Source organism: Rutidosis leptorrhynchoides, chromosome 6, assembly GCF_046630445.1.
Source record: "Rutidosis leptorrhynchoides isolate AG116_Rl617_1_P2 chromosome 6, CSIRO_AGI_Rlap_v1, whole genome shotgun sequence".
NCBI lineage: Eukaryota > Viridiplantae > Streptophyta > Magnoliopsida > Asterales > Asteraceae > Rutidosis > Rutidosis leptorrhynchoides.
The window spans coordinates 57,022,355-57,166,533 of record NC_092338.1 but is presented as its reverse complement, the minus strand read 5'-3'; the positions used below and the strand labels follow the sequence as shown (position 1 = coordinate 57,166,533).

Below are 144,179 nucleotides of genomic sequence, written 5' to 3'. Positions count from 1 at the left end.
GATCGGTCCAACAGAATTCGAAACTTTGGAAAACGGCCCAAAAAATATACAGTTCATGTTTGCGTTTAGATTTCGTAACAAAAAGAAGAACCCAATATATAAACTTTTTAATGAATCATGACATGTGGGGATTTAAAACAATATAGATAGATTATCATTTCATTCGGTGGTGGGTTCCGAAAAATGGGACATAGCAACAACAATGAATCATCACCTTTAATCTTTAATAATTTATAACTCAACAAGTGGGTTATTTGCTTTATTATTTGTCGGTCAATAAATCACAAAGGAAAAGAAATATCACGCCTCGATGAATTTAAATCTCCCACTATCGAATTATATTGGGAAGTGGGGTATCTTCTCTATAAAATTTTTCGGGAAAGAAGATATATAGGCAGCTTGCTTCTTGGTTAAGATTGGCAGCAAAAATAGGAAATTAAAAAGGTGATTTACGTTTGGTTTGGCCTAAAAAAACAGCCGTAACACAGAAGTTACAGTAGTAATAAGGCATCGTGCAGCTGCAGTTTTCAGTCACGGTGGTGGTTTAAAGTGATCTTGTTTTGATAGGCGTTCGAATAGAAAATAAAAGAAAATATAGTAGAGATGGGTTTTAACAACTTACTCGGTTTTTATGTGAGTAGTTCCAGTTAACAGAAAAATAGAAGCAGAAATAACAAAGCATGGGATGTTTGGTTTGCAGGTTATATCAATGCTTATTGGTTAGGCTGATCGTAATAGTAAAGAAGGCAGAAAATAGCGAGTAGTTGTGACACAATTTGATGTATTTGCTTTAGTTCATTCGTGGGTTCAAAACTGAAACAAGTAGCAGTGGTAGCAATGGTGATGAAGATGTGGTTGTTTCGGTTGTGAAGATGGTGATGACTATACGGGTGAACCGATTGTGTTATTTGTTGGAACTTAATGATGATGATAGACTCGTGAAATTGAAGACATAGATGGTGAAAGAAAGAAGGTAAAATTAAAGGTGATGGCAGGTTGGTTTGATATGGCGATTGGGGTGGTTCTTGGTGGTGTTAGAAGATCATTGGAGAGAAAAGTAGGAACACAGATAGAAGCAATAAGTAGTCGTATAGGGTGGGAGCTTGTGAGGGATCTTGGATGTTTGACAGAAACAACAACTGCTACATTTCTTACTTCGTTAGTGTTTGTTTAATTCATGAATTGTGAGGCAGAGTTGATGGGTTTGGTTCATATTATGAGTTGTGGATATATCTCAGATGATGAAGTACTTGTTGTAGTAGTTAAGATTGATTCTAATTGTTTCATGAACTGACAGGTAACAATATTGAGACAAAAGACAAAACTTAAAGTTTGATGGTGATTTCAATTAAAATCTTGATTTGTACTGAAAAGAGATTCGTTGAATTATTTTGACAGACATACTGAATAAATCAGATAGCGAGTTGTAACAGATTTTGTAGATATTTGATTTTAAATTTTTGTACATAATAAATATTTAAAATAAATAAATATATTAATATAATTAATAATAATAGTTTTATTAGTATTAGTATTAGTATTAATACTAATAAATGATAATAATAATAATAATAATAATATTAATAATATTATTTTTTTTATTATTAATAGTACATAAAATGATAATATCATTAATAAAATATTTATATCTTAATTTGTAATTGATTATTTTAATATTACAATTTATCGATTATGTACTATTTAATAACTATATATAAATATTTAATATGTATCACAATATACATATAATAAAAGTTATGTAGATAAATCATATATATATATATATATATATATATATATATATATATATATATTTATATATTATTTTATATATATTTAATTTTTAATATTTAATTTATATTTTATTATTTCCAATTATTATTATTATATATACATACTTACATTTATATATACATATACATATTTATTTACAAACACTTGTTCATGAATCGTCGGGAACAGCCGAAGGTCAAATGAGAATATGAATGAATATATGAAACAGTTCAAAATTTTGAGACTCGGTATAATAGACTTTGCTTAACGTGTCGAAAGTTTAAATTTGGTCAGAAATTCCCGGGTCGTCACAGTACCTACCCGTTAAAGAAATTTCGTCCCGAAATTTGAGTGAGGCGGTCATGGTTAATAATAAAAATGTTTTCATGACGAATATGGGCTGATAAATAGAGTTTTATTACCGTTGAGTAATAAGGGATAAACAATTCGCTTATTCGAAGCGTACGAGTGAAGCTATCACGGAAGAGTGAAATGCATAAGTAAAGTTTCGTCTTAACTTTTGACAGAGCTAGGGTTGAATTCCGGAATTCAAGGGATTTGAAGAAAATCTTCGAAATCTATAAGATTTGATTCTTCGGTGAATAAGAAAATGAGGATCTCTTTAATTAAATGCGATCATCTGCCTCGATTGCTATGCCTGATATTTCACTATAAATCCATCCTCTTCATTTCCTTTATATCTTGGAGTTCTATACTTTTGTTTTCTCTTCTCCCATTTAAGTCAAACGAATAATGGTCCAGAATTTGTAGATATAGAATTTCGAATGATTATAATGTTCTAAGCAGGAAGGAACGTGATAGCACGATTTGATTTTCAAATTTATCAATCATCACGGAAGATAGAACCATCAAGAATACATTTTCTTGATATGTTCAGAAGTTAAGTAGAATGAAAGAGTTATGTAACATGACACATGATAATGGTATGATCTACTGTGAACCATCATCACGTTTCATTAGAAACTCAGCATGACTTACTGTAATATAATCACGTTGGCCGGGCGTCATTATATTATACTAACTCATGCTTCAATTCCCAACACTTCTCCACAATTCATTCATAATTTATACTTAGGCTTTACAGAAGTTTCCAATATAATGGAATACGGACAACATGAAGAGATAGTTAATTTCGGACAAGAATATTTATGAAAATATCCTCAAAAATATCGAAGATATTTATGATGATATTTTAGAATTTCTAAGTTCGAAGGTTGATGAAAAAAAAAATTCCTCAAGATTTTAACATGGCTTCGGAGCAAGATATTCTCTAAAGATTTCATCGGACCCAGAATTACCTGGATTCTTTGAATATAGTGTTTAGTCCTTGTATTTGTCCTTGGTCTCTTTCATGGTTAGCTCAATCCATTTTTTTTTCAGTACCAAATTTTTAATCGAGCGTTCCCAACACTCCATTCTTTATCATCAAACTCTTGGCCATTCAGGCCATCTATAATTTTACTGTTTCCTCTGCATATAATGCAACAATATCTGAATCATTGGTTATCAATCCGAGGTGGTTTCAAGAGAATTGTGTTTTTAAGATGATTAAACGCTGATGGTAATTTGGTGGAATATAAAAGGTTCTCATGTAACAATAAATGAGCACGTATATATTCCGAGGTTATAATAAGGTTGTTTCAAAAGAAAAGTCGAAATTGATTTGATGGAGCTATGACAAAATAGGCTAATCCGAATGAAAATCGAAGTTGATTTACTAAAGCTGTGACAAAATTTGCTACTATGAAGAGGGATTGTAAAGTTATTTTGGGTAATAATAACACTAAAGGAATTAGCACAGATACGTTTTAAACGTTTACTCAGTTTTCCAGGGTTTTTCAGATGCATAACCATATGCATAAATCTTTCCTTCTATAGATAAGGTACGGTTGGTTCATCCTCTCGATTGAGGTCATTTTAAGAATCATGAAAGGTTTGAACGTAGTTTGAAATCGTCAAGATTCAAATGAGGTTTAAGATGAAATCAAGTGGCAAACTTGAAGAATTATTTAGTTTCATATGTTATAATCAATATTTTAATTCATTTTAATTGACCAATGTTGGTAGTCCTCAGTTGATAGTCCTCAGTTAGCAATTCAATAATTCATATATAGTCTATTATATAACATTTGAATTAATTAATATGTATCGTGACCCGTGTACATGTCTCAGACTTGATCACAACCCAAAATATATATATTATTGTAGAATCAATCGTAGCCCTGTATCGCGAGCTCGAGCATTATAGTATATAGAGAGTCTATGGTTATTCCAAATAATATATATATATATATATATATATATATATATATATATATATATATATATATATATATATGCGTCGACATGATATTCCAATCAATATATATATATATATATATATATATATATATATATATATATATATATATATATATATATATATATATATATATATATATATATATATATATATATATATATATGCGTCGACATGATATTCCAATCAATATATATTATTATTAGTGATATAACCTTTATATTATTAATTTATGTATTTCATTACTATTATGTAAAAATAAAACTGTTTTTTAGATTGTATGTGTCAAATATTTTAGATGTATATATTTCATTTGCTTGTTAAAATTGTAATTATACTAATAATAGAATTTTTTTTTTATTAAGATAATGATAGCAATAATACTAGTGTTAATAATAAGGATAATAATATTAATGATTTTATTAACATTAATATTAATGATAGTTTTAATGATAATTCTTATAATAATGATAATAATAGTAGTTTTTAATAAATTAACTAATTTAACAATACTGATAATAGAAATAGTACTTTTTGATATTAATACTTAATACTTAATAATACCAATCTTATTACTAATGATAAACTTAATAATAATACTTTTATTAATAATAATTATAATAATTCAAAATTGATATTAGTACTAATATTAATATGACTAAATTAAGTTTGAGTCAAAAATTAAATGACGATAAATAAAATTGCGAGAATATAAATTGCGATAATTAAATTGCGGTAAATAAAAGGTAACCAGTTAGCTAGGAACAGTTAGCGTGGATTCTTAACAAAATTTCAATTAGTTAATTCGTTTGTTTCTAACAAATTTTATTTTGTCCAATGTTTTTCTTCATTATGCCACTTGTTGGATTCTGATAAGTCAAAATCCAAATATAAAATTGAATGAAAATGGTTATTCTGTGGTGAACGGATTCGTATATCTGTGGATGTGAGTAGGATAGTAAATGACTGTTGAATCAGATTCGAAGAATGTACAGTTTAACTTATTAATGTGAAATCTAATTATTTCTCGGGTATTACCTACCCGTTAAAATATTTTCACCATTAACAGTTTGTACGAAAGAATTTTTAATTACAATCTTTATGAAAACTTATATATACATATATATTTTCTTCAGATGTAATCATTGATTTAATGAGTTAATATGATATTAATCTCATTTGCTTTTCAGTTTGAGCTAGAATAAGTAATCTTTAAAACTTCTAGAAACCACATATTCTTCACAGAATATTTCTTCTTCACAGAATATTTCTTCAATGAAGTTATGGATCAATACTTCATCGTTAACTGTTAGGAATCACATATTCTTCGCAGAATATTAATCAAGTTATGGATCAATACTTCATCGTTTATTGTTGTTGGTACTCCTTGGCATCTATGTTGCGTATGATGTTGATGTTCGAGGTATAGATTTTGATGTCGAGGTGTGGGATGCGGATGTTTATGTTGGTGGTGGTGATGGTACCGTTGGTACCAGTGATGTTACTGAAGCTGGTATGTTTTGCACCATATTTTTCAAGACTACAACTCGGGTGCGAAGTTCGTTGACTTATTACTCCAGAATGATTGTCGATAGGAACGAGTGAGTGAATAAGAATTTTGAATTTGAGATAGTATTCAATCATGACGGATACTCTGAAAATGAGAGAGAAAATAGTATTACGAATAGGTTCGCCGGTAAGTGCTTCAGGTTCTTCGCCAAGAGGTGAATTCGGTTGGTGGAAAGGATCATCTTCTTAGCGTCTCCATTGATTCAGTCGACTACGAACTCATCAGATGAATTAAGGATGGCTGATTGGTTGAATCTTTCTGCTGACGCTACTTCCGGAGCTTAGATGAACATCCATGTCGGAATAGCTGTCGGAATTCGAAGGACTTGAACTAGTTGTGAGTTCCATCAGGTACGGTTAGATAAAGGGTTTTCGATATATAATGATTTTCGAATATCAGATGATATTCTATATACATAGAATATCTGTACATAGTACAGAAGATCCCGTAGGTTACGGAGGAAATTAGGGAAACATGTCAGATAAGGTCTACAGTAACAGATACGCTAAGATATGGATTGGCAGATACGCTAAGATATGAATTTGTCTATACACTATTCATGCAATCAATGCAGTAAGATGTGTCTAGACTAAGAATGATAAGCAGATAATTTCCTAAGGATGATAAGTAAATGATTTTCGACACAAAATGATAAGCAAAACTTTTGACAAGAATAATAAGCAAAACTTTCTACATGCTGACCAGGTTCAAGTCCAGACTCATTAATATAACCTAACAACTACTAGATCGAAGTCCAGACTCATTAAAGCATCCTATCAACTCCTAGTAAGACACACTAATGCAAACCCTGGTTCGCTACGACCACCGCTCTGATACCAACTGTAAAGACCCGTCCTAATCCATCCGGACAAAGTCATCAACCTTTGATCCCAGAGCGATGATCGACTCCAAGTATTGTCCTTAAAATGAGCAAATACACAGCGGAAGGTTTCTTTTATACCTGAGAATAAACATGCTTAAAAGTGTCAACCAAAAGGTTGGTGAGTTCATAGGTTTATCATAAAATAATAAAATACATCATTTTGATAGACCACAAGATTTAAATACTGCATGGTACAAATGGGCCCGAATCCTATACCCACCTGTAATGTACATGCGATATCTTTCAAATACAATATATCTTTCTCGTGTACAAAACTATATTTCATAAAGCTTAGCAGAGTAGGTTCGTATCCTTTTCTCCCCCGTAGGTTGCCTCGCGATTTTTAAATAATCGTGCATGTATCTCGTGCACAAAAACTAATACACATAAACTGTGTATGAAAATCATTCTCTCGATACATAACATTTATTTCAATTGGTGGTAATTATCTTATCCACATAATTCAATGGTGGCAATTATCTTATCCACATAATTTAATGGTGGCAATTATCTTATCCACATAATTCAATGGTGGCAATTATCATGTCCACATAATTCAATAATAATTCGCAGAACTTCTGTCTGCATAATAATTCATTCGAGGAAGTTTTGCTTGTGTCTATCTCGTCAAACATTTATAAAAGCAATTCATGTATTCGTAGTTCAACATATATTTCAAAAGCATTTAATAAAGCAGTTGTAAAAAACAGCGCATGTATTCTCAGTCCCAAAAATGTAAAGAGTAAAAGGGAATCAAATGAACTCACCTAATGTATTTTGTAGTAAAAATACATATGACGACATTGAACAAGTATAGGGTTGGCCTCGGATTCACGAACCTATAACATTTGTATATATATATATTAATACTTCTAATTAACATGTAATAGTAATCAAAATGTGTTAATTATATAATATAACTTATTTAAAATGGTAGTGTGTTTATTATTTCAATTGTTATATATATCTATATATGTTATTTTATATAATATATGAAAATAGTAACTTTAGATATATTTAAGATGTATGTAATATTTATTTTTATATAAATTCTCTTTTGTTAAAATAATATTCATAATAATACTAAAATAATGTTAATAATGATAAGTAGTATTATAATACTTATAATAATAATGAAAATGATAATTTTAAATAAATTACTATTTTTAATGACAATAATTTTAATGGCAATACTAATAATAATAATAATAATAGTAATAATAATAATAATAATAATAATAATAATAATAATAATAATAATAATAATAATAATAATAATAATAATAATAATAATAATAATAATAATAATGATGATAAGTAACTACCTCAAAATAGCCTTAAGAAAAATAAACTGCCCGCGACGAGACTCGAACCCGCGACCTCTCGTTTTACACACAACACACCAAACCATTCGGACTAATCCATCTTTTCTAATATAACTCGGATTTAATTTCTTATAGCTCGTATTTTAGTTTTTCTTCTTTATCTTCTAATCATCATTGTGTATCATCACGATTATCATCTTTTCACTATCATCATCTTAATCAATATCTAACCAACATCACCATAATCACAACATCATGGTCATCATCATGTATATAACATACCATTCTCATTCTTGTCATCGATACCTCACTGTATCGTGACTATCAATCAATTAAATGATAAATGTTTGTGTTATGTGTAGGAACTAGAAAAAGAGCACGATGGTCATAGCAATCATGGCTCATGTATATTTCAGCCCAAAGAGTATGGCAGCCCGACGGAAAGGATCGGTCCAACAGAATTCGAAAATTTGGAAAACGGCCCAAAAAATATACAGTTCATGTTTACGTTTAGATTTCGTAACAAAAAGAAGAACCCAATATATAAACTTTTTAATGAATCATGACATGTGGGGATTTAAAACAATATAGATAGATTATCATTTCATTCGGTGGTGGGTTCCGGAAAATGGGACATAGCAACAACAATGAATCATCATCTTTAATCTTTAATAATTTATAACTCAACAAGTGGGTTATTTGCTTTATCATTTGTCGGTCAATAAATCACAAAGGAAAAGAAATATCACGCCTCGATGAATTTAAATCTCCCACTATCGAATTATATTGGGAAGTGGGGTATCTTCTCTATAAAATTTGTCGGGAAAGAAGATATATAGGCAGCTTGCTTCTTGGTTAAGATTGGCAGCAAAAATAGGAAATTAAAAAGGTGATTTACATTTGGTTTGGCCTAAAAAAACAGCCGTAACACAGAAGTTACAGTAGTAATAAGGCATCGTGCAGCTGCAGTTTTCAGTCACGGTGGTGGTTTAAAGTGATCTTGTTTTGATAGGCGTTCGAATAGAAAATAAAAGAAAATATAGTAGAGATGGGTTTTAACAACTTACTCAGTTTTTATGTGAGTGGTTCCAGTTACCAGAAAAATAGAAGCAGAAATAACAAAGCATGGGATGTTTAGTTTGCAGGTTATATCAATGCTTATTAGTTAGGCTGATCGTAATAGTAAAGAAGGCAGAAAATAGCGAGTAGTTGTGACACAATTTGATGTATTTGCTTTAGTTCATTCGTGGGTTCAAAACTGAAACAAGTAGCAGTGGTAGCAATGGTGATGAAGATGTGGTTGTTTCGGTTGTGAAGATGGTGATGACTATACGGGTAAACCGATTGTGTTATTTGTTGGAACTTAATGATGATGATAGACTCGTGAAATTGAAGACATAGATGGCGAAAGAAAGAAGGTAAAATTAAAGGTGATGGCAGGTTGGTTTGATATGGCGATTGGGGTGGTTCTTGGTGGTGTTAGAAGATCATCGGAGAGAAAAGCAGGAACACAGATAGAAGCAATAAGTAGTCGTATAGGGTGGGAGCTTGTGAGGGATCTTGGATGTTTGACAGAAACAACAACTGCTACATTTCTTACTTCGTTAGTGTTTGTTTAATTCATGAATTGTGAGATAGAATTGATGGGTTTGGTTCATATTATGAGTTGTGGATATATCTCAGATGATGAAGTACTTGTTGTAGTAGTTAAGATTGATTCTAATTGTTTCATGAACTGACAGGTAACAATATTGAGACAAAAGACAAAACTTAAAGTTTGATGGTGATTTCAATTAAAATCTTGATTTGTACTGAAAAGAGATTCGTTGAATTATTTTAACAGACATACTGAATAAATCAGATAGCGAGTTGTAACAGATTTTGTAGATATTTGATTTTAAATTTTTGTACATAATAAATATTTAAAATAAATAAATATATTAATATAATTAATAATAATAGTTTTATTAGTATTAGTATTAGTATTAATACTAATAAATGATAATAATAATAATAATAATAATAATAATAATATTTTTTTTATTAATAGTACATAAAATGATAATATCATTAATAAAATATTTATATCTTAATTTGTAATTGATTATTTTAATATTACAATTTACCGATTATGTACTATTTAATAACTATATATAAATATTTAATATGTATCACAATATACATATAATAAAGGTTATGTAGATAAATCATATATATATATATATATATATATATATATATATATATATATATATATATATATATATATATATATATATATATATATATATATATATATATATATATATTTATAGATAACAATATTATTATCTTATATATTATTATATATATATTTAATTTTTAATATTTAATTTATATTTTATTATTTCCAATTATTATTATTATATATACATACTTACATTTATATATACATATACATATTTATTTACAAACACTTGTTCATGAATCGTCGGGAACAGCCGAAGGTCAAATGAGAATATGAATGAATATATCAAACAGTTCAAAATTTTGAGACTCAGTATAATACACTTTGCTTAACGTGTCGAAAGTTTAAATTTGGTCAGAAATTCCCGGGTCGTCACAAATCATGCAAATCAAACACCCTACACTTATCTTTCACTAAATTATGCATATAGACATACAAATCAAGTAATTGAGAAAGAAAAGTATGAAAAGAGATTAGCAATACCCTGGAAAACATGATTTAAGCTTGGAATTGAAGGAAGAAATCGCGAATTTGAAGGAAGAAATTAGGGTTTTTGAGAGTTGGTTCGTTTGTGGGATAAGGAATAAGAGAGAAGTGTGTTTTGTGATTGAAAATTGGGTTAGAATGATATAAAACGTGTTTTTTTTTCTGGGTCAGACATCTGGACGGCGTCCAACATTCTGGACGGCGTCCAGTATTAAAGAGCTGGACGGCGTCCAGAAATCTGGACGGCGTCCAGTAAAGAAAAGCTGGACGGCGTCCAAAAATCTGGACGGAGTCCAGTTACACTAAAACGTACTGACTTCTTTTTGAGAAAATCCTTTGAAATTGGACGGTGTCCAAGGGATTTTGGATGGCGTCCCAATGGTCTGGTGGCTCAAAATCTTCATAAAACTCATAAAAATTCCCATTTTCAACACACAAAAGCTCATATCATCATCATAGATCATTTTGTACATTAAAAACAATAAAACCAATCATAAAACACTCAATTCACACTATTTACACGCGTGAACTTTCTTTAACGATTCGTTCACCCAACTCGTCCCCATTTTGATTTAGGCTTTGTTCTCGAAGTTGAGGCTAACCTCGTCTTCAATTTTCAGGGGACCGTCGACATAGTGTTTGACCCGGTGGCCATTCACTTTAAAAATATCGCCCTTCCAGTTCACCACTTCAATTGTACTATAAGGGTACACCCTTCTAACAACAAATGGTCCTGACCATCGGGACTTAAGCTTTCCTGGTGATAACTTGAAACGGGCATTGTAAACAAGGACACGATCTCCTTCCATGAATTCCTTTGGATTTTTCAATCTCTTGTCGTGCCATTGTTTGGTCTTTTCCTTATAAATTAGAGAGTTGTCATAGGCTTCAAGCCTCAACTCGTCTAATTCATTCAACTGGGTCAAACGTAACCGACCCGCCTCTTGGTAATCCAAATTACATGCCCTTAGCGCCCAATGCACTTTGTGTTCAATCTCCAAAGGGAGATGGCATGCTTTTCTGTATACCATTCAGAAAGGAGTGGTTCCAATAGGTGTTTTGTAGGCCGTGCCAAAGGCCCACAATGCATTGTTTAACTTAACAGACCACTCTTTTGGATTTGCACCAATGGTCTTTTCAAGTATGCGTTTTAGAGATCGATTGGTATTCTCTACCCGCCCACTTGTTTGAGGGTGATAAGATGTTGAAATTTTATGGATCACTCCATATCTTTTCAACACCTTTTCTAATTGTTTATTGCAAAAGTGGGTGCCCCGGTCACTGATAAGGGCTTTAGCATGCCAAACCTTGAGAAAAGTTCCATTAAAAAGGTTACTACAACTCGGCCATCATTTGTGGGGAGAGGTTTTGCCTCCGCCCATTTGAAAACATAATCAATGGCTACGAGTATGTAGAGATAAGAATGAGATTTTGGAAAGGGCCCCATAAAGTCAATTCCCCAAACATCGAACACCTCGCATACTTGGATGATTTGTTGAGGCATTTCATCCCGTTTAGTGATTTGACCGGCCCGTTGGCATGCGTCACAAGCCTTACAAACGGCGTAGGCATCTTTGAATATTGTAGGCCAATAAAAACCGGCCTTGTAAACTTTCCTCCCCGTAATTTGGGGACCAAAGTGCCCACCCGTTGGACCACGGTGACAATCAAGAAGAATTTGAGTGCATTCCTTTCCCGAAACGCACCTCCGAATCATACCATCCGCGCAATACCTAAAAAGATAAGGGTCTTCCCAGAAGTAGTATTTTAGGTCACTAAAGAATTTCTTTCTTTTCTGATGTGACCAACCGGTTTCTAAGTACCCTTCAACAAGATAGTTGGCTATGTCAACAAACCAAGGATCAATAATTTTCTCAATTTTCATGGGATTTCCGTCCGGAAAGTTATCTTGGATAACAGTCTCATGGAGAACCTCAAGATTCGGGTTCTCAAGGCGAGAAAGGTGATCGACAAGTAGGTTTTCGGCCCCCTTTTTGTCTTTAATATCAATGTCGAATTCTTGCAAAAGCAAGACCCAACGTATTAACCGGGGTTTAGCATCTTGCTTAGCAAGCAAGTACTTTAATGTTGAATGGTCTGTATAGACAACCGTCTTTGCTAGTACCAAATAGGATCGGAATTTATCAAACGAAAAGACAATTGCCAGGAGTTCCTTCTCGGTGGTAGTGTAATTAAGTTGGACTTCTTGCATTGTCTTACTAGCATAATAAATGGGCTGGAAATGTTTTTCAATTCTTTGCCCCAAGACGGCACCAATAGCAAAGTCACTAGCATCACACATAAGTTCGAATGGAATTGACCAATTCGGCGATATGAGAATGGGTGATTGCGTGAGTATTGCTTTAAGGAGGTTAAAGGCGTTAAGACACTCGTCCGTGAAGACAAATGGAGCATCTTTCTCAAGAAGTTTGTTCATCGGGGTCGCAATTTTAGAAAAATCTTTAATGAACCGACGATAAAAACCGGCGTGCCCCAGAAAACTTCTTACACCTTTCACATTTGACGGTGGTGGTAATTTGGCTATGACTTCCACTTTAGCTCTATCCACCTCCAATCCCGCATAAGAAATTTTATGACCTAATACAATGCCCTCTCTTACCATAAAATGGCATTTTTCCCAGTTAAGTACAAGATTAGATTCTTCACACCTAATCAACATACGCTCAAGATTATGAAGACATGAGTCAAAAGAATTACCGAAGACTGAAAAGTCATCCATGAATACTTCCATAAAGTCTTCAATCATATCATGAAAAATAGCTACCATACACCTTTGAAAGGTAGCAGGAGTATTGCATAAGCCAAAGGGCATACGTCGATAGGAGAAAGTACCATAAGCGCATGTAAAGGTGGTTTTCTCTTGGACCTCAGGTGCTATAGGGATTTGGAAATATCCCGAGAAACCGTCAAGAAAACAATAAAAGTTCTTTCCTGCTAACCTTTTCAACATTTGATCAATATAAGGAAGGGGAAAGTGGTCTTTTCGGGTAGCATCATTTAATTTTCTATAATCAATACATACCCTCCAACCTGTGATAGTCCTAGTGGAAATTAATTGATCGTTTTCATTGGTGATAACGGTCATGCCACCCTTTTTGGGTACACATTAGACCGGACTCACCCAATGACTATCAGAAATTGGGTAAATAAGACCCACATCTAGGAGTTTGACAATCTCCTTTTTAACGACCTCTTGCATATTAGGGTTCAGTTGCCTTTGTCTTTGTACACATGGCTTATAGTTATCTTCCATTAATATCTTATGTGTACAATAAGAGGGACTTATACCCTTGATGTCATGAATTTTCCATGCTAGAGCCGGTTTATGGGCTTTTAACATGGAAATAAGTTTAGACTTCTCACTTACAGAGAGTTCGGATGAAATGATAACCGGGAGAGTAGAATCCTCTTGAAGGTAAGCATATTCCAAGTGACTTGAAAGTGGCTTGAGTTCCAAAACGGGAGGTTCTTCAATTGATGTTTTACATCGGTACTCATTTTTTAAATCCAACTTTCTGTATTCTTCATCATTTGGCTCATAACCGTTAGCCATCAAGGTGGTCAACATCTCCACTTCTTCCACCATGTTTTCTTCATCACCTTCCGCCAAAATGCATTCTCTCGAACCTTGAAATTCTGGAAATCCCTGCAACAACTCCGAATATGTATCTATGGTTTGCACATAATAACATTTATCATCAGTAGACTCGGGGTATTGCATGGCATGGTTAACGGAAAAAGTTACCTTGACATCCTCAATACTAAGGGTCAATTTCTGCCCATAAACATCTATCATAGCCCTAGCGGTATTGAGGAAAGGTCGACCCAATATAAGAGGCACACGTGTGTCCTCTTCCATGTCCAAAATTACAAAATTGGCCGGAAATACTAGGGTACCCACTTTTACTAACATATTCTCTAAAATTCCACGAGGGAATTTAACAGAGCAGTCTGCTAGTTGAATTGCCATTCGGGTTGGTTTTAGTATCCCGGGGTCTAGCTTAACATATAATGAATAAGGCATTAAATTTATGCTAGCCCCTGAATCCGCTAATGCTTTAATGCATTCCAAATCTCCTAGGAGACATGGTATGGTAAAACTCCCAGGATCTGCTAACTTCTTTGGTATTTTATTCATCAAGATTGCGGAACAATTAGCATTCATGGTGACTGATGAAAGTTCCTCCATTTTCTTCCGTTTAGTAAGTAAGTCTTTTAAGAACTTAGCATACTTGGGCATACCTGAGATTACATCAATGAAAGGCATATTTATGTTAATTTGTTTAAACATATCTAGAAATTTTGACCTTTCGGATTCTAGCCTTTCTTGTTGTTGCTTCCGTGGGTATGGGAGCGGTGGTTGATATGGCTTCACTACGGGTTTATCCTGTTCTTCCTTTTCAACCACTTGTTCCGGCTCCTTAACCGGTTCATCATTTTTATTCAACGGAACACTAAAATCAAAATTTTCGGGCATTCTTGGAGCTTCGTATGCTAGACCACTCCGTGTGGTGATAACATTGGCGTGCTCATTTCGGGGGGTTCTTATTGGTATCGCCCGGTAAACTCCCTAGTTTTCTTTCACTCAGTAAACTAGCTAAACCACTCATTGCTTTTCCAAATTCTGAATTGAGGCTTGTTGGTTTCTAAACTGGTGTTCGTTTTTCTCGTTTGTTTGGTTTATGTTTGTGACAAGCTGAGTTTGTGATGCAATCAACTTTTCCAACATACTCTCCAAATTTGACTTTTTATCTTCCTGTTAGGGTTTTTGATAAAAACCCGGAGTTTGTTGTTGGAACCCACTACTTGACCCTTGTTGGTAATTGGAATTTTGACCTTGAGGGTTGTAGGGGTTGTTGAAGTTTCGGTTGAATTGGGCTCTTCCTTAAAATTGATTATTATTTCTTTGGCTTATGAAAGCCACTTCTTCTTTTTGAGCCATTGTTAAACCGGCATCACAAACTTTTCCTAAATGGAGGCCACCACAGTATTCACAACCTACCTTCATACTATGAATTTTCTTGGTGATTTTGTCCATGTTTCGAGCAACACCGTCTATTTTCACACTTAGGGAACTAAGGTCATCATAAGCACCGACGCTTTGGACTTGAGCATTACGAGTAATTGGTCGTTCTTGATGCCACTCATGAGAATAATCGGCTAACTTCTTGATTATCTCATAAGCCTCTTGCTCGGTTTTGTCCATGAGTGAACCTCCGGCCGCTTGATCAATGGAAATTCGGGTTGCAACATCACAACCCTTGTAAAAGATTTGGACTTTTTGGAAGGTATCCAAACCATGTTTTGGAGAACCTCTTAGCATTTTGGAAAATCGATTACATGCTTCGTACAAGGTTTCCATCGGCTTTTGACAAAATTGGATAATTTCTTGTTGGAGTCTCGCGGACTTAGAAGCTGGAAAATATTTCTTAAGAAATTTTTCCAACATACCATCCAAAGTTTCTATCGTAGCCTCGGCCAATGAATCTAACCAACTTCGTACTTCCCCGTGGAGTGTCCATGGGAAAAGTCTTAAAAATATGGCCTGGTCAGTGTCTGGTTTAAGTTTGAAAAGAAGACATATATCTTGAAAAATACGAATATGTTCGTTTGCATCTTCATTCGGACCACTACCAAATTGACACCTGTTGTTAATCATTTGGAGAATAGGTCCTTTTATTTCAAAATTTTCCTCACCTGTTGGCGGAGTAATGGCACTACCTTGTCCGGTTCGCGTTGCTTTCATCTTGGCCGCCATTGATTGTCTTGGTACCACCTGCCTTGCCTCTCCTTCCATTTCAAAATTTGGAGGTTGAACGGTTTCACCAAATTCAGAGTATCTTGGCTTGGTTGTACTTGATTCTGAATCAAAAGTTTCTTGCTTTGATGAAGATTCAAAGAGTTCAAGTACTTCTTTTGGGATCCTACCAAGCATTCTATCAGGTTCTATAAGTGGTGTAAGTAATGGAGAATCTGAACTTCGGGTATGTGGCATATGCAACCTAAAATCTGTCAATCACACAACTAACAAAACTATTAAATGCACCGATTCTATAAGTCTAAAAATCAAAGACTATTAATAATTTAAAATAATTAAGAAACTACTTAATCACAAATTAGTTAACAATTCTAACAAAACTATCCCCGGCAGCGGCGCCAAAAACTTAATGTGAAAAATGTGGTATATGAATTGTTATATGAAATAGTATGGAAAAATACCGATTAAAGATTGTTACACACTAACGAGCAGTGTACCCGATCGTGTAGTAGTATGAATAATGGTTTAGTTCCGTGTATCGTTCCAAGGACAGTTGGATTAGTCAAACTAGAATTAGAAACTATATTGTGCTTAACTAAGTAAATGAAACTTAAATGTACAAGATATTATGTTTTTGTGGCAATTTAACGATTTAGCCAAATCAGAGAAGATTAAAAGTAAAAACAATATTTTTGATCTTTTAAGTTTATATAATGAAAACAAGTGCAAAGGAAACAAATAAGATAGTTTGATTAAGATCAAAGATACAAAATGTTCATCTAGATATTTTACCCTCGGTATTGGATGTAAGTTATATTGTTAAGACCCGATTGAGTGACTATGTGTGTAAGTTACCTAATAGATTTACCAAGAGTTCTCTTTAGTAAACACGCAAACTCGATTACAAGATCAAGGGTTCCCTTTTCTCTATAGTTCTCGTGTTTGTACCAAATAACTATGATATATATGCTAATCACTCAAATCGACTTGCCAAGAGTTCTCTTTAGCAAGTACTCAAACTAGAATTACTAAGTGGAGGGTTCCCTATCACCTAGACCTTTTTCGTTTGTGACTAGTTGATTAGCTAGATCAAGGACTTGAATACCAATTGTCTTTTGCGTTCGCTCTACACAATTCATTCCTATATCGTCTAATCGTTTTGATCTAATTTACCCCCTTGATCCGGTTTAGTAAACAATTGATTGTAAATCAATATGATACATCAACAAGAGTTCTCTTTATCAACAACATATCAATTAACTAGATACAAATGATTTAACATCAATAAGCATGGTTCTTTAATTCAAGCTCTAATCTATCACACATAATACATTCAATCCATAAGATTACATCCAATACCTTAGTTATTAATCTAGACAAACATTATAGAGTTTAGCCAACAATCATATTAACAAACAAAATAGCAATCAATTGATAAGTAGAATTCATTGTGAAAAACAAGAAATCAACCTAATATAGAATGAATCTTGAATGGAGAAGGTGTTTGAATCTTTATTCTTGGATGTTAAGCCTCTTCCAAGAGCTTGGGATTCTCCAAATTTGCTCCTAAAATCGTCTTGGAACTCCTCTGTTTCGTAACTGTTCGTTTGTCCCTTTTTTAAAGTAGTAAAAGTTGGTCAAAAGGCAAAAGTAGGCTGAAACCTACTTCTGTACGGCGTCCAGATTTCTGGATGGCGTCCAGTTGTAAAGGCCTGGACGGCGTCCAGATTTCTGGACGGCGTCCAGTTATGAAGGGCTGGACGGCGTCCAGAAATCTAGACGGCGTCCAGTTGTACTGAATTTCACTGTCTCGTTTTTTCCAAATCTCCCTTCATTTGGACGGCGTCCCAATCATTTTGGATGGCGTCCAACATATCTGCAGCCTCGTTTTATCATTTTAGAGCGCTAATTTGACCATAACTTGTATCGGAATCAACTATGATGAAATCACAACTTATAGAACGGTCATAATTCACCAAAACTCTTTATAAACCACTTTTCGATACACTTTACATAACTTTATGTATTATTTGTAGAAATCGCCTTAACTATCCTTGATTCGAGAGTATTTCACACGATATTGCGAGATATATATATGATGTATTTGAGCAATATCAATACACATATTTATATATATTCACATATTTACAAGCAATGGTTCGTGAATCATCGAGAGCAGTCGAAGGTCAATTAAATATATGAACATCGTTTCAAAATTTTCTAGACTCAACATTACATACTTTGCTTATCGTATCGAAATCATATAAAGATTAAGTTTAAATTTAGTCAGAAATTCCCGGGTCGTCACAATACCTACCCGTTAAAGAAATTTCGTCCCAAAATTTGAGTGAGATCATCATGGCTGACAATAAGTATGTTTTCATGACGCATACGAGTTGAAAATAGAGTTTTATCATCATTGAGTAATATGGATAAAGCAATTTGATTTTGTGAAGAGTACGACTGAAGCTATCACAAAAGAGTGAAATGAGAAGAGTAAAGTTTCGTCATATTGTTTGACGTAGATAAGGTTTATTTCCGAAGTTACAGGGATTTAGAGAAAATCTTCGTAATAAGATTTGATTCTTCGATAATTAAGGAAATTATAATCCTCTTTGGTTAACTGCAATGATCTGTTTTGATTGCTCTGTCGGATATTTCATTTTAAATCCACCCTCTTCGTTTCCTTATTTTAATAGCTCATACCTTCTATTCTTTCTTTCTTAACTCATACTTTTGTTTTCTCTTCCCGACTTTAAGTCAAGCGAATAATGGTCCAAAATTCGTAGGTATGAAATTTTGAATGAACATGACTAATGTTCTAAGGGATAAATTGTAATAGCACGATCTTGATTGGTTAAATTACCAGAATTCAAGAGAATAGATAGGACTATCAGGAAGATATGTTCTTGATATGTTTAGAGATTAAGTAGAATGTAAGAGTCGTGTAACATGGCACATGATGACGTTATGATCTGTGAATCATCACGTTTCATTAGAAACTCAGCATGACTTACTGTAATATAATCACGTTGATCAAGTGCCATTATATTATACTAACTCATGCATCAGTTCCCAACATTACTTCAATAACATTCATATTTTAAGCTCAAAAGTTTACAGAATATAGAAACTAACAGTTTCTATATGATGTAACACTGATAACACGAAGAGATTAATGATTTCGGATAAGAATAGTTATAAAAATATCTTCAGAAATATGGAGGATATTTATAATGAAAGATACGATGATATCTTGGAATTTCTAATATCGAAGGATGGTGAAGAAAATTTGTCCGTAAGAGTTTGGAGTCAGGAGCAAGGTATTCGCTAAAGATTTCATCAGAAACAGAATCATCAGGATTCTTAATGTACAAATTTAGTCCTTGTGATTTGTTCAGAGTTTCAGAATGAGATATCATAATTCTAAGAGATAAATGTTATATGTATATATAACTTTTGATGTAGAAATGCTGCAAGATTCAAAATACTGATTGCTGATTTCTCGATACTTGGTATGGAAATTCTTGTTACAACATGCCGATGAGTTCATGATAAGACTTCAATAGATAAATATAGTGTTTTGTCGAAGAGATTTAAGCCAAGGAGCAACGAGGTTACTGGTACGTCTGCTGGTAATATGATGGAATATAAAAAGTTCCCCAGTAACAATAAAAGAGCACACATATATATCAAGGTTATAATAAGGTTGTTTCGAACAAAAAATCGAAGTTGACTTGTTGGAGCTGTGACAAAATTGGCTAATTTGGAAAGAGATTGCAAAGTTATTTTCGGTAATAATAACGCGAAAGGAATTAGCACAGCTATGCGTTAAACGTTTACTCGGTTTTCGAGAGTTTTCAGGCGCATAACTATATGCATCGATCTTTTCTTCCATAGATGAAGTGCGGTTGGTTCATCCTCTCGATTTAGGTATTTTCAAGAATCATGAAAGGTTTGAACGCAGATTGTAAATGTCAAGATACAAATGAGGTTTAATATGAAATCAAGTGGCAAACTTGAAGAAATGTTTAGTTTCATATGTTATAATCAATATTTTAATTCATTTTAATTGTCCAATGTTATTAGTCCACAGTCGATAGTCTACAGTTAACAGTTCAATAATTCATATATAGTTTAATTTATAATATTCGAATTAATTAATACATATCGTGACCCGTGTACATGTCTCAGACTCGATCACAACTCAAAGTATATATATTATTGTAGAATCAACCTCAACCCTGTATAGCTAACTCCAGCATTACTGCATATAGAGTGTCTATGGTTATTCCAAATAATATATATAGATGCGTCGATATAATATGTCAAAACCTTGTATACGTGTCATGATATTTAAAGTGCGTAAAATAAATAACAGAAATTAAATGACAATAAATAAAATTACGAGAATTAAAATTGCGATAAATAAATTGCAATAAATAAAATGTAATACGGAATTAACAGTTAGCTAGGAACAGTTAGCTAGGATTTTGTTAGCGTGGTTTCTTAACAAAATTTCTCATAATTAATTTGTTTGTTTCTAACAAATTTTATTTTGTCCAATGTTTTCTTCATTATGCCACTTGTTGGATTCTGATAGGTCAAAATCCAAATATGAAATTGAATGAAAATGGTTATTATGTGGTGAACGGATACGTATATCTTGTGGATGTAAGTAGGATAGTAAATGACTGTTGAACTAGATTCGAAGAATGTACAGTGTAACTTATTAATGTGAAATCTGAATATTCCTCTGGTATTACCTACCCGTTAAAATATTTTCACCATTAACAGTTTGTACGAAAGAATATTTTTTTATTACAATCTTTATGAAAATATACTTATATATATATTTTCTTCAGATGTAATCATGGGTTTAATGAGTTAATATGATATTAAACTCATTTGATTTACTGTTAGAACTAGAATATATAATCTCTAAAACATTAGAAATTACATAATCGTCTTGCAGAACGAAGATAAATGATGTAGAACGATTCATAGAACGATAATAATCGACGTAGAACAAGATGTAGAACGAAGATTATGCTCGAGGTATAGTTGTGATGTTGAGGCGTGTATTGCGAATATTGTTGTTGGTGGTACAGGTACTGTTGTTGCTGATGTTGGTGGTGCTGCTGGTGCTTGTAAGTTGTGCACCATATTCTCCAAATTGATTACTCGAGAGCGAAGCTCGTTGACTTATTCAATTAATCCAGGATGATTGTCGGTTGGGACGAGTGGATGAATAAGGTTTAGAATAGTGGATATTATGTAATCGTTTCGAGCTATTCTGGAAAATACGGTGAAAATGGTGTTTAGGACTGGTTCACCGGTAAGTGCTTCAGATTCTTTGCCAAGAGGGAAAAGTGGTGGATGGAAGGGATCGCCTTCTTCGCGTCTCCGTTGATTAAGTCGACTACGAACCCATCAGATGAATTGGGGATGGCTGATTGGTTGATTCATTCTGGTGACCCTACTTTCGGAGCTTAGGTGAACATCCATATCGGAATAGCTGTCGGAATCCGAGGGATTTGAACTAGTTGCGAGTTCCATCTCGTACGATCAGATGGAGGATTTTTTTTTAATAAGAAATAGATTATATGATGTAAATTAGTACCCTGCAATACATAATTTACATATGCAAATATAATACTAAAATCCCATAAGTTACGGAGGAATCTATGGAAGCTGTCAGGCAAAGGTAACAATAACAGATACGCTAAGATATGAATTTATCTATACACTGTCTATGCAATAGAGGCAGTAAGACGTGTCTAGACTTTATGGATGATAAGCAAATAATTTTCGACACAAAATGATAATCAAAACTTTTGACCTGCAGACGCAGTCGAAGTCCAGACCCACTAATGCATCTAAACAACTATCAGTTAGACACACTAATGCAAGACCTGGTTCGCTAAGACTACCACTCTGATACCACCTATAACGACCCGTCTTAATCCATCTGGACGAATACATTACATTTGGTTACATCGCGAGGTACTTGACCTCTATATGATACATTTTACAAACATTGCATTCGTTTTTGAAAGACAAACTTTCATTTCATCGAAAGTTGACAGCATGCATACCATTTCATAATATATCCAATTATAATTGACTTAATGATAATCTTGGTGAACTCAACGACTCGAATGCAACGTCTTTTGAAATATGTCATGAATGACTCAAAGTAGTATCTCTAAAATGAGCAAATGCATAGCGGAAGATTTCTTTCATACCTGAGAATTAACATGCTTTCAAATGTCAACCAAAAGGTTGGTAAGTTCATAGGTTTATAAAACAATAAAATTCATCATTTTGATAGACCACAAGATTTAAATCATGCATGGTACAAATGAGCCCGAATTCTATATCCACCTGTAATGTACATGCGATATATTTTAAATACAGTACACTTTTCTCGTGTACGAAATCATCTTTCATAAATCTTAGTAACCGTACACATATCTCGTGCACAAAAATAACATACACATAACATGTGTATAAAATCATTCTCTCGATACATAACATTCACTTTTCATTGCTTTCATAGCTTGGCTTGGTAACCGACCTTAACATATAATGAACATAAATAATATCCCCAAAACAGAACATCTCGTCTGTATAATAATCATATAAACTTCGAAGTACTAAACACCACACCCACTAGCCCTTCCGTCTAGTGAACATTCTGGGTGGGGGTGTTAAACCCGGTAGCTACCTTTAGGATTCACGTCAATTAGGGGTAAACTAATTCTTAAAATTAGTGATGTTCCCTAATTCTTAGGCTACCAAGCAAAAGGGGTATATTCGGCTTCGATCATTCAACCATATAATGTAGTTTCGATTACTTGTGTATTTTGTAAAACATTTATAAAAATTCGGATGTATTCTCAGCCCAAAAATATAAAGGGTAAAAAAGGCAAATGAAACTCACCATACTGTATTTCGTAGTAAAAATACATATGACGATATTGAACAATGCAGGGTTGGCCTCCGATTCACGAACCTATATCAGTTATATATATTAAAACATAAAATTAACATGTAATAATAATCAAACCAGTTTATATATATTATTTATTTAATTTAGTAATATATTTGTTATTTTAAAGGTTATATATATATATTTATTTTGTATATTAATATTTATATATATAGTTATATTAATATATTTATAGATTGATAATATTATATTATAAATCAATAATTTGTTATATAAAAATAATACTAATTATGATAAAATTCATGTTGATTCTAATAATAATAATAATGTTAATAAAAATGAAAATGCTTTTAATATTAATAATAATGATAATACTACTAAAAATAAATAAAATGTTATATGTTAATAATATTACTAATATTTGTGATAATAATAATGTTAATGATATTAATAATAATAATAATAATAGTACTTTTACTAATAATAATACTAATAATGAAAATAATAATAATAATAATAATAATAATAATAATAATAATAATAATAATAATAATAATAATAATAATAATAATAATAATAATAATAATAATAATAATAATAATAATAATAATGAGTAATAAGTAAACTACCTCAAAGAAGTATTCCTAAAAAAAATGCTCAAGTCCGAGTTTGAACCCGAGACGTCCCGCTAACCCGAAAACATCCTTAACCATCTAAGCTATCTTGTATTTCAAGAATTATTATAACACTAATTATAATTAACCCGATTTTTGTTCATCATATTCATCTAATCCTCTTCATAATCAAAATCATCTAATCATCTTCATAATACTTATCATCATCGTAGTAATTCATCATCATCATACAGCTTATCATAATCATCATCGACGGATTACTATCATCATCATCATCATACCATCTGTAACCATCATTATCTTAACCATATTATCGTGAACTCTTCTCATTGTCTTTCGTATCATCATAATCATAAAATCATAATCATAATCATATTCTGTGATCATAATCATAAATTCGCGATCATAATCATAATCATATCTTCATCAACTTTAACTATCATCTTCATCATCACCTATACGATCATAATCATCTAACGTCATTCCCATCCCATGATCATCATTATCCTCTTCCTATCATCGCTTACTAGAATCACGACTATCATCACTGTTTTTCATATCATCTAACATCACTAACGTGCATCATCACCACAATCATCCTATCTTAATCCTAATCTAATTATAATCACAATCACTCTCGTTTGTCACATAATGTATCATGCTTTTGGCCCAAAAGAATGAATAAATGGTTTGATTATGATAGAAAATTTTGAACGGCGGAATAATGAAAAGAAAACAAATAGTATCTCATGCACCCATCATCAATTCATCATCGTCTAGCTTTTCTATTATCTAATTAAGATTGGTTTTGGCCCAAGTAGTAAACAGAATTTTGGCAGCCCAAGTTGTAACTAATGGCCCAAGTATTGATTTGTATGGCTCGACCCAAACTAAATAGTTTAATCGATTAGCTGTAATGATCAATCAAAAGGAACTCAATTTCCTTTTTAATAATTACTAGTGGATGAATGTGGGGTTAGTTACTTGGAAAAAAAATGTCGGCCAATCAAGGGACAGAAAGGAGACGTGAACCTACCATCGTTATTCTAAAGTTTCACTTTCATCGTCATTTCCTTTTAACTAGAAACGATACATACAGCTTGTGTAGTAGCAGTAGAGGGTGTCTGGTGGTGTTTTAATGGTCGATTGAAACAGAAAGAGAGATACAGCAGCAATAATTGTTAATGGGTTTTTGATGATGAATGTGGATGGTGAAGGTTCAACGAAGAATAAAGGTGGTGGTTGTTAATTTAAGAGAGAGAGATAAGAGAGTGATGGAGAGGACTGTGATTGATCAGGAAAGAAACAAGAAACAAGCGAGCAGCTGTAGCGAAACAGTGATGATGACGATGGTTCTCGTTTGTTGATTCAAAAAGAAGAAATATATATATATATATATATATATATATATATATATATATATATATATATATATATATATATATATATATATATATATATATATATATATATATATATATATATATATATATATATATATAAAGAAGGCTGATGATGGTGGTGAATCGTGGTTGAAAGGTGTCCACGAAGATGAAAAAGATAAACAGAAAGACGAAAGTGGTGCTGGTTCGTGGTGTTTTAAACAGAGAAGTAGTCGTAGCAGCAATATGGAAACTTATGGTGGTTTTGGGTTCTTGGGTTTGTAAACGAAAGTAGAAATAAAAACATGATATCGATGGTGGTTGTGGGTTTGAAGAGGGTGGTGGATGATGGTGGCCTTTTGGCAGTTGATGATCGGTGAAGTGATGGTGTTTGGTTTGTGACTACAAACCGTACAGTAGTAATCACCGTATGGTTCGAATGATAGTAATGATGGTGATTGCCGGAGATGGTGGTTGTTAAATGTCAAAGGTGGTTCTCTGGTGATAATTGTTTGTTGATAATGATCAACTTTAAGCCGATGGAATGATGGTTTATGGTAAACCGAAAAACAGAAAAGTTGGGAGGGTTGTGATTGGTGTTGAGTAGTTCAAGGGTGGTGAGTTTGATCAATAACCAAAGTAAGTAATATGTTAGTTATGAAGATGTTTCTTGGCTTCAATGACCGAAAAAATAAATAAATAAATAAAGTAGTGAGGATGTTTTGCTTGAACAAAGGATTAGAATCTGAGGTAGTCAAACAAAACTAATCTTTGTGTACTAGTGTATATCCCATATGCGTATGCATATGCTTATATATGAAAAAGGTAACAATCAATCAATACAGTGATCAATCATGTAATTTGATTATCTTTCAATCTAGTCGACATAAATAATAATTGAATAAATATAATAATAATTTATAATTTAAACGTGTGATAATATTAGCCGTCGTCTACTATTTAATTCACAGACTGAGATTCGTGTTCCGTTGATCATCAGTGGCGGATAAAAAGTGTTCAGAAAAATCCCATATTTTTAAATTAACTATATTTATTTATTTTGGTCATTATGATATAAAATTCGAGCATTAACTATTAAATAAAAATTACATTAATTATTCACTCTCAACCCCAAGTAAAATATGAAAAGTTTTAAAATTCAACAAATGGTTCCTAAATATATCTTTAATAAGCCTAAAATTTATAGAACTCATTTTCGGATCACCGTTTATTTTAAAATAATATCAGTTTGAATTTAACTTGCTTAATATCAATCGGAACATCAATGAGTATTACAATTATTTAATATTTATTTTTAATATACTTTATTTGTATATAGATATGTTTTAAATAATAATTATTATTTTTACATAATTAATTTCTAACAATTACATCATAAATTATATTTCAAATCATATATATATTTATTTAAATATATACATATCTATTTACAGATAGTTATTCGTGAATCATCAGAAATAGTCAAAGGGTAATTTGAATATATGAACATAGTTTCCAAAATTTTCGAGACTCAACATTACAGACTTTGCTTATCGTGTCGGAATTATATAAAGATTAAGTTTAAATTTGATCAGAAATTTCCGGGTCGTCACAAGTTATTTTCCAAAATTTTGAGAACTGATTCGTAGGCTGGGCGCTTTTCAGAATTTCATAATGGAAGATCATAATTCTAAGAGATAATTTTTATATATATGCATATAACTGTTGATGTAGAAACACTGCGAGATTCAAAATATTGATTGCTAATTCCCTGTAGTTGGTATGGCAATTATTGTTACAAGATGTGGATGAGAATATGATAGAGTTTCAATGAGTATAATGTTTTTTCGAAAGGTCGAAGATCAATGAAGTTATTGATAATTTTACTTCTAATGTGTCGAGATATAAAAGGTTCCCCTGTAACAATGATGAAGGGGTAATCGTTATAATAAGGCTTATTCGAATGAAAAATTGAAGTTGACTTGCTGGAGGTGTGACAAAACTGGCTACTTTGAAAAGGAATTGCAAAGTTATTTTCGGTAATAATAATGTCAAAGGATCTAACACGGTTTTGAATTCAAAGTATGGTTTTATAAGATGTGAAAATCTAATAGTGATATCTTCTGTTAAATCTTGACTCAGATTCTGATCTGTCAAAAATTAGAATGTGTAATCGAATTTGTATGAAAATGGTTGTTATGATTTTTATGGAAGAATGTATATCGTTGTGAATGTAGTGAGTATAGTTAATGATTCTTGAATCAAAATTGAAGAATGTATAGTGTAAGATATTAATTGTGAACTTATATATTTCCCGAGTATTACCTACACCTTAAAAAAAATTCACAAGTAATATTTTGTACATGAGAATTTTACTACATTCTTTATGAAAATATATATGTATATTTTCTTCGGATTTAATACAGATTTAATGAGTTAATATACTATTAAATTCATTTGATTTTTGGCTGGAACTAGAAATAAATAATCTCTAAAACATTAAAGATTACATAATCTTCGCGGAGTGTTTCACTAATGTAATCGATACTTCATTATCTATTCTTATTGATATTCCTCGGTGAAGGATGTTGGTGCTCGTGGAATTCTTATGAACTTCGTAAGATATAAATGATGTTTTCTAGAAAGTTTCGAGTACATCGAAGATAAAAGTGTAAAATCAAACATGTAGTTGATTAATACACTAGGTTTATTATAAATGGAATTCATTGAGTTGAAACAGAGATTGTAGTTAATGATGGTTAAGTCGTTAACGAAGGATGTACATCATAGCATATTAGTTATATGAATTAACCGAGTAGTACCTACTAGTTAAGATTCACACGTAATAACTTAGTACGAAAAGATTTATTTTGATCCCAAAATTCATATATATATAAAATATACATATAATTTCTTCAGAGGAAATGAGTTAATACTTCATAACTCGTTGATACGATATACGCGTTGTTGATTAGTGATGATGTTTATGGTGATTATGGATCTGGCGGAGCTTGTGATGTTGTAGATGCTGCTGATAAAACAGATCTAGCTTGTAAATCGTGCACCATTCTGATCAGGGTTTTATTTCATCATTTCTATTCGCTCACTCATCTGGTTTACAATTAGAACTAGAATAAGTAATCTCTAAAACTTTTAGAAACTACATATTCTCTGTAGAATATTTCTTTGATGAATTTATGAATCAACACTTCATCGTTTGTTGTTGTTGGTATTCCTTGGTATCTATGGTGCGTATGACGTTGATGTTCGAGGTATAGATTGTGATGTTGAGGTGTGGGGTGCGGATGTTGTTGTTGGTGGTGGCAATGATACTGTTGGTGTTGATGATGGTGGTACTGTTGATGCCGATGATGCTGCTGGTGCTTGTAACCTTTGCACCATATTCTCCAAAGCCAATACTCGAGCGCGAAGCTTGTTGACTTCTGCTACTACACCGGGATGATTGTCGGTTCGGACGAGCGGATGAATAAGATCTAGAATTTGAGATAATATATAGTCATGACGAGATACTCTGGAAATGAGAGAGAAAATGGTGTTTCGGACAGGTTCGCCGGTAAGTGCTTCAGGTTCTTCGCCAAGAGGGCAATGTGGTGGATGAAAGGGATCGCCTTTTTCTTGTCTCCAATGATTAAGTAAGCTACGAACCCATCCCCATTTCATCCAGAATAGATGATGGCTAATTGGTTGATCCATTCCAGTCACACTGCTTTCGGAGCTTGAGTGAAAATCCATATCGGAATCCGATGAACTTGAACTAGTTGAAGGATCCATCTCGTACAGAGTACGAAAAAGATTTTTGGAATGAAATAGATTATAGGACTAATTTGGTATTCCTCAATACATAGTTTACATATGTATTTATAATACCAGAATCCCATAAGTTACGGAGGATTTTACGGAAGATGTCAGTCAAAGTTTACGGTAATAGATATGCTAAGATATGAATTTTGTCTATACACTATTCATGCAATCAATGCAGTAAGATGTGTCTAGACTTAAGAATGATAAGCAGGTAATTTTCTAAGGATGGTAAGCAGGTAATTTTCGACAAGGAATGATAAGCAAAACTCGATAAAAACAGATACGGTCATAGTCCAGACTCACTAATGCATCCTAACAATTACCAGTTAAATACACTAATGCAAATTCTGGTTCCCTATGACCTCAAACTCTGATACCAACTGTGACGATCCATCCAAATCCCTTTTGGACGAATACATCAATCACTGATTTCACAGTGAGGTACTGACCTCTACATGATACTTTTTGTAAACATTGCATTCTTTTGAAAAGGCACACCATAATTGAATATCAAATTCCAAGGTTTTTGACGTTTGATGATTTCTACATATAGACAATCACCGTAATTAATAGTTTACAATACTACATTCGTTGATAATGCAGTCAAAATAAGATACATGGTGATGATTTTGTGAATGCAATGTTTTCTCGAATAAAGCATGTATGACTCCATGCACATAGCTTGTATCACATATAAGCAAACAGCGAAAGACTTCTAGGAACCTGAGAATAACATGCTTTCAAGTGTCAACACAAAGGTTGGTGAGTTCATAGTTTTAATGTTGCGCATAATCTGTATATAAAGATGGATCACAAGATTTCAGTTGTTTCATCCAGAAACGTTTATCAAAATATTATACAAGATTGAGCACCCTGGTAACTAAACTTTAACGTCTATATAATAAGTACCCCTGTTTTAACATACATGCAACCAACATGTACAATACACGCAAACCAATGTGTACTAAACTCAAATAGCATACGTCTGTTTTATAGTTCAGCCTAGGGTTTCTATAACTGGAACAGACGCGGATGTCAAGCCCTATGGATCCATATATAACTACTCGCGCTCACCAGTTCTTATAACCAATAGTTACTAGTTACCAAAGCTAAGGGATTTTCGGTTCAAACTTAGTGTAGAATTTAGTATGTACTTGTATCCATTGCGTTTAAAATAAAGTGCATGTATTCTCAGCCCAAAAATATAGATTGCAAAAACAATTAAAAAGGAATCTATAAAACTCACCTTAGCAGCACATAAGGTCATTCACCGAAATGTTGTAAAGGCCCGTCCTAATCCATCTGGACGAACACTTCAACATTTGGTCCCATTGCGAGGTACTGACCTAAATATGTCATGAACGACTCCATATAATATCTTTAAATTGAGCAAATGCACAGCAGAAGATTTCTTTCAGACCTGAGAATAAACATGTTTTAAAAGTGTCAACCAAAAGGTTGGTGAGTTCATAGGTTTATCATAAACAATAAAATTCATAATTTTGATAGACCACAAGATTTAAATGTGCATGGTACAAATGGGCCCCAATCCTACACCCACATGTAATGTACATGCGATTTCCTTTAAATACATTACACATATCTCGTGTACGAAATCATTTTTCAAAATGCTTAATAGCAATACACATATCTCGTGTATAAAATATCATACACATAACCTGTGTTTAAAAATCATTCTCTTGATATATAACATTCACTTTGCTTTCTTTGGTTGGCTTGGTAACCGACCTTAACATATAATGCGCATCAATAATATCCCCAAAATAAACAGAACTTTCAGACTGTAATAATATATAAACCTCGAAGTACTAAACACCACACCCACTAGCTCTTCCGTCTAATGAACATTCTGGGTGGGGGTGTTAAACCCGGTAGCTACCTTTAGAATTCGCGTGAATTAGGGGCCATACCCGTTTCCTAATTTGTGACGATCGCTCCAAATCCATATGGACGAATACGTCATTCATTAATTTCATTGCGAGATATTTGACCTCTATATGATACGTTTTATAAACATTGCATTCTTTGGAAAAGGTATACCATAATGAATATTTAAATCAAAGGTTTTTGACATCTGATGATTTCTACATATAGACAATCACCGTAAATAATAGTTTACAAAAATACTTCCGTTGACAATGCAGTCAAAATAGATACATGATGATGGTTTTGTGAATGCAACGTTTTCTTGAATAAAGCATGTATGACTCCATGCACAAAGCTTGTCTAACATATAAGCAAACAGCGGAAGACTTCTAGGGAACCTTAGAATAAACATGCTAACAAGTGTCAGCACAAAGGTTGGTGAGTTCATAGTTTTAATGTATCGTATAATCTGTATATAAAGGTGGATCACAAGATTTCAGTTGTTTCATCCAGAAACGTTTATCAAAATATTCTACGAAATTGAGCACCCTGGTAACTAAACTTAACGTATATATAATTTGTACCCTTTGTATAATCATCTTAATAATACACGCAAACCAACGTGTACACTTCTCAAAGAGCATACATCCGTTAAAAGGCTAGCGCTCTAGCTCGGACGGGGATATCAAGCCCTATGGATCCATATACTACTACTCGCACCCACCAGTTCTTATAACCGACAGAAACTAGTTACCAAAGCTAAGGAATTTTCAGTTCAAACTCGGTGTAGAATTTAGTATGTACTTGTATCAATTGTGTTTAAAATAAAGTGCATGTATTCTCAGCCCAAAGATATAGATTGCAAAATCATTTAAAAAAGAAGCAAATAAAACTCACCTTAGCAGCACATAAAGTTGTTCACAGAAACGTGACCGAAACTCGGAATTCCAATTAACCGTAGATCTCAACCTAGAGAACATATGTTGGTCAATAAATGTCTTATCAAGCTAGGTCTGGTCATAGTGTATCACAATCCTAATACTCGAGATCGACATACAAAAGTTATCAAAAGTCATTTCAAAAAGTCAATCTGACTCAATACTATAGTTGAATGATCATGGCAATCGAAACATTTTAACATTTCACATAGTTTTCCAATTCTTGTAAAATTAGACTATATTTTTTATAAGGCTTTAGAATATGATAAAACAATCAATTTTGACAATTGCTCAACAAGACGAGACGTGCCTTATATAGAAATTCATTTACTCAATTAGTAATATTTGAAAATCCAATTAATCAATCTTATAAACAAGTTGTTTAAATCTTAATTGCAGATTCAAAAGTAATTTAAATTAACGTTAATCATAATTCAGTTGACCATATCTTTTAATTCGTTCATCGAAATTACGCGATTTCTAAATGTAAAGTTATTAATTTTTCGCCAGCTTTCCAAAAACATGCATATCATATACCTTTTATCAGTAATATATGTATTAAATTCGTGATTCATCATAAACTGTTTAACAACGAAATTTAGCATACAAACATGCATAAATATATATACTCGAGCACTAGACATAGATACACTATTAATATATAAAAGATAAGATATGAATGCTCACGTATCAATATTGCAGGAAAGTACGTAGACGCAACAGAGATGATAAACACTAGGTTTGACTTGCAAATAATACCCACGAATATTACCCATAACCTCCATAGCTATAACTCATAGTTTTCTTAGCTCTATCCCGTTTGAAAACCCATTTTGAAAGTGACACGCTCATAACCTCGTCGTAGTATTTTATGTATAATACTACTAATAATAATAAGATTAATAATAATAATATTAATCTTAATAATAATAATAATAATAATAATAATAATAATAATAATAATAATAATAATTATAATAATTATAATATAAATAATAATGCATACGGAGGAAGTATATGTGTGTGTTATAAGCCAGAAATGATCGAGCTTTTATAGGCAATTCCTGAAATCCCCTGCCATGCGATCGCATGGGTTGTAGGGCATTTGGCCATGCGATCGCATGGCCTAGTTGTCCAGCACCCATCGTTTTGTTTTCTTGCTTGTCGACATATTTAAATATAATATATAACATATTTAATTTATATAATTAATTATATATTATATTATATTCACGTGCATAGTTGACTTGTAATTTTTGGTCCGTTGACTCGTACGTTGTCACTCGACTTATGTCCCAGTTTCGGTTTTTCGAATGCATTTTCGTACGCTTCGAAAACTAGTACTATTCGTTACGCGACGTGTACCTTTATAAAAAATTAAACTTAATCATTGATAATCTATGTCACTCGAAGTGTAGCTTTAATCAATTAAGTGTTTTGGTTATTTGCTTCTATAAATCATCGTCTCGTAGTATATACATATACATATACATATATACATTTTTTTACTGTAGCAAATAGTGATTTTCGAAAACACTGTAGCTTTTCGGGTACTGTAACAATTCGAAAATACTGTAGCAAATTAGTGTTTTATTGGTTCATCTTAAACATTTTAGTTAACTTATCTAAATATTAATCGAATCAATAATCGAATGTTACTATCGTTTACTAAATAACTTGAAATCATATATATATATATATATATATATATATATATATATATATATATATATATATATATATATATATATATATATATATATATGCACATTAAGTTATATATATATATATATATATATATATATATATATATATACATATATATTGTTCGTGAATCGTCGAGAACAGTTAAAGAATAATTCATTACATGAATATAGTTCCAAAACTTTCGTGACTCAACATTACAGACTTTGCTTATCATGTCGAAAATAGTAAATCATTTAAAGATAAAGTTTAAATTTGGTCAAAAATTTTCGGGTTGTCACATAATTCTTAGGTTACCAAGCTATAATAATCAGGGAAAAATATTCACATCAATTAGTGGCAATTATAACGTCCAACTAATTCAATAATAATCAACAGAACTTCTGTCTGCATAATAATTCATTCGAGGAATGTTTTGTTTGTGTCTATCTCGTCAAACATTTATAAAAGCATCTCATGTATTCTCAGTCCAAAAATATAGATTTCAAAGGCATTTAATAAAACAGTTGTAAAAAAACAGCGCATGTATTCTCAGTCCCAAAAATGTAAAGAGTAAAAGGGAATCAAATGAACTCACGATACGATATTTTATAGTAAAAATATGCAGACGACGGAACTGAACAATGCAGGGTTGGCCTCGGATTCACGAACCTAAATCATTCATATATATATTAACACACATAATTGCAATCGAACAAATTTATGTATATATATAAATTTATTAGTTATATCATTTTTATATTAATAACATATATGTCTCAATTCATTTGATATATTATAAATAAATAAAAATATTAATTTTGTTACGTTATATGTATTACATATATTTTAATGTAACTAATATTTATTTAGTAAAATAATATCAATAATAAAAATAAAAATTTGTATCTTTTTATGATAATAATAATACTGTAAATAATTAGATTTAGTAATGATACTGATATTAATAGTTTTGATAATAATACTAATAATGATAATAACTATAATAATATTTTTTTTTAATATTAATGCTAATGGTTTTAATCTTAATGATACTACTAATAATAACCTAATGATAATACTAATAGTAATACTTATAATAATAATAATAATAATAATAATAATAATAATAATAATAATAATAATAATAATAATAATAATAATAATAATAATAATAATAATAATAATAATAACAATAATAATAATAATAATAACAATAATAGTAATAATAATAATAATAATAATAATGGTAATTGTAATACTACCTCAAAGAAGTAGCCCTTAAAAATGCCCAAGTCCGGGTTTGAACCCGCGACCTCCCGCTAACCCAATAATATCCTTAACAATTACTCCGCCTTGTATCTTTCTGTTTTAATTAGCACCTAAAACTCTTTTACTCGTAATACATGTTGTCTTAATAAAAACCCTTAAACTAAACGTGTCGTGTGCTCGATCAAACAGCAACCCTAGCATCATCATCTTAATCATAACCGTAATCATCATACCTCGATTCATCATCTCAAGGTTTCCTCATCATCATACCCATTATCATCATCATTATCATATATTAATCATAATCATGATCATCATGTTCGTATTCTTCATCATCATCGAACTCGTTCGTCACCATCATAATACTACCCGTATCGTCTTTATTATTATCATATATCATGAATCATTATCCTAATTATTATGATCCTAACCTCATTTAACCTCATCTAACATCACACTCATTTCATCAACTATCATTATCATTGTGAATTAGTATAATCATCCCTTTTGGACGAATACATCAATCATTGATTTCACAGTGAAGTACTGACCTCTACATGATACGTTTTGTAAACATTGCATTCTTTTGAAAAGGCACACCATAATTGACTATCAAATTCCAAGGTTTTTGACGTTTGATGATTTCTAGATATAGACAATCACCGTAATTAATAGTTTACAATACTACATCCGTTGATAATGTAGTCAAAATAAGATACATGGTGATGATTTTGTGAATGCAACGTTTTCTCGAATAAAGCATGTATGACTCCATGCACATAGCTTGTATCACATATAAGCAAACAGCGAAAGACTTCTAGGAACCTGAGAATAAACATGCTTTCAAGTGTCAACACAAAGGTTGGTGAGTTCATAGTTTTAATGTTGCGCATAATCCGTATATAAAGGTGGATCACAAGATTTCAGTTGTTTCATCCAGAAACGTTTATCAAAATATTCTACAAGATTGAGCACCCTGGTAACTAAACTTTAACGTCTATATAATAAGTACCCCTGTTTTAAAATACATGCAACCAACATGTACAATACACGTAAACCAACGTGTACTAAACTCAAATAGCATACGTCTGTTTTATAGTTCAGGCTAGGGTTTCTATACCTGGAACAGACGCGGATGTCAAGCCCTATGGATCCATATATAACTACTCGCGCCCACCAGTTCTTATAACCGGTAGTTAATAGTTACCAAAGCTAAGAGATTTTCGGTTCAAACTCAGTGTAGAATTTAGTATGTACTTGTATCCATTGCGTTTAAAATAAAGTGCATGTATTCTTAGCCCAAAAATATAGATTTCAAAAGCAATTAAAAAGGGATCTATGAAACTCACCTTAGCAGCACATAAGGTCATTCACCGAAATGTGACCGAAACTCGAAATGCAAAATAACCGTAGATCTCAACCTAGAGAACATATGTTGGTCAATACATGTCTAATAAGCTAGGTCGGGTCATAGTGTATCATAATCCTAATGCTCGAGACCGACATGCAAAGGTTAACAAATATCATCTCAAAAGTCAACCTGACCCAATATGATCTTTAAATCTATACATGTTTATTAACATAGTATAAGTCTTGATAGTTAAACGAATTTATAGTTTATCAAACTCAAAACATTATTTATTTCAAGAGTTATATTATATTTGAATGATCATGGCAATTGAATATATTTTAACATTTCATATCGTTTCCCAATACTTGTAAAACCAGATTATAGTGTTTATAAAGCTTTAAAATATGATAAGACAGTCAACTTTGACAATTGTTCAACAAGACGATACGCGCTTTATATAGAAATTCATTTACTCGATTAGTAATATTTGAAAATCCAATTTATCAATCTTATAAACAAGTTGTTTAAATATCAATTGCAGATTCAAAAGCAATTTCAATTAATGTTAATTATAATTCAGTTGACCATAACTTTTAATCCGTTCCTAGAAAACACACGATTTCTAAATGAAAAGTTATTAAATTTTCGACAGCTTTCCAACGACATGCATATCATATACCTTTTATCAATAACATATGTATCAAATTCATGATTCATCATAAACTATCTAATGACAAAATTAAAGCATACAAGCATGCATAAACATATATACTCGAGCACTAGACATGGATACACTATTAATAAAAGATAAGATATAAATGCTTACGTATCAATATTGGGATTCAATATTGCAGAAAAGTACGTAGGCGCAACGGAGATGATAAACACTAGGTTGTCCTCACGATCGTATCCCCGAACATTACCCATAACCTCCATAACTATAACCCATAATTTTCTTAGCTTTTATCCCGTTCGAAAACCATTTTTGAAATAACTCGATCATAACCTCGTCGTATTATTTTATGTATAATACTAATACTAAATACACTAATACTACTAATAGTAATATTAAAATTAATATTAAGAATAATAATAATAATTTATAAGTAAAATAAATAAATATATATATATATATATATATATATATATAGAGTAATTGAGATAGATAGAGATATATGGAACGAGTTCGGCTGAAACACTTGGGCTTTTATAGCACCATTTCTGAAACAGCACCCCATGCGATCGTATGGGGTTTGCTCTCTATGGCCATGCGATCGCATGGCAAGGATTTCCAGCTCACCTTGTTTTGTTGTTTTGCTTGTCGACATAATTAAATAAATATGTATTATATATAATTTATATTAATCAATTATATATTATATTCTCGTGCCTAATTAACTTGTAATTTTGGTTCCGATGTCTTGTACGTTTACGTTCGACTTATGTCCCGGTTCCGGTTTTTCGAACGTCCTTTCGTACGCTTAGAAAACCAGTATTTTACGTTTAACGACGTGTACCTTTAATAGTAATTAGACTTAATCATCGATAAACTATATTACTCGAAGTATAACTTATACATTTGAGTATTTTGGTCTTTTGCTTCTATAAATCAACCTCTCATTGTTTATTAAAATATATTTAATAATATCGAAACGTTTTATATCTATATATCAAACGGAACAATAAACGGGTGTTACTATCGTTTACAAAAATAATTTCAAACTCTTATATATATATATGTATATATATATATATATATATATATATATATATATATATATATATATATATATATATATATATATATATATATATATATAATATAATCACTTTTTAAATACACGTTGTCAATATATTTAATTCAAATACAGTCAAAAAGGAAAGATTTCTTAAATCAACGTGGACCTCACAGAGACTCGTAATCATATCACAATGTATCAGATAAATCAATCATTTGATATTATCTTTTAATTCCTTCGATAAATATATTAAACATATATTGAGACAATATGTTCATGTAAAGTATTATACATCTAATACTTTGTTAACGTTTTCAGTTAATATAACTATATATTATATATACATATCTATATGCACATAAATGTTCGTGAATCGTTGAGCATAGTCAAAAGGGTAATTGAATATATGAACATAGTTCCAAAATTTTCGAGACTCAACATTACAGACTTTGCTTATCGTGTCGGAATCATATAAAGATTAAGTTTAAATTTAGTCGAAAATCTCCGGGTTGTCACAGTTTAAAAAGAAGAAGCTAGAATACCCATTTAATTTTATTTGTTTTGCACGTGACCTGACACAACAGTTTTACACAGTATTTTATTTAAATTTATTTTTTCGTTTGCAATTCTTTCAAGCCCATTTCACTAAAGACCCATCAGGGCCCATTTTGAATTTTAATTAGATATTAAAGCTCAAGTAGTGTCGGTCCAAGTCTCACCATTTCATATTCTCACAATGTGAGCCAATTAAGTTTGAGTGACTCATTTACCAAACCCATACCCAAATCATTTTTTTAACCGTTACTACTCAACACATTTAAAAAGTAAATTTTTTGTTAACTGAATTTAACTTTCATTTATCTTTTTAACAAAAAATTAAAGATAGTTCATTTTTCATTAAAATTTTAAAGGGACTTAACGCGTTGAATTTTCAAAGGTTTTTCGAAAAACCTTTAATCAAAAATTTTTCATAGATAATTTTTAAATCAATAACTTTTTCGAAATTTCTCGTATTTTGTCGAAATTTTTAAAAGGTTTTTTCAGTTCTTACGAGAAAACTTGATACATTTATTGACTTTGAAAGTCAATTCTTGTTTGATATTCGATTTTCGTCCAAATTTTTGGTATTTTTCACACATTATTCAGGTGTTTTGAATAATTCAAGTCTGAAGGATGATGACCAAAAATTCGGTAGATCTCAGAACAAATACGAGAGATTCGGATTTTCATAAGATACTTGCTTTGTTCACCGAAGCTGCAAATCACCAAATCACCAAAAAAGTCAATTCCGTGCTACTATGAGAAGAAAGTTATAGTCTTCTCTAAAAGTCAAAGTTTGTTGTTGAAGTTTGACATTTGAAATCGAATTACTCATTATTCAACATAACTTCTCTATTTAAAAAAAAAAAAAACAAACTCACACACAATTTAGACGAATATTTACAATAATTCACAAAATATGTTCACAACGGGACTTAACCCTCAACCTCTTAGTTAAAAGCGACACCACGATACCGCCATGCCAATGACCCTTTGTTATTTAACATATCTTCTAGAATGTGAAAATGTAAGTTTACTACGAAGTAGATGTCATATTCAAGGATAAAAAAGCAGCCAATGGGGCTTTGCCTCATTGGTCACCATGTTAACATGGTGTTCGAGGAGACCAGGGTTCGAGTCTCGGTTCGTGAGCTAACCACTAACATTGCCTTTCAAAAAAAAAAAAAAAAAAAAAAAAAAAAAAAAAAAAAAAAAAAAGGATAAAAAAGCAAGTGAGAAAAATCTTCAATTTTTATTTTTTTAAAATAATACTCTTTTCATAACATAATATGTGTCTGCCATACTATAGTTGTTTGTCTTAAAATTATTATTTTCTTATTCAAAATATCAACAAAAATCTCTTAAAGTTTAATTGTATCTCTCTATTATTGATAATATACATTTGTATAAGACAATTAGTTATTATTTCAAGAAATTTTTAATTAAAATTAATTTATTAAATGAAAGATAAAATAGTCAATCTGCGCATGTTTCTTAAACCTAATAAATAGTCAAATTGAACACTTGTGAGACAAAAAGAGTATTATACTGTTCTAAAGTTTAACCAATCAAAGATTTTTTTTCTCTAACCTACTTAACTTATGAATCGTCACCTCATCTGATTTGAACTTTTTGTAAAATTTATATTTAAACCACATATATTACCTTGCACTATAAAAATATTTATATTATGTCATATTTTTAAAAGTTTAAATATTAACTTTTAAATGAATTTATAACTATAAATTTTAACATCTAAATTGGATTATTTTATCATATTTGTCTCTCTTTTTAAATCAACTATTTAATTAATTTAAATTTAAATAATTGATTTACTAATTGATAATAGACAAAAATTTACTTTCTAATTATAATTATTTTATAAGATAATTAATTTATTTTTTTTAAAAGCAGCTTACACACCTAACACGAATTTATCCCACGAATATACATACTTAATGCAAGGCTTGAACCCCCAACTATTTAGTTGGAAAGTCTCCTCTCACATCGCTAGACTATAAACATTTAACTTAATTAATTTATTAATCATTAATTATAATTATAAATTTTGCGGATAACTAGCAATAACTAGCAATAATCATTAATTAATTAACTATTTGTTTGTTTTTATTTTATTTATAAAATTGCCAGCCGTTCCCAAAAAAAATAACTACCAAAATGGCCGGCCTAACGAAGAGACATAAAAGCAATTGTATTCGCATGCGCGTTGTTGCGAGCGGGATGGTTATGTGTTGTTACAGGTGAGATAGTTATCATTGTACAAAAATGTATGTTTATGGTTAAAATATTTTACCCGTAGTGAGATTACAAATTATAAAAAAAAAAAACGGTTAAACCTATCAATTTCACATACTTTAATATTGTGTAATTTAACCAATTATCACATAATTTAGTTATTTAAAATGTTTTCACAAAATAATAATCGTTATACAAAGGCGAATAACCATTACGTGTTATCCGTGGCGAAAGTGTATAGGGGCAGAGGGGGCGGCCGCCCCCAGTGGATTTTTTTTCAGTGTAAATATTTTGGGTTTTTCGACTTTGCTCTCGGTGGAATTTTTTTTTTGCCCCCAAACCTACACATTGTGCCCCAAAACCTTCAAATTTTGCCCCAAATTCTCCAACTTTTGCCTCAAAATCTTCAAATTTTGCCCCGAAATCTCCAACTTTTGCCCCAAAATCTTCAAATTTTGTCCAAATAAATTGCTACGGTTTATTTTTATTTTTTTTTGCCCCCGGTGAAAAAAATCATAGTTTCGCCTCTGCGTGTTATGCATTCATGCACGTTACAACATTTATTTGAGTTATCGTTAGCATAATCTAAATAAATATTTAATTACAAAAGTAAAAATTAGAATTAGAATTTAAATAAAATGTAACATCTTTTTATAAAAATTAAAAAGTTAAACACAAATAGTTTAAAATAAAAGAATTTAAGTGATCTAAAAAAAATTACTAATTAAGAAAAACATAAACTTTCGTTGCAAGGCAAAATTAACCAAAAAGAGAAGCAAATTAGGCGGTATTCACGTGTATCAGATTAAACGTCTCATTACTATTATTTTCTTTTCTCCTAAAAGAAAAATTATCATAGTACAGTACTAAACGGCAAGGAAATTTATTTTCTATTGAACGAAATTAATCAATTATACACCGGCCTTCGACCATTATATATGTTATATAAAATAAAATATATAAATACAAATAAATAATATTATGATTATGATCCAAATCAAATAAACCGGACTACTAATAAAATGTCAATCGAGTCACTGAGTCAGCAGCCGTTGGTCTAAGAAGTGGTTCATATAGTGCATATAAATATACCAAATCTGTTGTCCTTTTGACTAAATAATTTTCAGTCTCGTCTTCAAATGGAAGCATCATTAAACGTCCCATGGAAATTCAAACTTTTTTTTTCTTTAGCCTCCCCTGCATTCGATTTAATACTGAGGAATGATGGCACCGTGAACCGGCGTCTACTCAGCGTCATAAACTTCATAAGCTCAATCAAGAAACCAGCTAATTCCGAACAAGTCAACGGGGTCAAAACGTACGATGTGGTCGTTGATCAAACTCGCGAACTTTGGTTCCGTGTATTTGTCCCCATACAACATGCTGAAGAAGATCTTCCTGTTCTTGTCTACTTCCATGGAGGTGGATACGTTCTAGGTTCCCCTGACATGAAAACATACGATGATTTGTGTCGTAGGTTCGTGAATAAATTGAATGTGATAGTTGTTTCTGTTAACTATCGTCTTGCACCCGAGCATCGTCATCCTGCGCAATATGACGATGGGTTTGACGTGTTGAACTTTTTGGACATTCATGAAAATAGATTAAATTGGTTACCCGATAATGCGAATATTTCACATTGTTTTGTTGCGGGTGATAGCGCTGGTGGAAACCTAGCTCATCATGTTACTAGAAGAGCATGCGAAATCGAATTCCAAAAACTTAAGGTAATGGTTTAATAATTTTGTTTACAACTTATTAATTTCCAATATAAAACATGATACATGTATTGTGTAAAGGTGTGAGTTTTCTTATAAGCTTAAATTTATGACTGATTAATATCTTTCACCATGATCTACCATGATCTATAGTTAAAATATAATTAAAACCCTGACAAAATTAAAATGTATATAATAATAATGATTGATGAATTTTTTTAGGTAATTGGTCTATTGGGGATTCACCCATTTTTTGGTGGAGAGGAGCGAACAAATTCTGAAATGGAACTTAACGGAATTGCGCCTATTTTAAAAATGAAGCACACAGATTGGTTTTGGAACGCATTCTTGCCCCTAGATGAACCCCAAACCCGTGACCATCCCCTCATCAACGTGAGTGGACCGAATAGTGTGGACATATCAAAAACCGATTTTCCGGCAACCATGGTGGTTGTGGCTGGATTCGATATTCTACGAGACTGGCAGTTAAGGTACTACGAGTGGTTGAAGAACTCGGGAAAAGAAACATATTTGGTGGACTACCCAAATATGTTCCATGTATTCAATATTTTTCCCGAGTTGCCTGAATCTGAGAAACTTTTATCGGAAATGAAAGAGTTTATTCAAAAGGTTTTAGATAAGGTGTGCTAATTCTATTACATATTCAAGATTATTGAATGTATAATAAATAATAAAGAGCAAACCTTTTTTAAAATGGTTGTATGCTTGCATTGTAATTCTTCAAACTCCTTCAACGTGTATGACCCGTATTTGTTTGGTCAAATTTGTATTATTTTTTTGGGTAAGCGAGTAAACTCTCCTATGAACGAGCACATTGGCTTCCCCATAGAAGGTAAAATATCGGGTAATCAAGCCCCCCGAGCGCGAGACCTGGTACCGGTTGAATTGCGCATTATGCGCACCCTCTAGTCACACTCCCCTTTTGAACAATTTGGCATAGTCAAGAATTGAACCCGGTTGGTGTGGTTCATTGGGCAACTCGGTGGCCACTCAGGCAAGCCTGAATAGTTCAAATTTGTATTTTTTAAAGCTTATTTTTTTAAAGCAACTAACGTACAGCCTCTAGCACGAATTAATTCGTAAGTTAGGGGATTTCGAAATAATATATTTGAACCTTAGCTATGGATTTGTAACCTAGAGGTCTAGTATCATTTCTCTGACAGAAAAATATATCTAAATCTGTTAGTAAATTATTTAGAATTTGATTAAGTTGCGCTAAGTTAATTTTCTATACACACAGATATATGCATAAAGCTAGGATAAATAAGAAAAATGTTACACAATGGCCACTGATTTAAGGTTATATGGACAGTGTCATTTAGCAAATGTAATTTATGGCTGAATTGTGGTACCAGAGAAGTCAATTTCACTACTGTTTTAGTGGACATCTATTAAGTACATGTTAGGTTATGTTGCTTGATATTAAATTTCCAAGCATATGGTGTAAAATGATTGGTAGCGAGTGGTGCAAATGAATGTGTAGAGGACACCTAGTCACCTAATAAGACCACTTGTATCGGTATTTGCCAACGTATGTGGAGATCTTATGTGGCCAAAATCCAATGCCAAAAAATGAAGTATGCATGCGTTGAACATTGGCGTTTTGTTGGAGTTGGAAAGCAAACACCAAAAACAACAACAACGGGTGTTGCTTTGATTATATTATTTTTTTTATTAATTTAAAAATATTTTTTTTTATTTTTTTTAATACTTATTCAATTATATTTTAACATATCATTACAATACACATAACTGACATTAGAAACCAACACCACAAATACTCTAAACAAAAAACTAACACATCCTAGTTATCAAAAAAAAAAAAAAAAAATACAAAAAGCAATCAACACCACCAACCAACATCATCTACCAATACAAATGGTCTAAAAGTCTTCAGACGTACAATTATAGTGCATGGCGTGGCATATGAAGTGACTCATGATGTCGCATATGAAGTGACGCATATCGTCGCATATGACGTGACTCATGACATTTCATAAACATTTCAATTAGTTTCATAAAAGAGATTGGATACCTTAACAGTTGGTCCGTATTACCTTGAAGCTTTTTAGCGATGACGTGAAATTAAAATTTATACTACTTTAAAAAGACAGAAAAATTTTACTGTGACGTGTTAGTATTAAATTTGAAGGAATTGTTATGATAGACGTCAAACTTTTGGTGTTAAAATTTTATAAATATATTTTGAGCGTTTGTGTTAGAATATGATTGAAAGTTGAGTTCAGAATAAAAAAAATACAGTAATACTTAATTAACATTTATATGTAATTTTGAAGCTAGTTTACCAACGCCTAAATACACTTCCGTTACAAACACTACAAACACCTTTAAAGAGTGATGTGACGCCCCGTATAAAACCATCGTGTACGATTCATCAACAACAGGATCTTTACACGGTCGAACACTATATGCTGTTTGAAAACCAGTTTTGCATTCATAAAAAGATAGCGTTTACAAAAGATAACGTGACACATAGGTCATTACAAAGCCATTATTCAAATAACATAAGTTGTGAATGCAAGATAAAAGTTTCATGATTGAGACATCTCTAAGTAATGCAGCGGAAATCTAACACAGCAGGTCCATAACAGCAAGTCTATAACACCAAGACAGCAAGTCTAACAGCGGAAGCAACAATGTCTAAGCACCTGAGAAATACATGCTTAAAAAGTCAACACGAATGTTGGTGAGCTATAGTTTGTTTGTAATCAGTAATGTAATGTAGGCCACGAGATTTCAGTGCTTCAACCAGCAGTTTAAATCAGTAATTCAAATCAGTATGATAAAGTATATGCTTATCCGTGGGCACCCGATAACTAACTTAACGTAATATTACCCCCTAAAAGTACACTTGGAGAGTGTGTAAGTTTACGAAGTATTAAACACCCGTTAAATGCTAGTGCGACTAGCCCGAGTGGGGATGTCAAACCCTATGGATCCATATCTAAGATTCGCGTTCACCGGTTCAAAAACCAATGACTAAACGTTACCGAGCTAAGGGGAAAGTTTATGCCGTTGTATAACCCACACATATATAAAGTTTAAGTACTCGTGCCTAGTATGTAAAACGTAAAAAACGCATGTATTCTCAGTCCCAAAATAATTAAAGTAAAAAGGGATGATATAACTCACATTGATAAGAGCGGTAAAGTCGATAATGAAAGTATGCAAGTAGTAAGTCGGTCCGAAAGGTGGTCAACCTAAGTCAAAGGTTACTAGGTCAGTATGTTATCCTCATAAGTTCTAATAGTGCACAAAATAAGTTTAAGTGTCATCATCATCGTCATTCATCATCGTAAAAGTTAAGTAAGTTTAACAAGTATAGAGGTCGAAACAATAGGCTAAATTTGATCAGCTGCTACGGCCTCTACGTAAATCGAAAAGACGCGTAATCAGTGGCCATGGCTCTGTATGGGAGTCCCCTAGTTGCTGATCAATTTCCAGAACCAAAATCGTCTTCGTTTGACCGTAGTGACGGTGTAAGTGCGAGTAGGTCATAAATTTTTTCAGCACAACGTTAATAGGGTGTAGTGACTTTCGGAAGGCCATAAATCCTAAATTGTAACTCGGATTAAGACGAGGTCTAAATGGAAAATAATTTACTCGAACCGAAATAATTGAAAATTAACTTTCCAGTAGCCTAGGTGGTCTGATCAGATCCCGAAAACAGTAAGCAAGGTGCTCCGGTGGGGTTCTTAGTGCTTGATGCTCATCACGGTTCTCATCCTTGATGCTTGTAGCTTCAAGTGTACAACTCGTTGATGGGTTAGCATCACCTTGACCAAGATTCTACCATCAACACACAATATGTTAAGACCAAGTAAGAACACAACTCATTTAAGAGTCTTAGATGGATGATGAACCAAGGTTGCATCATATCCTTAGTCTTAACACAATTACAAGTTACATTTACAACTAAAGCTAGAAACTTTACTTCAATCAAGAAAGTATGAACATAATCTAAGTCAAATGAAGTGATGAAACCCTAAGCTAGAGAGCTTGGATCCTTTTCACACAAGTTATAAGGTCACAAAGCTAGAAAGCTTGAACCTTTAGTGTTCTTGAAGAACTTGAAGCATAAAGCTTAGATCTTTAAGTTATATGAAGACCATAAACACAAGTTTTGATCTTTATAACAAAATAATGAGATCATAAGTTAGGAAACTTAGATCCAACAAAAGATATGAAGATTCAAGCTAGAAAGCTTGCATCTTGGTTGTTCTTGAAGATCTTGAAGCATAAAGCTTGGATCTTTAAGTTACATGAAGATTACAAACACAAGTTTGAATTTTTATAACAAAATAACAAGATTAAAGCTAAAAGATATAGATCTACAAAGTAGGTGAAGATTCAAAGCTATAAAGCTTGAATCTTCCATGTTCTTGAAGGATTCAAATCCATGTTTGAATCTACAAGATGTAATCAAGATCAAAGCTAAGAAGCTAGACCCTTAGATGATGACGATGATGATTTCGTGAAAGGGAAAGGAAGAAGAAAAATCAATTACTTACACTTTTTAGAGAGAGAAAGACTAGAGAAAGAATTAGAGAGTAAGTGTGTGTGAAATGCAAATGAGAACAAGTGTAAAATGGATGGAATAAGGCTTGTATTTATAGGTGGTGAGGGTGTGGGGTAAAGTGTCCCGTTCATATTGATTATAAACGTTCCATATTAATTGATTTCGTTGCGAGGTTTTGACCTCTATATGAGACGTTTTTCAAAGACTGCATTCATTTTTAAAACAACCATAACCTTTATTTTATCAATAAAGGTTTCAAAAGCATTACGTAGATTATCAAATAATGATAATCTAAAATATACTGTTTACACACGACCATTACATAATGGTTTATAATAGAAATATATTACATCGACATATGTTTCTTGAATGCAGTTTTTACACAATATCATACAAACATGGACTCCAAATCTTGTCCTTATTATAGTATGCAACAGCGGAAGCTCTTAGTATTCACCTGAGAATAAACATGCTTAAAACGTCAACAAAAATGTTGGTGAGTTATAGGTTTAATCTATATATTATCAAATCATAATAATAGACCACAAGATTTCATATTTCAATATACATCCCATACATAGAGATAAAATTCATTCATATGGTGAACACCTGGTAACCGACATTAACAAGATGCATATAAGAATATCCCCTATCATTCCGGGAAATCCTTCGGACATGATAAAAACGAATTCGAAGTACTAAAGCATCCGGTACTTTGGATGGGGTTCGTTATGCCCAATAGATCTATCTTTAGGATTCGCGTTAATTAGTAGATCGGTTTACTAATTCTTAGGCTACCAAGCAAAAGGGGCATATTCAGCTTCGATCACTCAACCATATAATGTAGTTTCAATTTCTTGTGTCTATTTCGTAAAACATTTATAAAACTGCATGTATTCTCATCCCAAAATATTTGATTTTAAAAGTGGGACTATAACTCACTTTCACAGATATTTCCTTCCTTGGAAATAAGACTTTGTCACGGATCGATTCACGAACCTATACAAATATGTACATATATATCAAAGTATGATCAAAATATAATTACAACTATTTTTATTATGTTTTAAAGATTTGAGTGTATTAAGTCAGCTGTCCTCGTTAGTAACCTACAACTAGTTGTCCACAGTTAGATGTACAGAAATAAATCGATATATATTATTTTGAATCAATCCACGACCCAGTGTATACACGTCTCAGGCTAGATCACAACTCAAAGTATATATATTTTTGGAATCAACCTCAACCCTGTATAGCTAACTCCCACATTACTGCATATAGAGTGTCTATGGTTGTTCCAAATAATATATACACATGGGTCGATATGATATGTCAAAACATTTGCATACGTGTCTATGGTATCCTAAGATTACATAATATATTAGAATACATGTATAATACAATATAAGTTAGCTAGGATATGATTAATATAGATTTGTTACCAATTTTCACGTAGCTACAACAAGAAAAATTATCCAATCTTGTTTTACCCATAACTTCTTCATTTTAAATCCGTTTTGAGTGATTCAAATTGCTATGGTTTCATATTGAACTCTAATTTAAGAATCTAACCAGAAAAGGTATAGGTTTATAGTCTGAAATTTAAGTTACATGTCAAATACTAAAGAGGTAGTCATTTCCGTCGAAAAAACGACATCTTGATGACCATTTTGGAAAACATACTTTCACTTTGAGTTTAACCATGATTTTTGGATATAGTTTCATGTTCATAAGAAAAATCATTTTTCCAGAAGAACAACTTTTAAATCAAAGTTTATCATAGTTTTTAATTAACTAACCCAAAACAGCCCGCGGTGTTACTACGACGGCGTATGTCCGATTTTACGGTGTTCTTCGTGTTCCCAGATTTTAAATCATTAAGTTAGAATATCATATAGATATAGAACATGTGTTTAAATCATTAACTTTTGTTTGTGAACAAGTTTAGAATTAACTAAACTATGTTCTAGTGATTACAAGTTTAAACCTTCGAATAAGATAGCTTTATATGTATGAATCGAATGATGTTATGAACATCATTAATACCTCAAGTTTTCTGGATAAAGCTATTGGAAATGAGAAAAATGGATCTAGCTTCAAAGGATCCTTGGATGGCTTGAAAGTTCTTGAAGCAGAATCATGACACGAAAACAGTTCAAGTAAGATTTTCACTCGAAATAAGATTGTTATAGTTTTAAAAATTGAATCAAAGTTTGTATATGAGTATTACCTTGATTTAGAATGATATCTTACTGTAAACAACAAGGATTTCTTGAGGTTGGATGATCACCTTACAAGATTGGAAGTGAGCTAGTAAACTTGGAAGTATTCTTGATTTTATGAAACTAGAACTTGTAGAATTTATGAAGAACACTTAGAACTTGAAGATGGAACTTGAGAGAGATCAATTAGATGAAGAAAATTGAAGAATTAAAGTGTTTGAAGGTGTTTTTGGTCGTTGGTATGTGGATTAGATATAAAGGATATGTAATTTTATTTTCATGTAAATAAGTCATGAATGATTACTCATATTTTTTTAATTTTATGAGATATTTCATGCTAGTTGTCAAATGATGGTTCCCACATGTGTTAGGTGACTCACATGGGCTGCTAAGAGCTGATCATTGGAGTGTATATACCAATAGTACATACATCTAAAAGCTGTGTATTGTACGAGTACGAATACGGGTGGATACGAGTAGAATTGTTGATGAAACTGAACGAGGATGTAATTGTAAGAATTTTTGTTAAGTAGAAGTATTTTGATAAGTGTATTGAAGTCTTTCAAAAGTGTATGAATACATATTAAAACACTACATGTATATACATTTTAACTGAGTCGTTAAGTCATCGTTAGTCGTTACATGTAAGTGTTGTTTTGAAACCTTTAGGTTAACGGTCTTGTTAAATGTTGTTAACCCATTGTGTATTAAATCAAATGAGATGTTAAATTATTATATTATCATGATATTATGATGTATGAATATCTCTTAATATGATATATATACATTAAATGTCGTTACAACGATAATCGTTACATATATGTCTCGTTTCAAAATCATTAAGTTAGTAGTCTTGTTTTTACATATGTAATTCATTGTTAATATACTTAATGATATGTTTACTTATCATAATATCATGTTAACTATATATATATATATATATATCCATATATATGTCATCATATAGTTTTTACAAGTTTTAACGTTCGTGAATCACCGGTCAACTTGGGTGGTCAATTGTCTATATGAAACCTATTTTAATTAATCAAGTCTTAACAAGTTTAATTGTTTAACATGTTGGAAACACTTAATCATGTAAATAACAATTTTATTTAATATATATATAAACATGGAAAAGTTCGGGTCACTACTTGGGGAGGGGTACATGGCCGTGGGTTATGGGGGGAACAAGGGGGGACACCTTTTTGCTTTTTAGTTAATGGTTGTCTAAAGTTGGTGCTTATGTTAGGATCCCATGCAACATTAAGGATAATACTTGACAAAAATGCTAGTATGTTCCCTCTAATAAATGGGCATTTGTCTTACTTATTAATGGGTCACTAGTTAATTATAATTGGGCTAATTTAATAGTTCACTAGCTAGTGTAGGGTGGGCTAAAGTCCAACAAGGTAGAAAGTCCAACAAGACTAACTAGTGTGTTCTAGTAATTTACTAAGCGTAATTAAGCATTCAAATACCCAAGTAATTGTTATTATAAAATAACAATTAGTATTACGTAGTCATAATATTCCGATTATGACCAAAGTTAAACGTGTACCAAGTACATAGCTCGTTTTAAACGTCAAGTGACACCAACGGTCGTAAAAGCATTCGGGGATCAAGTTAAGTGATTACACACTTAATAGCACGTTGTAAGGTATTAATGAAAGTAATTAATCATTAAATAAGAATCGAGAGCATAAACTAGCTCAGTACGCACATAAACGCAGTTTCGCGAAAGCACAAAGCACAAAAGCAAGTCGAAAAAGCCGGGTCGTTACATTACCCACCTGTTAAAGAAAATTTCTTCCCGAAATTTTGAGGAGTGACCAACAATGGTACCGTATTTGAATAAGAAAGAGCGTATCAAAGTCCCGAGAGACTCGTGGGCTCAAAAGTGAGCAATTTACCTTGAAAGGTACTTGGGCGTATAACAGCAAGAATAGGTATATGCCATTAATTAAGTCTCTTATCCTAAGAGATCAACAAATTGATTTCGTCTCTTGCTAACACGAATATGTCATCCGAATATATACCCACAAAAGGAAAGATGATGTTTTTAGCCTTACATGCATCTTCAGTAAGCTGAATGCATGAAATACATCATGAACGTTACTAAAATCATCTAAAACATTGAGCGCTTATGTCGCACTACAAAGCTGACAGGTAGAATGGAAAACATAGTGATCACAACCATGAAATTTGATGTCTGGATAGTGTTAGCCACGAATTTTGTACTAATCCCTTAATTTCGGAAGGAGACCATAGGTATAAAGAACCCGATATTTAAGAAACGTTTGTTTGATTTAATGAATTGAAATTTTTGCCAAAAGTGACAAATCAGACTTACATGCAATGCCAGCCATAATTATTTATAGTGTCTTCAGGGCGGTCTGAACGAACAATGAAAGATATCACCCAGTTTTCCATGATGCATGTGATCTTATCCTTGAATGGAATGAAAGCACAGTTCCATAATGTAACTTTATCCGTTCAGTTACATGTTGAAGCTATGGTTAACATTAACTAGAACAACATATAGTTGCAATCAACGAAGGAAGGAATGTGTAGAGTAACCACATCTGTGTTATAGACGTTTTAAGCAGTCCCTTCCAAGATGGTAACAAGATTCATAGATTCTTAAGGTATTTTATACTACATTTCCGAAAGAAAATCGCACGAAAGGTGTGATCTTTGAACGAGAGTGAACTCTTCGAGCGGTTTGTCCTGAATTTATCCTTATACTTAAGGGGATGCGCGGATGAGAAGATACGTGAACCTTTGGTCCTAAAGAATGGTTTAATCCAAGTGAAAAGAATTTCCAAAAATGATTTCTTGTACCTCAAAATAATGAATCCTAGAGATGACATTTACGAGGGTGTTGTGATTAGTCGTGAAATATTGAGAGTAGAAACCCGCCTAGTACCTTTCCTACGATAGGGTGACCACTACGTATACCTCAGAAAACTGATTTTTCGACCCGCGTTTTTGCCATGTCTAACCTTAAAAGGAACATTTTACGAGCGCAGAGACTTCCTAACAAATTTTGTAAATCTGCCATCCAAAGTGGCTCAAGAGTTTTTAACAAAGATCTTGATGGTCAGTTTCATCCCTAACGGAGGGCGAGAAGAAGTGTGATCCATACATGGTGTAGTTTAATACGAAAACCTTTAATAAAATCAACCGAGGAAGTTTTGAAAACCTTTAAACGTTTGATGTGACAACATAAACGGAACCAAATTCCTAGTAAATTTAGAAGTATGTACGAAGCGTACCATTTTGCACAAAACTATTTGACTTAAGTTAAACAACTCAATAAAGGAGTGGTTTTTAAATAATGTGAAGGTATAACTTAGTATGTACTAACCAAAATAGGTAAGGGTAAACTTATTAACTTCATTATATATGTACATATATGATTTTATAAATCGCATAAGTGACAAAAAAATTTTATTACTTTTGTTTGTCCATAAATCTCGTGAGGACCTTACAATAAACAACGTGTAAAAATTTTGATAAACATAGTTTTTCGTATTTCAGAGGTTACGAGTTGAAAAAGGTCGAGTGAAAAATCTTTGAATCATCGGTTGTCATGTTACTAGGTAATGAAAACTAATGAATTAAATGTAGTTTTGATGATTATCAGGGACTTAAGTCTTTGGCCCAAAAATGTTCACGAGCGAAGCCGTTGCTAAAAAGTGAGGTATGAAGGATAGAGTATGAGAATGAGAAGTTAATCGCTTCTTGACTTTGCAAGATGCCAAACTGGTTATGACTAATATTAAAGTCGGAATACTGATGGTGTTAATATCACTAAATGAGAATCCCTTGGAATAAGTCAGGACTTAGAGTTATGTAAGAAAGAGCATCGCCCCAACGAGTGTGGCCGAAAGCTCTGCATGATGTGGTAGTAAGTGCCTTCATCACATACACACAGATGAATCTCTCAATTTTGACGGTTGTAAAGTCTTCATGATGACTTGGATACGAATAAGCAACGAATAATTTTATATAATAAGCAATGAAAATTATATAGAAATCGTTAGGGTGACAATGTAAGAAAAGAAATGAAGTTCTTAGTAAATATAGACTTACTCTAAGTAAAATATCTTTTGATTAAAAGAATTGATTTTTAAAGGTGAAAGTAAAATTTCACATGTACTAGTCAAAAATAGTAATTGTTTACTTTATCATATACGATTTCTAAAATTTGTACGGATGGCAATAAAATAAATTCATTTTTATAAAACTTTGACAGACAAAATTTTGGCAATAAAATTTGTACAGTAACATAGTATGTGAAAAATATTGGCAGACAAAATTTTCATATTTAGAAGGTTACAAGTTGGAAAAAGATTGATGAGGATTGAGTAAAAGATTTTTGAAAATTTTGAGTGATATTTGAGGTAACGAAAACTATTGAATTTAAATGTGGTTGATGGTTATTAGTAGGGCATAAGTCCTTCGATCAAAAATGCTTAAGTGTAAAGTTGTTGCTTATAAGTGAGATACGAAAGAGAGAGTGTGAGGATGGGAATTAACTACCCATTGATTTTGGAAATTTCGAACTGGTATGACTAATATTGACGTAAGAAGGGTGATGGTGTGATTATCAGCAAATAAGAAATCTCTCGGAATAAGTTTGGATTTAGAGTCGCGTAAGAATGAGTATCAAATAACATTCCTGGCTAGTCCTTAAGATAGAATTTGAATTGCCGAAGTGACGGAATACAATTTCCTTTATGTATCGTCGTGTAAGTTTGTCCATTGTATCGGTTTCTTTCATGGCTAAAAAGTGAGCAGATTTGGTGAGGCGATCAACGATAACCCAGATAGTGTCATAACTGCCTACTGTTTTTGGTAGCTTTGGGATGAAATCCATTGTCATCCCATCCCATTTCCATTGTGGGATCTCGGGTCGTTGAAGTAACCCAGATGGTTTTTGGCTCACCATTCTCGCGAGGTATACGAATAGTCTCCTCACTATAAATAACTTTCGCTTTCATCCTTGAAAGCCAGTTCGTTCCAACTATTTCATCAAAGCTTCCTAAATTGATGAGTATTAGGTTAATCCTAAAGTCCATTCCAACCATTACATCAAGCTTCCTAACTTGATGGGTGTTAGGTTAATCTTAAGGTTTATTCCAACCAATTCTTATCGCACTGCCGTGAAAAATTCTATCAATCTTCTCAAATAACATCGGCTTGTGCGTCGGTAACTAATCTTTCCTAACTACTACTTTAAAACTTCCAAGTTTAGTTGACATGAGGTCATTTCCAATGACCCACCTATTAATTTTAAGATACTACCTTAAATTACTCATCTATCTCTGCCAGCTTACCATTAGCTTGTCCTATAGAATACTTAACTCTCATGGTTGTTAATGGCTTATTAGTCATCCCACTAAGGTTCTTAGATATAAGGTTTCTATCGCTCTAGTATTAAACAATTCCGAGACGATAAATCATTGTGAAGAAACGTACCCTAACTAAAATCAGGATCCATGCGAGTCTTCATAGCTGAGATAACGATTGCTCCACCATAAGTGAGCCCAAAGTTTTCCCTATTCGAGAACTTTTCCCTTAAGTGTCCAGGGTGTCTATATTTAAAACAAATTTTCGGGTTATCAATTCTGCAATCAAGGCCCTCCTTGTATAGTATCTGGGCTACGTGGTTATTCTTTCCCTACCTCTAACAGACCAAAATGCGTATGCTCAAGTGATTCCTACCAAAATTTCCTTTGAATCACTTCATATTCCTTATATAGTAGCATTGGGACTTCTGCATGATTTACTTCAATATAATCACGCTGTCCTGGCGTCATTATATTGTACTAAACCATACATTCATTCCAATATTACTCCATATGGCCAATGTAACGTGATCACTTCATGTTCTACTCAATTTCATCTAATGATGCTTTATCTATGCTATCTCAAAACCAAATCTACATAATTAATCTCATGGTTTCTCGGTGTGGGTGCGTAGGTTTCGTAGGTCATGCACCAATGCCTAAATGTCCCGAAATTTCTTCAAAATGTTCGGGTTCAGGTAACATCGTTAGGTTCCTTTCTAGAAATTCAATTTGGGTCTCGCGTCGAGTTGTACATGTAGCAAGTAGTAATACGGTATGTTTTGAGGCAACTCTCAAGTCTTCGGGTATGGCTAGGCATCAGTAGATGACACACTAACCTTGTGAAAGGAGATACCTTCCTAACTTCTCCAATGCCTATGAGTGTTAGGGACCTAAGTCCAGAAGTGTCGTTAGATCGTCGAGTAGTGGTGGAGAATGGAAGAGATAAGTAACGGTCATGAAAGTGTACGGGATACGAGCCATCTTGCAGAAACTGAGCATCATTCTACTGTCGATACGTTGTACGTGGCTAATTAGGGTGAGCTCGGGGTGCGGTTACTCAGGCAAGTCCTCGCATATCTCCTCCTCCGAGGACCAACCTTAATGGGCGTGTAATTTGAGGGGTACTCCTCCTAGATTGCGTGAAGTAATGTTTCGATCTCTGGAATAGTGGAACGGTAGTAATAGGTGGATTACATTACTAGTCATCAGGGTTAGACGAGTGGGAAAAGGGTTCAGAAAAACATCTAAACTAGGAAGGATAAGTTCTCCAAGTCGGCACAGCGAATAGCAGACATGGAGCAAGAGCGTAATCAGGCATAATAACTACAGCAGCCTAGATCGTCTACAACAGTACATAGCATGGCAATAATAACAGTATTAAGCCAAAGTAACATGCGAAAGCAGATAGTAGCATGCAGTAGCGAGGATAAGCAGTAGCATACAGTAAGTTCCGTAGAAATAAGTAAACAAGCAAGTTGTAGATTAGTCCTATTAGTGAATCCTACTCGGCCTGGTCTAGACTCACTAATGCAACCTAATTCCCTACAACCAATGCTCTGATACTAAATGTGACACCACGTACAAAACCATCGTATACGATTCGTCAACAACAGGATCTTTACACGGTCGAATACTACATGGTATTTGAAAACCAGTTTTGCATTCATAAAAGATAGTGTTTACAAAAGATAACGTGACACAAAGGTCGTTACAAAGTCATTATTTAAAAATAACATAAACTACGAATGCAAAAGAAAAGTTCCATGATTGAGACATCTCTAAGTAATGCAGCGGAATTCTAGCACAACAAGTCCTTAACAGCAAGTTTAAACACCAAGACAGCAAGTCTAAATAACGGAAGCAACAAACCTCTAAATACCTGAGAAAACATGCTTAAAATTGTCAACAATAATGTTGGTGAGCTATAGTTTAAGTTGTAACAGTAATGTAAGGTAGGCCACGAGATTTCAGTGTTCCAAAATAGTATGAAAAGTATATGTTCAACCGTGGGCACTTGGTAACTAACTTAACGTTTATGACCCCCTAAAAGTACACTTGGCGAGTGCGTATGTTTATGAAGTATTAAACACCCGTTAAATGCTAGCACAACTAGCCCGAGTGGGGATGTCAAACCCTATGGATCCATATCTAAGATTCGCGTTCACCGGTTCAAAAACCAATGACTAAACGTTAATGAGCTAAGGGGAAAGTTTATGCCGTTGTATAACCCACACTGTGACGATCGCTCCAAATCCATATGGACGAACACGTCATTCATCGATTTCATTGCGAGGTGTTTGACCTCTATATGATACGTTTTGTAAACATTGCATTCTTTTGAAAAGGCACACCATCAATGAATATTTAAATCAAAGGTTCTCGACATCTGATGATTTCTATATATAGACAATCACCGTAAATAATAGTTTACAATAGTAATTCCATTGACAATGCAGTCAAAATAAGATACATGGTGATGATTTTGTGAATGCAACGTTTTCTTGAATAAAGCATGCAAGACTCCATGCACATAGCTTGTATAACATGTAAGCAAACAGCAGAAGACTTCTAGGGAACCTGAGAATAAACATGCTAACAAGTGTCAACACAAAGGTTGGTGAGTTCATAGTTTTAGTGTTTCGCATAATCTGTATATAAAAGTGGATCACAAGATTTCAGTTGTTTCATCCAGAAACGTTTATCAATAGATTCTATATAACAGAGCACCCTGGTAACTAAGCTTTAACGTTATAATGATAAATACCCCATTCGTTTTAATACACGCAAACCAACGTGTCCTAAACTCAAATAACACACGTCCGTTAAAAGACTAGCGCTCTAGCTCGGACGGGGATGTCAAGCCCTATGGATCCATATACTGTTATTCGCGCCCACCAGTCCATACCCTATGTACTGGCAGCTACTAGTTACCAAAGCTAAGGGATTTTCGGTTCAAACTCAGTGTAGAATTTAGTATGTACTTGTATCCATTGCATTTAAAATAAATTGCATGTATTCTCAGCCCAAAAATATTTAAAGTATTTAAAAAGGGAGACTATAAACTCACCTTAGCAGCATATAAAGTTGTTCACCAAAATGTGACCGAAACTCGGATTACCAATTAATCGTAGATCTCAACCTAGAGAACATATGTTGTCAATAAATGTCTATCAAGCTAGGTCAAGTCATAGTGTATCACAATCCTAATGCTCGAGATCGACATATAATAGTTATCCAAAGGCGTTTCAAAAAGTCAATTTTGACAATAGTTCAACAAAACGAGACGTACCTTATTTAAGGATTCATTTACTCAGTTGGTAATAATCAAAAATCCAATTTATTAATCTTACAAATAAGTTGTTTAAATATTAATTGCAGATTCAAAAGCAATTCCAATTAACGTTAATTATAATTCAGTTGACCATATCTTTTAATCCGTTCATCGAAACTATTCGATATCTAAATGAAAAGTTATTGATTTTTCGCCAGCTTTCCAAAAACATGTATATCATATACCTTATACCAGTAATATATGTATTTAATTCGTGATTCGTTATAAATTGTTTAACGACGAAATTTAGTATACAAGTATGTATAAATATACATTCGAGCACTAGACATGGATACACTATTAATATATAATAGATAAAATATAAATGCTTACGTATCAATATTGTGATTTAATATTGTAGGAATGTACGTAGACGCAACGGAGATGATAAACACTAGGTTTGTCTTGCGAATAGTACCCATGAATATTACCCATAACCTTCATAATTATAACCCATACTTTCCTTAGTTCTATCCCGTTCGAAAACCATTTTGAAAGTGACACGCTCATGACCTCGTCGTAGTATTTTATGTATAATACTACTGATAATAATAAGATTAATAATAATATTAATCTTAATAATAATTTAAATAATAATAATAATATAATTAATAATACGAGTAATATATAATATGGAGTAATATGAAGTTCAAAGAGAAATGAATGATTGTGTGTGACAACTGCAACTCGTCGAATATTTAAACACATTTTCAGGATTTGATCCCCATGCGATCGCATGGGGATGATGTTATAATGTCATGCGATTGCATGACTTAGTTTTACAGCTGGTATCCAATTTCCATTCTTGCCGACACCATATTCAATTACATTAGACACATGATATAAGTTATAGATTATTTAATATATATTATATTTAATCTTTAGAATTAATTAAATATTATATTATGTTTACGCTCATGGTAAAAATATAATTTTTACAAAAATGACACGGTCGTGGTCTCATGACTCATGTACCACTTTCGGTTTTTCGAGCGCACTTTCGTACATTTAAAAAACTAGCCTTTTACGTTACGTGACGTGTACTCTTAATAACAATTTGACTTATTCATCAATAAATTACCTTATGAAAATGTATCTTATAAAATTTGAGCGTCATGGTCATTTGCTTCTATAATTCAGTGACTCGTTGTTTACCAAAATATATTATTTTAAATTGGGACATTTTATGACTAAGTTAAAATATATAAATATTTTTATTTAGAGTTGTAAATTTGTACATAATATATAGGTATGAAATATTTATCTAATGATATAAAGATAAAGTTTAAATTTGTTTGGAAATTTTCGGGTCGTCACACACACATATATAAAGCTTAAGTACTCGTGCCTAGTATGTAAAATGTAAAAAGCGCATGTATTCTCAGTCCCAAAATAATTAAAGTAAAAAGGGATGCTATAACTCACAGTGAATAAGCAGTAAAAGTCGTCACGAAAGTGTGCAAGTAGTAAGTCGGTCCGAAAGGTCGTCAACCTAAGTCAAAGGTTACTAGGTCAGTATGTTATCCTCATAAGTTCTAATAGTGCATAAAATAAGTTTAAGTGTCATCATCATCATCATTCATCATTGTAAAAGTTAAGTAAGTTTGACAAGAATAGAGATCGAAACAATAGGCTGACTTGGATCAGCTGCTACGACCTCTACGTAAATCGAAAAGACGCGAAATAAGTGGCTATGGCTCCGTATGGGAGTCCTATAGTTGTTGACCAATTTACAGAACCAAACTCATCTTCGTTTGACCGTGGGGACGGTTTAAGTGCGAGTAGGTCAGAAATTTCAGCACAACGTTACAACGGCGTAGTGACTTTCAGAGGGCTATAATTCCTAAACCGTATGTCGGATTAAGTCGAGGTCTAAACGGAAAGTCATATACTCGAACCAGGCTATCTGAAAATCAACTTTTCCAGTAGCCCAGGAGCCTAACCAGATCCTTAAAAACAGTAACAAGTGCTCCGGTGGGGTTCTTAGTGCTTGATGCTCATCACGGTTCTCATCCTTGATGCTTGTAGCTTCAAGTGTACAACTCGTTGATGGGTTAGCATCACCTTGACCAAGATTCTACCATCAACACACAATATGTTAAGACCAAGTAAGAACATAACTCATTTAAGAGTCTTAGATGGATGATGAACCAAGGTTACATCATATCCTTAGTCTTAACACAATTATAAGTTACATTTACAACTAAAGCTACAAACTTTACTTCAATCAAGCAAGTATGAACATAATCTAAGTCAAATAAAGTGATATAACCCTAAGCTAGAGAGCTTGGATCCTTTTCATACAAGTTATAAGGTCACAAAGCTAGAAAGCTTGAACCTTTAGTGTTCTTGAAGACCTTGAAGCATAAAGCTTAGATCTTTAAGTTACATGAAGACCATAAACACAAGTTTTGATCTTTACAACAAAATAATGAGATCATAAGTTAGAAAAATTAGATCCAACAAAAGATATGAAGATTCAAGCTAGAAAGCTTGCATCTTGGTTGTTCTTGAAGATCTTGAAGCATAAAGCTTGGATCTTTAAGTTACATGAAGATTACAAACACAAGTTTGAATCTTTATAACAAAATAACAAGGTTAAAGTTAAAAGATTTAGATCTACAAAATAGATGAAGATTCAAAGCTAGAAAGCTTGAATCTTCCATGTTCTTGAAGGATTTAAATCCATGTTTGAATCTACAAGATGTAATTAAAATCAAAGCTAAAAAGCTAGACCTATGATGATGATGATGATGAATTCATGAAAGTGAGAGGAAGAAGAAGAAGAAAAATCAATTACTTACACTTTTTAGAGAGAGAAAGACTAGAGAAAGAATTAGGGAGTAAGTGTGTGCAAAATGCAAATGAGAGCAAGTGCAAAATATATGGAATAAGGCTTGTATTTATAGGTGGTGAGGGTGTGGGTGGTGTCTCAAAACCGTGGGTTTAAGGGGGGGGACAAGGGGGACAAACTTTTGCTTATTGGTTAATGGTTGTCTAAAGTTGGTGCTTATGTTAAGATCCCATGCAACATTAAGGATAATACTTGACAAAAATGCTAGCATGTTCCCTCTAATAAATGGGCATTTATCTTACATATTAATGGGTCACTAGCATAAGTAAATTACTACGCGTAATTAAGCATCCAAAAGTCCAAGTAATTATTATTATGAAATAATAATTAAGATTTCATAGTCATAATATTCCGATTACGACAAAAGTTAAACGTGTACGCAGTACGCTGTTTGTTCGTAATGTCAAGTGACACTAACGGTCATAAAGGCTTCCGGAGATCAAGTTAAGTATCTTACGTACTTAAAGGCACGTTTTAACACATAAATGAAAGTAGGCCATGTGTATAAAGATTCCAGAGTATAAAGTAGCACAGTACACACAAATTGAAAGTTTCGCAAAAATCACAAGGCACAAAAACTAGTCGAAAAAGCCGGGTCGTTACAGTATTATTACTAGTATCATTAATAATAGTATTATTATCATCATTATTGTTTTAGTTATCAACCTTATTATAATAAAAATAATACAATTTAATATGGTTATCATTAATAATATTATTATTATCATTTTTTATAATTACTATTATTCTTATTAATATTAGTATAATTTGGATAAAGTTATTATTAATATTATTATTATTATTATTATTAATTCTATTATTATTATTGCTAGTATTCTTATTAAAAACTTTATAATATGAACAGATTTAATAAATAGATTTATATTATTACAGAAGTTAATATAACAAGATATATATCAGTAATTGATATATATATACACGAAAACATTAATACAGATATAACCTTATATATAAATATATGATACAGATATATATATACAGATTATATAAATACAGATAATTAGATATATATAAATAAATATAAAACCAGTTATATATATACAAATATATTGATACGAATATAACTCAGAATTTTTTTTCAACTTATAGATTCTGTTCCAAGTCGTTATCTATTCTTTTAAATTGTCTAGTGGATCAAAATCATCTACATTAAAATGGTACAAATTAGTTTGAAGTCTCTATCACTTTCTATTCTTTTATTTATTTAACTGTACGATCGATTTGGCTGTCTAATCTTTTCTTGTTATAAAACAACTAGATAATCTGTATTATTAGGTGAAGAATCATTCAGTCTTTCCATCAACCTCATCAATTATCAATTTAATTAACTATTACGCGAATAATTAAACAGAAAGGTGCATGAACAAGTCGTATACCCTGTTCTTGTTACCTTTTATTCGAAAGCTTAAATTCTAATGGAATTTCAAAATATTTGAATGTAGTTCTATTAGGAATCTCATGTTTAAACTGTCTGTAAAAATTCAAGTACCAATTCCAAATATCAAGAACGAATTAACGAGTCAAACTTTTGTTTCAAAAAGTCAACCAGAGCGTTCTTGGTGAAATTCGAATTTATTTCAATGTTTCAAGTTTAATTGATGATACAGAAAGTTTATAGGAATCAGTTAGAATCTTTTTCATGTAGAAATCATAGTCTATAATATTCTCAATTTCAAAAACCAAATTTGAGTTCATATGTTCTTCGTACGTATCTGCTACTGCTTCGATTTTTTTTATCTATCTGTTTTCATTAATTTAAACACCCATTCTGGTTCGTTCCTGTATTGTTGGAAAGTCATAAATCAAACGATCAAATAGTAGTTAGTAAGGATTGGAGTTCTGATTGATTTTGAATTAGAGAAGAAGCTGGTATAAACAGAAAATAGATTATATGAATTTGGTTGGGATTTAAATCACGAAAATAGAAATGGTTCGATGGTTAAGAGTGTTTGCGGGGTAGCAAGGGGTCACGGGTTCAATTCCGGTTCAGAGCATTTTTAAAAAAAACTGGTTTCTTTAAAGGTAGTTCTTTTTCTTTTATATTCACTTTATTATTTTGAATATTATTATTAAAGTTATTAAAATTACAATCATTATTATTATTAACATTTTCATTATTATTATTATTATTATTATTATTATTATTATTATTATTATTATTATTATTATTATTATTATTATTATTATTATTACTTGTATTATTATGATGATGATTATTATTGTTTTTACTATGAATATTATTATTATTGTTATTATTAGTATTATAACTATAATTATTATTATTATTATTACTATAACTAAGTATTAGTAAGTATTATCATTATTGTTAGTATTATTATTAAGTATGACGAATTTTAGGATTATTATGATGATTTTAAGTATTAATTAATGTTATTATCAATATAGTTATTAATATGTATAATCATTATGTATTAGTAGTATTATCATAAAAATGGTTATTTTCATCATTAATATTAACATTAATATCATATGTATGGTTATTATTATCATTCCTATTATGAATATCATAAACTATCATTATCATTAATATTAGTATTAGAGTACCATTTAACATTTATTATAGTATTATTAATTATATGATCATCTAAACTGAAATGTCCCGTTCTTATTGATTAAAAACGTTCCATATTAATTGATTTCGTTGCGAGGTTTTGACCTCTATATGAGACGTTTTTCAAAGACTGCATTCATTTTTAAAACAAACCATAACCTTTATTTCATAAATAAAGGTTTAAAAAGCTTTACGTAGATTATCAAATAATGATAATCTAAAATATCCTGTTTACACACGACCATTACATAATGGTTTACAATACAAATATGTTACATCAAAATCAGTTTCTTGAATGCAGTTTTTACACAATATCATACAAACATGGACTCCAAATCTTGTCCTTATTTTAGTATGCAACAGCGGAAGCTCTTAGTATTCACCTGAGAATAAACATGCTTTAAACGTCAACAAAAATGTTGGTGAGTTATAGGTTTAACCTATATATATCAAATCGTAACAATAGACCACAAGATTTCATATTTCAATACACATCCCATACATAGAGATAAAAATCATTCATATGGTGAACACCTGGTAACCGACATTAACAAGATGCATATATATAAGAATATCCCCATCATTCCGGGACACCCTTCGGATATGATATAAATTTCAAAGTACTAAAGCATCCGGTACTTTGGATGGGGTTTGTTAGGCCCAATAGATCTATCTTTAGGATTCGCGTCAATTAGGGTGTCTGTTCCCTAATTCTTAGATTACCAGACTTAATAAAAAGGGGCATATTCGATTTCGATAATTCAATCATAGAATGTAGTTTCACGTACTTGTGTCTATTTTGTAAATCATTTATAAAACCTGCATGTATTCTCATCCCAAAAATATTAGATTTTAAAAGTGGGACTATAACTCACTTTCACAGATTTTTACTTCGTCGGGAAGTAAGACTTGGCCACTGGTTGATTCACGAACCTATAACAATATATACATATATATCAAAGTATGTTTAAAATATATTTACAACACTTTTAATATATTTTGATGTTTTAAGTTTATTAAGTCAGCTGTCCTCGTTAGTAACCTACAACTAGTTGTCCACAGTTAGATGTACATAAATAAATCGATAAATATTAACTTGAATCAATCCACGACCCAGTGTATACGTATCTCAGTATTGATCATAACTCAAACTATATATATTTTGGAATCAACCTCAACCCTGTATAGCTAACTCCAACATTCACATATAGAGTGTCTATGGTTGTTCCGAAATATATATAGATGTGTCGACATGATAGGTCAAAACATTGTATACGTGTCTATGGTATCTCAAGATTACATAATATACAATACAAGTTGATTAAGTTATGGTTGGAATAGATTTGTTACCAATTTTCACGTAGCTAAAATGAGAAAAATTATCCAATCTTGTTTTACCCATAACTTCTTCATTTTAAATCCGTTTTGAGTGAATCAAATTGCTATGGTTTCATATTGAACTCTATTTTATGAATCTAAATATAAAAGTATAGGTTTATAGACGGAAAAATAAGTTACACGTCGTTTTTGTAAAGGTAGTCATTTCAGTCGAAAGAACGACGTCTAGATGACCATTTTAGAAAACATACTTCCACTTTGAGTTTAACCATAATTTTTGGATATAGTTTCATGTTCATAATAAAAATCATTTTCTTAGAATAACAACTTTTAAATCAAAGTTTATCATAGTTTTTAATTAACTAACTCAAAACAGCCCGCGGTGTTACTACGACGGCGTAAATCCGGTTTTACGGTGTTTTTCGTGTTTCCAGGTTTTAAATCATTAAGTTAGCATATCATATAGATATAGAACATGTGTGTAGTTAATTTTAAAAGTCAAGTTAGAAGGATTAACTTTTGTTTGCGAACAAGTTTAGAATTAACTAAACTATGTTCTAGTGATTACGAGTTTAAACCTTCGAATAAGATAGTTTTATATATATGAATCGAATGATGTTATGAACATCATTACTACCTCAAGTTTAGTAGGTAAACCTACTGGAAGTGACAAGAAATGATCTAGCTTCAAAGGATCTTGGATGGCTTGAAAGTTCTTGAAGTAGGATCATGACACAAAAACAAGTTCAAGTAAGATTTTTACTCGAATTAAGATAGTTTATAGTTATAGAAATTGAATCAAAGTTTGAATATGAATATTACCTTGAATAAGAAAGATAACCTACTGTATATAACAAAGGTTTCTTGATCTTAGATGATTACTTGGAATGGATTAGAAAGCTTGGAAGTAAATTAGTAAACTTGAAGGGATTTTTGAAGTGTTCTTGAAGTGTTCTTCCTATGATGATTATAGCTTGATTCTTGAAGTGATTTTTGATGAAGATGATGATTAAATACTGGAAAAATACATTCATAATAGTGTGTGTGTGTGTGTTAAGAGAGAATTAGAAAGAGAATTGGAAGTGAAATGGAGTGAATGATGAGTGGTAATTGGTGAGTGGTGAGTGGGGTTAAAAGGAGTTCTAGTTAGTTGACTAGCTCATGGTAGAAGTTAAAATTGATTAGTCATACATGGCATAATCAAGAGTGGAATCCCATGCTAGTTTCTATTGGTATATACTCATAGTAAGTACGTTTTGAAGCTGTGTATAATACGGGTAAGAATACGACTAGAATTCCTGATGAAAGAAAAGAATGGAAAAGTAACTGTAACCATTTTCGTTAAGTATGAGTGTTTTGATATATGTCTTGAAGTCTTCCAAAAGTATTTTAATACATCTAAATACACTACATGTATATACATTTTAACTGAGTCGTTAAGTCATCGTTAGTCATTACATGTAAGTGTTGTTTTGAAACCTTTAAGTTAACGATCTCAATTAATGTTGTTAACCCATTGTTTATTATATCTAATGAGATGTTAAATTATTATATTATCATGATATTATGATATATTAATATATCTTAATATGATATATATACATTTAAATGTCGTTACAACGATAATCGTTACATATATGTCTCGTTTCAAAATCCTTAAGTTAGTAGTCTTGTTTATATGTATATAACTCATTGTTAATATACTTATGGAGATACTTACTTATCATAATCTCATGTTAACCATATGTATATCCATATATATATATCGTCATGTCGTTTTTACAAGTTTTAACGTTCGTGAATCGCCGGTCAACTTGGGTGGTCAATTGTCTATATGAAACATATTTCAATTAATCAAGTCTTAACAAGTTTGATTGCTTAACATGTTGGAAACATTTAATCATGTAAATATCAATCTCAATTAATATATATAAATATGGAAAAGTTCGGGTCACTACATAAACTTCTATTAAAACAATAATTAATATTAAACTTACCATTACTATTAAAATTTTATTTTTACTAAGACTATTATTTGTACTTTATCATAATTAGAAAAATTACTATTTTTAATAAAATTATTGTTATTGCTATCAATATTATTATTAACATCCTTAGTCCAGTAATTACTACAATTAATAAATTTACAAAACAAAAGATAAATATATATAGATATAAATATATTTATTATATAGAGTATACTAATACTACATAAAAATTTTGTTTTAACCAATAACATTAATGAAATATCAAATATGTATCATAACATAATATAAGTATTGATAAAAATTATTAATATTAATACATAAAATAATATGTATACACTTGTTTGATTACGATTATATGTATTAATGAAAATACATATGATATAGGTTCGTGAATCCGAGGCCAACCATGCATTGTTCAATATCGTCATATGTATTTTCACTACAAAATACAGTATAGTGAGTTTCATTTGCTCCCTTTTTAAATACTTTTGCAATATATATTTTTAGGACTGAGAATACATGCGCTGCTTTTATAAATGTTTTACGAAATAGACACAAGTACTTGAAACTACATTGTATGGTTGGATTACTATACCGAATATCGCCCCTTCAAGTCTGGTAACCTAAGAATTAGGGAAATAGCCCCTAATTGACGCGAATCCTAAAGATAGATCTATGGGCCTAACAAACCTCATTCTGGAATTTAGAATGCTTTAGTACTTCGATTTAAATGGTGATTGCAATTGCCAATATTTATGGCATAGTTGCGAGTATGCGGGGGATATTCTATATGCATTATGTTAATGTCGGTTACCAGGTGTTCATCATACGAATGGATTTTATACACTTGCGAGTGTAATGATATTTATGGAAAATGAGGATCTTGTGGTCTATTAAAATTATGGAAATGATTATTATGATAAACCTATGAACTCACCAACCTTTTGGTTGACACTTGAAAGCATGTTTATTCTCAGGTATTAAAGAAACCTTCCGCTGTGCATTTGCTCATTTTAGAGATATTACTTGGAGTTATTCATGACATATTTCAAAAGACGTTGCATTCGAGTCGTTGAGTTCATCAAGATTATTATTAAGTCAATTATAGTTGGATATATTATGAAATGGTATGCATGCCGTCAACTTTCGATGTAATGAAAGTTTGTCTTTTAAAAACGAATGCAATGTTTGTAAATGTATCATATAGAGGTCAAGTACCTCGTGATGTAATCATATGTTATTGTATTCGTCCTTATGGATTAGGACGGTCCGTCTCATGTTGTACGGAGTGAGGTTTCCTTACTCTTAAGCCAATGTGGTCGTTGATGCCCTAAGTCGTAAGGCGGAGTTTGCAACGATCACAAAACCATAATTCTTCCTTCAAGATCGTATAAAGGAGGGATTTGAGCATGATCCCATAGCCAAGAACCTTGTTGCATTGGCTCGAGGTGGAAAAACACGAAGATTTTGGCTCAAGGGAAGATTTCTTATTCACTAAGGGGGACAGGTTATATGTGCGTAAGTGGGGTGATCTTAGACGGACAGTCTTGAAGGAGTGTCATGAATTAAAGTAGGCTGGTCATCCAGGAATTAAGAGGACGTTGGTGTCAGTTGAAAGCACTTACTATTGGCCAAAGATGGAAGACGACGTAGAGGCGTACGTGCGGACATGCCTAATATGCCAACAAGACAATATAGAGCAACAACAACCAGGTGGACTACTACAACCTCTACTCATACCTAAAGGACCATGAGAGAGTGTTTCAATGGACTTTATTACATGCTTACCGAAGTTGGAAGGGTGTGGGAGTATTATAGTTATGGTGGACCGGTTCTCTAAGTATGGAACCTTCATAGCTGCATCATCCGAAGTTACTGCAGATGAGACTGCAAAACTATTTTTCAAGATTGTGGTGAAGTATTGGGCAGATACCATATGTGATAGTAAGTGACCGAGATCTGAGGTTTACTGGGCGTTTTTGGACAGATTTGTTCAAGATCATGGGGACGGACTTGAAATTCTCTATGATTTTTCATCCCCAAACGGACGAACAGACAGAAAGGGTAAATGCACTATTAGAGCTCTAACTTCGACACTATGTAAGTGCGAATCAACATGATTGGTCTAAACTCCTTGATAATGTTTAGTTCTCTTATAACATGCAAAGGAGCGAGTCCACGGGTAAGAATCCTTTTAAGTTGGTAAAAGGGCGCCAACATTGACTCCTAATACCTTAGTCGTTTCATATGAGGGAAACAACCCAACCGCTTATAAGATAATGAAGAAGTGGCATAAGTAAGCAGACTTGGCATGAACCTCATTAGATAAGGCGGCCAAGAAAATGAAGAAGTGGGCGAAAGAGAAAAGAAGACACGCTGAGTTCAAGGTTGGGGATCAAGTAATGGTGAAACTTCTACCTCAACAATTTAAAACATTTAGGAAGGTGCACAAGGGATTGATTCGGAGATATGAAGGCCCTTTCCCAATGATTGGACATGTTGGGAATGTATCTTATCGAGTTCAATTACCGCCCAAGTTAAAGATTTATCCAGTTTTCCACGTAAGTTTTCTAAAACCTTATCATGGAGACGAAGAAGACCCGAAACAAGGAGTTTCCAAATGAGTATCGATGGTAGTTGCGACTTTGTTTGATCTTGAGGTGGAAAATATCTTATTGCATCAAATAGTACGAAGAAGAGGGGTGCCGAGCTATAATGAATACTTGGTCAAGTGGCGTAACTTACCCGACAGTGAAGCAAGTTGGGAAGCTGGAGACTTATTGCGGCAGTTCCCTGACAAGATCAAGAAATATCACGAGGATGGCATGATGAGGACGTCGCGAGGTTAGGGGGGAGATGTCACAACCCATTAATCTTATGGCCTAATCCACTAAGCTTGTGACTCAATATGCCCAAAGAATGGTGTGGAACTCCATAGAAGCTCTCTATAATTTTTCCATTGATTCTTCCATGGAATGGTGTGGAACTCCATATGAAGGCCAAGAACCTCATGGAATCTCTCTATAATTTTTCCATTGATTCTTTTATAGAATGGTGTGGAACTCCACAGATATATCTAGGATCATGAAGCTTCTAGTTTTTAGATCCTAGACATTCACTTTATTCAATCATATCCATCCATTTTGTAATAGGAGTAGTATAAATAGGGGTGACCTCATTTGACACGACACACGTCAAAAATTTTTTTTAATTATATTTGTAAAGCTTTTATAATCAATATAAGTATCTTCTTCAAAACCCACGTGTTCCCTATTTTGTTCACTTTTGGTTACTTGAATCACTAGAAGGTACGAATTAGGCTAACTTAGTAGAGACTAAGTACTGCACGATAAGCTTATCGAGATAAGTCCGTGACAATAAACTCTTACCTTATTTTTGTGATGACCCGTCCTAATCTATCCGGATGAAGTCATCAACCTTTGATTCCAGAGCGATGATCGACTCCAAGTATTGTCCTTAAAATGAGCAAAATGCACAGCGGAAGGTTTCTTTCACACCTGAGAATAAACATGCTTAAAAGTGTCAACCAAAAGGTTGGTGAGTTAATTAGTTTAACATAAATAATCATTTCATAATTTTAATAGACCACAAGATTTCATATTTCCATTTCTCATAAACATACGTCCCATGCATAGAGAAAAAAATATCATTCATATGGATTGAACACCTGGTAACCGACATTCAAAATTTGTATATAAGAATATCCCCATCATTCCAGGATCCTCCTTCGAACATGATATAAATTTAGAAGTACTAAAGCATCCGGTACTTTGGATGGGGCTTGTTGGGCCCGATAGATCTATCTTTAGGGTTCGCGTCAATTAGGGTGTCTGTTCCCTAAATCTTAGATTACCAGACTTAATAAAAAGGGGCATATTCGATTTTGATAATTCAACCATATAATGTAGTTTCAATTACTTGTGTCTATTTCGTAAAACATTTATAAAACAGCGCATGTATTCTCAGTCCCAAAATATATATTGCAAAAGCATTTAAAAAGGGAGCAAATGAAACTCACGCATATAAATGTTTTAAAACAGTTAATAAAGCATTTGCATGTATTCTCAGCCCAAAAACATAAAGAGTTAAAAGGGCAAATGAAACTCACAGTACAATATTTTGTAGTAAAAATATTCATACGACGGAACTGAACAATGCAGGGTTAGCCTCGGATTCACGAACCTATATCAATTTATAAATATTAAAACATATAGTCGTAATTGAGCAATTATATATATATATATATATATATATATATATATATATATATATATATATATATATATATATATATATATATATATATATATATTGTTATTAATAATATACTTGTTTATTTAGGTAAATTTAGTATATTTAATTTATATGTTTTTACCTAATTATTATTCATCGTTAGTAATAAAACTTGTATATTAAGATTTATATATGATAAAAATATATTAATATATTAATATATTAATTGATATCTTTGATATATAGCTTAATTATTATTATTATTTTTTTATAATAAGAATATAGTGTATTGTATTTTTATATAGAAATATTTATTTATAGTAATATTGATAGTTTTAGTGCTAACAAAATGATAATTTTAGTAAGAATGATAATAATGATAATAATGATAATAATACTATGTTATATAACAATAATTATAAAACTTTTAATAATTCTTTTTAAAACATACATTAATTAAAATTTTAATCATTTCCATGATAATATTTATATCCAAAATCGCTATATTTAATATCTTATCAATATTATTACCACCAGGATATTCATAATTATAATAATTATAACCATCGCGTTTAATTTAAAAGCTAACGACGATAGTTTCTTTTAACATTAAATTTGTAATCATAATAGTATCACTAGCAATAGTTCGATAATAACAATACTACTAATAATAATATTGGTAATTATAATACTACTAATTTTCTAAATGATAATGCTAATAACAACAATGATAATATCGTAATTTGTATTAATGAAGCTAATATTACAAATCATATCACATGGTTTAATAATAACTAACATAATATTAATAACATTTAAAATAACAATAATAGTAACAATAAATAATAATAATAATGATAATAATAAAAATAAAAATAGGAAGAATTGTGTATACCCTTTAAAGCTTTGATTAAAAAGAATTGTTCTAGACCGGGCTCGAACTTGAGACCTCTCATTTCCTCATAACACCCTCAAACCATGGCTCTATCTATTGTTTTTCTGTTTTTATAGTCAGAGAGATATATATAACCCAAAATGATTTTGTCTCCAACTTCATCTCCTTCACTTGAAAACCAATCGGCCAAATTTCAAAACTAGTTTAATTATAACCAGCAAAAACTTATATTCTTCCATAGATTCATAAATAATACCTCTGTGTTTGTAAAGAACATAAAAAAAAAAAAAAAAAAAAAAGTACCTATAGTTCGCGGCTAATATAACAAAAAAAAATAAAAAATTTGATTTTGATTTAGATAAATTTTGGGATAATTGTTACAACGCGAAATAAGTTTAAAATCATTCCTAGAATCTATTTCAATCATCAATCGATCCAACAACTCTAAAACAAATTTGAATTTCATGAAAAACAAAACGTTTGACTTTTTGTTTTGAAACGTTGACTCGCAAATTCTCGATCGTTTCTTCGAATTAGCTTTTGTAAATTTGAAGAAAGTTTCAAGCAATGAATTAAAATGTTTCTGCATTTTCACTTTTCTTCAATTTGTTTCGAATCAAATTTGAAGGGTAAATGGGTTTAAGAGAAAAAAAATAATAAACATATAAGAAAAAGAAAAACGAAGTCTGTTGTTAACAATTTCTGTTTGCTTTCAATTAACAGCAACGATTTATGTATTGCAAATTCTTGAGTGCTTACAGCCATATTAATTTGATCAAGATTGGTTGTAGGGTCGACATAGTTCACGGATAGAAGAAGGACAGGAGAAAAAAAAAGAAAACAAACAAAAAATTAAAGAATCTGATTGATTTCATTACGCGTACTAATCTTTTTTTTTTTATTAACTGATAAAGACATACACTGCGCGTGATTATCTGTATCTGCAATCTATATATCCAAATTTTAAATAGCTGTCTTTTATATATTAAATCTTAATATTTAATAAATATATTAATAATTAATATATTAATAACAATAATACAATTAATAATAATAATAATAATTAATAAAACTAACTTTTTATCTGATTTAAAAAAATGCTGAAATATAAATATAATTTAATTATTAATAATATGACATAACTTGTTATTAATTATAAAAGTACTAATAAATAATAATAATAATAATAATATTGATAATAATAAAAATGATAATTTGGTAATATGATAATTTTATCAATAACAATAATGATAAAAATGATAATACTAATAATAATAATATAGCATATTATATGTATCAAATCTGTTATTAATAATAATAATGAAAGTATTAATAAATTTAATATATTAATTATATTCAAACTTGTAATCTAATATAATACCATTTATTATTTATGTAAGATTATGTTATATTATGACATTTACTGAACAGTTAAAATTTATATATTCTATATATGTATTTAATAGAAATCATATTTAGTTTCATGATAACGTATACTGAATATTTAATATTTACATAATCCTATAATAGTATGTAATTTTGTTTGCATATTAGTTACATGTAAATATGAATACATTAATAATGTTTTATATACATAACCATTATATATCCATTTACTATATTATATTATTTCGTAATAGAAATATATATTAAAAGTTTCAACACATAATATTTATATCTCTTATATATATGTATATTACAATATATATATAATGATAGTTATGTATAGAAATCATATATATATGTATATATAAACTCATTTTAAATTACACTTAGTTATTTTGTATCTTATTTTATATGTTTAATTCAAATGTTTAAATTCTATTTTATAATTTCAAATTATTATATATATATACATATATATATATATATATATATATATATATATATATATATATATATATATATATATACATATTTATTTGCAAACTATGGTTCGTGAATCGTCGGAGATGGTCAAAGTCAAATGCATTCATGGAAATAGTTCAAACATTATGAGACTCAGTTTAATAGACTTTGCTTATCGTGTCGAAATCATATAAGATTAAGTTTAAATTTGGTCGGAAATTCCCGGGTCATCACAGTACCTACCTGTTAAAGAAATTTTGTCCCGAAATTTGAGTGAGGTGGTCATGGCTAACAATAAAAATGTTTTCATGATGAATTTGAGCTGATAAATAGAGTTTCATCATTTCCGAGTAATATAGATTAAACGATTCAATTACTTGAAGCGTATGAGTGAAGCTATCGTAAAAGATTGAAATAGGAAAAGTAAAGATTCGTCTTGACTTTTGACGTTGTTTTGGTTGAATTTAGAAGATATGGTGTATCATAGCTTTTGACGTAGAGGGTTGAATTCCGGAATTCAAGGGATTTAAAGAAGATCTTCAAAATCTAAAAGATTTGGTTCTTCGACGAATAAGGAGATTAAGATCTCTATAATTAAATACGGTGATCTGCCTCAATTACTCTATCTGATATTTCCATTATAAATTAAACTTCTCCGTTCCATTATTCTCACCATTCCTGTACTTTCTTTCTTAGTTCATACATCCAAAAGATTGTGAAAATGCTTAATCCCGTTCTAATCCTTGTTCTCATTCTGACTATCGTAATGTTCGTTCTTCTTTTCTAATTTCCACCAGAAGAATCTGTTTATTTCTACTATGCTCTAGTGATTATTGTATTTATAATCCTCCCGTGTCTTTATATTGCTATACGCACTGATATTCACGGTTTGTAATTTATGTGTTGTTATTGGGCTTTATATCTTCCCTGATTTTTCGAAGTCCCTGCTTCTATCTTCTATAATCATTGTCATCCCCAGTTAATACTTCCCCCCTATTTGCTGCGATTTATACTCCAATTTCTACTTCGGAGCTTTGTCCCTTCGTTTCTTCTTCTTCTTGCGATTGGTCATCTCTTGTAATGGTCCAGAATTTGCAGATATAAGTTTCAGAATGAACATTGTCAATGTCCTGAGAAAGAAACGGTAATAGCACAAGTTGACTTGTCAAATTACCAGAATCGCTGAGAATAGAACTATCAAGAATATATTTTCTTGATATGTTCAGAAGTTAATCAGAATGAAAGAGTTATGTAACATGACACATGATGATGTTATAATCTGTGAATCATCATGTTCCATTTAGAAACTCAGCATGTCTTACTGTAATATAATCACGTTGATCAAATGTCATTATATTATACTAACTCATGCATCAGTTCCCAACATTACTTCAATAACATTCATATTTTTAAGCTCGAAAGTTTACAGAATATAGAAACTAATAGTTTTTATATGATGTAACACTGATAGCACGAAGAGATTATTGATTTCAAATAAGAATAGTTATGAAAATATCTTTAGAAATATGAAGGATATTTGTAATGAAAGATACGATAATATCTTTGAATATTTAAGATCAGAGGGTAATGGAAACTATTGTCCGTAAGGGTTTAGAGTAAGGAGCAAGATATTCGCTAAAGACTTCCGCAGGCATTGAATCATTTGAATTCTTTGAAGTCAAACTTATTCTTTGTGATTTGTCCCCGGCTTCCTTCATAGTTTAGCATAATCTGCTTTTCGGTACTAAATTTTCTATTGAATGTTTCCAATATAATGATACACATGAAGCACAAAGAGGTATATAATTTCGGACGAGAATATTTATGAAAATATCCTCAGAAATATCGAAGATATTGATGATGATATTTTGGAATTTCTAATTTCGATGGTTGATGGAGAAAGATTTTCCGCAAGATTTTAACATGACTTCAGAGCAAGATATTCTCTAAAGATTTCAACGGATCCAGAATTACCTGAATCCTTTGAATATAGGGTTTGGTCCTTGTATTTGTCCTTGGTCTCCTTCATGGGTAGCTCAATCTGTTTTTCAATACCCAATTTTCTATCGAGCGTCCCTAACACTCCTTTCTTTATCATTAAACTTTTGGCCATTTAGACCATCTACCATTTTTATGTTTCCTCTGCATTTAATGCTATGATATCTAAATCATCGGTTATTAATCCGAGGTGGTTTCAGGAGAATTGTGTTTTTAGATGATTAAACGCATGATGGTAATATGGTGGAATATGAAAGGTTCCCTGGTAACAATAAAAGAGCATGAGTATATATCAACGTTATAATAAGGTTGTTTTGTACGAAAAGTCGAAGTTGTCTTGCTGGAGCTGTGACAAAACTGGCTATCTCGAACAGCAGATGCAAAGTTATTTTCGGTAATAATAACGCTAAAGAAATTAGCACAGCTACGTGTTATACGTTTACTCAGGTTCCGAGTGTTTTCAGGTGCATAACTATATACATCAATCTTTTCTCCCGTAAATGAAGTGCGGTTGGTTCATCCTCTCGATTGAGGTGTTTTCAAGAATCATGAAAGGTTTGAATGCAGAATGTAATTGTGAAGATACAAATGATGTTTAAGACGAAATCAAGTGGCAACTTGAAGAATTGTTTAGTTTCATATGTTATAATCAATATTTTAATTCATTTTAATTGTCCAATGTTATTAGTCCACATTCGATAGTCCACAGTTGACAGTCCAATAATTCATATATAGTTTAATATATAATATTCGAATTAATTAATACGTGTCGTGACCCGTATACATCTCAGACTCGATCACAACTCAAACTATATATATTTTTGTAGAATCAACCTCAACCCTGTATAGAGAACTCGATCATTACTGCATATAGAGTGTCTATGGTGATTCCAAATAATATATATAGATGCGTCGATATGATATGTCAAAACCTTGTATACGTGTCCCGATATTTAAAGTGCGTAAAATAAATAACAGAAAATTAAATAACGATAAATAAAGTGCATAAAGTAAATAACAGAAATTTAATGACGATAAATAAAATTGCGATAATGTAAATTGCGATAAATAAAATGTAATCAGTTAGCTAGGAACAGTTAGCTAGGATTTTGTTAGCGTGGATTCTTAACAAAATTTCTCATAGTTAATTTGTTTGTTTCTAACAAATTTTATTTTGTCCAATGTTTTCTTCATTATGCCACTTGTCGGATTCTGATAGGTCAAAATCCAAATATGAAATTGAATGAAAATGGTTATTCTGTGATGAACGAATTCGTATAGCTGTGGTTGCAAGTAGGATAGTAAATGACTGTTGAATCAGATTCGAAGAATGTACAGTGTAACTTATTAATGCGAAATCTAAATATTCCTCGGGTATTACCTACCCATTAAAATATTTTCACCATTAACAGTTTGTACAATAAAAATTTTAATTACAATCTTTATGAAAACATATATACATATATATTTTCTTCAGGCGTAATTATGGATTTATTGAGTCAATGTGATATTAAACTTATCAGATTTACGGCTAGAACTAGAGTACATAATCTCTAAAATATTAGAGATTACATAATCACCATGAAGGACAAAGATAGTTTATGTAGAACGATTTGTAAAACGATTCGTAGAACGATGATTATGCTTGAAGTATAGATTGCGAGGTTGAGACGTGTGATGATGTTGCTGTTGTTGGTACTCCTTGGTATCCATGGTGTGTATGACGTTGATGTTCAAGGTATAGATTAAGATGTTGAGGTGTGGGATGCGGATGTTGATGTTGGTGGTGGTGATGGTACTGTTGACATTGGTGGTGGTACTGGTTATGCTGCTGGTGCTGCTGCTGGTGTTTGTAACCTTCGCACCATATTCTCTAAAGCCACTACCTGAGCGCGAAGCTCATTGACTTCTTCTATCACACCGGGGTGATTGTCGGTTCGGACAAGCAGATAAATGAAATCTAGAATTTGATGTAGTATGTAGTCGTGACGAGACACCCTGGAAATGAGAGAGAAAATGGTGTTTCCGATAGGTTCGCCGGTAAGTGCTTCAAGTTCTTCGCCAAGAGAGCAATGTGGCGGATGGAAAGGATTACCTTCTTCTTGTCTCCAATGATTGAGGAGGCTACGAACCCATCCCCAATTCATCCAGAATAGATGATGACTAATTGGTTGATCCATTCCGGTCACACTGCTTTCGGAGCTTGAGTGGGATTCCATTTCGGAATCCGAGTGACTTGAACTAATGACGAATTCCATTTCGTATGATTGAATAAAGAATTTTTTTAGATATGAATTGATTTTCTGACTAACGGATGGTATTCTTAATTACATAGAATATCCTATATATAGAACAAAAGGTTTCGTAGATTACGGAGGAATTTACGGGATACGCCAGGTAAGGTTTTACAGTAACAGATACGCTAAGATACGAATCTTGTTTATACACTATTCATGCAATCAATGCAGCAAGACGTGTCTAGACTAAGAATGATAAGCAGATAATTTTTGACACAAAATGATAAGCAAAACTTTTTGACAAGCAGATAATTTTCGACACAAAATGATAAGCAAAACTTTTTGACATGCAGACCAGGTCGAAGTCCAGACTCACTAATTCATCCTAACGACTACTAGTTAGACACACTAACGCAAGACCTGGTTCGCTACGACCACCGCTCTGATACCAACTGTGATGACCCGTCCTAATCCATCCGAACGAAGTCATCAACCTTTGATTCCAGAGCGATGACCGACTCCAAATATTGTCCTTAATATGAGCAAAATGCACAGCGGAAGGTTTCTTTCACACCTGAGAACAAACATGCTTAAAAGTGTCAACCAAAAGGTTGGTGAGTTCATTAGTTTAACATAAATAATCATTTCATAATTTTAATAGACCACAAGATTTCATATTTCCATTTCTCATAAACATACGTCCCATGCATAGAGACAAAAATATCATTCATATGGATTGAACACCTGGTAACCGACATTCACAATTTGTATATAAGAATATCCCCATCATTCCGGGATCCTCCTTCGGACATGATATAAATTTCGAAGTACTAAAGCATCCGGTACTTTGGATGGGGCTTGTTGGGCCCGATAGATCTATCTTTAGGGTTCGCGTCAATTAGGGTGTCTGTTCCCTAATTCTTAGATTACCAGACTTAATAAAAAGGGGCATATTCGATTTCGATAATTCAACCATATAATGTAGTTTCGATTACTTGTGTCTATTTCGTAAAACATTTATAAAACAGCGCATGTATTCTCAGTCCCAAAATATATATTGCAAAAGCATTTAAAAAGGGAGCAAATAAAACTCACGCATATAAATGTTTTAAAACAGTTAATAAAGCATTTGCATGTATTCTCAGCCCAAAAACATAAAGAGTAAAAAGGGCAAATGAAACTCACAGCACAATATTTTGTAGTAAAAATATTCATACGACGGAACTGAACAATGCAGGGTTGGCCTCGGATTCACGAACCTATATCAATTTATATATATTAAAACATATAGTCGTAATTGAGCAATTATATATATATATATATATATATATATATATATATATATATATATATATATATATATATATATATATATATTGTTATTAATAATATACTTGTTTATTTAGGTAAATTTAGTATATTTAATTTATATGTTTTTACCTAATTATGATTCATCGTTAGCAATAAAACTTGTATATTAAGATTTATATATGATAAAAATATATTAATATATTAATTGATATCTTTGATATATAGCTTAATTATTATTAATTTTTTTTTTATAATAAGAATATAGTGTATTGTATTTTTATATAGAAATATTTATTTATAGTAATATTGATAGTTTTAGCCCTAACAAAATGATAATTTTAGTAAGAATGATAATAATGATAATGATATTATGTTATATAACAATAATTATAAAACTTTTAATAATTCTTTTTAAAACATACATTAATTAAAATTTTAATCATTTCCATGATAATATTTATATCCAAAATCGCTATATTTAATATCTTATCAATATTATTACCACCAGGATATTCATAATTATAATAATTATAACCATCGCGTTTAATTTAAAAGCTAATGACGTTAGTTTCTTTTAACATTAAATTTGTAATCATAATAGTATCACTAGCAATAGTTCGATAATAACAATACTACTAATAATAATATTGGTAATTATAATACTACTAATTTTCTAAATGATAATGCTAATAACAACAATGATAATATCGTAATTTGTATTAATGAAGCTAATATTACAAATCATATCACATGGTTTAATAATAACTAACATAATATTAATAACATTTAAAATAACAATAATAGTAACAATAAATAATAATAATAATGATAATAATAAAAATAAAAATAGGAAGAATTGTGTATACCCTTTAAAGCTTTGATTAAAAAGAATTGTTCTAGACCGGGCTCGAACCCGAGACCTCTCATTTCCTCATAACACCCTCAAACCATGGCTCTATCTATTGTTTTTCTGTTTTTATAGTCAGAGAGATATATATAACCCGAAATTATTTTGTCTCCAACTTCATCTCCTTCACTTGAAAACCAATCGGCCAAATTTCAAAACTAGTTTAATTATAACCAGCAAAAACTTATATTCTTCCATAGATTCATAAATAATACCTCTGTGTTTGTAAAGAACAAGAAAAAAAAAAAGAAGGTACCTACAGTTCGCGGCTAATATAACAAAAAAAAATAAAAAATTTGATTTTGATTTAGAGAAATTTTGGGATAATTGTTACAACACGAAATAAGTTTAAAATCATTCCTAGAATCTATTTCAATCATCAATCGATCCAATAACTCTAAAACAAATTCGAATTTCATGAAAAACAAAACGTTTGACTTTTTGTTTTGAAACTTTGACTCGCAAATTCTCGATCGTTTCTTCGAATTAGCTTTTGTAAATTTGAAGAAAGTTTCAAGCAATGAATTAAAATGTTTCTGCATTTTCACTTTTCTTCAATTTGTTTCGAATCAAATTTGAAGGTTAAATGGGTTTAAGAGAAAAAAATAATAAACATATAAGAAAAAGAAAAACGAAGTCTGTTGTTAACAATTTCTGTTTGCTTTCAATTAACAGCAACGATTTATGTATTGCAAATTCTTGAGTGCTTACAGCCATATTAATTTGATCAAGATTGGTTGTAGGGTCGACATAGTTCACGGATAGAAGAAGGACAGGAGAAAAAAAAAAAGAAAACAAACAAAAAATTAAAGAATCTGATTGATTTCATTACGCGTACTAATCTTTTTTTTTATTAACTGATAAAGACATACACTGCGCGTGATTATCTGTATCTGCAATCTATATATCCAAATTTTAAATAGCTGTCTTTTATATATTAAATCTTAATATTTAATAAATATATTAATAATTAATATATTAATAACAATAATACAATTAATAATAATAATAATAATAATAATTAATAAAACTGACTTTTTATCTGATTTAAAAAAATGCTGAAATATAAATATAATTTAATTATTAATAATATGACATAACTTGTTATTAATTATAAAAGTACTAATAAATAATAATAATAATAATATTGATAATAATAAAAATGATAATTTGGTAATATGATAATTTTATCAATAACAATAATGATAAAAATGATAATACTAATAATAATAATATAGCATATTATATGTATCAAATCTGTTATTAATAATAATAATGAAAGTATTAATAAATTTAATATATTAATTATATTCAAACTTGTAATCTAATATAATACCATTTATTATTTATGTAAGATTATGTTATATTATGACATTTACTGAACAGTTAAAATTTATATATTCTATATATGTATTTAATAGAAATCATATTTTGTTTCATGATAACGTATACTGAATATTTAATATTTACATAATCCTATAATAGTATGTAATTTTGTTTGCATATTAGTTACATGTAAATATGAATACATTAATAATATTTTATATACATAACCATTATATATCCATTTACTATATTATATTATTTCGTAATAGAAATATATATTAAAAGTTTCAACACATAATATTTATATATCTTATATATATATGTATATTACATTATATATATAATGATAGTTATGTATAGAAATCATATATATATGTATATATAAACTCATTTTAAATTACACTTAGTTATTTTGTATCTTATTTTATATGTTTAATTCAAATGTTTAAATTCTATTTTATAATTTCAAATTATTATATATATATACATATATATATATATATATATATATATATATATATATATATATATATATATATATATATATATATACATATTTATTTGCAAACTATGGTTCGTGAATCGTCGGAGATGGTCAAAGTCAAATGCATTCATGGAAATAGTTCAAACATTATGAGACTCAGTTTAATAGACTTTGCTTATCGTGTCGAAATCATATAAGATTAAGCTTAAATTTGGTCGGAAATTCCCGGGTCATCACAATTTTCATAAACTAATCAAAAAATAGTTTACTTTTACATAGCTTTTTTTCCCCCCTAAACTCTTAACTCACCCCAACAATCAGTCAAAAGTAAGACTTACCCGATCCACTTTCATGATCACAAGCAACAAACCCAACCTTTTCTTTCTTAATTGTATGTACAATTCGTATGTATAGTTTTCGTTGCTGTATTCGTTTATAGATAGCTTTAGTTTTGATGTTATTTTCTAGGCGCGAGCTTCTCTGTTTCCCTTGTCCTTTTGTATTCTCTGTTGAGGACGTTTTCTTTTGGAAAACGACCTCGATTCTATATGAGTATTCATTATTTTCGCCGAAAAAAAGTTGTCTTTGTTTTGCTGGTCACCAAATCACACTCATATCCTATTTCTTCCCCCAAATCTCACACAATTCAACATCTATAGCACTAAACTAGGGTTTCTTCTATTACCCCAATTTAGCAAATTAACAAACTCTCTCTGAAATCATGAGAACGCATCATCAATGCTTACTTAATACGAACATTGCAATTACACCTGTAAGTCATTAAAATTTTGATTTTTAACTAACTGGTATTGTAAATTTGATTAATTTATGTGTTTAGTTTGATTTGGGTGTAGTTACACAACAAGAGATAGTGTCATTGTACCAAAGGTTTTGTCAATTGGATCGTAATAGTGGCGGATTCATATCTGCTGATGAATTCCTTTCTGTTCCGGAATTTGCTGTTAATTCGTTTTCTCAGGTTTATTGAAGTTGATATTTGTTAACATTGTACTATTTGATTGCTGGGTTTTATGTTAGAGATTGTAATCTTTTTTTTAAACTTGTTATAAGCATGTGAGTTTACTGTGTTTGGGATTATTTATTTGGGGGTGTTTGGGTTAGCATTATCTATGGGGTTACGGTTAATCTAAATTTCAACTATCAGCTAATAGATTATGAACTTACCAACCTGAGTTATCTCTGAAACGATTCGCTCATCATGGATTCATGGTGAGATTAGGGTAATATTTTTAAGCAAATGCCCATCTAGGTTTGCTATTGGCTGGGTGAGTTGTGTAATTCAAAAATGGGGAAAATTATCCGACCTTACAATTGAATATAGAAAGAGAAGACCAGACTTTAATTTCAGAATGGAGGAACGTACTGGGAAGGTATCACAACCGTAAAGGAACACCTTGTCCACATATTTGGTGATTTCTCAACACCTCTAAGGGATATCCCACACATTACGAATGGCTACGCTGTGTTGGCGCCGAACGTCTCCGAGGTAGTTACGTTAGATATATTTTTCATTTATAATTGATAGATTACAGATGTTATAAAATGGGAGTTTATTGGGTTTTATATTGATTGATAACAATTCAAAATTATAATTATGCCAAGTAACTCCTACTTTCTAACATTTGTAATCTATTCATTATAAAAGAAAATTTTATTTAACGTAACTACCTCGGAGACGTTCAACGCCAACACACAACGCAGTCACTCATAGTATCTGCAGTGGGATATCTTTTGGAGGTGTTGAGAAGTCACCAAAGATGTGGATAGGGTATTCCTTTACGATTCTGATATCTTCCATAGTCCGTTCCTCCAGTCTGAAATTGAAGTATATATATATATATATATATATATATATATATATATATATATATATATATATATATATATATATATATATATATATATCACTAGCTTCAATTTCATATGTAGGTTGCTTGAGAAAACTCCATAAACTTGATTAGTGATTTTGGTGAATTCGGGTTAGGGTTTGATAAGCTTGAAATGAATATTTGATGCATTGAATGCCATGAACTATTGTTAGTAAGTAGTTAGTTGTATTGTATGCTCGATTACCTACAAAACGGCTTGTAGTTGATCTAAATTTGGGGTGTTTGGTTTAGCATCATTTATGGGATTTCAATTCTAATTGAAGCTTATAAGTTAACTTCCAAATAAAGTGTATAAAAAATTACTTTATAGGACTTTTTATATTCCAGTGCGTCGAACCCACAACATAAGCCAGGGAAAACACCCAATTTGGGTTTTTTTATACATCAGATAAAGGTACTATTAAACACTCCATCTTCTTTGTTTAGCATAAGATAAATTATTTCAAGCTGATGATTATTTGCGTTTGGGTATAAGCAGAAGCTGTTTGAATGTAAACCTGTTCCAAATCGTTGTTTCTTATGTTGTCAAGTAAAAACTTAGCTTATTTTCAATTTGGGTTGTAACTGTGGTTAAAATGGTATTAATTCATCATGGACTATTGGATTCACGCATTTCTTCTGTTCAGAGATTATTCAGGATGATTGATGGGTTGAATTTTAAGGAGTTTCTGGCATTTTTGTCTGCATTTAGTTCTCAAGATACCTTACAACACAAAGTTAATGTAATTACTACTCCATATCTTTTTGTTTTATGTGAAAGTTTAAGGTGTGCACACTATATTCATTGTCTTTTTACTTGTTATTAAAATCATAAAATGATTTTATTTTTTTGCTATATATAAAGTTTCCGATTCGATGGAAATGGCAAGGTTGCTTTTTCTGATTTGTTAGATGTCTTACGGGACTTGACTGGACAATTCATTTTTGAACAACAAAGGGAGATGAGTTCATATTTTATAACCAATAAAGGTACTGATGTGCGTAGAGGTGTATACAAAATAGTTATATATTTATTGCGAAACACTATTATATACGATACAATTTTACACAAGTTATTTATTTATTTATAGAGTGGATATACCTAAACCTTGCTAGAACACTTATAGACAGTGTACCTAATCGTACAGTAGTGTAGTTTTTAGTAAGTCTGGTTCGTCCACAGGGAACTAGCCAAGTTTAACGCTATATTTTTAAAACTAAATTTGTATATATATATATATATATATAAAAGGGGGTTTTTACCGTTTAATGACCGGTTTGTCGATTTTATATCTTAAGTCGCAGTTAAAACCTAATGTAAAATATTAAAAATAAATATAACTTAATTTAAAGCGTAAAGTAAATAACGATAATTAAAGTGCGATAATTAAAAGTGCGATAAATAAATTGACGATAAATAAAATTGCGATAATTAAAAGTACGATAAATAAAATGACAGTAAATAAAAGTGCGGTGAAATATGAAATAAAGGAATTATGCTTATTTAAACTTCCATAATCATGATGTTTGACGTGTTAATTTTAGTTTATTACCATGGGTTAATTGTCCTTTGTCCTGGATTATTCGATATGTCCATCTGGTTTTTGTCCATAACAGTCCATCAGTCATAAATATAAAGTGCGAGTGTCCTCGTCAAATTATCCTTATACCCGAAGTCAAATATTCCAACTAATTGGGGACTTAAACTATAATTACACCAATTTTCCTTGTATGTAATTCACCCCTGTTTTAATAAGTCCATTGACTATTAATCCATTCCCGTGTCCGGTTAAATGAACGATTATTAGTACTTATAAATATCCCGACAATCGTGTCCGATCGAGTGTATGTGGTTATTTATAGGTACGTCTAATTGTAATTTTTATATTAAATTAACGAACTATCATTCAATTAAACAAATATAAAGATCATTAATAGCCCATAGTCTAATTTCCACAAGTGTCGTTCTTTTGTCCAAACCCCAATTATGGTCCAAAGCCCAATTAACCCGTCTTTAATATTTTAGTCCAATATCACCATTACTTCAATTTAAATAAGCATAATAATAACTTAGCTACGAGACATTAATTTAGAAAGGTTGAACATAACTTACAATGATTAATAATAGCGTAGCGTTACACGGACAGAATTTCGACTTACACACTTACAACATTCGCTAACATACCCTTATTATTATTAAATTAAAATTAAAATTATAATATATATATATATATATATATATATATATATATATATATATATATATATATATATATATATATATATATATATATATATATATATATTACGTGAGAGATAGAGAGGATAGAAAAAGATGTAAAACATTCGACCAAAAACTGCGAAATTTATAGTTGTGGCCAGCCTTTTAGGCTCATGCGATCGCATGAAATATGGGCATCCTGGCCATGCGATCGCATAGCCAGCTGGATCAGCTCACATGTTCTTGTTTTCTAGTTTGCCGACGTTTTTAATATATAATATAATATATATAATTTTAAGAATTAATTATATATTATATTATATTCATGTGCATAGTTGACTTGTAATTTTTAGTCTGTTGCGTCAAGCGTTGAGAGTTGACTTTGGTCCCGGTTCCGGATTTTCGAACGTACTTTCGTACTATTTAATATCTTATACTTTGCGTTTTGCGGCTCGTACTCTTGTAACTTTTAGACGTTTCTCATCAATAATTTGAACCACTTTGATTGTACTTTGTACTTTTGAGCTTTTTGGTCGTTTGCGTCTTCAATTCGTCGAATCTGTCTTTTGTCTTCACCTTTTATTATTTAAACGAATATCACTTGTAAATAGAATAATTGCAACTAAAAGCTTGTCTTTCTTGAGGGATAATGCTATGAAATATATGTTCGTTTTTAGCATTATCAAATATTTCCACACTTAAGCGTTGCTTGTCCTCAAGCAATATGGTCTTGAAATAAAAATACAAGAATCACTTCTTTATTCTTCACACTTTGTACATCAGTGATTTTGATTTGGCGGTATAAACAATGATAGTAACGATGTGGTTTACAGTCCCACATGACTATGAAAATTTAGATCCTTTAAGGAAATTGGATCTTTATGAAAACATTTGATCTTTCAAAAATAAAATCTAGCTTTTACCCTAGATAAGTTTTCCGAAATAACCCTTCACCGGTGTTTGCAAATTGTTTTTGTGGGTTTGGTGGGTTTCAGATTTGAAAATTTTAGCTTAAAACTTGTGGTTTTGTGTCACCCACTTGCTAACCTTGTATTAGGAAAGCAACACGTCCAGTATACTTGTTCCGTATATTACCTTTCGGTAAACTACCGTCCGGTTGTAAAGGAAAGCGTTGAACAAGCAACTGTTAAGGTAATGTCCCGTGACATGATTTTGATTATTGTCTATAACGTGTCGGATGCAATTACTATCCTTTGTAGGAACAATAGTAAAGATCACCCTATAGTTTTTTGGTCTGGCACAAGGTCCTGTCTTTGACCATGCTATGCAACCACCGTTCTTACGGTTGACACCCGATTTAGTTCAGGTGACATATTGAATTCCAGGTGAATTCCTAGGATTTTATGTTTAATGGTAATGAACGCATTAAAAATGGGTTTTTCAGAAAACAAATCGGTTTGTAATTTTGATCAAAATATTTTCTCGTTCAAGCTCGAGTTTAGATATCATCAAATTCCATGAGTTTGTAATTCTCAATCTTTAAAAGTCAATCTCAAGGATTGAGTAATATCAATCTTAAAAGCTGATTTTTGATCTTTAAGGAGATTATCCTTTCTGGGGATCTGATTCATTAGTCTTATAAGCTAATTTGCACGGTGCCCCCATTGTACGAGACAGATCCTCCCATAGTTAGGATAAGTCTGACCACTTGGCGACCCTGTTTGATGCTGAGGTCCGTGGATTTTCAGCTGATTTTCGAGAAAACTTTTCAAGGTTTTTCGTAGACTCTACAACTGGTCTGGACGACAACTTCCTGACCTAAATCAAGAAGCGCGTTTCTTTTTCTTTCAGAAGACTTTACTTCCTTTTAAATTTCATTTATATTACAATAAACTGGGTAAAACTTATTAAAATTGTCCAAAACAAAAGTATCTTCAATTATTTGTACAAAAATATGTGATATATGTTCTAAATAACTTGGTAAATTTTTCTTACACTTGGCTTTTATTTTCCTTTCTTTGCCTTTTTATTGTCCTCTATTCCATTTTAAATGAATTCTAACATTTTAGGTTGTTTCTCAATTTATGTCCTTTCCGAGGTAACAATAATTTCGGTGTTTAACACCTAGTTTTATCGTTCATAAATATGTATAAACATGATTTTGAATTCATTTATTTGAAAATTTTGAAAATTTTTACTAGAATTGGGTAGTCAATATATAAGACTAGGGCTGTTCTTTATTATCAGAGAGCACTAGATTCTAATACAACTACTGCATTACTAGTATTTTTAATGGTAACTGAAATGTCCCGTTCATATTGATTATAAACGTTCCATATTAATTGATTTCGTCGCGAGGTTTTGACCTCTATATGAGACGTTTTTCAAAGACTGCATTCATTTTTAAAACAACCATAACCTTTATTTTATCGATAAAGGTTTAAAAAACATTACGTAGATTATCAAGTAATGATAATCTAAAATATACCGTTTACACAAGACCATTACATAATGGTTTACAATAAGAATATATTACATCAAAAATAAGTTTCTTGAATGCAGTTTTTACATAATATCATTCAAGCATGGACTCCAAATCTTGTCCTTATTTTATTATGCAACAGCGGAAGCTCTTAATAATCACCTGAGAATAGACATGCTTAAAACGTTAAAAAAAATGTTGGTGAGTTATAGGTTTAACCTATATATTATCAAATCATAATAATAGACCAAAAGATTTTATATTTCAATATACATCCCATACATAGAGATAAAATTCATTCATATGGTGAACACCTGGTAACCGACATTAACAAGATGCATATAAGAATATCCTCTATCATTCCGGAAAATCCTTCGGACATGATATAAACGAATTCGAAGTACTAAAGCATCCGGTACTTTGGATGGGGTTCGTTAAGCCCAATAGATCTATCTTTAGGATTCGCGTCAATTAGTAGATCGGTTTACTAATTCTTAGGCTACCAAGCAAAAGGGGCATATTCGGCTTCGATCATTCACCCATATAATGTAGTTTCATTTACTTATGTCTATTTCATAAAACATTTATAAAACTGCATGTATTCTCATACCAAAATATTATATTTTAAAAGTGGGACTATAACTCACTTTCACAGATTTTTACTTCGTCGGGAAGTAAGACTTGGCCACTGTTCGATTCACGAACCTATAACAAATATGTACATATATATCAAAGTATGTTCAAAATATATTTACAACATTTTTAATACGTTTTAATGTTTTAAGTTTATTAAGTCAGCTGTCCTCGTTAGTAACCTACAACTAGTTGTCCACAATTAGATGTACAGAAATAAATCGATATATTATCTTGAATTAATCCACGACCCAGTGTATACACGTCTCAGGGTAGATCATAACTCAAAGCATATATATTTTTGGAATCAACCTCAACCCTGTATAGCTAACTCCAACATTACTGCATATAGAGTGTCTATGGTTGTTCCAAATAATATATATACATGGGTCGATATGATATGTCAAAACATTTGCATACGTGTCTATGGTATCCCAAGATTACATAATATATTAGAATACATGTATAATACAATATAAGTTAGCTAGGATATGATTTGTATAGAATTGTTACAATATTTCCAGTAGCTAAAACAATCAAAAAATATCCAATCTTGTTTTACCCATAACTTCTTCGTTTTAAATCCGATTTGAGTGAATCAAATTGCTATGGTTTCATATTGAACTCTATTTTATGAATCTAAACATAAAAAGTATAGGTTTATGGTCGGAAATATAAGTTACAAGTTGTTTTTGTAAAGGTAGTCATTTCAGTCGAAAGAACGACGTCTAGATGACTATTTTGGAAAACATACTTCCACTTTGAGTTTAACCATGATTTTTAAATACAGTGTCATGTTCATAAGAAAAATCATTTTCCCATAAGAACAACTTTTAAATCAAAGTTTATCATAGTTTTTAATTAACTAACCCAAAACAGCCCGCGGTGTTACTACGACGGCGTATATCCGGTTTTACGGTGTTTTTCGTGTTTTCCGGTTTTAAATCATTAAGTTAGAATATCATATAGATATAGAACATGTGTTTAGTTGATTTTAAAAGTCAAGTTAGAAGGATTAACTTTTGTTTGCGAACAAGTTTAGAATTAACTAAACTATGTTCTAGTGATTACATGTTCAAATCTTCGAATAAGATAGTTTTATATGTATGAATCGAATGATGTTATGAGCATCATTACTACCTTAATTTTAGTAGTTAAACCTACTGGAAATGAGAAAAATAGATCTAGCTTCAAAGGATCCTTGGATGGCTTGAAAGTTCTTGAAGCAGAATCATGACATGAAAACAAGTTCAAGTAAGATTTCCACTCGAAATAAGATTGTTATAGTTATAGAAATTGAATCAAAGTTTGAATATGAGTATTACCTTGTATTAGAAAGATATATTACTGTAAATAAGAAAGATTTCTTGAGGTTGGATGATCACTCTACAAGATTGGAAGTAAGCTAGCAAACTTGGAAGTATTCTTTATTTTATGAAACTAGAACTTATAGAATTTATGAAGAACACTTAGAACTTGAAGATAGAACTTGAGAGAGATCAATTAGATGAAGAAAATTGAAGAATGAAAGTGTTTGTAGGTGTTTTTGGTCGTTGGTATATGGATTAGATATAAAGGATATGTAATTTTGTTTTCATGTAAATAAGTCATGAATGATTACTAATATTTTTGTAATTTTACGAGATATTTCATGCTAGTTGCCAAATGATGGTTTTCCCACATGTATTAGGTGACTCATATGGGCTGCTAAGATCTGATCATTGGAATGTATATACCAATAGTACATACATCTAAAAGTTGTGTATTGTACGAGTACGAATACGGGTGCATACGAGTAGAATTGTTGATGAAACTGAACGAGGATGTAATTGTAAGATTTTTGTTAAGTAGAAGTATTTTGATAAGTGTCTTGAAGTCTTTCAAAAGTGTATGAATACATATTAAAACACTACATGTATATACATTTTAACTGAGTCGTTAAGTCATCGTAGTCGTTACATGTAAATGTTGTTTTGAAACCTTTAGGTTAACGATCTTGTTAAATGTTGTTAACCTATTGCTTATTATATCTAAAGAGATGTTAAATTATTACATTATCATGATATTATGATATATTAATATATCTTAGTATGATATATATACAGTTAAATGTTGTTACAACGATAATCGTTACATATATGTCTCGTTTCGAAATTCTTAAGTTAGTAGTCTTGTTTTACATATGTAGTTCATTGTTAATATACATAATGACATGTTTACTTATCATTTATCATGATTAAACATAGTGTAACAATATCTTATTATGATTCATATGTAATTAGTAAGACGTTGTTATAACGATAATCGTTATATATATCGTTTCGAGTTTCTTAATTCAATAAACACAATTTTATGTATATAACTCATTGTTAAAATACCTAATGAGATACTTAATTATCATAATATCATGTTAACTATATATATAATCATATATATGTCATCATATAGTTTTTACAAGTTTTAACGTTCGTGAATCACCGGTCAACTTGGGTGGTCAATTGTCTATATGAAACCTATTTCAATTAATCAAGTCTTGACAAGTTTGATTGCTTAACATGTTGGAAACACTTAATCATGTAAATAACAATTTAATTTAATATATATAAACATGAAAAAGTTCGGGTCACTATAGTACCTACCCGTTAAATAAATTTCGTCCCGAAATTTTAAGCAGTTGGAGGTGTTGACGTATCTTCTGGAAATAAGTGCGGGTATTTCTTCTTCATCTGATCTTCTTGTTCCCAGGTGAACTCGGGTCCTCTATGAGCATTCCATCGAACCTTAACAATTGGTATCTTATTTTGTTTAAGTCTTTTAACCTCACGATCCATTATTTCGACGGGTTCTTCGATGAATTGAAGTTTTTCGTTGATTTGGATTTTGTCTAACGGAATAGTGAGATCTTCTTTAGTAAAACATTTCTTCAAATACGTGGAAAGTGTTATGTACAGCCGCAAGTTGTTGAGGTAACTTAAGTCGGTAAGCTACTGGTCCGACACGATCAATAATCTTGAATGGTCCAATATACCTTGGATTTAATTTCCCTCGTTTACCAAATCGAACAACGCCTTTCCAAGGTGCAACCTTAAGCATGACCATCTCTCCAATTTCAAATTCTATATCTTTTCTTTTAATGTCAGCGTAGCTCTTTTGTCGACTTTGGGCGGTTTTCAACCTTTGTTGAATTTGGATGATCTTCTTGGTAGTTTTGTATTATCTCCGGACCCGTAATCTGTCTATCCCCAACTTCACTCCAACAAATTGGAGACCTGCACTTTCTACCATAAAGTGCTTCAAATGGCGACATCTCAATGATTGAATGGTAGCTGTTGTTGTAGGAAAATTCTACTAACGGAAGGTGTCGATCCCAACTGTTTTCGAAATCAATAACACATGCTCGTAGCATGTCTTCAAGCATTTGTATCATCCTTTCGCTCTGCCCATCAATTTGTGGATGATAGGCAGTACTCATGTCTAGACGAGTTCCTAATGCTTGCTGTAATGTCTTCCAGAATCTTGAAATAAACCTGCCATCCCTAGCAGAGATAATAGAGATTGGTATTCCATGTCTGGAGATGACTTCCTTCAAATACAGTCGTGCTAACTTCTCCATCTTGTCATCTTCTCTTATTGGTAGGAAGTGTGCTGATTTGGTGAGACGATCAACTATTACCCAAATAGTATCAAAACCATTTGCGGTCCTTGGCAATTTAGTGATAAAATCCATGGTAATGTTTTCCCATTTCCATTCCGGGATTTCGGGTTGTTGAAGTAGACCTGATGGTTTCTGATGCTCCGCTTTGACCTTAGAACACGTCAAACATTCCCCTACGTATTTAGCAACATCGGCTTTCATACCTGGCCACCAAAAATGTTTCTTGAGATCCTTGTACATCTTCCCCGTTCCAGGATGTATTGAGTATCTGGTTTTATGAGCTTCTCTAAGTACCATTTCTCTCATATCTCCAAATTTTGGTACCCAAGTTCTTTCAGTCCTATACCGGGTTTCGTCTTCCCGAATATTAAGATGCTTCTCTGATCCTTCGGGTATTTCATCCTTTAAATTTCCCTCTTTTAAAACTCCTTGGTGTGCCTCCTTTATTTGAGTAGTAAGGTTAGTGTGAATCATTATATTCATAGCTTTTACTCGAATGGGTTCTCTGTCCTTTCTGCTCAAGGCGTCGGCTACCACATTTGCCTTCCTTGGGTGGTAACGAATCTCAAAGTCATAATCATTCAACAATTCAATCCACCTGCACTGCCTCATGTTCAGTTGTTTCTGATTAAATATGTGTTGAAGACTTTTGTGGTCGGTATATATAATACTTTTGACCCCATATAAGTAGTCTTTAATGCAAAAACAACTGCGCCTAATTCCAAATCATGCGTCGTATAATTCTGCTCGTGAATCTTCAATTGTCTAGATGCATAAGCAATTACCTTCATTTGTTGCATTAATACACAACCGAGACCTTGCTTTGAGGCGTCACAATATATCACAAAATCATCATTCCCTTCAGGTAATGACAATATAGGTGCCGTAGTTAACTTTTTCTTCAATAATTGAAACGCTTTCTCTTGTTCATCCTTCCATTCAAATTTCTTCCCTTTATGCGTTAATGCAGTCAAGGGTTTTGCTATTCTGGAAAAGTCTTGGATGAACCTTCTGTAGTAACCAGCTAGTCCTAAAAACTGGCGTATGTGTTTTGGAGTTTTCGGGGTTTCCCATTTTTCATCGGTTTCAATCTTTGCTGGATCCACCTGAACACCTTCTTTGTTCACTATATGACCGAGGAATTGAACTTCTTCTAACCAAAATGCACACTTTGAAAACTTAGCGTACAGTTTTTCTTTCCTTAACAACTCTAGCAGTTTTCTCAAATGTTCTTCGTGCTCTTGGTCATTCTTTGAGTAAATAAGTATGTCATCGATGAAAACAATGACAAACTTGTCAAGGTATGGTCCACACACTCGGTTCATGAGGTCCATGAACACAGCTGGTGTGTTAGTCAACCCAAATGGCATAACCATAAACTCGTAATGACCGTAACACGTCCTAAAAGCAGTCTTCGGAATGTCATCCCCCTTCATCCGCATTTGATGATACCCAGAACGTAAATCGATCTTCGAATAAACCGACGAGCCTTGTAGTTGATCAAATAAGTCGTCGATTCTCGGTAGTGGGTAGCGGTTCTTGATGGTAAGTTTGTTCAACTCTCGGTAGTCGATACACAACCTGAATGTACCATCTTTCTTCTTGACAAACAAAACAGGAGCTCCCCATGGTGATGTGCTTGGTCGAATGAAACCACGCTCTAAAAGTTCCTGTAACTGACTTTGTAATTCTTTCATTTCGTTGGGTGCGAGTCTGTATGGAGCACGAGCTATTGGTGCAGCTCCTGGTACAAGGTCTATTTGAAATTCAACGGATCGATGTGGGGGTAATCCCCGTAATTCTTTCGAAAATACATCGGAAAATTCTTTTGCGACGGGAACATCACTGATGTTCTTTTCTTCAGGTTTAACTTCCTCGATGTGTTCTAGAATGATGTAACAACCTTTTCTTATTAGTTTTTGCGCCTTCAAACTACTAATAAGATTTAACTTCGCGTTGTTCTTTTCTCCGTACACCATTAAAGGTTTTCCTTTTTCACGCATAATGCGAATCGCATTTTTGTAACAAACGACCTCTGCTCTCACATTTTTCAACCAGTTCATGCCAATTATTACATCAAAACTCCCTAACTTGACTGGTATTAAATCAATTTTAAACGTTTCATCCCCCAGTTTAATTTCTCTCTCCCGACATATATTATCTGCTGAAATTAATTTACCGTTTGCTAATTCAAGTAAAAATTTACTATCCAAAGGTGTCAATGGGCAACTTAATTTAGCACAAAATTCTCTACTCATATAGCTTCTATCCGCACCTGAATTAAATAAAACATAAGCAGAATTATCGTCAATAAGAAACGTACCCGTAACAAGCTCCGGGTCTTCCTGTGCTTCTGCTGCATTAATATTGAAAACTCTTCCACGGCCCTGCCCATTAGTATTCCCATGATTCGGGCAATTTCTAATAATGTGGCCCGGTTTTCCACATTTATAACAAACAGCGTTGGTATTACTTGCTCCGACACTATTCGTTTCGGCATTACTTGTTCCGACATTATTTGTTCCTTTAGTTCTGTTAAAATTTGGTCCATAGACCTCACACTTTATCACGCTATGACCATTTCTTTTACACCTATTTCAAAATATCGTGCAAAACCCCTGATGATTTTCTTCACACCTATGACATGGCTGTTTTTGGTTTTTGTTGCCGTTGTTATTATTGAGGTTGTTGTTGGGATTATTATTGTTGTTGAAACGGTTGTTTTAGTTGTTGTTGTTATTGAGATGTTTGTTGTAGTTATTGTTAGGATTGCGATTATTGTTGCGATTTTTGTTGCGGTTGTTGGGATAGTTGTTGCGATTGTGGTTGTAATTGTTGTTGTTGTTGTACTGGTGACTCTTGTCACCGTTTTCCACCCATTTCCTCTTGAGTTGTTTCGTGTTGGCTTCTTCAGCCGCCTGCTCTTTAATTCTTCCCTCAATCTGATTTATGAGTTTATGAGCCATTCAACTTGCCTTCTGTATAGAAGCGGGCTCGTGTGAACTCACATCTTCTTGAATCCTTACTGGTAACCCATTTACAAACGCGTCGATCTTCTCTTCTTCATCTTCGAATGCTCCCGGACACAATAGGCACAACTCTGTGAATCGTCGTTCATATGTGGTAACATCGAACCCTTGTGTTCGTAACTCTCTAAGTTCTGCCTTGAGTTTATTGACTTCGTTTCTAGGACGGTACTGCTCGTTCATCAATTGCTTGAATGCCGACCACGGTAGTGCGTAAGCAGCATTTTGTCCTACCTGTTCAAGATAGGTGTTCCACCACATTAATGTAGTACCTGTGAAGGTATGCGTAGTGTACTTAACTTTGTCCTCTTCAGTACACTTACTTATGGCAAACACCGATTCGAATTTCTTGGTCCATCGTTTCAATCCAATTGGTCCTTCGGTTCCATCAAATTCCAAAGGTTTGCAGGTAGTGAATTCTTTGTAGGAGCATCCTACACGATTTCTTACGCCGTTATCTGCATTGCTAGATTCAGAGTTATTGTTGGTATGTAGCGCAGCCTGTACTGTGGCTATGTTTGCAGCAAGAAAGGTACGAAATTCCTCTTCGCTCATATACATGGTGTGTCGAGTAGTCAGTGCCATTTCCTTCAAAATAGCCAACTGAATCGAGTTAATCATACAGAATATTAAGAGTAGTCAATAGTATTTCGTAGCATAATATGAACTCATTTATAAAAGATTTTTCTTCATATTAGCGTTTTATAAGTTTAAATTCGGGTACTACCTACCCGTTAAGCTCATACTTAGTAGCTAATATACAATTCAACTACTACAATTCCATATAAAAAACTGATTATAATAATATATCACATACAAATATTCTTCAAACTTACAACTTCGCTATATTACATATAATCATGAAATATAGTGCACTATGATACAGGATAGTTTTGAAGATAAATCTAGTTAATACGTAAGTTTTTCAGTAAAGGAAATAAATACACGTAATTCATAAGTCCAGAAACAAGTCATGCATTCTGATTTTACTAAGACGACTTTCCATCCTTGGTCTTGTGGAAAATAACCGTTATGACCATTGGCTAGGCAGCATGTTTTAATGTCGTCAAAAGGACAAGGGTTTCGTAATGTCCAACAGCCCCGTAATAATCTAAAAACCTTGTTTCTCACCCCAACTACTGAATCCGTCACTTGTGGGAAGGTTTTATTTAAAAGTTGCAATCCGATGTTCTTTTTCTCACTTTGGTAAAAAGCAAACATCACTAACCCGTAAACATAACATGCTTCTTTATGTTGCATGTTAGAAGCTCTTTCTAATTCACGAAATCCTATATTGGGATATGTTGAGTCAAAATAGGTTCTTAACCCGTAGCATAAAATTGCATTTGGGTTCCCCGCATTTAATGCTTTAAAGAAAACACGGCGTAACTTACGGTCTCCCCAATTGTAGTGACCCGAACTTTTCCATGTTTATATATATTAAATGAAATTGATATTTATATGATTAAGTGTTTCCAACGTGTTAAGTAATCAAACTTGTTAATACTTGATTAATTGAAATAGGTTTGATATAGACAATTGACCACCCAAGTTGACCGGTGATTCACGAACGTTAAAATTTGTAAAAACTATATGATGTCATATATATGGATATATATATATATAGTTAACATGGTATTATGATAAGTAAACATATCATTAAGTATATTAACAATGAACTACGTATGTAAAAACAATACTACTAACTTAATGATTTCAAAACGAGACATATATGTAACGATTATCGTTGTAACGACATTTAATTGTATATATATCATATTAATATATCATAATATCATGATAATGTAATAATTTAACATCTCATTTGATATAATAAACAATGGGTTAACAACACTTAACAGGATCGTTAACCTAAAGGCTTCAAAACAACATTTACATGTAACGACTAACGATGACTTAACGACTCAGTTAAAATGTATATACATGTAGTGTTTTAATATGTATTTATACACTTTTGAAAGACTTCAAGACACTTATCAAAATACTTCTACTTAACAAAAATGCTTACAATTACATCCTCGTTCAGTTTCATCAACAATTCTACTAGTATGCACCCGTATTCGTACTCGTACAATACACAGCTTTTAGATATATGTACTATTGGTATATACACTCCAATGATCAGCTCTTAGTAGCCCATGTGAGTCACATAACACATGTGGGAACCATCATTTGGCAACTAGCATGAAATATCTCATAAAATTACTAAAATATTAGTAATCATTCATGACTTATTTACATGTAAACAAAATTACACATCCTTTATATCTAATCCATATACCAACGACCAAAAACACCTACAAACACTTTCATTCATCAATTTTCTTCATCAAATTGATCTCTCTCAAGTTCTATCTTCAAGTTCTAAGTGTTCTTCATAAATTCTATAAGTTCTAGTTTCATAAAATCAAGAATACTTCCAAGTTTGCTAGCTTACTTCCAATATTGTAAAGTGATCATTCAACCTCAAGAAATCTTTCTTATTTACAGTAAGATATCTTTCTAATACAAGGTAATACTCATATTCAAACTTTGATTCAATTTCTATAACTATAACAATCTTATTTCGAGTGGAAATCTTACTTGAACTTGTTTTCGTGTCATGATTCTGCTTCAAGAACTTTCAAGCCATCCAAGGATCCTTTGAAGCTAGATATATTTTTCTCATTTCCAGTAGGTTTATCCACAAAACCTGAGGTAGTAATGATGTTCATAACATCATTCAATTCATATATATAAAACTACCTTATTCGAAGGTTTAAACTTGTAATCACTAGAACATAGTTTAGTTAATTCTAAACTTGTTCGCAAACAAAAGTTAATCCTTCTAACTTGACTTTTAAAATCAACTAAACACATGTTATATATCTATATGATATGCTAACTTAATGATTTAAAACCTGAAAACACGAAAAACACCGTAAAACTGGATATACGCCGTCGTAGTAACACCGCGGGCTGTTTTGGGTTAGTTAATTAAAAACTATGATAAACTTTGATTTAAAAGTTTTTCTTCTGGGAAAATGATTTTTCTTATGAACATGAAACTATATCCAAAAATCATGATTAAACTCAAAATGGAAGTATGTTTTCCAAAATGGTCATCTAGACGTCGTTCTTTCGACTGAAATGACTACCTTTACAAAAATGACTTGTAACCTGTATTTCTGACTATAAACTTATATTTTTCTATATAGATTCATAAACTTAAGTTCAATATGAAACCATAGCAAATGGATTCACTCAAAACAGATTTAAAACGAAGAAGTTATGGGTAAAACAAGATTGGATATTTTTACTTGTTGTAACTACGTGAAAATTGGTAACAAATCTATACAAATCATATCCTAGCTAACTTATATTGTATTATACATGTATTCTAATATATTATGTAATCTTGGGATACCATAGACACGTATGCAAATGTTTTGACATATCATATCGACCCATGTATATATATTATTTGGAACAACCATAGACACTCTATATGCAGTAATGTTGGAGTTAGCTATATAGGGTTGAGGTTGATTCCAAAAATATATATACTTTGAGTTGTGATCTTGCCTGAGACGTGTATACACTGGGTCGTGGATTGTGTCAAGATAATATATATCAATTTATTTCTGTATATGTAACTATGGACAACTAGTTGTAGGTTACTAACGAGGACAGCCGACTGAAAATATTTAAAACATTAAAATGTATTAAAAAATATTGTAAATATATTTTGAACATACTTTGATATATATGTACATATTTGTTATAGGTTCGTGAATCGACCAGTGGCCAAGTCTTACTTCCCGACGAAGTAAAAAATCTGTGAAAGCGAGTTATAGTCCCACTTTTAAAATCTAATATTTTGGGATGAGAATACATGCAGCTTTATAAATGTTTTACAAAATAGACACAAGTACGCAAAACTACATTCTATGGTTGGATTATTAAACCGAATATCGCCCTTCAAGTCTGGTAGCCTAAGAATTATGGAAATGGCCCCTAATTGACGCGAATCCTAAAGATAGATCTATTGGGCTTAACAACCCCCATTCAGGTTATGGATGGTTTAGTACTTCGAGATTATCATACAGACAAGAGTTTCTGTTTTGGGGATATTTTATGCATTAAGTTAACGTCAGTTACCAGGTGTTCAACATATGAATGATTTTTATCTCTATGCAGTTTGCGAAATGCCTGATAAGAGATGTGTTATAAAAATGAAATCTTGTGGTCTATTATTATGATTTGATAATATATAGGTTAAACCTATAACTCACCAACATTTTTGTTGACGTTTTAAGCATGTTTATTCTCAGGTGATTATTAAGAGCTTCCGTTGTTGCATACTAAAATAAGGACAAGATTTGGAGTCCATGCTTGTATGATATTATGTAAAAACTGCATTCAAGAAACTTATTTTTGATGTAATATATTCTTATTGTAAACCATTATGTAATGGTCGTGTGTAAACGGTATATTTTAAATTATCATTATTTGATAATCTACGTAATACTTTTTAAACCTTTATCGATAAAATAAAGGTTATGGTTGTTTTAAAAATGAATGCAGTCTTTGAAAAACGTCTCATATAGAGGTCAAAACCTCGCGACGAAATCAATTAATATGGAACGTTTATAATCAATATGAACGGGACATTTCACCAATGTGATATACCCCACCTATCAAAGGAAAGCCTTTTATAAACTAAGGCATTTCTGGAAAGTCTTTCAAATGTTTGACAAGTTAATTTTGCCATAACTAAATGTGCTGATGAATTTTGACCGACTCTAGACAAGATTTCCTCAATCATATCCTCTGGTAGATCTTCTAAAATATTCGGTTGTCTACCCTTAACGTCCATTTTGTTTTTATACTGTAAAATAGACAAGGATTAGATTCGTAAAAGATAATTAACAAACAATACAAGCAATTGTTACAGAGAACATAAAAGTACAAGAACACTACAATACATATAATACACAACATGATTACAACCCTCTAATCTGAATCACTGGTTTCTTCTTCTTCGGACTTGGTTCGTTTTTCTAATTTTCTAGGAATATATGGTGTTCCTCTAATACGAGCCATCGTTTTCCACAATGGTTTAGAAAAACCTGGTGGTTTAGAGGTTCCCGGGTCATTGTTACATTTTAGGAAATACGAATGTTGCCAATACATATAAAGTTCATCGGGGTTGGAATCGGGTTTCTCTATTTCTATACCTTTTCCCTTATTATTTTCTTTCGCTTTATTAAATTGGGCCGAGGTAATTTCTAGAACATCATCGGAATCCTCATCGGGATCCGATTCATCGGAAAATTAGTAATCTTCCTAATATTTTGCTTCCTCGGCGAAAACACCATTGACCATTATTAACTTTGGTCCGTTGGTTGAGGATTTTATTTTATTTAATTGATTTACTATAGGTATCAATATTTCTTCCTCCAGAACCTCTTCTTCTTCTGGTTCCTCCTCTTCCGATTCCTCCTCTTCTGGTTCCTCTTCTTCCGGTTCCTCCTCTTCCGGTTCCTCCTCTTCCGGTTCCTCTTCGGGAATTTGTGAATCTTTCCAAAATATATTCGACTCTTCATTATTATTAGGTGAATCGATGGGATTTGTACTAGAGGTAGACATCTATCACACAATATCAAACACGTTAAGAGATTAATATATCACATAATATTTACATGTTAATAATATATAGTTTCCAACAAAAAAATGTTAAGCAATCGTTTTTGAAGAAAAACACGGTCAAAGTCCACACTCACTAATGCATCCTAACAAACTCGGTAAGACACACTAATGCAATTTTCTGGTTCTCTAAGACCAACGCTCGGATACCAACTGAAATGTCCCGTTCATATTGATTATAAATGTTCCATATTAATTGATTTCGTCGCGAGGTTTTGACCTCTATATGAGACATTTTTCAAAGACTGCATTCATTTTTAAAACAACCATAACCTTTATTTTATCGATAAAGGTTTAAAAAGCATTACATAGATTATCAAGTAATGATAATCTAAAATATACCGTTTACACACGACCATTACATAATGGTTTACAATAAGAATATATTACATCAAAAATAAGTTTCTTGAATGCAGTTTTTACATAATATCATACAAGCATGGACTCCAAATCTTGCCCTTATTTTAGTATGCAACAGCGGAAGCTCTTAATAATCACCTGAGAATAAACATGCTTAAAACGTCAACAAAAATGTTGGTGAGTTATAGGTTTAACCTATATATTATCAAATCATAATAATAGACCACAAGATTTCATATTTCAATAAACATCCCATACATAGAGATAAAATTCATTCATATGGTGAACACCTGGTAACCGACATTAACAAGATGCATATAAGAATATCCCCTATCATTCCGGGAAATCCTTCAGACATGATATAAACGAATTCGAAGTACTAAAGCATCCGGTACTTTGGATGGGGTTCGTTAGGCCCAATAGATCTATCTTTAGGATTAGCGTCAATTAGTAGATCGGTTTACTAATTCTTAGGCTACCAAGAAAAAGGGGCATATTCAGCTTCTATCATTCACCCATATAATGTAGTTTCATTTACTTGTGTCTATTTCGTAAAACATTTATAAAACTGCATGTATTCTCATCCCAAAATATTAGATTTTAAAAGTGGTACTATAACTCACTTTCACCTATAACAAATATGTACATATATATCAAAGTATGTTCAAAATATATTTACAACATTTTTAATACGTTTTAATGTTTTAAGTTTATTAAGTCAGCTGTCCTCGTTAGTAACCTACAACTAGTTGTCCACAATTAGATGTACAGAAATAAATCGATATATTATCTTGAATTAATCCACGACCCAGTGTATACACGTCTCAGGCTAGATCATAACTCAAAGCATATATATTTTTGGAATCAACCTCAACCCTGTATAGCTAACTCCAACATTACTGCATATAGAGTGTCTATGGTTGTTCCAAATAATATATATACATGTGTCGATATGATATGTCAAAACATTTGCATACGTGTCTATGGTATCCCAAGATTACATAATATATTATAATACAAGTATAATACAATATAAGTTAGCTAGGATATGATTTGTATAGAATTGTTACAATATTTCCAGTAGCTAAAACAATCAAAAAATATCCAATCTTGTTTTACCCATAACTTCTTCGTTTTAAATCCGATTTGAGTGAATCAAATTGCTATGGTTTCATATTGAACTTTATTTTATGAATATAAACATAAAAAGTATAGGTTTATGGTTGGAAATATAAGTTACAAGTCGTTTTTGTAAAGGTAGTCATTTCAGTCGAAAGAACGACGTCTAGATGACCATTTTGGAAAACATACTTCCACTTTGAGTTTAACCATGATTTTTGGATATAGTTTCATGTTCATAAGAAAGATCATTTTCCCAGAAGAACAACTTTTAAATCAAAGTTTATCATAGTTTTTAATTAACTAACCCAAAACAGCCCGCGGTGTTACTACGACGGCGTATATCCGGTTTTACGTTGTTTTTCGTGTTTCCCTGTTTTAAATCATTAAGTTAGCATATCATATAGATATAGAACATGTGTTTAGTTAATTTTAAAAATCAAGTTAGAAGGATTAACTTTTGTTTGCGAACAAGTTTAGAATTAACTAAACTATGTTCTAGTGATTACAAGTTTAAACCTTCGAATAAGGTAGTTTTATATATATGAATCGAATGATGTTATGAACATCATTAATACCTTAATTTTAGTAGGTAAACCTACTGGAAATGATAAAAATAGATCTAGCTTCAAAGGATCATTGGATGGCTTGAAAGTTCTTGAAGCAGAATCATGACACGAAAACAAGTTCAAGTAAGATTTCCACTCGAAATAAGATTGTTATAGTTATAGAAATTGAATCAAAGTTTGAATATGAGTATTACCTTGTATTAGAAAGATATCTTACTGTAAATAAGAAAGAGTTCTTGAGGTTGGATGATCACTCTACAAGATTGGAAGTAAGCTAGCAAACTTGGAAGTATTCTTGATTTTATGAAACTAGAACTTATAGAATTTATGAAGAACACTTAGAACTTGAAGATATAACTTGAGAGAGATAAATTAGATGATGAAAATTGAATAAAGAAAGTTTTTTTAGGTGTTTTTGGTCATTGGTATATGGATTAGATATAAAGGATATGTAATTTTGTTTTCTTGTAAATAAGTCATGAATGATTACTAATATTTTTGTAATTTTATGAGATATTTCATGCTAGTTGCCAAATGATGGTTCCTACATGTATTAGGTGACTCACATGGGCTGCTAAGAGCTGATCATTGGAATGTATATACCAATAGTACATACATCTAAAAGTTGTGTATTGTACGAGTACAAATACGGGTGCATACGAGTAGAATTGTTGATGAAACTGAACGAGGATGTAATTGTAAGTATTTTTGTTAAGTAGAAGTATTTTGATAAGTGTCTTGAAGTCTTTCAAAAGTGTATGAATACATATTAAAACACTACATGTATATACATTTTAACTGAGTCGTTAAGTCATCGTTAGTCGTTACATGTAAATGTTGTTTTGAAACCTTTAGGTTAACGATCTTGTTAAATGTTGTTAACCCATTGTTTATTATATCTAAAGAGATGTTAAATTATTACATTATCATGACATTATGATATATTAATATATCTTAGTATGATATATATATACAGTTAAATGTTGTTACAACGATAATCGTTACATATATGTCTCGTTTCGAAATTCTTAAGTTAGTAGTCTTGTTTTACATATGTAGTTCATTGTTAATATACATAATGACATGTTTACTTATCATTTATCATGATTAAACATAGTGTAACAATATCTTAATATGATTCATATGTAATTAGTAAGACGTTGTTATAACGATAATCGTTATATATATCGTTTCGAGTTTCTTAATTCAATAAACACAATTTTATGTATATAACTCATTGTTAAAATACCTATGGAGATACTTACTTATCATAATATCATGTTAACTATATATATAATCATATATATGTCATCATATAGTTTTTACAAGTTTTAACGTTCGTGAATCACCGGTCAACTTGGGTGGTCAATTGTCTATATGAAACCTATTTCAATTAATCAAGTCTTGACAAGTATGATTGCTTAACATGTTGGAAACACTTAATCATGTAAATAACAATTTAATTTAATATATATAAACATGGAAAAGTTCGGGTCACTACAGTAACCAAGTGTTTAAATTAAAATTTTTAAAAATCCGAAAGAATTTAACCCCTTCCCACACTTAAGATCTTGCAATGCCCTCATTTGCAAGAAATCAGTAGCAATTTAAATTATTGAGGGTGAGTAGTCTAGAAAAATGATTAAATTTTACCAAAGTTTTCAAACATATTGGCCTTTTTTTTAATATTTTTGGCATACTTTAGATCAATAAGATTAAAAATAATGATAATAAAATATCTCGTCCCGCCCTCGGGTAAAGCAATTTCAGTTTAATGACCTAGTCTTCAACTCACGACGAATTTTAAAAATCATATTTTTAGCTTAGTGAAATAAAGTAAATTTTTGTTTTTAAATTCACACCAAACTTAAATTTAAAATGCATAAAATTAAAAATTCATTTAAATATAATTAATATTTTTATACATTAATTTTACAAACTTATATTGAAAATATTAATTTTTAAAATATTTAAAAACTTAAATATTTTGATTTAAAAAGATTTACAATATTAATTTAATATTTATATATTAATTTTAAAAACAAGGTAAAAATTAAAATTAAAAATCTTTTTGGTCTTTTATCCCACTTTAATCAATCAAATATTATCAAAAATATACGCCCCTCTTTTCGGTAAAGTAATTTCGGTTCCATAACCTAGTTTTACTCCTGACGAATTTTTGAAATATTTTGGGTTGAATGATTAAAGATATTTATACCTTAAAAATAAACGGTAAATTTCGCAGTGATGTAATAAATTTTTGTATGATATCAATAATTTCGGTTACGCATACCTAATTTTATTGAATACCAATTTAATACTTTATAGCGAACGATTCAGCGTTTATTATCAAAAGGTTAAAAATAATAAAAATAAAAATAAAAACTGTACATACTTATATGTGAGAAAGAATTCTCAGAGACCCGCTTTAGCCGACTCATAGGAGAGTCGTGTGATTTGGTTTTCCATATCTACATAAGCGTAACCTCAATTCTTCAATATCTTTTCTTCTAAACATATAAATGGTCCTTCTCTGCATAGAGTAACAAATTCGGTATTTGAATATGTTTGATTATTTGAACATTTACCTTCGTGTGACCATTTTCCGCATTTATGACATCTTTCAAGGTGTTGTGCTCTTCTTTTTGTTGCGGACTTTGATCTGCCTTTACCAAAATGTATCTTATGATGATCTTTCCTGAGTTCTTTTCTTACTCCATCCATTTTGCCTCTTATGAATTATACCAATTCACTTGGAAGGGTGTCATTATTACGTTTAATAATCATAGCATGTAGCATTAGACCATGGTTTAGTTCAAAGAAATTTTTCATCTCGTAAAACCTAAAAAAAATAAAAATTCAGAATGGAGGGAGAAGACTATTTCTTTAGGGTCTGCTAGGGAAAGACCATTAGGATTCAATTCTCGAGAACTACACAAAAACAGAATATCTAACTCTAACAGAAATACATATTACCCTAAAAAGATTCGAACCTTCCTACACTTAGTTAGCTGTGATGTCGAAATTGTGATTAACTTCATCTTCAACTTCCATCGGACTATCTATGTAATGTTTAACTCTGTGACCATTAACTTTAAATTCAATCCCATTTGAATTTATTAATTCTACTATTCCGTACAGGAAAACTCTTTTGACTATGAATGGTCCAGACCATCTTGATTTCAATTTTCCAGGAAATAGCTTGAATCGTGAATTGAAAAGAAGAACTCTGTCTCCTTCTTTAAATTCTTTTGAACTTCTGATTCTTTTATCATGCCATTTCTTCGTTCTTTCATTATAGATTAACGAATTTTCGTATGCTTCATGTCTTAATTCTTCTAATTCGTTTAGTTGACTTAACCGTAGACGTCCAGCTTCATGTAAATCAAGATTACATGTCTTCAAAGCCCAAAATGCTTTGTGCTCAATTTCTACTGGAAGGTGACATGCTTTTTCGTAAATGAGTTTAAAAGGTGTGGTTCCAATTGGAGTTTTGTAGGCTGTTCTAAAAGCCTAGAGTGCATCCTCCAATTTCATGGACTATTCCTTCAGATTTGATCCTAAGGTTTTCTCTAGAATACATTTTAATGCTCGGTTGGTATTTTCAACTTGTCCACTTGTTTGTGGATGATAAGCGGTTGAGATTTTATGAGTTACTCCATATCTTTTGAGAACTTTCTCAAGTTGATTATTACAAAAATAAGTACCCCGATCACTTATTAAAGCTTTTGGTGTTCCGAACCTTGCAAAAAGACGTTTTAAGAGGTTGACTACAACTCGTGCATCGTTAGTTGGGAGAGCTTGTGCTTCCGCCCATTTAGATACATAATCAATGGCAACGAGAATGTAGAGATTATTATGAGATTTTGGAAATGGACCCATAAAGTCAATACCCCAAACGCCAAATACTTCACATACTTGAATGACATTTTGTGGCATTTCATCACGTTGACTTATTTTTCCGACCCTTTAACAAGCATCGCAGGATTTGCAAAGAAGGTGTGCATCTTTGAAAATTGTAGGCCAATAGAATTCAGCATCGTAAACTTTTCTTGCTGTGAGTTGAGGCCCATAATGCCCTCCTGTTGGTCCTGTGTGACAATGGTTTAAGATTTGACTAGCTTCATCCCCGAATACACATCGGCGTATTATTCCATCAGGATAACTTTTAAACAAATGTGGATCTTCCCAGAAATAGTGTTTTATATCACTAAAGAATTTCTTTCGTTTTTGGTACGACAACCCTTTTTCAAGGAATCCACATACTAAGTATTTTGCATAGTCTGCAAACCATGGAATTTCATTATAATCTATCTTCAATAGATATTCATCAGGAAAGTTATCTTGTATGGCCGATTCATTTAGAACTTCTAATTCAGGATTTTCAAGACGAGAAAGATGATCAGCGGCGAGATTTTCTGCTCCCTTTTTGTCTCGGATTTCAATATCGAACTCTTGTAAGAGTAAGATCCAACGAATTAATCGTGGTTTGGTATCTTGTTTCGAAAATAGGTATCTTAGAGCAGAATGGTCGGTATAGACCACCGTTTTAGCTAGAACGAGATATGAATGAAATTTGTCAAAAGCAAAGACAATAGCAAGGAGTTCTTTTTTAGTAGTTGTGTAATTCGTTTGTGCTCCTTGTAACATCTTACTAGCGTAATAAATAGGTTGAAATTGTTTTACAATCCTTTGTCCTAAAACGGCTCCCATTGCAAAATCACTTGCATCGCACATGAGTTCAAATGGTAGATTCCAATTCGGAGTTATCATGATCGGCGCATTAGTGAGTTTTTCTTTAAGAATATTAAAAGATTTGATACATTCATCTGAAAAGATGAATGGAGCATCTTTTTCTAGGAGTTTATTCATAGAAGTGGCAATTTTAGAAAAATCTTTTATGAAACGTCGGTAAACATCGGCATGCCCTAGAAAACTCCTAACTTCTCTAACATTGGTGGGATGTGAAAGTTTAGCAATTACATCTACTTTAGCTCTATCCACTTCAATTCCTTCCTTTGAAATTTTATGACCAAGAACAATGCCTTCTTTAACCATGAAATGACATTTCTCCCAATTAAGTACTAGATTTGATTGTTCGCATCTAATAAGCATTCGTTCAAGATTGACTAGACATGTTTCAAAAGTATCTCCGAAGACTGAAAACTCATCCATGAAAACTTCCATTCATTCTTCTATCATGTAGTGAAAAATCGCCATCATGCACCTTTGAAAGGTTGCAGGGGCGTTGCAAAGTCCAAATGGCATGCGTTTGTAAGCAAAAGTACCATAAGGGCACGTGAATGTGGTTTTCTCTTGGTCCTTGGGTGCTATTGGGATTTGAAAATAACCGGAAAAACCATCAAGAAAATAATAGTAACTGTTTCCGGCTAATCTTTCCAACATTTGATCAATGAAAGGTAAGGGAAAGTGATCTTTTCTGGTGGCGTCATTTAATTTTCTATAATCAATACAAACATGCCATCCTGTTACAGTCCTAGTAGGAATAAGCTCATTTTCTTCATTTGTGATGACAGTCATGCCACCCTTCTTAGGTACACATTGAACTGGGCTTACCCATGGACTATCAGAGATTGGATAAATTAAACCTGCATCTAGCAGTTTAATAATTTCTTTCTTAACAATATCTTATATATTAGGATTTAGTCTTCGTTGGCATTGCACATATGTTTTATGACTTTCTTCCATAAGGATTTTATGTGTGCAATACGAAGGACTTATGCCTTTAATGTCATGAATCTTCCATGCAATAGCTGGTTTATGAGCTTTTAGCAAAGAAATGAGTCGAGATTTTTCATTTTCAGTAAGAGAAGACGATATTATTACAGGTAATTCAGATTCACCATGTAAATAAGCATATTCCAAATGGTTTGGAAGTTGCTTTAACTCTAATGTCGGTGGTTCTTCTATCGATGATTTGTATCGATATCTGTCTTCCTCTTTTAGCATTTGAATTTCTTCTGTTGTTGGTTCATATCCATTAGCCATAAGTGCGGCTAACATTTCAGCTTCATCAATTGTTTCAGTTCCTTCTCTTAAAGAACATTCTCCTGTTCCTTGTAATTCTGGAAATTCTTCTAACAATTCTGCATGTGAATCTATAGTTTGAATGTAATAACATGTATCATCTGCAGATTGCTGTTGTTGCATGGCTCTATCCACAGAAAAGGTAACACTCTCGTCCTCTATACTTAGGGTCAGTTTCTTACCGAACACATCTATTATTGCTTTAGCCATGTTTAAGAATGGTCTTCCTAATATAAGAGGAACTCGAGAATCTTCATCCATGTCCAGAATAACAAAATCTACTGAAAATACTAAAGTACCAACTTTAACTAGCATGTTCTCCATTATCCCTCTAGGATATTTTACTGATCGATCGGCTAGTTGTATACTTATTCATGTTGGTTTCAATTCTCCAAGGTCTAGTTTAGCGTATAGTGAATACGACATTAAATTTATACTAGCACCTAAATCTGCCAATGCTTCTATTGAACTAAGACTACTCAGAAAATATGGAATCGTGAAACTTCCTGGATCTGGAAGTTTTTCTGGTATCTTATTCAACAGCATTGCAGAACAATTAGCATTCATTGTAACAGCAGAGAGTTCTTCCATTTTCTTTCTATTTGTGATTAGATCTTTCAAGAATTTAGCATATCTAGGCATTCCTGAAATTACATCAATGAAAGGAAGATTTACATTTATTTGTTTAAACATATCCAAGAATTTGGATTGCTCGGCTTCAAGTCTTTCTTTTCTCATTTTACTCGGGTACGGAAGTGGTGGTTAGTATGGTTTAACATAAGGTTTAGCTTTAACTGTGTTATCTTCATTAACCTTTTCAATTACCGATTCTGTTTCCTTTTCTTGCTCAGATTGTGGTTCTTGTGTAGTATGAATAGAGTCATCAGAAATTACAGGCATTTCAGGTGGTTTAATTGTAATACCACTTCTCGTGGTAATGGCTTTAGCTGTTTCATTCTGGGGGTTAGCATTTGTATCGCTAGGTAGACTTTTCGGTTTTCTTTCACGTATTAACCTTGCTAGGTTGCTCACTTTTTGTTCCAAATTTTGAATAGAAGCTTGTTGATTTCTAAATGCTTGAGCATTTTGTTCATTGGTTTGTTTCTGAGATGTGAAAAACTGCATTTGAGATTCAACTAGCTTTGACATCATATCTTCAAAATTTGGCTTTTTATCATCGGGTTGTGGTGGTTTATTTTGAAAAATAGGTCTTTGCTGATTGTAAGTATTATTAGATACTTGTTGATTGCTAGGACCTTGTTGATTGTTGTATGGAACATTTTAGTTATAATTCTGATTTTGATTGTAGTTTGGTCTTGGCGGTTGATAATTATTCTGATAATTATTTCCAGGCCTTTGGTTAATGTATGAAACATTCTCTCTCTGTTCCATTGTTTGTTCAATACTGAGACAATCTTTTGTCAAATGTGGTCCTCCACACTGCTCACAACTAATTCGTATTGAGTGAATATCTTTAATCATCTTTTTCATTCGTCTCTCAACAGCATCTATCTTTGCAGAAATGGAATCAAAGTCATGGCTAGAATTGGCTCTAGCTGCTTTAGATGATCTAACGATATCTTTTTCTTGATGCCACTCATGTGAGTGGGAAGCAGTGTTATCAATAATTTTGTAAGCTTCAGTTGCGGTTTTCTTCATAATGGAACCACCAGCTGCTATATCGATGTCTTTTCTTGTAGTGATGTCGCATCCTTGGTAGAATATTTGTACTATTTGATAAGTATCTAAACCATGTTGCGGACATCCTCTCAACAACTTTCCAAATCTTGTCCATGCCTCATATAAAGTTTCATTTGGCTTTTGTGTGAACGTAACTATTTCTCCTTGAAGTCTTACGGCTTTAGATGCCGGAAAGAATTGTTTAAGAAATTTTTCAACTAAAACATCCCATGTATCAATCGCCCCTTCAGGTAACAATTCTAACCAATCTTTGGCTTATCCCTTTAAAGTCCAGGGAAATAACATGAGATATATCTGTTCATCCTCCACTTCTCAGATTTTAAATAGAGTACAGATCCTATTAAAAGTTCGAAGATGTTCGTTTGGATCTTCCTTCGGCGCACCAATAAATTGGCATTGATTAGTCACCATGTGTAGGATTTGTCCTTTGATTTCATAATCTGGCGCATTAATATCTGGTTGAGTAATTGCATGACCTTGGCCAGTGCGTTTAGCTCGCATTCGGACTTCCATACTTAGAGGTTCCAGATTTTCCATGATTGAATTTATTGAATTTGAATCACTAAGGGATTCTGATTTAATGGTTTCTTCCTCGACAATCTCTGGATGAGTGATTTGTGGTTCAGGAGGAATGATTAGTGGTTCAGGATCTTTGAATTGTCCCTGAATATCCTCCGGATTCTCAATTGTGAGGTCGGGTTCAAAAAATGGATTATCAAAAATTTGAATTGGAGTACTTGATTGACTTAATGATGATTCTAAAGAAAATCAACGACGACAATATTGGCTAGATGTCTTGATCTAGTTACAGGTGGTGAACGTATGAAAGGTGGTGAACGTTTTGCTCGGTGCATTCACTGAATATTCTATTAGTTATAAAAAGAATAAAAATTATATAAGTTATCAAATTAATAGACTTTTCTGATTTTGCCCATGTTTCGAATAGCCAATAGATGCAGCAGGTAGCCAGGACCCTTTAAATCGGAAGCCCACAACTCGCCACTAACAAATCTGTTGAGTCCCCAAAATAATTAAGGATTTAATTATGACAAAACTGTAATTTATTTGCACTAAAATGTTATGTGCAGTCAGCACAAGTTTGTTCATGTATAGACAGCAGATATTGCTGTGTCGAGTGTTTAGTTTGCTGCTCAGTCTACCAGCACAAGGTAGACAGTGTTCTTCAATCAGCACAGGATGTGTACTCAGCTAATCAAGAACATGAAGTGGCTCAACAATGAAGAACCAGCATAGCTGGAATGCAGCTTACTACACAAGACAGCTATGCTCCATTATAAGCATAGTAGTTTCCCGAATGGTCTACATCAATGGTACTATTCAACAGCAGTCAAAGACAAAGTTGAACAGAAAAGGACACGCATCGGCAGCTGACAAGTGACCTTACAAGACCACGTAGGAATGCAGAAGTTTAACGCATGTGCAGACATGGGTTATACTTTTTCATCACATAGGGAACACAACATTCTATTTGTTTAATCAAATAGTGGTGCCAAACCGAATTGGAGTGTTCCTGCAAATAGCTACCAAAGAGGAAAGAAGAGAGCATGCTCTCTGATATAGTTGTCTCCACAAGTACAGACATCCTATGTACCAGTGGATAATAGAACCATTACACGGTTAATAGGACTACTATAAATTGTTGTATCCACTATTGTAACAACTAGTGGTGTGGGTTTATTTTTATAGAGTCAAAATGTGTAATAGCTGTTAGTTTACCTCTTAGCTATAATCTAGGTAATCTGTATCAACCAACAATCATTCCGCCAAGGATAGTTGTGATTCTTTGTGATTCAATCAATAAAGAATAACTATTGAAAATTACCTGTAAATCTATTTATTTGCATGCTTGAATACTGATCGAGTTTAACTGTTAAGTTATCTTAAAAGAAATTGTATTCACCCCCCTCTACAATACTCCTGTTGTTATCAAGGGACCAACAACTGGTATCAGAGCTTCAGTCTTGATAATTAATATCTTGGATCTGAATTCTCTCATGGCTGCATATTCTAATATAGCTTACCTTGAAAATGGCTCATCCAATAGACCACCCAAATTTGATGAAGATGAGTATGAAACTTGGAAGGCAAGATTAATGCTTCACCTTGAGTCTATTGACCCACTCATGCCTGGTATTACCACAGATGGTCCATTTGTGCCTACTGATACTATTGGTAGTGCACTAGCTATAGTTGACACTCCTGTTGTTCCTGGCAGAGAGGTTATTCTCACCCCTTCTAGATAGGATGCTGAGGATAAACATCGTGTTAGACTTGACCCTAAGATCAGAACCTTGTTAGCTATAATTTTTCCTAACCCACTGTTCAAACTGATTAAGGGAAAAGAAAATGCCAAGCTTATGTTGGACTATCTAGATGTTACCTATGAGGGTATGGGAGAAGTTAGGCAGAACAGAATGATTGCTTTAAAACATGAATATGAAATGTTCTTTGCCTACAAGAATGAAACCCTTAAGCAAACCTTCATTAGGTTTAACTCCTTGATTACTGACCTGATCACTTTGAACGTCACCTATACTGAGTTTGAACAAGTAAACAAATTCATAGATTCACTGCCTACTAAATGGAAATCTGTTACTGACCCTTTAAGAACCACTCAGACCCTAAAGAACTTTAACATGTCTTCTCTCTACAGTTCACTTTGGAACCATGAGAAGGCAGAGGCTAAATTTGAACTTAACTTGAAAGAAAACTTTAGGTCTGCCCCCACCACTTCAAAATCTTCAAAGACAGATGATACTGCTCTTATTGCTGCTGCTAAAAAGAAAGCTCAAAAGGCTTTACTGGTTCAAAAGTTGTTGGCAGAAGAAGAGTCAGCTGAGAGTGATGTGGATAGTGGTACTGGGTCAGAAGAAAGCAGTGATGATGAAAGTGATGCAGAAGGGTTTGCTGAAGGTATGGCTTTGCTGGCTAGGCAGTTCAAAAGGTTCAATCGTAATATAACCAGCAAGTCATACAAAGGGAGTAAGAAACCGAGTGCTAAGTATAGCAGCAAGTCAGTCAAGGGTCCTAAATCTGAGTGTTATAATTGTAGGAAGGTTGGACATTTTGCTGCTGAATGCATGTCCAGGAAACCTTCAACTTCACATGCTAACTCTTTCTCAAAAGCTGAAAAGTACAAGAACAAGTACAAAGCTATGAAAGCTCAGATGAAGGAAAGTACTAAGACTGATAAGAAGGGTAAAAAGCCAGAAAAGGTTCTAGTTGCTGAGCATCATGATTGGGATGAAACCAGCTCGTCGTCTTCCTCTGATAGTGATACTGATGATGATGGTGCTGGTTATGCTCCAGAAAAGAAGCTGTGTTTAATGGCCAAGGAGGTCAAGGAGTCTGATGAGGATGATAGTGGTAGCATGTTTTTGGCTGATATGAGGGAAGCTGATCTGAAAAGAGATTCTCCTCAATGGAAAACTGAATTGATGTATAAGGTTGATATTTTTCGAACTTATACTGATGATGAAAAGGCCGAAATGTTTGACTACCTAAGAGTTGACTTATGTAGAGGCAGCAAACGTGAAGAAGTTTTGAAAACTGACAACAAATCTTTAAATGAGAAACTTAAATGCAAAGATGATGAAATTAAAATCTTGAAAGATGATATTTCTAAACTTGAAAAACAAAACTTTGCTTTAAGGTCTCTTCACGTTGAGGCAGCAGAAGTAAAGAACCAGCTGGATAATCTTAAAAAGGTTGTCGCTTCGTGGTGTACATCTGCTCAACGTACAGCAAAGTGTGTTAACGAGCAGGTGCCTGCCCAAGTTGAAGCTTTCTTTGCTGGTGACTATGCTGCTGCTGCTGCTATTGCAGAAGTTACTTTCATGGACCCAATTCTTGAAACAGATCCTGAAGCTGTCTTGCCAAATACTTTTGCCAAGATAGTTAAGGGTAAAAAGGTCTTGACAAATAAGTTTGTTAGACCTACTGTGTCCCCACCACCTGCCATGAAAGAAATTTTGGAGGATGAAGTTAAAGCAAGAGAAGCCAGTACCTCAATTGATGAGACTACTGACCCCTCAAGCATCTACTACATGACTCCAAAAGAAAGACGTATCAAAAGGGAAATCACTGAAAATAATCTTAGAAAAATTAAACCAACTGATTCCCCTTCGTGTTCGAGCTCCAATTGTGCTGAGCCAACTGATGACAAACTTATTGGTCCACCAGTAGCTGCAGACAAGCCAGTCAAACGTAATACTGGCAAGTCCAAGGCAGCAGGAAAAACTTCTTCTAGCTCATCAGCTTCAGTTGACAAGCCAGTAACTTCCCACGCTGGCTCGTCAAATGATAAAGGCAAAGCAATACGTCATGACTATGGTACTGGTTCCAAGAAGAAAGCTGCCCTTAAGGGAAAAGCAAAAGTGGACTCAAATGAAGAGCTGTCTATCACTGAGATTATGACAGTCAAGCTTAACCAGCTAATTGAGGCAGTAACCAAACATCGCCCCGATCCCCTTTACAATGTGTATGACCCATCACCGATACCAAATGTGAGAAAATGCTACAAATGTGGCAGCAAGTTTCACTTAGCCAACCGGTGTCCTTTTACCCCAACCCCGTCTGCTGCTGCTTCTTCAAGCAAACCAGCAGACAGGAAGAGATCATCAACGATGACCCTTCCAGAACCCATCCTTGAATGGGTTCCCAAAAAGAACTAATCTCTTAGCTACAGTGCAGGGCATTCAAAACAAGCAAATCTGGTATCTCGATAGTGGTTGTTCGAGACATATGACCGGATGTAAGTCCCTGCTGATGGACTATCAAGAAAAAGATGGTCCAGTTGTTTCATATGGAGATAATTCGTTGGGTTACACAAAGGGTTTTGGTACTTTGACTAATGGGAATGTCACATTCTCAAATGTTGCATATGTCGTTGGGCTTAAACATAATTTACTCAGCATAAGCCAACTGACAAGTAAGAACAAGATAGTCCAATTCAGAAGGAAAATTGGCACTATTTTTTATAAGACAGGGAAGCCACTGCTGACTGTAAAACGTCATGAAAACATGTATCAAATTGACATGAACACAGCAGTCACAACAACTGATACTTGTTTCTATTCGAAGGCAGCAGACAACCTAAAATGGTTATGGCACAAGAGACTCTCACATCTCAACTTCAAAGATATTCACAAATTATCCAGTAGAAGTTTGGTGTCTGGGCTACCCACCATGTCTTATGTAAAGGACAGACTGTGTCCTGGTTGTGAAAAAGGAAAACATCACCATGCCTCATTCAAATCAAAGCAAATCTCATCTGTTGAGAAACCATTTCATTTACTTCGTATGGATCTTTTTGGTCCTGTTAATGTAGCCAGCTGTAGTGGGAAGAAGTATACACTGGTTATTATTGATGAGTATTCCAGATACACCTGGGTATTCTTTTTGAAGCAAAAGAGTGAAGCTGCTGATGAAATTATCAATTTTATCAAAAGAATTGAGCTTTTAAATGGGCAACTGGTGAAACAGCTAAGAAGTGATCATGGTACAGAATTCAGAAATACTACATTAGAAGAATTTTGTGCTGATAAAGGTATTTCACAGAACTTTTCTGTTGTGAGAACACCTCAACAGAATGGTGTTGCAGAAAGAAGAAACAGAACTCTCATTGAAGCAGCAAGATCTATGTTGGCTGAGTCTGGGCTGAAAAATTCATATTGGGCAGAAGCTGCGAACACTGCATGTTTTACCCAGAATAGATCTTTAATAGTGAAAAGACATCAGAAAACTGCTTATGAAGTTCTCAAAGGAAGAAAACCCTCAATTTCATTTCTTCATGTATTTGGCACTCCCTGTTTCATTCTAAACAATAGGGATCAGCTGGGTAAGTTTGATGCCAAGGCTGATGAAGGTATATTCTTGGGATATTCCAACATGTCAAAGGCATATAGGGTTTTCAATAAAAGAAGGGGTTGTTTTGAAGAATCAATTAACGTTACATTTCATGAAACTGCCCCAGCCTCATCTCCAAGTCAAAAAGATGAAGAGTTATTGTTTGAAGAGCCTACTCAGCAAGCTCTTGATGATGAAGAGGAACCAGCTGCAGATCCCTCGCCAATCCATGTTGCTGGGTTCTCTGATGATGAGATGGAACATTCTGTTCCATCTGTGTGTAAACCAAGTGGACCTACTGGCTCTACTGAAGTCCTACAACTTGAGCATAGGTCTAGTGGTTCTAAAAGATCGCAAGCTGGTACTGGTTACATTAATACTGAACAGTTGTCTCCAACTACTGCTCATACTTTTGAACCAGCTGATGATCAAGATGCTATGTGTTCCACGACAAGCTCACATGTTCATAACACTATATGGACAAAAGAGAATCCAATTGAGCAAGTTATTGGTAATCTGGCTAGTGGTGTTAAAACAAGAAGGCATGCAACCATCAATTTCTGTATGCATATAAATTTTGTGTCTACCATTGAACCTAAATGTCCTGATGAAGCAATCAAAGATCCAAGCTGGGCAGGAGCTATGCAAGAAGAGATCTCCCAGTTTGATAGGAATAAGGTTTGGACATTGGTACCTAAACCTGATGATGAAACTAAGAAAATCATTGGTACCAAGTGGGTCTTCAAGAACAAGATGGATGAAGATGGGATTGTGATCAGAAACAAAGCTATATTGGTAGCTCAAGGGTTCAAACAGGAAGAAGGATTGGATTATGGAGAGACTTATGCTCCAGTGGTTAGGATGGAAGCTATCAGACTGTTCTTGACATATGCTGTTAAGATGAACTTTAGGGTATTCCAGATGGATGTTAAATATGCATTTCTAAATGGGAAGCTGCAAGAAGAAGTTTATGTCAAACAGCCTCCTGGTTTTGTAAGCAGTAAATATCCAGACCATGTCTACAAGCTAGAAAAAGCTCTTTATGGCCTCAAACAGGCTCCAAGAGCATGGTATGAGACACTTCATGTGTATCTTACTGGCATAGGTTTTAAAGTTGGAACAATTGATACCACTCTGTTCTCAAAAGAGACAGATGGTGATCTCTTGCTGGTACAGATATATGTGGATGATATTATTTATGGATCTAAAAATGAGAAACATTGTCAAGATTTTTCAAAACTTATGTCAAAGACATATGAAATGAGCTTACAAAGAGATTTGCAATACTTTTTGGGATTGCAAATTAAACAACTTGATGATGGAATTTTTATAAGTCAGGATAAATATATCAAAGATATGCTAAAGAAATTTGGTCTGACCTGTTTAAAAGATATAGGGACCCCAATGGCAGCATCGATTAAAATAGATGCTGATCCCAATGGTGAACTAGTCAATATCACTGAATATAGAGGTATGATTGGATCCCTACTTTATCTCACAGCCAGCAGACCAGATATTATGTTTGCCACATTTCTCTGTGCCAGATATCAAGCTGATCCTAAAAAGTCACACTTGCTAGCAGTCAAAAGGATATTTAGGTATCTGAAAGCTATTGCTAAACGTGGTCTTTGGTATCCCAAAGACCAGGATTTTGAGCTAATTGGGTATTCAGATGCTGATTTTGCAGGTTGTAAAATAGACAGGAAAAGTACTACTGGTGGTTGCCAGTTACTGGGTGGTAGGTTAGTCAGATGGATGAGAAAAAAGTAAAATACTGTGTCCACATCTACTGCTGAGGCAGAATACATTTCTGCTGGTAGTTGTACTGCTCAAGTACTGTAGATGTAAAGCCAGCTGAAAGACTATGGTGTTCATGTTACAAAGACTCCAATCTACTGTGACAACACAAGTGCAATAGCTATCACCAACAATCCTATTATGCATTCAAGAACAAAGCACATTGACGTTCGATATCACTTCATAAGGGATCATGTTCAAAAAGGAGATGTGGAGCTACATTTTATTTCAACAGACCAACAGTTAGCAGATCTATTCACAAAGCCCTTAGATGAGAAACGTTTTAACTATCTCATCTCTGAGCTGGGTATGCTTGAACTTTAAATAAAAGACAATTTTTGTTGGTGTGCTGGCTCTACAACATGTAGGGCAAACCAGTAAGTCATTTTTTTTAACTTACTGCCTACATGTAAAACACTCAGCACAACAAGGTCTTTTATACTTTGGTTACTCAAAATGTTTTTAATTGAAATAATAAATAGCTCACAAAATTAAATGATTCCTTAAATCTGAAACTCATTTACTCCCAATGATTTAAATTAAATTCATAACATATTAAATGTAACAAAGTATTTTGTATTTAATACAAAACTTATTTTGTGGTTTTTAAATCATTTTTTCTGAATTAAAACCTGCTGCATTTAATGCTGAATGGGAGGTATGAGTGTTCAAGCCGTATATACGTCAAATCAACAGTCTGTGTCCCCTCGAGTGTGCCAGTCTGTCACGTCTGCCCACGCGCCTGCTAATAGCTGTGGCCTTTTTCTCTCTCCTGCCTTTTTCATCCAATCACAACGGTTAAAAGAGTGTTTTATCTTCCATAATAACCTTCGGTTATTCAGTTTTCAAATTCACACTCTTCTCTCTAAAATCCCCAAATCTTCAAATAAATTCATACATCCATCTTCTACGAAATCATCAATGGCAGAACAACAACAACATCAATCACCACCTGCTACAAACCAGCCAGAGGAACAAAAACCACAGCAACAACAACCGGTAGAACAACAACAACCGAAACAGCAACCACCACCGGTCATCAAAGAACAAGTGGTGCAGGGTCCTTTTTTCAACCTGCACCCAAGTCTTGTTAGGGCTGCAAATGCACCAGAACACTCTTCTATTCGCCTATCGCGAGGCAATGCTGCTCATGCCCTTTCAATACCCAAATCCAAAGCCAAATTGGGCTATGATACGCTTATCGATTACATCCGACAATCACCACTAGCTCGAGCTATTACCGGCGTGCCTTCTCGTCTTTATCCAGCCTGTTTGGCCAGATTCTGGTCTACTGCCACCACGGCCACCACTCAACAGAAAGTTCCATGTATTCGTGGCATGGTGACTGAAACCCTAGCCTGCTCCATCACTGTTGATGCCATCCGACGTGCTCTCCAATTACCTATTGGTCCATTTGTTAATTTACCAACTAGTGATGAGTTTAGAAGAGAAGTACTAGAAATTATAGGGTTTGATGGTCCAGTGGCTCATACGCCCTTAAGGAAGCAGATGCCACCTCTGTGGAATTACTTCTTTGGCTTGCTGACCCATTGCAACAGTCAGAAGTCTGGGAGCTTTGATCAGTGCTCAGATTTTGAGCTGAAGATTGGTCATGGGATGCTGTTCAATCGAAATATTGATTATGCCGGTGAAATTTACTTAAGGTTAAGGGAAATGGTGCTTGCACCCAAACGAACACACTTAATCCCCTTTCCAAGGTTTTTGAGCCTTGTTTTTGAAAATAAGCTGGGTGAAGCTTACCAGCAGATTGCTGATGAATCATTCGACCTACCTCCAAAACAAGGGAGAATGCCAAAAGATGCTCCTGCTGCTCCATATAATGCCTTGACACCAGGCATGCTTGAGTATCTTGCTGCTCGAGGTGGAGTGAACCAACCGACTGCCTCTGGTACTGCACCAGCTGAGGGGGAGGGACCTCAACGAAAGCCAGCTATAAAAAGGAAGAAGCCAGCTACCTCAACTAGTATAGCCACCGTCTCACATACTGGTAAAGCAGTAGTTGTATTAGAATCTAGTGTTCTCTGATCATAAAGAGCAGCCCTAGTCTTATATACTGACTATCCACTTCTAGTATTGGAATCCGTTGCTTAACTATTTCTTGGTAACAGGCAAATCCAAACGAGCAAAAGCTTGCTCCAAGCACACCACATGGGAGATTGCACCAGTCTCAACTGTTGCTCCTGCAAAGGATGTAGCTATGGAACCTGGTGTGTTTCTAGACCAAACAGCAGAAAATTCTAACATAATTAAAAATCTTTTAACTGCTGACTTGAAAAATGAAAGTGGAGTTAAAGGTATAACCCTGGCTCCCAAGCTGACTGGTTTTAAAACTAGTGTTAAGAAAAGTAGCAACCCATACTCTTCTAGCCAGACACTTCCACATTTTTCAAAATTGAACTTAATGCTATATCCTCTGCTGACAGTATAACCAGCAGAGCACATACCTGACCCCCAAAGCAAACTTGAGCTGGGTCCTCATCATGTTGAACCAGCTCAGGATACTGCACAACCATTATGTTACTCGGATCCTGATAAGAGTCTCACTCCTACATCATTACCATCCAGAACTCTTACACTATCTGGGTCAACATGTGTCGCCAATGAGTCAGCAGAGTCACAGCTGTACTTACAGACACCTTATTCTGTCTCATTCGAAGGGCTAACCAAATCTCCAGTCTGTCCCCAGAGACCAACAACAGATGCAATTATTGAGTCAAATTTATTTGGTTCTACAATTGTTAACATAAAATGTTCTATTGTTTCAGTTCTTAGCAGGGTAGATGAACAGGCTGAGGGGGAGCAAGTTAAAGATGTTATTATTCCTACTGAGCAGATTGCTGCCTCTGCTACTGGTGTTGGTGCTACTATTTCTCCTACTGGTGGTGCTAATGCTAGTACTGTTGCTTCTACAGCTGCTGGTGATACTGCTCCCAGTATTGCTGCTTCCACTATTGCACCTGAAGTGGAAGATGAAATCATAGTGGATCCTCCTGTTCTTAAAAAGGTAATTGACAATATTGTCAAGGATGTTCTACTTGATGAACCTGTCTCTGAACCAAAGGGTGACATTGCGTCTGCTACTGCTACCGATGCACAGAATGTTATTATGAATACTAGTACTTATGCTACTTTTCCATCTGATGTTATTATGAATGCTGGTAAAAGTGCTACTTTTCCATCAGATTCTGGTTCACAGGGTAATACTGTTCTGGAGGGTCTTGATTTTGTTAATGCTGGCTATGTTGGCTATGTTCCCACAGAGCCAACAGTGGATACTGATGCTACTGGTGTTATTCCGGATGTTTCTGATCTTCAATCGAGACACTTTATTTCAGTGGATTCCACTGGTAATCTACAGGTGTCTGATTCCACACCGGATACTTTCTTTAAAGGTGCTGCAGATGCTGTTTCTTCACCTACTGCACAGTTACCTACCGCTGCTACTGGTTCTACAGAACCCGTTATGGATGCCGGTACCTCTGTTTCTACCACTACTGACTCTTCTCAGGCTACTGTTTCTACTGAGAAGAAACCATATGTGTGCCAGGTGCCAGATCCTGATGAAGTTGTACCTAACTTCATCTATCGGGGAGCGTCTATCACTCCCAGAGTTGCTCTGCTGGTGGATCAGCTAACTATTGATCCTCAAACTGCCATAGTCTCAGCCAGCAAATTGCCTCGCGAGGAGCTGACTGGACTATTGTCTCAGCTTGATCGACCAGCTAGAGAAGAAGTTTATGAGAGGCTGGCTACTTTAGAACAGATCAACGAGCAGCCATATTATCACTACTTTGGCATGGCTCCAGCTGCTTCTCCATGGCCTGGTACATGGAGGCCTCTCAAGTTCATCAGAGATCCCACTACTGGTAAATATGTTATGCAAAATATTCCTGATTCGCCGGTATCTTCTGATTCATCAGCTTCTTCCTCATCATCTTCTTCCTCTGATGGTGATGCTGATAAAGGTACTGGTAAGGATGAACCATTCACTCATGATAATGTGACTGGTACTAAAGACAAACCAGTGGATCTCACTGATGATGCTGTTAATGATGCTGACAAGAATACCAATGGTTCTAAACCTTCGGGTGAAGGTAAAAATGATAGTGATCATGGTGACGAGTCAGATTCTGACCTTCCACCTCCACCACCCCACGGAGGTAGTTCTGTGTTAGCTGCTACTGACCACCCCTCAACCAGCTATGTTAAATTTAATGCTGATGAGGTGGCTGACATCTCCACCCTGGCTGTCTATAAGACACTCGTAGAGGTTACACCTGATCTATAGTCCACCATTCGCACTGCTATTGTTGATAGTGTGACTGAAGCCATACGTAACGCTGGGCAAGTTACCACTTCCAATATTGAAGCTCAGCTAAAACAAGTATGTGCCTTTGCAGATCTTACCGTGGCTGCCATTGTCAAACAACATGAAGAGGAGGAGGACTTAAAGAAACGAATCATCTCTCACAATAAGTATACTGGGGATATTGCCCGTCTTCAAGCTGATTTGGATGCTGCTAATCGCAGAATTCTTTTTCTTAATGAAGAGAATACGGTGCTACATGAGAGATTGGACTCGCAGGAACAGCAAATGGCTAACATGATTCCTGCTTCTGCCTATGTTCAAATGGTTGAAAATATGCACCGACTGGCTACCCTTCAAGGTGATGTTAGGGCTATTGTTGAATAGATGGCTATGGGTGTTGCAAGGAATGAATTTAGGTCTTCCAACCTCCTTCTTCGATAATTTGGCGTGGATCCTGGTGCCCATCTTACTCCTAAAGTTGCTGACTGAAATAATTTTGCATTCTCTGTTCCAGATTCAGATAGTGACCTTGATGCACAGGTCTCCCCTGTTCACCTCTCTGCCCCTGCTGATGACAAAAAGGGGGGGAAGAAATATAAAAAGAAACTCAAAAAGAGAAAACAATCAGAGGGGGAGCATGAGCATGAAAAGGCTCCAAAACAACCAAGGAGGGATGGTGATGGTGATGGTGGTGATGGTACTACTGGTCAAGACTCTGGCACTAAGCCCAGTAATGCTCATACTGAAGCTGGTGTACAGGCAGCTGGTGAATCTCAACCCAGTGTGTCTGCCACATCAGTGGATGATATTGGTTCTGGCAGTAAGCCCAGTGTTGTTTCTGCATTGGCTGTTGCTGAAGCTTTTGTTGTCTCTCAAACTATTGAAAAAAGAATGAAAAGAAAACTGGAGAGACATCAGAAGAGACAACAAGAATTAAATGATGCCTTCAATGTCAAATGGAATGCCTATGTTGCTCTTAAATGCCACAGAATTGAGCATAGGAGATGGCTGACCCCAAAAAAGAGGGACATTGATGATGACCTGATTGGCATTGATAAATTCAAAAAGGATGCACGAAAAAGAAATGCTAAGTTCACGGTCAAATACGATAAAAAGAGGGCAAAGCTGTATGCCGAGCGAGCAGACAGGATCAAACGAATGACTCCTGAAGAAATGAAAGATTATCTTGCATCTACTGAGTCAGGGGGAGGAGTTAGAGTTGATATTTTTATGAAGTGGTTAGATGCTATGTTAGAAACCAGCTCATCTTCTCGCCCAACATCTTCTGCACAGCCAGCTACACAACATAAGCCAGCAGAAACAATCAATCTTGATGATGATGATATTCAGGGGGAGCATCTTGCTATTGTTCCTTACCTGCCTCCACTTGAGCCAGTATCAACACAAGAACCATCAGCTGAACCCATGCCCATAGATAAACAAAGGGTGAAATCTGCTCCTAGGGACAATCAGCCCCTAAGGAAAGGACCCTTATTTGAGGCAGCTGATGAAGATACTGAGGTGGTTGTACCAGCTGATACTAATCAGTTAGCTGGTACTGAAGACACAGCAAGGAGTGCTGTGAATGAAGACCCAGCCAGAATTGTGCTGCTGAGTGTTACAAGTGTTGAAGACCCAGCCAAGGTGGTTGAGCTGGGTGCTAATCAAGATGATAATACGGTTAATCCTGCTGACTTTACAGTCTGGGGTAGTGGAGATCACTTATTTGTTTAATCACCTATCTCTCCCCAGACCCTCACTTATTTTAACAGAACAAAGGATAATCGTGTCAATCAGTTTCCAGTGAGTTCATCTGGCATAGGTGAATCAATCACGTATCCTCCATCTTCCCCAAAATGTCATGGTAAATACAGAACTTGGGAAGATGATTCAGTTACCCGTGGTGAGCCAGACTTATTTAAAATGAATCCAGATGAAAGAGATGCTTAGAGGCTGGAGATCACTGTACAAGAATTTCTTGAGCAAAGACAAGCTGCTATTAATGAAAGGATACGCCAAGTTAGGTTGCTACATCATCCCCTTGATCAGCCACTCTACATCACTGCCTTGACTTATGGTATTGAAATTGGTGTATACTTAAACAACAATGGTCAAAGGCTCTCTACTGATGAGGAGAAAGCTCAATTTCAAGAGGCTCACCAGCTGGGTATGGATCTACGGGAGTATCGTGCTGCCCTTAGAACTGAAGAGGGTAGAAAGATGATTGAAACAGCAAAATCCCTGAAAATCACTGCCGACGATTATTTGTTGGGCCTACAAGCTGAAATTCAAAGAAGGGAGGCTGCTAATGCTGATATCGCTGAGAGGGTAAGGCTCCAGGATATAGAAGACAAATTGGCTGCTGATAGAAAGCAAGAGGCTGAGTCCCTAGAATTAGCCAAAGCCATTGTCAAAGAACAGGATAAGGCATTTGATAAGATGGAAGCTGCTGAGAAAGCACCTGCTACTTCTCCTATAGAATCTGTTTGTACCAGTGAATTTCCTAATCATTATTATAGGAGTAGGTATGGTGATGTGATGAATAGAAGATCCAATCCTAGCAGGATCATCAAAGTGAACAGAGGGTCAAAAAGAGCTTTCAATGTCATAAGGGAGAATAAGGTTCAAGAGAGAATAAACTATGATGAGTTAAGATCCCTTTGATTTAGTGAATGGATGGAGATCTTGGAGTATTTCATTGGTAAAGGTGAAAGTGCTATCGAAAATACACTTAAATCTGAACTCCAACAGCTCTTCAAGAAAGCAACAAGGTTTGGGAATGAACCAGTAGTGAATGTAGAAGAAGTCCTTTCTCAAAATCCTAAAGGAAAGCAATCTACTGGTGAAGGACCAACCGGAAGAGGCCCCATCATTCTACCTCCTCATATCCCTGTATTTGACCCTACTGATGTACCTTATCTGTTCCCTGAAGCCTGGAGAATCAAACAAGAGGAGCTATCTGAAGAAGAACGAGATAAAGATAAAGATAGATAGTCTCCTATGTGCTCAAATTGTATCTTTTGTTTAATTCACTTTTCATTCTGCTGTTGTTGTAATTACTGTACATATTATGTTGTAATGAAAGTGAAATGAGTTTATCTTCAAAATCATATCAAATTATAAGATATGGATAACTCAGCAAAAGATCCCAAAACAAACTTAAAAAGGGACAAATTTACTGCCTATTTTTCATTAGGTCCCTCGGTGCTGACTTTAGTGTTTTCTCTGTATGTCATAGGTTTTGTCATCATCAAATAGGGGGAGATTGTTGAGTCCCCAAAATAATTAAGGATTTAAATATGACAAAACTGTAATTTATTTGCACTAAAATGTTATGTGCAGTCAGCACAAGTTTGTTCATGTATAGACAGCAGATATTGCTGTGTCGAGTGTTTAGTTTGCTGCTCAGTCTACCAGCACAAGGTAGACAGTGTTCTTCAATCAGCACAGGATGTGTACTCAGCTAATCAAGAACATGAAGTGGCTCAGCAATGAAGAACCAGCACAGCTGGAATGCAGCTTACTACACAAGACAGCTATGCTCCATTATAAGCATAGTAGTTTCCCGAATGGTCTACATCAATGGTACTATTCAACAGCAGTCAAAAACAAAGTTGAACAGAAAAGGACACGCGTCGGCGGCTGACAAGTGACCTTACAAGACCATGTGGGAATGCAGAAGTTTAACGCATGTGCAGACATGGGTTATACTTTGTCATCACCTAGGGAACACAACATTCTATTTGTTTAATCAAATAGTGGTGCCAAACCGAATTGGGGTGTTCCTGCAAATAGCTACCAAAGAGGAAAGAAGATAGCATGCTCTCTGATATAGTTGTCTCCACAAGTACAGATATCCTATGTACCAGTGGACAATTGAACCATTACACGGTTAATAGGACTACTATAAATTGTTGTATTCACTATTGTAACAACTAGTGGTGTGGGTTTATTTTTATAGAGTCAAAACGTGTAATAGCTGTTAGTTTACCTCTTAGCTATAATCTAGGTAATCTGTATCAACCAACTATCATTTCGCCAAGGATAGTTGTGATTCTTTGTGATTCAATCAATAAAGAATAACTGTTAAAAATTACCTGTGACTCTATTTATTTGCATGTATTTATTTGCATGCTTGAATACTGATCGAGTTTAACTGTTAAGTTATCTTAAAATAAATTGTATTCACCCCCCCTACAATACTCCTGTTGTTATCAAAGGACCAACAAAATCCAACTATTACTACAAACCAGAAAATTTTGGATGTCTATCAATTTAACCGCTTAAAATAATTTTTCGTTGAAATTTAAAGAAATTTTAGAGAAGAAATAGAAAATTCTGTATCCTAAAAACTAGAGCGTAGAGAAATAAGAAAGAAAAAGAGCGCGTCGAAAAACGTCGAAAAATAAAAGGTCGAAAAATAAGCGTCGAAAAATAATAAAATGCAGCGTCGAAACTTAAAAGTCTAAAAACTAAAATTTAAAACTTACGTCTAAAGGTATTAAAGCTTAAAAGGAATTCTATATCCAAAACGGTAATAACTTAAAAAGGTACTAAAGTCTATTTAAAACTAAAGCGATAAGCGACGTCGTAAAATTTTAAAGCTCCTAAATCTTAATCTAAAGAAAAAGCATTTAAGGAAATAACTACGGCAAAATAATACACTTAAAACTAATTACGAACGAAAAATACAAATTACGAATTAAACTAATAAAAAGATACGGAAATATAAAAATAAACTAAAGTTATAAAAATACAATTTTTATAAAAATATTATTTTTATATTATTATTTTATAAAAGTATTGATTTTTATATAATTAATAAAACTAAATAAAACTTAAAATACAAATTAAATAACAACTAAACTAAATTATTATTAAAATAAACCCTAATTAGGTAATTAATAATAATAATAATTAATAATCTTAACCCTAATTCGGCTGTCCTAGGTTTCAGACGTGTCACCTCAGCTCATGCGATCACATGAGTTGAGGGTTAATTTTCCATGCGGTCGCATGGATCCAGAAATCATGCCAGATAGTTGGGCTGCTACAGTGTTAGGGCCCGAATACAATTTTAATTATTATATTTTTTTTCTATTTTTATATTTATATAAAATAGTTATATAAATTAAATAAAACTTATATTTAAAAATTAAAATAGAAATAAAAATACTTTATAATTTTATATATTTTGAACAACTCTTAAAAATATATATATTTTTTGTTTTTCTTTTTTATGTTTTTGTATTTTTAATATTTAAAATGTATTTTTACAAAAATTAAAACTTAATAAATTTTTTTTATATATATATAGCGTTGCGCTTTCGGCGTTGTATTTCCCCGGCAGCGGCGCCAGAAATACTTGATGTGCGTAGAGGTGTATACGAAATAGTTATATATTTATTGAGAAATACTATTAAATACGATACAATTTTACACAAGTTATTTATTTATTTATAGAGTGGATATACCTAAACCTTGCTACAACACTTATAGGCAGTGTACCTAATTGTACAGTAGTGTAGTTTTTAGTAAGTCCGGTTCGTCCACAGGGAACTAGCCAAGTTTAACGCTATATTTTTAAAACTAAATTTGTATAAATATAATATATATATATATATATATATATATATATATATATATATATATATATATATATATATATATATATATATATATATAAGTAATATTATTATTATAAAAGGGGGTTTTTACCGTTTAATGACCGGTTTGTCGATTTTATATCTTAAGTCGCAGTTAAAACCTAATGTAAAATATTAAAAATAAATATAACTTAATTTAAAGCGTAAAGTAAATAACGATAATTAAATTGCGATAATTAAAAGTGCGATAAATAAATTGGCGATAAATAAAATTGCGATAATTAAAAGTACGATAAATAAAATGACAGTAAATAAAAGTGCGATGAAATATGAAATAAAGGAATTATGCTTATTTAAACTTCCATAATCATGATATTTGACGTGTTGATTTTAGTTTATTATCATGGGTTAATTGTCCTTTGTCCTGGATTATTCGATATGTCCATCTGGTTTTTGTCCATAAAAGTCCATCAGTCATAAATATAAAGTGCGAGTGTCCTGGTCAAATTATCCTTATACCCGAAGTCAAATATTCCAACTAATTAGGGACTTAAACTATAATTACACTAATTTTCCTTGTATGTAATTCACCCCTGTTTTAATAAGTCCATTGACTATTAATCCATTCCCGTGTCCGGTTAAATGAACGATTATTAGTACTTATAAATATCCCGCTCATCGTGTCCGATCGAGTGTATGTGGTTATTTATAGGTACGTCTAATTGTAATTTTTATATTAAATTAACGAACTATCATTCAATTAAACAAATATAAAGATCATTGATAGCCCATAGTCTAATTTCCACAAGTGTCGTTCGTTTGTCCAAACCCCAATTATGGTCCAAAGCCCAATTACCCCGTCTTTAATATTTTAGCCCAACATCACGATTACTTCAATTTAAATAAGCATAATAATAACTTAGCTACGAGACATTAATTTAAAAAGGTTGAACATAACTTACAATAATTAATAATAGCGTAGCGTTACACGGACAGAATTTCGACTTACACACTTACAACATTCGCTAACATACCCTTATTATTATTAAATTAAAATTAAAATTAAAATTAAAATTATAATATATATATATATATATATATATATATATATATATATATATATATATATATATATATATATATATATATATATATATATATATATTACGTGAGAGATAGAGAGGATAGAAAAAGATGTAAAACATTCGACCAAAAACTGCGAAATTTATAGATGTGGCCAGCCTTTTAGGCTCATGCGATCGCATGAAATATGGGCATCCTGGCCATGCAATCGCATGGCCAGCTGGATCAGCTCACATGTTCTTGTTTTCTAGTTTGCCGACGTTTTTAATATATAATATATATATATATATATATATATATATATATATATATATATATATATATATATATATATATATATATATATATATATATATATATATATATATATATATATATATAATTTTAAGAATTAAATAAATATTATATTATATTCATGTGCATAGTTGACTTGCAATTTTTAGTCCGTTGCGTCGAGCGTTGAGAGTTGACTCTGGTCCCGGTTCCGGATTTTCGAACGTCCTTTCGTATTATTTAATATCTTGTACTTTGCGTTTTGCGGCTCGTACTCTTGTAACTTTTAGACGTTTCTCATCAATAATTTGAACCACTTTGATTGTACTTTGTACTTTTGAGCTTTTTGGTCGTTTGCGTCTTCAATTCGTCGAATCTATCTTTTGTCTTCACCTTTTATTATTTAAACGAATATCACTTGTAAATAGAACAATTGCAACTAAAAGCTTGTGAGGGATAATGCTATGAAATATATGTTCGTTTTTAGCATTATCAGGTACCTTATATTCTTGTTTTATTAGTGTTGAAATACTTCCCGAAAATGAAGCGTGCAAGGGAGAAGCACGGGTCACAATAATTTGTAATGTTTAACTTAGACACGCACATATAAAAGAAGTTGACTCGCCTAACTGTCAGAACACTTCAACATAACATGCTCAACTTTAAATTCTAGCAAGTTTCTCGCACCAAATAGCTTTTTAAGATTTGATTACAGCCTTACAGGGAATGAGGGAAATATGTAATAAGATTTGCTGAAAATATTTTACAAGAAAAAATAAATGTAATTCTTTTGGGAACATTGGGGGATAAGGGACTGTTTACTATTTTTTTCTATCAAGTCCTATATGGATATAAATGATAGATATATGCAGTAAGTTGTAAAATAGCAGGTGTTGTTTACTTCTAGCGCTGCGCTGAATGAGTGAGTTGAATGACCTACATTACCATTTTACCCTTTAATGTCATTTTAATAGTGGGGTAGTTTGATCATATCAAATGAATAAGATTGTTAAGAACTAACAGGATTTGAGAAATGATACGTGCTTTAACTTTCAAAATAGAAATCTCATATAACGAATCGAGGGAGTATTAGCGCTCTTTCAAATTCCACATAAGCTGCATATGTAGATTATAAGTGTCCTTTCTTTAGAACATGCACTATTGTCCTTGTACTCCTAGAAAGTTAATGCAGTGACTAGTTATCATACTTATTCAAGAACATCGAGTTACAAATGATGAATATAGAAGTGTTTTAATAATCATTTAGCATCAATATAATGATGTGATGATTGCCTTAAGATGCGTTTGTGATTACTGATTTTGTAGCAAGAACAATTGAGAACAAACTCCTTTCCGGTATAGATCAGAACATGAGATGCACTGATATGAAATAGGCACAGTGGCACACACACACAAAACCAAAATGATGAATATTAATACGTAACAGAATTTGGTTTAAAATCGTAAGTAGTAATCATTTCGTAAAAGGGAGGCCTAAAAGTTTGAGAAGTCTCATTACTTGTATTCTATACATGTTATACATATTTTTAATTTGAGAAGACATAATATTGTATGATTTTTAGTTTATCTTCATCTAAAGTATTCTGTATATAATTTTGCCTCAACAGCTTGTCCTGACACAAGTTCTCGAGGAAGCTGGTTACAAGAAAGATTCTTTGTTAGGTCTATCTGTCTTCATGAAGGTGATGTCATATTCTGTCTTCTTTAACTGAATGCAGATATAACAAAATATATATTACAGTACAATTTTTGCAGTTCTTGATTGGTTGTTTCAGAGCTTGGACCCATGACCTTTTGTTCGCAGCGGAGTAACCTAAAACTTGGTTTACAAAAGAACACTTATTTGTTTGGTACTCTGGCTTGAAGATGGAAGTCGAGGTTCCTGTAGACTAGTTAGACTAGTTGTAGATGTATAATTTCTTATAGTTGCTCGTGTTTAGATAGGGTGTTTGGCTACTTGTATATTGTAGCGTTGATGACCAATATTTTTGGTTCCCTATTGTTTGGATCTTAAGACTCCTTTGTGTTCTCCAGGAGTATCTGCATTGTATTCATGTCATGAATCACCTTAACTTTGCAAGTAGTGTAACTTTCTGCTTGTGGTACTAAACACGTGTTTTAGGTATCTCAAGCAGCTGTTGACACACTCATTTTGCAGATTAGCACATAGCTGTTAGTGTGTTACCACATAACTAATTGAGCGGACAACAAAAACAAAACCATTACAAAATCAAAATCAAAGTCAACCAGGGCAACAGAAAGAAAAATCATACAAATGTAACCAAGAGAAGCTTCATGAATATTGAAACTTATCGCTAACGGCGTAAAGCAATATATCAATCATATTTTCTTCAAAATAATGTCAGTACTGAATCATAACATGATCATCAAGTATAATGTTTACAACACATTTGATATATATAACATAATGTGTTTATATATAATATGAAAATAATGGGAGATTTTCAAGCAGTACTTCAGATGTCAAATATTCAATATCAATCAATATAAAGCAGTACACATATCCAACTCAGATCCAGTATTCCTGATTCTATATATCTCAAATTCATGCTTTAATTTCCATATACATACATACAAAAGTTTCCCCCAAATTAAACCCTAACTTTAAAAAAAACCCTAGCTTGTTGATGCACCATCAGCAAGCTTCTTCAATCCACCACAATGATGATCATTATGATCATGATCATGACAATCTTCATCATCGCTAGAATCTTCATCAAAAGGTTTTTCTTTATGAAAAATACAACATTTTTTTGAACGCTTTTTTTGTAGAAATTCGTTATCAACGGTACCTTCTTTCCACGTCACCTTTTTCTTCCTTGGATTTAGGGTTAATGTAACAGTGGTGGTTGTTGGTTGTGATGGAGCCGTGTTTTCGAGGGTTATGGTCGTTGTTGTGGTTGTTGATTGCCTTGCAGGTCTCGCCATATTCAGAGAATTTGAGAATTCTAGGGCTTGGTGTGTGTATTTGTGTGTGTGAGATTAATAAATTTGGGGAAAATTGATTTATATATGTCCGTGTGAACCGGATATACGGTAACTCGGTAATGGTCTCGGATGCACGTAGAACTGGAATTTTTTTATTATTTTTTTCTTTTTCCTTTCTTCCTTGCTTGCGCATTGTAAAATTTGGTGTGTTTTTTTCATTTCCCTTAATATTAAAACTTGTTAGACCATCTTTAACCCTGCGTGTTGGCCTGTTGGCGTGTTGCTGGGTAGAGATGTGGTGCTTGATTGGCGTACTAGTAAACTGAAAAATAATGGAGTTGAGTGTTAAGTGGCGTGTTGGATGATGTGTTAAATTTTGATTTGAAGATGGGTGAAAAAGAGGATAAATATTAATCAAAAAACAAAAATCAGTCAATCAAAAATCAGCACATCAAAATGGTTTCATGTGCTTGGAGCACACACGCCGCGAGCACACACGCGCACACGTCCCATTAGCCACGTGTTGGTGGCGTGCTCGGTGCACATGAGGCCCAACACGCCTGAGTTAGAGATGGTCTTAATCGTCAAATTTAAGTATAAATCTAAACATGTCACAGTTGTTTTTTTTTTTTTTCTATTATCAATAAATTTAGTAAATAATTTACATTCATTCAAATATAATATACATACCACAAAATAAAATACAAACCACAATTAAAGAAACTACATAATTTAAAATTATCAAAAATATAGTTTACATATATCAAAATTCTTAAAAATAAATATTACACAAGTTAAAATTCATATAATAAAATATACAAAAGGTATAAAGTAAAATCCATTTATGGTAGGTAAGTTTTGAGTAAGGTGTCAGACATGTTTGACGAGATCATCTCTTAATTGATCTTGCCCCGGTTTGTTTCGTATATATTTGTTAATTGTTTCTCGTTCTCAAACACCTCTTAAAGTGACGCCCTTGTGTGTCGCGACCCGACAAAATCGTCATTGACGGCGCCGTCTACTTAGGTCCCGTTACGTGGTCATAAGTATTTAAAATAACGTTTGACCAAAGATATGTCGCATTCATTTCAAATGTAAGAGTGTTTCAAAATTTACAAGAATTGTTCAACCAAAAGTTATGATACTAAGTTATAAGTACACTTGAAACCTATGCGACACAATTTTAGATAAAGTCAAGGACGCTCCACGTATGCATGTATACTCGACATCCAAGCAAGTATCAAAAGTAATGAGCGGAAGCATGTATCACAAAACGTTCAAGGACCTGAGAAAAACATAGAAATCTGTCAACGAAAACGTTGGTGAAATCATAGGTTTAAGTAAGTAAGTACAAGTGAACCACAAGATTTATATCATTGAAATAATAGTAATACATTCTAAAAGTTAATATTCACGAGCACCCAATTATCAATCCTTAACATTCCTTACATAGAACTCCATCACAATAGTGTTAGAACATACACTGTTTCTCGAAAATATATTTCATTCGTAGACTGTAGCGAACCGTCTGAATGAGGGTTTGTCAAACCCATATGGATCCACATAAGTTCTCGCTTATACCCGGCAAGTGTAACTAATGATAATCGAATTGAGGATTTTGTTCTAAACTCGTATGTAGAATGTTTGTTTTCATGTACTTGTGTTCACTTAGTAAAAAGAAACGTTTATATTTTCTCATCCCAAATGTAAGTTCAAAAGAGTAAAAGTGGGACTATGATCTCACCTTGAGTGCACGTATGTAAAAGTACTTAAACAAGTAAACGTGTGCAAGAACGAATGCTAGTCTTGACCTAAACAAATAGGTTTGTATCAATATCGATAAACACGGTTGGTCAAAGTGTTCAATTAGTCATATGGCTCGTTACGACTCGATTATAATAGCATGTGAATCAAATTGTCATGTTTCGTGCAAGGTACAAGTATAAAATATGTTTGAATGATTGCATAAGTATTTGGTTAAGTTTGATTAAAAGTCAACTTTGGTCGGTCAAAGTCAACGAAAAAGTTAACACGTTCGGGTCAGGTCCCGAACTATTTTTCTGAGGTTTTTATTCATATATAAGCATGTTAGAACAAGTTACATGTGAATCAGAGGTGCGTAGCATGGCAAACATTTTTTGTAAAAGTGTTGACTTGGTCAGAACCCAAACACGGAAAATGCCGTCCCGCGACCAAAGAGTGCCGCGCCGCGGCAATCAACGTGGTCTGATGCCTGGTCTGTTTCAATTTTTCAAGTCCCAAACCAATTTTCATTTAAACACAAAATGCAAACCGTAAACTCTTACGACACACATCTTATATCGTTGGAAAGGTAATTTGACAAAGAACACAACTAAACACGTTTCATTAATCGAAAACATCATTTGCAAATTTCGAGTTTCCAAATTAAATGATCAATTAATGCTCATCATTAATGCTTCACTTTCATAAATGCACAATTATGATTCGGGAATTAAATGCACACATGTGATACGCCGTTTCGGAGATAATTACGCATACAGTGCAACTAAACACTTACCAACAATAATTCATGGCATTCAATGCATCAATGTTCACATTTAGTTCTATCAAACCCTAACCAACATCACCAAAATCAATAATCAAGTTTATGAAGTTTTCTAAAACAACCTACACATCAAATTGAAGCTAGTGATACTAGTAACACAATTAAAACATGCACTTATAACATTTAACAACATTCAAGCAACCAAATCACCAAATCAAACATACCAAAATTCAAGTTCATGCTAGTTGCTTAAAATAACGAGATCGAACATATAAATCATATATTCATGTTAGACTTGAGCCATAGACACTAATTAACACTTTTACAAGTAAAAATTATCAAGAACACAAAATCTAGTGATTTTAGAAAGTTACCCAAATGCAATAAAGTTGGTATGGATTCGAAGAGGAAGATGCAAGGATTCCGAATACGTAATTTGTTTGGATTGATGCTTGCTCGATTTGAAATAGATGATGATTCTTTGTTTTGAATTTTGAGAAAAAAATGTGAAAGTATAAAAGAAAAAGGAAAATGAAAAGGATAAAGAAAGGAGGTGGGTGTGACTAGTCCATCTGGTCACATCTTTGTTCAATTGAAGAAACTAGTCCCTCGAGTTCGGTTGCGGGTGCGTGAATTACCTAAACAATATAATTTAAATGCGTATCAACGGGAGATGTTATAAATATATAACGGACTTTAAAATAGTCTAACGGAAAAAGGCAGGATGTTACATTACCTACTCCTTAAAAGAAATTTCGTCCCGAAATTTAAGTAGGCGTAGTAGTCGTTGTTTCTTCCTCGAGACCTTGTGTTTCCAAATTCGCGAATAATTGAGGGTATTTCTTTTGCATTTGATCTTGCCTTTCCTAAGTAAACTCGGGTCCCCTTTTGGCGTTCCAACAGACCTTGACAATTGGAATTCGGCTTTGTTTTAACGTTTTGACGGAGGTGTCCACAATTTCAACCGGTTCCTCTACGAAATGAAGTTTGTCATCAATGGTAAGCTCATCGAGAGGGATGACGATATCGGGATCGGCAAGGCACTTTTTCAAGTTAGATACATGGAAAGTAAGATGAACGGAGCTCAATTGAGGCGGAAGATCTAAACGATAAGCAACAGTTCTAACACGCTCCAAGATTTTGAAAGGACCAATATACCGCGGATTTAGCTTCCCGCGTTTCCCGAAACGGATTACACCTTTACAAGGTGCGACTTTTAACATTACGTGGTCACCGACTTGAAATTCGAGGTCGTTGTGTCGTTTGTCGGTATAGCTCTTTTGACGACTACTGGCCGTCCTAAGCCTATCTCGGATTTGAACGATCTTCTCGGTTGTTTCATGAATGAGTTCGGGTCCGGTGATTTGTGTGTCGCCTACTTCGGCCCAAAAAATAGGTGAACGACATTTTCGGCCATATAAAGCTTCTAATGGTGCGGCGTTAATACTCGCGTGATAACTATTGTTGTAGGAGAATTCGGCGAGAGGCAAGTGCTTATCCCAAGCTTTTCCAAAGTCGATAACACAAGCTCATAGCATGTCTTCCAAAGTTTGAATTGTGCGTTCGCTTTGTTCGTCGATTTGTGGATGATATGCGGTGCTCATGTCTAAACGCCTTCCCAACGCTTCTTGTAAGGTACGCTAAAATCTAGAAACAAAACGGCCATCTCGGTCGGAGATAATCGATAAGGGTACACCGTGTCGGGCTACGATTTCTTTAATGTAAAGTTGTGCGAGTTTCTCCATGTTGTCGGTTTCCTTCATGGCCAAGAAGTGCGTGGATTTGGTGAGACGGTCAACAATAACCCAAATAGTATCATAACCGACAACCGTCTTTGGTAGTTTGGTGATAAAATCCATCGTTATCCTTTCCCACTTTCATTGCGGGATTTCGGGTTGTTGAAGTAGTTCGGACGGTCTTTGATGTTCGGCTTTGACTTTGGAGCAAGTTAGGCATTTTCCAACGTAAGTAGCGACGTCCCTTTTAATGTTCGGCCACCAATATTGTTCTTTAAGGTCGTGGTACATCTTATTGGCACCGGGGTGAATCGAATATCTTGACTTATGGGCTTCGTCTAAAATAAGGCTTCACAAGTCCCCATAACTGGGTACCCAAATTCTTCCGGCAAAATATCGGAGTCCGGTTTCCTTAACTTCGAATCGAGAGGTGAGGACGTTCAAGTGTTCGAGAGAGATGTTTTCATCCTTGAGAGCCTCGTCTTGGGCTACACGAATTTGAGTATTGAGGTTGGTGTGAATGGTGATGTTTAAAGCTCGGACACGAAGAGGCACCGCTTTTTCTTTTCGACTTAAGGCATCGGCTACTACGTTTGCCTTCCCGGGATGGTAACGAAGCTCACAATCATAATCGTTTAAAGTTTCAATCCACCGTCATTGTCTCATGTTTAGTTGCTTTTGATCGAAGATGTGTTAAAGGCATTTGTGATCGGTGAAGATAGTTCTCTTGATTCCATAAAGATAGTGTCTCCACATTTTAAGTGCGAAGACAACGGCTCCGAGTTCGAGATCATATGTCGTGTAGTTTCGTTCATGAATTTTCAATTGTCGAGAGGCATAAGCAATGACTTTCTTTCGTTGCATCAATACACACCCAAAACCATGTTTCGAGGCATCGCAATATACAACAAAATCATCATTGCCTTTGGGAAGTGACAAGATAGGAGCGGTGGTTAGCTTTGTTTTAAAGATTTGAAATGCGGATTCTTGTTCGGTTGCCCAAATGAATTTCTTTCCCTTGTGAGTTAATGCGGTTAGAGGACGAGCAAACAAGGAGAAATTTTCAATGAATCTACGATAGTATCCAGCGAGACCCAAGAATTGACGAATGTGAGTAGGAGTGGTAGGAGTCTCCCATTTACTAATGGCTTCGATTTTTGTTGGATCGACTTTAATACCTTGATCACTTACAACATGACCAAAAAATTGAACTTCCTTCAACCAAAATTCACACTTGGAGAATTTGGCATAGAGTCGTTCTTGTCTCAACAGTTCAAGCATAATTTGGAGATGTTGTTCGTGCTCTTCTTCGCTTTTAGAATAGACCAAGATGTCATCGATGAACACAATAACGAATTTATCGAGATACAGTTTGCACACGCGGTTCATAAGATCCATGAACACTGCCGGTGCATCAGTGAGACCAAATGGCATAACAAGAAATTCATAACTACCATAACGAGTCCGGAAAGCGGTTTTGGAGACATCTTCCCCCTTAACCCTTAATTGATGATAACCCGAGCGGAGATCGATTTTCGAATATACACGAGATCCTTGTAGTTGATCAAAGAGGTCATCGATGCGAGGAAGAGGATATCGGTTCTTAATCATCAATTTATTTAGTTCACAATAATCAATGCACATTCGTAGGGAGCTGTCTTTCTTCTTAACGAACAAAATCGGAGCGCCCCATGGTGAATGGCTAGGTTGGATAAAACTACGGTCAAGTAGTTCTTGGATTTGACGTTGCAATTCTTGCATTTCAGATGGAGCAAGTCTATACGGTGCACGTGCTATGGGTGCGGCTCCCGGAATAAGATCGATTTGAAATTCAACCGGTCGATGAGGTGGAAGACCCGGCAATTCATCGGGAAATACATCGGAAAAGTCACTAACAATTGGCACATCATCGATATGCTTCTCATCGGACTCGACTTTCTTAAAGTGGGCAAGGATCGCAAAACAACCCTTACGGAGTAGTTTTCTAACTTTAAGGCACGAAACGAGGTGGAGTCCGGTGCAACTCTTATCGCCATAAACAATCAAGGGTGTGACAACCCGGAAATTTCCAACCAAATTTAAACTTTAATCTTTATATGTTTTCGACACGATAAGCAATATTTGTTAAGTTAAATTGCAAGAATTTTAAACTATGTTCATACATTCATTCAACCTCGACCAAGTTCCAACGATTCACGAACCATTAAACGAATATGATTATATATGTATATGTGTATATATATTATAACTTGAAACGTAAACAAAATATTAGATTAAATACTTTATATGATTGTATCTGTTTCAAAATGTTTATCAATGGAATTAGAAGATAAGATCAAATGATTGAATTATCAGATATATTGAATTATGATTACAAGTCTCTGTTGAAAGGCCCACGTTGATTTGAGAAATCTTTCCATTTTAACAATATTCGGAAAATGGTAAAGTGATTTATAAATAAGAACAAATTGTCAATCATTGAGAACTAGACAAAGGATAGTGGAAGATTGAATCTCATAAAGACTCGATTGATCTATTTAGTTTCAAACGTACAAAAACGTTTTCAGTTTAAAAAGAACTTTATTATTAAAACGTATATAACTTTTATAAATATCTAGAACCACTTTTGACAACTCATTACTTAACTTGTATGATAAAGATAACGATATTTATATTTTATTTTATTAAATATATATAACGATTTAAATTAATATTATATATATTTATACGCGTATTATACGTACATAGTTTTATACTTTTACTATACTTAAACTTTACCTTTACTTTATTTTTACTTTACTTTAACTTTAATAATTCATACTTTAATAATTCACTTTAATAATTCATACTTTAATAATTCACTTTAATAATTCATACTTTAATAATTCATACTTTAATAATTCACTTTAATAATTCAAAAATCTATTATAAATAGAATTCAATAGGTTTCATTATTTCATAGAAACTTGAAAATATTTTTCTCTAAATTCTCTCAATCGATTTACATATATATATTTACTCCGTATTATTTCAAGATATTATTAGTATACATAAAATATTACAACGGAGTGCTGTCCGAGTGATTTTGAAATTGTTTTTCGAGTAGGATAGGATTAAATAAATTATGGGTTATAGCTATGGAGGTGATTGAGTATGGTTCATGGGTATGCTCGTGAGGTCAATATAGTGTTTATCATTTCTGTTGCGTCTACGTACCTTTCCTGCAATATTGAATCTCAATATTGATACGTGAGTACTCATAATTTAACTTTTACATACTAATAGTGTATCCCTGACTAGTGCTCGAGTATTTAGAATTATGCATGCTTGTACTTTTGATATTGCCCTTAGACAGGTTAGGTTGAATATTGAATTAGTTACACTTGCGGTTGAGATAAGGTATAAGATATGCATGTCCTTGGAAAGCTAGCGAAAAATTAAGAACTTTTTCTTTAGATATCGAATGGTTTCGATGAACGGATTAGAAGTTATAATCAATTGAATTTTCGATATTTTTATTAAAAATGATTATTATCGTCGTTTTTATCGTCGTTCTAGTTTTATCTTATTATTATCATTATTATTATCTTTATCAATAAAAGAGATTTATCATTAAAAATTGTTATTTTATTATTATGACTATCATTATTATCGTTAAAGTTATAAATAGTATTATTATTATTATTATCATTATTAATATATATATCATTATTTAAAAATGGTTATTGTTATTGTTATTATTATTATTACTATATTATCATTAAGATAATTATTAGTATTATCGTTAATAATGTTATAGTAACTATCATTATTAATATTAGTGTAATTAAAACAAATATTTGTAATACCTAATTATTTTGATTACTATTATTATCATTATTATGAACACGATATAAAAGACGATTAAAAGCTATTAAACGAAACGATTAGGAAATAATGAGTAAGAGTATCATGATGAAATTAAAATATTATAAGATATTAATTTAGATAAAATTATCGTTCTTATTATTTTTATCATTACTATTATTATTAAAAGTATCGTTAGTATTAAAACTATCATTTTAACAAAAATTATCATTTTAATAGAAATGTCATTGTTACTATAAAATATCATTATTATTATTATTTTAAATAGAATTATTATTTTAAAGATAATATTAAAAATTATCGTAAATATTAAAGTTATCATAATTAGAATTATCGTTTTATCATAATGCCATCTTAGTAATTATAAATATTGATATTTTTATAATAATAATTATTATTACAAAATAATACAACTTTTACTTACTATCATTATAGATATTATTTTATCAAATAAATATGTGATACAAACATATTTTACTACGTGTAATAACTTACTTTAATAATACCTATCATATTATCTTTATGATATTAAATGAACCCTATAAATTTTATTACTTAATATATATAAAAGTATATTTTATTATATCAATTTAATATAAAAATTTTATTTATTAATAAATAAATTATATTATTTACTCTAATAAATCTTTTAAAAATATTTAAAAATATAAAACGACGATATTTAAACTATATATTAATCATGTATAGATTTTTGAAAATTATTTTGAGTCAAATTTACTTTTGTTGACTTTTGCATATTAGTCTCGAGCATTAGGATTGTGGTACACTATGACTTGACCTAATTTGTTAGACAAATATTGACCAACACATAATTATATATAATTAATTTAGGTTCGTGAATCCGAGGCTAACCTTGCACTTGTTCAATGACGTTATATGTATTTTTACTACGAAATACAGTATGGTGAGTTTCATTTGCCTTTTTACCCTTTATATTTTTGGGACTGAGAATACATGCGCTTTTATAAATGTTTGACGAAATAGACACAAGTAATTGAAACTACATTCTATGGTTAAATTATCGAAATCGAATATGCCCCTTTTTATTAAAGTCTGGTAATCTAAGAATTAGGGAACAGACACCCTAATTGACGCGAATTCTAAAGATAGATCTATTGGGCCTAACAAACCCCATTCAAAGTACCGGATGCTTTAGTACTTCGAAATTTATATCATGTCCGAAGGAGGATCCCGGAATGATAGGGGATATTCTTATATGTATCTAGTTAATGTCGGTTACCAGGTGTTCACCATATGAATGATTATTTTTGTCTCTATGCATGGGACGTATATTTATGAGAACTGGAAATGAAATTCTTGTGGTCTATTAAAATGATGGAAATAAATGATTATGATAAACTAATGAACTCACCAACCTTTTGGTTGACACTTTAAAGCATGTTTATTCTCAGGTGTTAAAGAAATCTTCCGCTGTGCATTTGCTCATTTTAAAGATATTACTTGGAGTCTTTCATAGCATATTTCGAAGAACGTTGCATTCGAGTCATTGAGTTCATCAAATATTATTATTAAATCAATTTATAGTTGGATAGTGGATATTATGAAATGGTATGCATGCCTGTCAATTTTCAATGTAAAGAAAGTTTGTCTTTTAAAAACGAATGCAATGTTTGTAAAATGTATCATATAGAGGTCAAATACCTCGCAATGTAATCAACTATTGTGAATCGTTTATAATGTATATGAACGGGTCCTTTCAGTTGGTATCAGAGCGGTGGTCTTAGCGAACCAGGTCTGCATTAGTGTGTCTAACGAATAAGTCGATAGGATGCATTAGTGTGTCTGGACTTCGACCGTGTCTGCATGTCAAAAGTTTTGATTATCATTTTGTGTCAAAAATTAACTACTTATCATCCTCACGAAATTACCTGCTTATCATTTTTAGTCTAAGACACGTCTTGCTGCATTGATTGCATGAATAGTGTATAGACAACAATTCATATCTTAGCATATCTGCTAAATCATATCTTATCATATCTGTTACTTTAAACTTTGCCTGACATATCCCGCAAAGTCCTCCGTAATCTACGAAATCTTTTGATCTATATATATATATATATATATATATATATATATATATATATATATATATATATATATATATTCTATGTAATTAGAATACCATCCGTTAGGCAAAATCATTTCATATCAAAAAAAAAAATCCTTTATCCAATCGTACGAAATGGAATTCGTCATCAGTTCAAGTCACTCAGATTCCGAAATGGAATCTCATTCAAGCTCCGAAAGCAGTGTGACCGGAATAGATCAACCAATCAGTCATCACCTATTCTGGATGAATTGGGGATGGGTTCGTAGCCTCCTCAATCATTGGAGACAAGAAGAAGGTGATCCCTTCCATCCACCACATTGCCCTCTTGACGAAGAACCTGAAGCACTTACCGGCGAACCTGTCAGAAACACTATTTTCTCGCTCATTTCGAGAGTATCTCGTCACGATTATATATTACATCAAATTTTAGATTTTATTTATCCGCTCGTCCGAACCGACAATCACCCCGGTGTAATAGATGAAGTCAACGAGCTTCGCGCTCGGGTAGTGGCTTTGGAGAATATGGTGCAGAGATTACAAACACCAGCAGCAGCATCAGCAACATAACCAGTACCACCATCATCAACGCCAACAGTACCATTACCACCTCCA

General features: G+C 32.8%; 2 protein-coding genes across 2 annotated transcripts; both read left to right on the top strand.

Annotated features, from left to right (window-relative positions):
• Positions 1-41,900: 41,900 nt before the first annotated feature.
• Positions 41,901-43,262, top strand: LOC139854379 (probable carboxylesterase 18). The gene is made up of 2 exons (XM_071843686.1): positions 41,901-42,550; positions 42,764-43,262. The coding sequence occupies exons 1-2, from the start codon at positions 41,963-41,965 to the stop codon at positions 43,190-43,192; spliced, it is 1,017 nt and encodes a 338-aa protein (XP_071699787.1). The 5' UTR covers positions 41,901-41,962; the 3' UTR covers positions 43,193-43,262.
• Positions 43,263-69,415: 26,153 nt separating this feature from the next.
• Positions 69,416-132,289, top strand: LOC139853657 (uncharacterized). The gene is made up of 8 exons (XM_071843034.1): positions 69,416-69,629; positions 82,794-82,817; positions 82,900-83,024; positions 84,582-84,677; positions 84,716-84,723; positions 84,800-84,897; positions 132,005-132,086; positions 132,247-132,289. Exons 1-8 carry the CDS (start codon positions 69,416-69,418, stop codon positions 132,287-132,289), a joined length of 690 nt encoding a protein of 229 aa, XP_071699135.1.
• Positions 132,290-144,179: the final 11,890 nt, after the last annotated feature.

Bases quoted from the DNA above. Each gene is read 5' to 3' on its own strand.
- LOC139853657 (XM_071843034.1), top strand. From the start codon at position 69,416: ATGGTAGTTGCGACTTTGTTTGATCTTGAGGTGGAAAATATCTTATTG. The intron at 69,630-82,793 runs GTTAGGGGGGAG...CAATGCTTACTT, and splicing joins CATGATGAGGACGTCGCGAG to AATACGAACATTGCAATTAC. The intron at 84,898-132,004 runs TGAGTTCATATT...TGCCTCAACAGC, and splicing joins TTTTGAACAACAAAGGGAGA to TTGTCCTGACACAAGTTCTC.
- LOC139854379 (XM_071843686.1), top strand. From the start codon at position 41,963: ATGGAAGCATCATTAAACGTCCCATGGAAATTCAAACTTTTTTTTTCT. The intron at 42,551-42,763 runs GTAATGGTTTAA...GAATTTTTTTAG, and splicing joins TCGAATTCCAAAAACTTAAG to GTAATTGGTCTATTGGGGAT.